Genomic DNA, 143,363 nt, shown 5'->3' on the forward strand with positions numbered 1-143,363 from the left:
TTTATTAAAATAACTTAAGTCAATTTAATATAGTTATGGGACATTCAATAATAATAATAATTTATTTATGAAATACCGTAATTATTTTATTCACACTACTATAAGAAAAATGCGAATTAGCAATGAATTTTTCTAACGGACTGTAATTTGTTGCTAATAGTAACAGATTTTGCAATCAATTTTTAATTTTGTTACAATTTTGAAATAAAATTATATAGAGCAATACTTTAATAACAAAAATAATATTTTATTTTTAAATCCGTTGCTATTAGAAACGGATTTACATTTGTTGCTAAAATTTATTATAAATAGACATTGTAAAAATATTTGAATATAAATTTAGCAATGGATTTAAAAATCTCTTGCTATTTTCATAAAATTAAAAAAAAAATTATATAAATTTTGTCAACAATTATTTGTAAAAAATATTTGAATATAAGTTTTACAACGGATTTTCAAAAAATGGAATATTTAATCAGTTGCCATTTTTGTGAAATTAAAAAAAAATAATTATATAAATTTTGTCAACAATTATTTGTAAAAATATTTGAATATGAATTTAGCAATGGATTCTAAAATCTGTTGTTAATTTTATGAGGGAAAAATCCCGCTGTTATAATTTTGAAAGTGCATGTAATTATAATTAATAACGGATTACAAATACAATGCTAAATGGATTTTGTAATTTATTACTATTTTTTAGGGAAAAAAATAAAATTCAGTGTTTAAATTTAGCAACGGATTGTGAATCTGTTACTAAATTCGTTGCTAATTCGCATATATATTTTTTCATACACTTCATTTCCCTTCTTCATATCACTCATTCACTTATTTTTTTCTTTTCACTCAATTACAATTTTTTATTTTCTCTTCTTTCGTTTTCTTCGCAATTCTATAATTTTTTTCTTCTTTTTCTTTCATTCTATTCACTTTATACTGATTTTCTATCATTAATTTCTTCCCTTTTATTTTATTTTTTTTCTCATATTTCAAATTTTTCTCTATCTTCTTTCATTTTCTTCCCAATTCTCTAATTATTTTTCTTCTTTTTCTTTCATTTTCTTTCTTTTTATTTTATTTTCTATCATTAATTTCTTCCATTTTCTTTCTAATTCTCTCATCATTTTCTCACTTTTCCTCTCATTTTCTTCCATTTTCTAATATCATTTCTCTCATTTTCTCACTTTTCCTATGACTTTCTTCACTTTTATTATTTACTTTTATTTTTCATTTTTATTAATATAATTTTCCCTCAATTCATTATTTTGCCGTAATTTTTTTTTAATAATACATTTTGCTCTCATTATAATATATCTATAATAACTATTAATGACAATTTGTGTATCAATTGAAATTTATAAACTAGTTATAATATTAAAATTTTAAAATTTAAATTTAAATTTAAATATTAAAATTAAAAAATTATAATATTAAATAACAGTCAAATTTGCAACAGATTATAATAAATTACAATTAAAAATGAAATTTCGTTGATAAATCGGTTGCAAATAGTAACAATTTTTTTGTGAATTTTTCTATTTTTTAAAATTAATTAAATTAGCAATGAAAAACTTTATCCATTGCTATTAGCAACGGATTATCCGTTGTTAAATACGTTGCTAATTGCAACGGAAGTTAAAATCCATTGCTAAGTGAATTAGCAACAAGCCTCGCTATAACAGACAAAAATCGGTTGCAAATCCGTTGCTAAATCATTTAGTAACGGATTTTTAGGGATTAGAAACGGAAAAAATCCGTTGCTAATCCGCTCTTTTCTTGTAATGCATCCTATTTCATAATATTTGCAAATTAAAAAAAAAAAGCCAAAGTGTATAATGTTTTAAATTAAAGATAATATTTGTAATTAGTAACTAATCGACATTTTTAATGTAATCATTCAATTGTTAAAATTGAAATTAATATTTAAAATTGATAGTTAAATCAATAAAATTAAAAATTTTGATTGAAATTGAAAATGTATTTAAAAATTTGATTTTTTTTTTCACAATTCGACTTATATTTTAATACAAATTTTTGTTATCCCTATGGCTGTGCAGCTGCGCTTAACAGCAGCAATGGATATTATTATGGAAGCTTACTTAAGGTAAAGAATTGTAGAACGAAATTATATTTATTATATAATGATTATTATAAATTTTAAATTTAAATATTAATGTTCATATAATTAAACTATATTAAATTAAATTTAAAATTAATTTTTAATAATATCTAATCAATATATTTTAAAAATTAAATTTTCAAACAAACTTTAAAAAAAAGTTGAGAACAAAAGGACGAGAGTTTGCATTAACATATTCATTAAAAAAAAAAAAAACAAGGAAAGAAAGAAAGAAAAACAGTTTAGCAATAATTTATTCCACATAGTTGGACCAGTATGATTTGTCCATTAAGTAGTAGATAAAATATTAAAAATTAACTAATATAGACTAATTAATAAAGAGAAAATTCAACCAATCACTATAGTTTACTTGTGATACTATTCCAAGAAAGAAAAAGAAACATTTCCAGCTAACTTGGAAAGAAAAAGAAAGAAATTAAAAAAAAAAAAAAAAGAAAAACTTTGTGGAATGTTTTTCTTCCTCTCCTTACATGAATGAAAAGAAATATCTATTGACGACAAGAATTAGCCTTGTTTAGTTTGTTCACGGGTCTATTATTAAGTTAATATCTATTGACGACAAGAATTAGCCTTGTTTAGTTTGTTCACGGGTCTATTATTAAGTTGGAAAAGTTATTATTTAATTTTTATTTTTTAATAAAATTAATTAATTTTTATATTTTAAAAAATATAACATTTAGTTATATATATTATTTTCATTAAATTATTTAATCTTTTCATTAAATATTTTATTAGTTAATATTAATTAAATTATTATTTAATTTATATATTTTAAAAAATTAATTTATTAATTTTTACATTTTAAAAAATAGCACTACTTAGTTATTCTATTTCGTACACATATTTTTAAAACATAATATTTGAAAAAAAATTCTTAGTTAAAAAATAAAAATTTTAATATATATATATATATATATATATATATATATATATATATATATATATATATATATTATTCAAGTATTTTCATTCAATTTCTTTAACATAAATTTTTTGTTTTCTCCATTGGAAATAATTGTCCTTAATTACTCAAATTATTTAGGAAAACCGATTAGCCTTTTTGCATTGATAGTTTGTATCATTTTTATCAAAAGATGAAAATAGAGAGAGAATGGTGTGGATGTAGAGAAAAAAAATATCAGGAGAGAGAAATAAGAGAGGGTAAGAAATAAATAAAAGGAAAATGATTATAATAGTTTAGGTATAAAAAATAATTATGGGATTAAATAATTAATGAAATCAAATTACATGAATTGGTTAATATGTTTTTCAAAATTAAGAGACTAATTAATTAGCTTTATTAAAATAGATAGATTTAATAATAGTTTGACTGGCATTAATAAATGAAAAAAATTGACAGAGAGGCCCAAATGCTTAACGAAAATAAAATACAGAAATTAAATAATGTACTTTTCTAAACATAGGGATTAAATAGTCAGTTTTGTTAAAATGTAGTAAATATATAATACTTTTCCCTATGTTTGATTCTCATTTGAAATTAATAATTTAATTATAAAAAAAGGATTTCTTGAGAAAATGTGAATTAAATTGTTATTTAGTGTAAAGAATTAAATGCTAAGTATGAAAATATGAAAATTAATGATTAAATAATTAAAAAAGGAAAAAATGAGTTAGCAGTTAAGAATTCAACATTTAATATATTCTATATTGAGTTCGAATCCTAATACTTGCAGTTATAACTTTTAACCCTCATTAATATTATTTAAAAATTAAAAAAATTAAGTTAATTTTTATATCATTAATATTCATATTTTCTTAAGAGGATTAATATATCAAGATAACATCTAATCCTTAATTTTTAACCTTCTATTAAATATATCCCTATTATAAATCCTCAATTGTTTATAGGCTCCCTCTAACCTTGACCCTAGGGTGGTGGTCCTTCTCTTTCATAAAATTATTAAAAATAAAAATTAATCATAATTATAAACAAAAAATTAGATATTTTCTAACCATTAAACCATAATAAAAACAAAGAAAGTTTATGACATACATTCAGAAAATAAATTATTTAAATTATGTATAAATTGATGCACACTACTAATTGTAAGTATCACCTATATTTTATGCTAAATTATCCATCACATCTTCAATGAGACGACCTAACCAATAATATGAAGATCCACCTTCTATTAAGGCCATTCTACTCTTCTCACTCATTTCCTTCACCTTCTTCCTTTTCTCACTATCATTCTCCATCAAACACCTTATTCCTCTCTCTATTTCATCACAATTCACCATCATTCCACTTTCCTCACTATATTCCATTTTAATTTCCACTGCCAATCCCAACTCAATCACCATTTCAAAGGCATTAAATTGTTGCTCAGCATACATTGGCCACGTGGCAATTGGAACACCAAACCATAGGCTCTCCAGAACAGAATTCCACCCACAGTGTGATACAAATCCTCCTACGGCTGGATGAGCTAAGATAGCAGCTTGTGGAGCCCATCCTATTACCTTTCCAATCGCAGCAGTTCGTTCCAAAAATCCTTCCGGCAATACCTCTTGCGGATTCTCATAGTCACTAGGAGATGCTAGTTTACCCGGAGGTGGTGGTCGGCGTACGGACCACAAGAATCGATATCCACTGTGCTCCAACGCACATGCAATCTCTTTCAATTGATCCTTGCCAAAACTTCCCATGCTCCCAAAGCATAAAAACACTACCGATGCAACAGGCTGACCATCAAGCCATTGCATGATTTCCTGGTGCGTGTTTCTTCCATTCGACTCCACATTCAAAATGGGTCCCACAGGGTACACGGGAAGCGTTTTAAAAGATTCTATTGCATGGGATTCCAACTCCAAAAATGTATTTACCATAATACCCTTAACTTCTCTAAACCTTCTTGCAGAGTCAAGCAAATGAGGAAGCCGCTCTTTGTTTAACAATCCAAAAGGCATAACCCTAGCAGGAAATGGGTTTGCCAAACATGTCACTAACAACTCAGTATCCTTTTCCTTGAACTGAATGGGGTCAAATTTCTCTTCATCATGAATCTTCTGCACATAAAGCATGAAACCAAGAAAAGCTGCTCCTGACGGAAAGAAAATGTAAGACGGAACACCAAAATCATTAGCCACATCTATCATCGGCGTGCAGAACATATCGAGAACAAAACCTGCAAGTCGAGGCGAGTCGACGCTAGACTCAGACTGAGTGATCTTCAACACAGCTTCTTTGACATTGGGTTTCTGTCTCTCAAAGAAAGAAGAGAAATTGGATAATTCAGACTCATCATTTGGCAAGTCAATAAATCGAAGACGATGAGATAAAGTGGAGGAGGAATCTTGCACTGATTCAATGTAGTTCTGAATCTTGGACTTCACGAGAGGAAGCTCAAGTATGAGGACTGTGATGGAGAGGCGGTGATCGCGGGTAAGAAGAAGCTTTGCTACCTCCACAGCAGATACAAGGTGGCCCATAACAGGGAAGGAGACGAACACAAGCTGTGCTTTGTCCATTTTCCTAATGAAATAGTATATATTCTTAATTTTGCTGCTAAGCTCGCGGTATTTGCAGAGCTACCTGTGGGTGCCTGGGAGGCTGTAATGAAAGAGCAGCTTGGTTTTTCGTTTCTTGAAGTACATTATATAAAATTCTAAGTTGAAATTTCCAATCTTGATGGCCAAGGATCAAGTGACGTCATGGCTTTGCTTGCTGGTTGGACTTGGTCTCCACAGACAAATATTAAAAGTTTCAAAGCCTTTCTTTGTCAATTTCCGTCTTTTTCTTTTCAATAAAGAAAGTTGCTGTGCTAGTTGATCCTTTCTCACCGCCACTAACGATCATGGTTGAGTCCTTCATGAGAAGAGAATTAGTCCAATACGTAAGCGTACACCTGAATTTATCAAATTTTTATTTAGTATGGAAATTAGAGGAGTCAACAAATCTGTCGCATTTGAGTAATAAATCTTTTGCCACCCGACTATGCTAGGCTAAGCAACTGAATCTATCAGTTTTTCTTTTGTTGAAAATAAGATACTTCATTAAACATCATTAGAATAAAAGGTTAATACATCAATATTCAATAAGAAAAGGGGGAGGAGACATACTCCAGTCGTTCCAGTCATACATAGAAATAGCAACTCGAGCAAAGCACATTGTTCTGTGCTCTAAATATATTTTTTCTTTTGTGATCACATATTTCTACTTATTTTGGTTCTTATAATATAGCTAATAAGCATTTATTGTATATTTTTATATGTTTTTATATTCTATAGGTATTCTTAGTTAATGGACTAATCCTATTTGCTATTGGATCAGTTTACTAAAAGGTGCTCCTAATGGGTATATTAAAGGTTGAATCTTACTTAAATAATGATAAGAATATCGAACCACTCGTACCAAACTTTCATTGATATATTTTTTATATTTTATGATTTTATATTAAAACCTCCTTTAAATTAAATGAGTTATAAGTGAGGAGATAAAAAGAAAATAAGATGAAATCAAATAACATGAAATTAATTTATTAAATTCAAAATTTTGGACTTTTATATATTAAGAGTGTATATAATTTAATTTATAATAATAAATTTATAAATACTAAATTAAAATTATAAAAATTTAAAATTTTACGCCATTAAAATTTATTTGCATGCCGGTCTAGACCAGGTGGATTTGGTCCGAGAAGACTTTTTGGTGAAGACCGAAGAACACTTTGGGCTTTGGCTCAATTAAAATTTGGATGGACGTGAAACTTTCCATTTGCATGCCATTAGTCACATGTAGGGGTGAGCATTCAGTTCGAATCGAACTGAACCGAATTAAATTTTAAAAATTGAATCGTAAATTTTAGAAACTGAACCAAATCGAAATGGGTGAAAAATTGAATCGAACCGAATCGCTCTATTTCGGTTCGATTCGATTTAAACCGATCGGTTTGATTTTTGATTATTTTTTAATTTAAACTTGATTTTCAAGTTATTTGATATAATTTTAACTTTGGTTTGAACCTAATAATCATTAATCAATGAAATTAAACAATTAATATATATAAAATTAAATATAATTCATAAATTTTTCATAAAAATAAATCAATTAAAAAATCAATTCAGTTTGATTTAGTTCGATTTGACTATATAAATTACTATTCAGCTTGGTTCGGTTTAACTGATTTTTTTCTCTTCAAAACTGAACCGAACCGAAATAATCGAAATTTTTATAATGTAAAATCGAACCGAACTGAACCAAAATAATCGAAATTTTTATAATGTAAAATCGAACCGAACCGATTAAATTTTAAAATCAAACCGATTGAACTGAATTAACTCCATTCGGTTCAATTTTTCGATTTGAACGGAATTCTGTCCAGCCCTAGTTACATGGATGTTGTTAATTTCTATTGGGAAAAAAACTGTAATTTTTACTCATTATTCTTTAATTTAAGACTTCTTTCAATTTTATTTGAAGGATAAAGATTAAAATAATTCTTCAATCTTTGGAAATAAAAAAAATTTGAGCTCTCCTGATCTTAAAATAGGGAGATTTTTTTTTACAAATCTTAAACTTTTTTCTATTAAAAAATTAATTAATTAACTAATTAAAATTAAAAATGGGCCACTAACATGGGCTCGATGTGTAGAGTTCTATAAATCAAGACTTTAGCCGAAACAATGGGCCATTAACATGGGCTTTATCTATATTGTTTTACAAATCATGACCGTTTTATTTATTTTTATTTTCACATTTTTATCAATTTTATCATAACTTATTAAAGAAAGAAAAAATAAATATCATCTTCCATTATATCTGTGAATTTTATTTTCTATAGATTTTTTATTAACATTTCCTCTCATATTTCATTGCTTTGAACATGACTCTTATAGATAAAAATTAAATAATTAATAAATTTATAATTGTGAGTATTAAATAATTATGTTGTTTAAATTTTCAATAATTGAATTTGGAAAAAATATATTTTAAAATAATAAAAGGAACTAAAATATTTATAGACTTAAAAAAATTAAATAATATATTTTTAAAATAAAAAATTAAATAACAAATTTTATTAAAATATAAAATCTAAATAATAAAAATTGTCATGTTTTTGCGCCCTAAAAAAATAAAAATTTTTCCTTAGTTTAACACCTCATCCAATAATGAGCTACCACGTCAAAACAATGACGTGGCCCTACAACTGCAGATCTCAAATTACGAAAATTTCCTAATCTTCCAGCAGAAAGACCATAAAGCCGTTATTAGTCGGTCTTCTGCACTTTCGCTTCGAAGTCGTCTCCTTGGTCACTGATCTCTCTTTCACCCGCACGCTACATTAACTCCTATTCTCCTTCACTTGCTAATTTGCCTCCCTCTCCTCTTTTATATCAATGCTGGATCCTTAAAATATTTGAACCGTTTCTATCTATCCAAATGGAGGCCCGTTCTAGATCCGGTTTTTGTGTCTTGATCATTCTGCTTTGTGTGAGCTTTTCTGGGATTGTTTCCGTTTGTGGTGAGAGTCGAAGGCCCAAAAACGTGCAGGTTGCTGTTCGGGCTAAGTGGGAGGGTACTCCTGTTCTATTGGAAGCTGGGTATGCTCAATTTTTTTTATAAAAATATTATGTAATATTTATGTTTGTTTTTGGGCTTTGAATTATTATTTTTTTTATTCTGCATAATAGGTTATGGGAGTTGATATTTTTGGGAGTATTTGATGAATTTGATATTTTTGTGAGTATTTGATTAATTTGGAATTGGGCTGTTGTCTGTTAGCTGTTGTAGTGTTGAATTGGTTGTTTTTGTGAATATTTCACTTAATTTGTGTTGTGGAGGAATTTGCAATCCAAGTTTTCTTTGTTTTATTCTTCCACAACTTGTATATTTGCATTTGTAATGGCTTCATTTTATTGAAGTAGAAGTGGAATGAAATGAGCTGTCGATTTGCCTTATAGGAAGAATGGTTAAAATGAGAATAAACATTATAACTATAGGAGTTCAACTCCATGAATTTTCTTGTTTTACAGCTAAACTCATCAGAAAGGAGTCAAATTTAGCTGCTGAATCTGTTCGCTAAAGGTTCTTTAACTCCTGTTTACATGATTCAAAGAGTAGTTTGATGGGCATCAAGTGCCTCAGCCTGTAATTATTTCTGAATTATGAAGAGCACTGTTTTCCCTTTAATTTAGAATAATTATCCTGTCCTAGATAAATTCTGACATTTTAGATTTTTTATATGGTAAGGTAGCGTTGCTTGAATATATCTTGTGTGCTTTAGCCTTTCCATTTTGTGATACAGTTTATTTTAGTTACAGTTTCTAATTTATTAAATCTATTTTTCTAAATTTGCAAAGTGTTCTTCCCATACATTAGTTTTATCTAATTTATTTGTGTGGTGATTAGTGAGTTAATCTCCTAAATCCATTTTCTTAAGCTTGTAGAGTGTCTTCTTATGCACTAATGTTATTTTATATTATTTTATTTCTTGGTATAGTGAATTACTATCGAAGGAGTGGAAAGACCTTTATTGGGAGTTCATTGAGGTCTGGCTTCGAGCAGAGGAGGATGAATCTGACTCTCATACAGCAAGAGATTGCCTCAAAAGAATTATAAAACATGGACGGTCACTTTTAAGTGATCCACTGGCCTCACTATTTGAGTTCTCTCTTATTTTGAGATCAGCAGCCCCAAGATTGGTGCTTTACCGACAATTAGCAGAGGATTCTCTTTCTTCTTTCCCTCTTTCTGATGATAGTATTTCAAACAATGATAGTGGAGTAATTGCCGAAACAAGCGAGGAAAATGAAAGTAAAAGGTCAGATCCTTTGCTTGTTGGTGTAAATCCTAAGAGCCCTGGTGGAAAATGTTGCTGGGTGGATACTGGTGGAGCATTGTTCTTTGATGTTGCAGAGTTGCTGTTATGGCTTCATAACCCTGCTAAACTGTAAGTATTACTCTGTCATCTTTTCATAGGCTTTTACTGTCTCTTTTGAATTTTTAACTTATTGTAGTGCACAATTTCTCTTGAATTTAATTGTTTATTTCTTGTTTGCCAGTGCAGAAGACTCATTTCAGCAGCCTGAACTATTTGATTTTGATCACATCCATTTTGACTCTCATACTATAAGCCCAGTTGCTATTCTCTATGGAGCTCTTGGAACTGATTGTTTTAGGCAATTTCATGTCACACTGGTTGAAGCTGCCAGACAGGTTTATTACCTGTGTAACTGTGTTATAGAATACTTCTTAATATCTTTTTATATTACCTGTGTTATAGAATATTTCAAATATCTTTTTATAATCTCTTATTTCATTTTCCTTGGGCTTGGTTATAACTGATCTGATGGTGTTAAATTGATACTTGTATTACTGGGATGATATCTTTGTATGTGATTTTACAGTATAAGAGAAATAGGGTTGGCTCTTTAATTTGGAGGAGAGCGATGTTCGAAAGGGTTGTGTTATCAATTACTGGAGAACTTGGATGCTCTTAATGGACTATTTTTCATTTATCTAATGGCATATATATATTTTTTTTAAATTGTGAAATGCATCAGATAGTCCATATGAATTTTTATAATTCTACTTTGAAATAGTCCATATGAATTTTTATAATTCTACTTTGAAGTTAAACATTTGCTAGGTAAAATTGAACTTTTGCCATTAATCTGAGGGAATCCAAGAATGCCATTGTGCATGGGTACTATGAAAAGATCCTGGCAATAGCTGCATTGAGTTAATTATTTGTTTTCCCGATCTTCTCATGCTTATTCATAAAATATTATTCTTTGAATGCTATAAATAATCATGTTTCTGAGGTTGGTTTAATATTTAGTTTTACTTAGAATATCATGACTTGAATTGTTGATAAATGTATAATCCTTAAAATTTGGATGCGTATAGTCTGGGTATAATTACAGAGAACAATAAAGCCAGGTGTTTTGCGAAAATTCTGCATATAAAGTTTCTTTTCTTGATGCTGGCTTATGCTTATTAGCTCGCAGGTTTTTCCCAAATGGGGCTAGAAAGATATTTACTTTATCCTTACTGCCTGCTTAAATTAGTGCCGTTATCAAATATCTGCAGTAGTTTCTTGTATGTCTAGGTTTGAGCATGTCTCTTTTTCAGTTTATAAGTTAAAATCCTTAATTTTTCTAATACAATCAACAGTTAATGCTATCAAAGTTTTGAGCTTCTGAAATATAAAATGCTGCCAGTAGTTGATTTTTTTTCCCCCCTGGTAGAGTAGCTGGGAACCACTTCTGGAAAATCATGAACATCCTGATAATTACAATTTAATGGAAGTTGTCTCCCATATATACATTTATGGCATTTGTCTCCTTATATTTTTCAGGATATATCTGTTTTTCTTTTAATGTTTGCTGATAATGTGCACCAAAATTACCAGGGGAGGATAAAATATGTAGTTAGACCGGTTTTACCCTCTGGCTGTGAAGAAAAAGTTGGCAATTGTGGTACTGTTGGTGCCAAAGACTCCTTAAATTTGGGTGGTTATGGCGTTGAACTTGCATTGAAGAATATGGAATATAAGGCTATGGATGACAGTGCCATTAAGAAAGGTCAGAATACCAACTTATATTGTGTGTACTCTATTTTATATCCTGGTCAAACTCTAAATGAGAAGTCTTATTCTTTTTGAGTCAAACTACTATTATTGCTTTGCTCCCTTGGCAATGATGTGTTTGTGTTGTGGGTCATGCCCTGAGTAGGCGTTTCATCAGAAAAAACCTTGTTAGTTTTTTCCTACATTTATTACCTTTCATAAACTTTTTATGTTCTGCTTGATACCTTCAAGTGACCGGTTACCTAACCTAATTAAATAGTCTGAATTTGCATTTTCCAAGTTTGCTAATGTTATATGGATGCCTCTAGCTATTTCTGTTTCAATTTATAAATCCAATTGTCTTGAGAAGTGTTGGTGATGATGGAGAGCTTACCTTTGTTTTGTTGCGTATTTGTCAGTTAAATGTTCTGGTGTGGTTGTATATTAGTAAAGTTTTCATGCCCTTCATAGTTTTAGTAAAAATATTCTACTAGTTTTTATGTTTTAGCACTCTGTTATTGAAAGATAGTTTCCTTAAAAATATGAGGCTTGATTGCAGGTGTCACTTTGGAAGATCCACGGACTGAAGATCTTAGCCAAGAAGTTAGAGGGTTCATTTTTTCCAAAATACTGGTTTGTTATCCTTAAATGTTATTTATGCTTTACTTTTTTTTTTTAACTTGGTTTTATTATTTGTTACAAATAATGACAGTTTTGTGGTCTCCATTTCTCCATTACTTTAGGATTGTTACTCAACTATTGATGATTGTTATTGGTTTGTTAAAAATTTTTGATATTTGTATTTAGTATTTACTATTAGCAATTGGAATTTTTGGCAATAAGTAGGAACTATTCATCACATTAGATTTTTTTTGTTTATTGCATTAATGATTTATTATAATTGTATATCAGGTTATTTTTACCTGGATGAGAAGTTGACTTTGTTATTGATGATTGATAACATTGATTTTGAGTTACATGCTTGTGGGGTTAGGGTACCTTTCTGCTGATTATTAACATGCCTAATGTAAAAAAACTCTCTGCAATCACATGAGGATTTATGGGATTTTAGGCCTGGTTGGTTGTAATGGAACTCGGACAGATAAATTTGTGTGATTTAACAAGTGTATTGAAACTCCAGTAAAAATACAAGTCTTCAAATTTAGCTTAGAAGAAGGCTGTGTGTTTCTTACCCCTGAGTTTACAAAATTGATTAGCAAAGCCCTTCGGGTCTGTATTTTATAAACCATTATTGGGGAACTTTCTTTATCACCTACTTGAAGTAAAGCACTTTGCTAAAAACCTGCCTTCGTCATCTTGATTTATAAATGTAATGTATAGTTTAAAACCGAAATTAACAAGGACACAAAAAAGTGGCCATAACTACCAATGAGACAAAATGTATGGGGCTTGGACTTAAATCATGCTCACCATCAATTGTTAAAAAGGGGATGTTGCAGGCATAATGTATGGCAGCAGCATATTGTAAATTTGCAAAATGCATTAAAGGAATAGATATTCGGGAAGTTGACTAAAATTTAAGAAAATCAGCTATGAGCTTAAATACATCAAATAAAGACATTGAATCATCATTTACATTTACCACTATCTATTAACTTAAATAACTAGTGCAAAACATGAAATTTAAGTTAAAATCAAGCTAAGAAAACTGAGCCCCTTCGATATTGTAAGAGTTTTGAGGGATTTTTGAAGAATACTTTAAAAACATTAGAATGGTGACTGAAGAAACGGGGATCCTGGCAAAAGAAAGCTGGCAAAGGGAGCTTAAAGAGGGTCCCTTTGATTTTGGTAATGGCTGTTGTATTGATAATGGCCTTTGCCTTTGCAAAATTTTCTACCCATTTTACATTGGCTATAATGGTAATAGGGCATTCAAAATCCATTAAATAATGACTGTTATTTGAAACCATGGTGTGGGGTTGTGCCAGATTCTAGGTGAACCAAACAAGCAGTTCCTAAAAAATAGGGGAAAAAGGAACAGGACAATTAGTGTAATATGGATTTCAAAAGCAAACACAACAATTTGGTCCTGCATTTCATTTTGAAGGTACTTCTTGTAGTTAGTCATTTAATGGAAATTGTAGAAGTATTTGAGATTGAATGTAGCATAAAAAAGTTCTTATAAAATTTTATTATTGAAAGTTATGGTCTTTTTATTGGTTTTGAAAAGGCTGGTTGCTCATGTGGGTGTGATTGAACTTTGGAGTGTATGGCTCATTTATTTATGCATTGCTCAATATTAGGTACACTTGCATACATATTCTTTCACTGCAAGATTGCTTGAAATTTTTATCCACATAAAAGGGAAATTTGTAATTTAAGTGGACCAAACCATGGGGACTTTTTATAATGATTAAATGGTTCTTACGGAATAAAAAACATGAGATGATTAATGATTTTATGCCTTGAGAAATTCTTTGAAAATGCTTGGTAGAAGAGTGACTTACATGACTTATTCCCATAGTTTGTGGCATGTTGCACTAGATCACCATGACTGCCATGTATTTATCTATAAGATTCTCTCTCTCTCTCTCTCTCTCTCTCTCTCTCTCTCTCTTAAATACTTTTGCTTATCTTGGAATTAAATATTAGGGTGAGTTTGACATGAGCTACTTTGTAAGAAAATTTTATTTCCCTAAAAAGTTCTCGTTCTCTATTATACTTCTTGGATAACTTTTGTTTTTGGTGCAAAAGATTTGCTTCTTTTATGCCTAAAGATCTGCTGTGAGTTGTGAAAGCTATTTGTCAACGTGGCTAATGTTTCATATTGAGTGACCCACAAGGAATTATTGTGTTTCAGATTATTTTCTATTATGCCCTAGAAATTTTCTTACTTATTGTAATCATGATTTCTTTTACGTTTCCATGTGCAGGAACGCAAACCTGAGCTTACATCTGAGATAATGGCTTTCCGAGACTATCTACTTTCATCAACAGTATCTGATACACTGGATGTTTGGGAACTAAAAGGTATCTGCAATTTAAGGCTTTATTCCTGATGGTTTGGACAAATTAGCTTTTCTCTAATGTTTTCCTTTCCAACAGATTTAGGACATCAAACAGCACAAAGAATAGTACATGCCTCTGATCCTTTGCAGTCAATGCAGGAAATCAATCAAAATTTTCCTAGTGTGGTTTCTTCTTTGTCTCGCATGAAGGTATATATCATGTTGCATGGACTTGCTTTTGATGTATATAAAATAGTTGTTGACATATTGAATTTGTACTTCAAACAAAATTTACTGTTGGTTGTTCTGACGAAATTGCTTGAATATTATTGATATTTTGCAGCTTAGTGATTCAGTTAAAGATGAAATAACAGCAAACCAACGAATGATTCCTCCGGGCAAGTCCTTAATGGCTCTGAATGGTGCTTTAATCAATATCGAGGATATTGACCTTTATCTGTAACGCTTCTTGTCATATTAGACTTTCCCTTTCTTCTCGAAGATCTTACCAATTATGCTTTATTTAACTATTTATCTTTATTCCATCTAAATTTGAAGTTCTGATATCTGCTGTTGCTCAATATCACACTTGAATACTTTTGAACTACTGCAACTTACTTCAGGAATCAGGACTATGCTTCTCATGTTAAAAACATGAGCTATTTGATTTCTTTTCTCTCTTTTTTCCCAACCTCTTTAAATGGGGTTCTATAATATTAGTTCCGCAGTATGTGAGCAATGGCATTTTTTATTCTGCTTTAATGCCAATTAATAAGATACTTTTTCGAGCCTTGGGGCTTGTACTTTTGATATCGTTTTTCTTAGTCGATAGTTTAGTATGCCTGGATAATTATCAAATGAATAATTATGTATATGTGCTGCACTTCATTTTCCATGATGTAGGGTGATTTCCTTTTTTTGTGATTATTTTTCATAATTGCAATGGAAGGGAGAAAGTGAAAAAAGAATAAATGTCACTTTTAAGTGATGCTGCTCAATAGTATTTCTGGCACTTCTTTATTAAAAATTGAGGCTAGCAAACTTAGGAGTTTGGCTGTAATTGATTGATTCCACAAGTCCTATAAATTTAGATGATTAGTCATCATTTACCAACTAAAATTTTATCTTTTGTTTTGCCAAATTTTCAGATTTAATATGTATCATGTAAGAGTTTCATCTTCCAAATAAGTTGAACCCAGAGAAAGTGCACTTTGTTTAAGTTGATAACTGGCTTAAACCCTCATAAAAAATTTAGAAAGATGAATTCTGAAAGACAAAAATATAGCTCAGTTGGCTTTAGAGAATGGAGATTCATGACAACTTCATTGAGTTGAATTTCTTGGCCCCTAAAAGTGCATCCTGGATCCTTACACTCAGTTTGCCATGTATCATCTAATGTTAACTGGATCCTTACACTCAGTTTGCCATGTATCATCTAATGTTAAGGACAGCATAAATAATCCTAAGGGCTATTTGCACGTTAGCCTTTCTATAAGCCAGATGTTTTGTTTCACTTGTATATAAATTTAACCACCATTTTATTCTGGCATGAACATTTTTTTGTTCTGTCATTTGGATTTCTTCAGTAACATTAATTTTTTTAATTTGTAACTTTTTGCTTTCATGCTTTTCTTTTTAGGTTGGTAGACATGGTACAGCAAGAGCTCTTATTGGCTGATCAGTTTTCAAAATTGAAGGTGAATGTTGCTAAATCTCGTGTCAGTTGGAATAGTGATGTAGAATGAGCAAAGAAGGCACCGAAAGCTGTGGGAGGAGGAGAAAAAAGGAAGAAGAAAACACTAAGTCCATCAATTATCAATTCAAATTGATAATCTCCTCAATAATATACTAGGATACCCTTATATGGGCACCAAACGATTAAAAAATAGGAAAAGAAAATGTATAATTGGAATATGAAAAAACCCCCTAATTAGTTTAAATTATTTTGTCAATAATCCTAATATTTAAGTCAATTAAGCCTTAATCCCAATTTAGTTTGAATCTGCTATATCCTTTTCTTCCATCTTCGGAAAGGTCTAATGCTGCAAAATTCATATTCACTATTCTACGCCACATCATTCAAGGTCTACCCTTTTCTTCCTCTGCCAAATATGTTAATGAATATGACATATCTTAATTAACTTGATAATCTCCTAACACATCTAGTTTCCCAAAATAAGAAAAGAAAATAAAAAAAATAAAATATGAGATGGATCCTCCATCAAATAGTATATGTGATGAGCACCCAGATGAAATATGAAGTAATACATTTGTGTTGAATATATATGTATAGTACTTGATATGAACATTTCTATGCAAGAAGGCAGGGAAAAAAAAATAAAAAGCTAGAAAGTTGGAAAATAAGTATAGGAATATAATTGTGCATGAAATTGGCCTAAAGTTTTTGTGTTAATAAAATATCTCCCATAATGTCCTTCAAATTGCTGTGAAAATAAGTAAAATATGAAATTTGAGGATGCTGTGTGCTACTACTTAATTACTTATCCTTTCACAATCCATGCAATGAAAAGTCAAACTATTGCATTGAGTGCCTGGGGGTGTTTGGCATGGAAACTGTAGACAATATTTAATGACGGAATTGAATTTTATTCTTGTACTCATTTATGTGAAAAAATGATGGAGACTTAAAATAAGTAATTATTGATGCTTGCCTTGTAATGTTCTAGGATGGATTTAATGTGTCAAAATGGACTGTGGTCTCTTATAGTTAACTTCAAAATTGTCCTGAATTATATTGAAGAGCTGGTGCTTCTAATCTTTTAGGTTCCTCATAGTGCGATTCGGAAACTCTTGTCAACAATGTCTCCTCCTGAGTCAAATATGTTACGTGTTGATTTTCGATCAGCTCATGTTCATTATCTCAATAATTTGGAGGAGGATGCTATGTATAAGCGATGGCGAAGTAACATAAATGAGGTAAGTTTCTTTTGTCTACAAAATTTTCTTTTGAGACTCGGTGGTTTGGTTAGTCCACATGCCTTGAAAATGTTGCTTCTTGTAATTCTTTGTACAGATTTTGATGCCTGTCTTCCCTGGGCAACTGCGTTACATCCGCAAGAACTTGTTCCATGCAGTTTATGTTCTTGATCCAGCCACCAGTCACGGTCTTGAGGCAAGTGATTTTCTTTCACTCCCTTCCCCCCTCTCCTCTTGACATCAATAATTACCTTCTCAGCCCTGTTACTGCTGTCAAAACTTCTTATAATGTTTGCTGCTGTGATCTTGTAGTGCATCGATCTGATTATATCCTTGTATGAGAACAACTTTCCAATGAGATTTGGGTTGATTCTGTATTCTTCTAAGTTTATCAAGAAAATTGAAGATGGTGGTGGTGATCTCCATTTATCTGCTGTGGAGAATGACAGTCAAAAGGAGGATACATCCAGCTTGGTATTTCTTCCTTCATTCCTTTTGCCTGTCTTCATATTGTTTTATTAACAGCTTTGTCATCCTTGTACTGACTACTTATCAAGCTACATTCTTGTTTGCCTCTGAGTCTTTGATTGCTCACTCCTGGCTGCTTATGAGTTTCATTCTCAACAATTTGTTTTGCAGATCATACGTCTCTTCATCTATATCAAGGAAAACTATGGAATTAAAACAGCTTTCCAGTTTCTAGGCAATGTAAGAGTTCTCCATTCTTTGGCATACATTTTTTAGCACTTATTGGGACAATAGTGCGTTGATTGAGAACAAGAAAATAACCTTATGGGTCAATGCTGGAGCACCATTTTGTCTTGGATTTAGCTGTAAGGTTTGGTTTACTGATTAAAAAAAAAAATAAAAGGACAACATAATGAATAGAAAAAGAAATCCTTACTTTCAAATTGGCGTTTTACTTTACTAGGAATTCTTTGATGCCAACTAGTTAAGGGAAATACTTATGACTTTGGAAACAATGTGTTATTTTTCACTACAATTCAGCATAATGAATAGGGGCCATTCTTTAGTATAATGGTGAATATCCAACTGCTAAAGTCAGAGGCATTAGATTGAGAACTGGAGGTTGTTGCTTCATTGCAGCATTATAAAAGTTAGGACTAACTTTTAGATGATCTTCTTAGGAACCCCTAATCAAGGCTTAACATGGAGCGATGGCCTGTGCGCAGGGATACATGGAATTATGATTTTACAGTAGCATTCTGATTATTTGAAATGGCCGCTAGGAGCTTTTTTAATATTGAATTTTTCCTCATCTTCTTGTATAGTGACATTTGGCTGTTGATAAAATTTCAATTTGTCTAAACGGAAGTTATTCCATATGTGTATGTGACAGATAAATAGATTACGAATGGAGTCAGCAGAGTCTGTAGATGATTCTCCTGAGATGCACCATGTGGAAGGAGCATTTGTAGAAACAGTTTTGTAAGTTTTTAAATAGCTTTTATGGTAACTCATATAATATGCAGTTTTGCCAGCGAATATTTGTGTTTCTTTTGCTTTTGAGATGCATTACCTTTTCAATAAGTGTTTCCATTTTTTCTGTAGACCACAGGCGACGTCTCCACCTCAAGATATATTACTAAAACTGGAAAAGGAGAAAACTAATAATGAGCTGTCACAAGAGAGCTCCATGTTTGTTTTTAAGCTGGGTTTGTACAAACTGAAGAGTTGCCTCTTGATGAATGGTCTTGTTTTTGATTCTAGTGAGGTAATGCTTGTTCTTTTCTATTACAACTATGCTTTTGTTTCTGAGCTCATCATTTATATTTTTTGTATCATGTGATTGTGAAATTCTGTTTGGATCTTTTTGTGCATGTTTGTGTACTTTATCTTGTAATTAATTGTGGTGCTATTTTGTTTGAACATTGTTGTGTACTTCTTATCCCTGCTCATAAGAAATTTTGGTTTTACTTTGCATAGGAGGCTCTTATGAATGCCATGAATGACGAGCTTCCCAGGATACAAGAACAAGTTTACTATGGACACATCAATTCTCGTACTGATATCTTGGACAAATTTTTGTCAGAAAGCAGTATTAGCCGCTATAATCCTCAGGTATATCATTCCAGGATTTCATTACTTGATTATCATTTTCCAATGGTTTTTGATAACGTATATCTCATGTTGATGTTTACATTCAGATCATTGCTGAGGGCAAGGCCAAACCTAGGTTTGTTTCCCTAAGTTCATCAGTTCTTGAAGGGGAATCTGTGATTAATGATATTAGCTACTTGCATTCTCCTAACAGTAAGCAGATTTTTTTTAGAAAAGTGACATCTTGCTGACAATTTTCTTAATGATTGCAGTATGACTTGTTTATGATCTGATATTGCAGCCATAGATGATTTGAAGCCAGTAACTCAACTTCTTGTAGTTGACATCACTTCAATCAGAGGGATAAAGTTGCTTCATGAAGGAATTCTTTATCTGGTTATTCTTCATAATTAAGATCCTAAATTTCTATCTATTCTTATGCTGCTACATCTTTGTTGGCAACCATTTTCGCTGCCATTGATATGCTTTTGATGTATGCATTATGTAGATTCGAGGGTCGAAAGCTGGTCGCTTGGGTGTCATATTCAGTGCCAAAACTGATACTGATTTACCTGCTCTTCTTTTCATGAAGGCTTTTGAAATTACTGTGTCATCTTATAGGTTTGTTAAGTGTGAAGTTGAACTTGTTTCTTTAGAAACTCATTTTGACTGCATGAATTAGGTACATGCTTGATGTTAACCATTTGGTTGCTTGCTTTTTGATGTGTTGCAGTCATAAAAAGAATGTGCTGAACTTTTTGGAGCATCTATGCTCATTCTATGAGCAAAATTACATCTTTGCATCTTCTATAGCAGCTGAAAGCGTAGCATTTACAAACAAGGTTTATGAACTGGCCGAATCAAATGAGTTGTCACTGAAGGCCTACAAATCTGATCTTCCTGAATTTTCCATTGACATAATGAGAAAACGTTTGAATAAGGTATAGGGCTATAAGTTGCCTTTGTGCTGATGAGTGTTTACATTTGACTGCTGAAAACACCGTTTTTCTTGTTATCCTGCTAAATATTATCTTGTGCATGTTCTAATAGTAAATTTAGTTGCAGCTTCTTACAAATCCACTCTTGCATTTCTTTTCTTTTCTTTATTTTTGATTTTTTTTTTCCTGATTTGGTTCATTATAGAGTTTATGGTGAAATTGATAGACTGGTTCAGTGTTAGCAATTTGCACTAGTGATGATCATGAAAATTCATCCTGACTGTTACTACGTGATATACAGGTTGTGCAATTTTTGTACAGGCAACTAGGACTTGAAGCTGGTGTTAATGCTGTGATTACTAATGGAAGGGTTAGTGTTAATTTGGCTCTGTAAAACATTAAGGATGTTAGTTTTATGGGATCAATTTCTCAATATTTGTTTTTACAAATGATATTCTTTTAGCACTACAATATTTCTAAATTTGATTAAACTCCATCAATGTTTGTCTGTTGCTTTTGTGTTAACATGTAAATTTGACATTGGATAGGTGACAGTTCTGACTAATGAAGGGACCTTTTTGAGCCATGATCTAAATCTGCTGGAGTCTCTGGAATTTAAGCAAAGAATAAAGCACATAGCGGAAATTATTGAGGAAGTACAGTGGCAGGACATAGATCCAGATGTGCTAACAAGGTTTGTTGGTTTTCTGGTCCTTGCTCTGTTTCCCCAAAAACATGGATACCCTGGATCTGAATCCCATTTCCTCTTTGGTTTTTTTAGGTAACTGTATTCAAGGGGGGTAGGGGGAGGATATTGTTCTAATTATTTGATGGGTAGGGAAGTTTAACACAAGGGATCTATCACCCAAAAGTGCTAGCTGGAGATGCTTTGGGGTCATTGGCCTCAAAAATATACCAAGGATCTTATCTATGCACTGCTGATGTGGGATGTGGATCAGGATGTAAAACCCTGGTTTGGGGTTGGGGGTGGGGAGGGCATGTCTGGGGTTGTCAAACCATAAACTTATAGCGTTGAAGGTAGTTGCCATTATATCTATCCTTTTTTAGTATATTTCAAATTCTATCTGGGTTGAAAAAAGTTAATTTGGTGGAATTGTAAAGAAATTATTGTTTTCAATTCAGTAGAGTACTTATGTCCATAAATTTTATATCTCACAGTGGTTTCCCCATGTGAGTGCCCAAGTTTGTGGGTTGAACAATCTCATCACACAATTTCTATCAAACTTGCTCTATTACCTGCTTCAAGGTGAATGGTTTGGATGCTGTACTGAAGTTGTTGTACTTGTAATCCTCACCCATTTTCTACTGCTGCCAAAGGGTTTCTCTATTTCTTCGTGTACCCTCCTAGTCTTTGCAGTGGCTTCCATAGTATAATGTTTCTTTATGCCAAATTCACCACTTTGAATTCAAATTTCCCCTGGTCTGGCCCCCTCTTATGTTGCTTTCCTGCTGAATCTAGCATCTTCAATCAAACAAATTTCAAGATAAATTCTTTCTAGTTTCTTCAATCAGTTTTGCTGTCACAAAGGGAGTAGAAGCAGATAGAAACCTGGCTGATTGGATGAGCCAACGAGGCTTTACATTAATGCCGTTTGCCCCCCTTAGATAGATTGCTATTAATATTTTGAATATTTACCTTTTCCTGTTCTTTTTTGGCCATTTCCATATTATTCCATGGTAAATCTTTTTTATCCTTGACAAAGATTTAGTTTTTCAGTTTATTTGAGAAGTTAGTTGATTTCATTCATTCAGATGACGTTATGCAGATTTTCAACATCTTATCTTTTAATTTAGAATGGAACATTTATATTGATATTACTAATGTAACATGCAGCAAATTTGTTAGTGACATTGTTATGTCTGTGTCATCTGCAATGGCTTTGCGGGATCGAAGTTCTGAAAGTGCTCGTTTTGAGATTTTGAGTGCAGAACATAGGTAAGAATTCATATTTCCTGTCATGGTGTGTATGTATATATATATATATTTACTTTTTTTTTCCTGGAGGGGTGAAAGATTAGTGTTGCTTTTACTTTTCTGAGTTATGTTGATTGCAATGACTCTAGTGGTTGCTGTACAGATCACAATGTATGTAAAATTTCTTGTCTTGTAATCAGATACTAAATGTATGAATTGTGAAAAATGTGAATATCCATGCTTTCTTGCATTGTTATCCTTGCTTTCTCATCCTCATCTTTTGTATTTGTTGCTTGATAACAATCTTTGTCTGATCTCTTTTCTCGTGTAATGGTACCTCTGTCTATTCTTACTTTATTGTAAAGAAAACGCTTGATCTCTATTGCTCCAATTTTGAAATTGTAGTTTTGAGAAAGAAGAGAATGCTATTAATTCAGGCATATTTATCATTGGCCACCTTTTTGTCATACGTATCTGATTGGTTCCATTTACTACTAATGCTGTGAAAGAAATTGGTAAATTATTAGCACACCACATTTCAATGGCAAATATCAGCTGAGCATATATTATAGGCGTAGTAATAATTTGTAATTCTCTCAAGGCAGAATTTTTTTTTTTATTTTGCTATATGCGCTTATTTGTCTATAGCTTCATTTGGTTTGGTATCTCTCAATTCAGAGTTTCAACAATTTATTGCTCTTAAAATCTAATCCTTTTCCTATACTGGTGCAGTGCTGTTATTATAGAAAATGAAAATTCTACTGTTCACATCGATGCTGTAGTTGATCCTTTGAGTCCGGTTGGTCAGAAAGTGGCGTCACTGCTTAGAGTTCTCAGGCAATACATTCAACCAAGCATGAGAATTGTACTAAACCCTATGGTGAGTCAAAATTCTCAGTATCCCCCTCTCTTCCTGTGTCATTTCTTGTTCTTTATAACTGGTTGGTGGTATTAGGAAGTTGTTAAGCTAGGAGGGAGTTGATCTAGATTGGAGGTCAACCAATCCACACAGCATTTTTCATATTTATGCTCACTATAAACCAAAGATGGCAATTCCCTTCATATCAGATCTCAAATGGCAATTCTTATCTTTCTATTTGGATCAAAGAACTTGCTGGTTGGTTCAAAGTTTGTCCTTTGACGACTTGTGAGACAAGATGGTGTTTTTGGCTTCTATGGGCATATGCTCCTAGAGCTTTTAAGGGAGTGATTGTTATCCAGCTTGATTACAGGGTTAGCTTTTTTTTAGGTTCCTGTTTGTAGTTAAGTTTTTTTGAAGGATTGCTTGAACTTTATGGTGTACTCTCATTTTTTTCTTTCTCAATAAATTTTCTTTCTTATAAAGAAAATGACTCACTGCAGGAAAATTAGAGTCTCATCTTTAAGCATGTATCGTATTTGCCTCTTGTAAAAGGGAAATCGAAGTTCCTGCGGCCAAAAAATATAGAAATAGATAAGAAAATGATCTAGCTTAAATCAGTGCAAGTGACATCCCTGTGAAAATGGTTTTAAAAGAAGTACTATGTGAAGAAAAGGTGTTAAGCATGCTGTAAAGGCTGAAAGTGTTAATTTCTAAGGACAAATCCATTGGGTAATTGCAAATTCAAGGTGTGCTGCTAATTAAAATCTTTGAATTGACTGTCTGCTTAAGGGTATGGATATGATCAAGCCCAATAATTGGCAAATTGCTATGATTACTGACCTAATTAAAGTCGAAGCTTTTGTTTTTGCTCAAACAAAATGATGTTTCTTTTTCCTAAATGTTTATTTTATTATGAAGAAAGATGTTGCCATTTTTACTAACTCTGATTTTGGAAGCTTTTTGCTTGATTAACCATGGGGTAGAAGCAGCCAATTCTAGCAGAAATGCTGAAGTAGTACTGTGTGTGAGAATTTGATTGCCCCTCCAGGTCCATATTGTGGTGGACCTAACACAATGAGATTGCCTTGTTTATTTGATTTTTCATTTCATGTGTGGATCAGTTATGCTGTCTATTATTTCTTTTCTTTGTAATTTATATATAACTTTTTTTCCCATAACTTTACTGGATTCATATACTGTTATGAATTGTGTCTAGCTACTGCCTGAGCCACTGGCTTGCATCGCTTGGACATGTTCACTTGAGTTTCATATACTTAATCAGCACCTGATTTTAACAAGTAACATGGGTTCTTTATTTGCATTGAGAAACTAACAAGTTTATAATTTTCTGGCAGAGTTCTCTTGTTGATCTTCCCTTGAAAAATTTCTACAGATATGTAGTACCAACCATGGTATACATCTCATTTAAAAAATACATTAGTTTTGTATTTCCATGCCTCGTTGTCTTAGTTGTTCTATGACTTTTCAGGATGATTTCAGCAGTACTGATTACGCAGTAAACGGCCCTAAAGCGTTTTTTGCAAATATGCCAATGTCAAAAACACTTACCATGAATCTTGATGTTCCTGAGCCATGGCTTGTTGAGCCCATTATTGCTGTGTATGTTCCTTCTCTCATCAGATGCATTCTGAATACTGGTTTCATGGTTTCTTGTTTCAACATATTGTGCTAAAGGTTTGGAGGTTAATTTTTGTCATCAGAAATACTATCTAGTGCCTTCGTGGCTTATTGTTGTTTTTTTTGTTCACATCAAATGTTTCAGCTATGACTTGGATAACATTTTGCTTGAAAACTTGGGAGACACGAGGACATTGCAGGCAGTTTTTGAACTTGAAGCTCTTGTCCTTACTGGTGAGATTGTGTTTCTTTGGGAGTATTTTATGATTCTGTTTTCATGTAACTTCAGCATAACAAATGGAGAGAAGATTCATACATTTGCCTATTCAAAGAAGTCATTGTTTATCTGTTCAAAGAAAAGGGAGTTAATTATTGATCAATTAGGTACTTTTCTTATTAATATACCTTTTGGTATAGGTCATTGTTCTGAGAAAGATCACGATCCCCCTCGAGGCCTTCAGCTGATTCTTGGCACTAAGAATATGCCCCACTTAGTTGATACTATTGTGATGGCCAACTTGGGTTATTGGCAAATGAAAGTCTCTCCTGGGGTATGGTACCTTCAACTTGCTTCAGGTCGAAGCTCTGAGCTTTATGTTCTGAAGGAAAATGGAGGTGGAAGCCTTGACAACCTTTTGTCGAAACGTATAACCATAAATGATTTAAGGGGAAAAGTAGTACATTTGGAGGTGGCAAAGAAAAAAGGAATGGAGCATGAGAAATTGCTGGTTTCTAATGATGACGATAACCATTCTCAAGGGAAAAAAAAAGTGAGTTCTTACAAACTAATGGCTGACATGGCTGGTCCAAAGGGACAAGTTTTTCCAGAGAATGAAGTTAAGAAGTGTGGCCTGACAAATCATTTTTTGTCTTAATTTTATAGGGAACTCATAATAACTGGAACTCTAACCTTTTGAAATGGGCTGCTGGTTTTATTGGTGGTAGTGGACAAGCCAAAAAGGATGAGAACACTTCAATGGTGAGTTATCTTTTAAATGTTCTCTCTCTCCTCTCCCAATGTGAATCCGTAAATTCTTGTTTCAATTATTCGGAACAATTTCGTAGATTATAGAGGCTCATATTTTAGTAATACTATTTGTCGTAATCACTCCGTTGCATTAATCTATCGCTGCTTGAGGAGTGTTAAATTTTGCTATTATTTGTTTCCGAAACTTTCCTCAGTATGCAATTCCATCATCTCTCTATAAAGTAGTGATGTTTATGTTTTTCCTTATCATTGTTTCTTGAATTTTATGCTTTAATTTTGGGCTGTTTCCTTATCTGCTAAGCTTTTAGAGTATTGCTTAGTTTGACATTTTCCCTGCAGGAGCATGGGAAGGGTGGCCGGCGAGGGAAGCCAATTAATATTTTTTCTATTGCTTCTGGACATCTGTAAGTGTGCCTTTTCTTTTTCTCAATTATTGTCTGTTTATTATTTATTGCTTCTACTTCTACTTAAGGTAAAAGAACTTTGAAAACTAAAATGAGATATTCTAGGTGAGGAACTACTAAAGTTGCCACAGAGCAAACTTTCTGAAATAAGGGGTTTTAGCTTAGACTTCTATTTCTGAGCTATGGTGTGCTATCATTCAATATTATGTAGTCTAAGATAATTGAAGTATTTAACTGGACCATTTTTTGTTAAAAGAATTGTCCATTCCAATGCCATAAACAAGAATTTAACCATGCCTATGAGTTGATGGAGGAATCAATTACAAGGATGAAGAGTCCTTGGTATCATGCATAATATTTGGTTTTCGCATGCTGCAGCAACAGAAATTGACCACTGCTTTGCATTTTCACCCAAAATGTAAAACACAATAGCTCCTCTGAATTGTTTTCTCCACTTAGGGCCCCTGCTTTGAATGCTGGTGAAAATAAGGGTCATACAAATAATGAAGGCAGTATTCCTTAATTCTTAGAATGTAGGATACAGGAAGTAAAATCCAGGATAGAAGATAAAGCATTTGGTATGGACTTATAAGCTTTTATTCTCAGGATAACTGAATTAGTGGAACTAAAACTGGCAGATTAGACATTCAAAAACAGTCTCCTAGTTTTCCTCATCAATTTCAAGTACCTCTAGACATAGTTCAACAGTGATTATGTCTGAGTTTTTGGGATTAACTCTATGCCATTTATGCAACTTTCTGATTACTTGCAGATAAAAGTTGCTTGTTTTTAGGTGCATACACAGGTTGCTAGCTGTGTCACAGTTCATGTTGAGCAATTAGATGAACGCTTAGGCACATGATAATAGTCAGATAATGGCAAATTTGTGATTGGGTAACTGAAGATTTGTTTTGTAGAAAGTGCATTGCAAATTCTATTATGCTTCATATAGTTGACAAGCTTGCATGGCAGCATAATTATGTTTGCATTATAAGGTTTCTCCCGAGTCATAGTCATACCTGTGCACATACATGTTTTCACATGAATTATATTTTCTTTGCTGCTTAATAATTTATTCAATCAATGTAACACATCAAAGCAAATTTGTGGGAGCTTTGGTACCATTCTTCATGTCACTATCTTATCCATTCATTCTCTCTCATGGACACATGTATTTGCACGCATTCAAAGTTGACACATTTGCTTGCATGTACATCTTTAGATGCGTAATTAATATTTATCTTAATGTAGTATGTTTTGGGGTTTGGCAGATATGAAAGGTTCCTTAAAATCATGATTCTAAGTGTCTTGAAGAATACTAATCGTCCGGTGAAATTTTGGTTTATAAAGAACTATCTTTCTCCTCAATTTAAGGTAAAATTTATTCACATTTTTCTTGTATCTTTTCAGTTTAACTTGCTCACAATCTTCGGTTGTTTATAAAACATGCAGGATGTGATTCCACGTATGGCACAAGAATATGGTTTTGAATATGAACTGATCACATATAAATGGCCTTCCTGGTTGCATAAGCAGAAGGAAAAGCAACGAATTATTTGGGCGTATAAAATTTTATTCCTTGATGTTATCTTTCCTCTTTCTTTGGAGAAGGTATTGATGTCTTTTATGCTCTTATTATTCTTTCGTTTATGCTGACTTGATGTTTATTATATATTTACCTAAAACACATCAATGTATCCACGTGCAGGTTATATTTGTGGATGCAGATCAGGTTGTTCGAGCAGACATGGGAGAGCTGTATGACATGGATATAAAAGGAAGGCCTCTTGCATATACGCCATTCTGTGACAACAACAAGGATATGGATGGATATCGATTTTGGAGACAAGTAAACCTTTCTTTTATTATTTTCCTTTTATAATTTGCATCATTTGGTCTTAGTTTGCTGCTGAAGTCTGCATGAATTCTTTTAATGTTCATTACTGAATATCCTCTTTCTCACTCGTTCCCCTTTTTTACTTTGAGATAGGGTTTCTGGAAAGAACATTTACGGGGAAAACCATACCATATAAGGTACAGAATCATTTTCATGAATGTATTCTTATTCATGGATTCTATAAACTTTTTCTTGGCAACTAAGGGCTTGACATCTGCTACAATTCATGCAGTGCTTTATATGTTGTTGATTTGGTGAAATTCCGAGAAACTGCAGCTGGGGATAATCTCAGGGTTTTTTATGAAACTCTCAGCAAGGATCCAAATAGTCTATCCAATTTGGATCAAGTAAGATGTCAGCATGATGTTTCTTCTCACACTCAGTATTTTTTATGATATATCATCATCCAGTTTTATTGATTTTATTATCATTCATATAAATTTCTAGTCTTCATATGAGGATGTTAACATGGATTCATGGAAACACTCATAGATGGAATAAGATGAGGGAAACTGAGATATTAATGCCCAATGTATTCTTATGGTTGTACTGGAGCGGGAAAATAAAAGGTTGGTTTAAGCAATGGGTGAGTGGATCATATACCAAAGTTGACGTGGAATAAAGTTTAATAACTGATTTCACATTGCAAAAGCAACGGTGGCCATAACCAGAGCTGAATAGAGGAAAAGGAGTTACATAGCCACTCCCAAACAAGTTTTTGTCTGAGGCTCTGTTGATTTAGTATTTTATTAGTGCATTTTTGGGAATTGTGATAGGAAGCAGAGAGTGCTTTTTAACAACATGGCCCATTGGTATAGCAAGTGATGTCATTTTAAAGCCTACAAGTTGCTTACATGCTTGCAGTCCACAATTATTGTAGAATATTGTATTTCACAAGTAATTTTATAGGAGAGCTTGCCTCAAAATTCTTTTATAACAAGCATTTGACCGCGAAGTTATTTGTGATCTGCATGCAAGTAACTTAAATGCTGCTTCCTAGCCATTTACTTTGCTTGACATTGCTGCACTTTGAAGGAGTTAAGACTAAGTTAAATACCTAGACACATGGAAACACAAACATATGGAGAGATTAATGTAGCAATCAAACTAAACACTTGCAACTATGTGTACTAAGTTAGGCATTTCATTGTCCAAGTCTTGTAAAATATAGGGTTAACACCATGCAATTCATTTATTGGGCTATTATGGATGGCTAGGGTTATACTTCTTCAGATTTTTATACTTATACTGAATGTATTCTAATAGATTATCCTTGAGCTCTTTGCTATTCTAGAATTCTACTGTTCAGAAGTTTAGCAATTTGGACCACATTCCTAATCTGCAATGCAGTGCTTCAAATATTCTTGTAAAATTAGACTTACATTTTACGTGATTCTTTGTCAAAGACTTGAAGTTGAAGCCTTGCTTGGTTAGTAGGGATTATTATGAGACATTTGGCTTCTCAAAAATAAATTATTGAGACATTCCTAGGTGTAATTGCATTCATTTTTCTCTGCCTGTTGCTTCTGGTTTGTGGCTTGTACAGTATATTATATTAGGTATGTTGGGACTTTGTTCTTAAGCTTTGGGTTAGAATTCTGTTGCTACATTGTCTTTTTGTTGTTGATATTGTCTCTCCACTTGTCTCAAGCTTATGGGTAAGATGCTTAACAATTTTTCATATCGCCTTCAATTTAAGAGACTGTTCCTGCTTCCAGGATCTCCCAAACTACGCTCAGCATAATGTACCCATCTTTTCACTCCCCCAAGAATGGCTTTGGTGTGAATCATGGTGTGGTAACGCCACAAAGTCCAAGGCAAAAACTATTGATCTTTGCAATAATCCAATGACAAAGGAACCCAAGCTTCAGGTGACTACATAATTTTGTTCAGCTTTATTAGTTGTTTATATGATCAGCATAATTATTATTCTCATTTCTACTTCTCACAGGGTGCAAAAAGAATAGTTTCCGAATGGGTGGATCTCGACTCCGAGGCAAGACAATTCACTGCAAAAATCCTAGGTGATGAAGTGAGTCCTCAAGAGCCTGCATCTCCCAATGCATCACAGAACTCTGCGACAGACAGCTCGTCAGGGGAAGACGAGGACAGGGCAGAATTGTGATTGATATACACATAATTTCAGCTGGAGTTCACGAGAACAATCTTTTTTGGAGGTCAGGTTTTATCTGATGCATCTTCCCCTTAAAAATTCACCATATCAACCAGAAATGTGTATGGCAAGAAGAAATTTTGGCTCCACATTTTCCTGGAAATATAAAACCAAGCTACTTTTCACAAAGATCGCTGCACTTACATCTTGCTTTATCGACACGTTAGGACCTGTAAAACTAACTCATTTGAAACCTGTAGAACTGAATAGCTTCCACCATTCTCTTCTTCCCTTGGTTCTACAAACCCGCTACAGATTAGACGCCTTAGTTTTTGAGTAGAGATTCTATTTACAGCTAAATTGACTGCAAATTGAGAAATTTTGTGGCTGTAGAATACTCAGATGATAATTGTGAAAGCCAAAAACTGTTTCTCTTTTATACATGTCTGTCTGTTTAGAATTAGTACCATCTCCAGTTTGCTAGCAGTTGAGTTCACCAGAGACTGCTATTTCATTATTCATTTTTCTATTTTGTTTTTATTTATAAATAGATAAATTTATTTTAGTTTGGAGTATTTTTGAAGTTTTTAATAGAATTATTAAATGAATTAAATTCTGTTAAAGTCTTACCCTTTTTTGCTCATTTTATTTCATATAAAACGATTTAAAGGGAAAGAATTGACAATTTTATGTTAAATTTAGTTTATTTTTAATTTAAAAGTTCTCACTAAAATTCAATTTACTCAAAAATAAAGAAAATTAAGATATTCAATTTCTCATTGTTGGACTAAATTAAGTAATTTAACTTAAATTAAGAAAAATTAAGAAATTAAATTTTCTGATTTTAAATAAAAAAATATTAATCCATAAATTTTGATTTTTAAGTTTAAAATAAGTTGAAATTGAACATTTAGTTAAAGCATAAAAGTCTGCTAAATAGAAATTAATTAAATCAAACTAGGTTGGTCCTGAGTAGGACGGAGTAATAAAAGGAATTTGATGCCCTGACTGGAGAAGATATCCTTTTCAATTCAAGTGGTATCAGAGCTCATGGAAAGCTCGTGCAGAGGGTTTGATTCCGTCCTCACAAAATGTAATCTTTGCACTAAGAGCTGGGCCTGACACGTTTCGCACAAGGGAAGCATGGTGGGTTGGGCCTGAGTAGGATATGCTTTTCACTGAAAAAAAAAACTCATAAATAAGAAAAATATCTCCTTTATCATTCCATTTTAGAATTTCAATTTTTATTAATGAAGTGGAAAATAAATTCATTTACAATAAAAAAAATGTATTTAATAATTGATTCACATAAATCTATGAAAACTTAGAAAAAAAATTTTATTTTTTAATGCGAATTATTATGAAGGATCTTTTGTAAATTGATTTTTTTTAATTAAATTTAATTGAAATTTAAATTCTTATTAATATTATGTGGCTTCAATCCTCTGTGTAATTGAGTTTTCATACTCTCATCTTAATTATGCGTGCTTTTGAAAAAGATTTTGACTAATAAAGTGTTCAAACAAATCCATTTTTCACATGACGATCATAACAAATACAATTATATCATAATTGTTAACATTTTAATTAATTTTCAGTCAAATATGTTCTATAATTATATATATATATATATAAAAACGAAACTATATTTCAGTGGCTATTTTGTGTTATCGTTTCACCCAATTTTCAATTTTTTTTTATGCGTGCTAATTTTTTTTAGAGCTTTTGATTAAATATGAAGAATTAACTTCTATTTAAATAACTTTAATTTAAGATTAGTAATCCCTTATGCTAGTATTTATGTCTCAACTAATTTTTGCTAATCTTGTTAAGTTTTAAGGGAAATTACAATTTATTACTCTATGATTTGATGCATTTATCAGGTAGAATCCTGATATTGATTTTGTGATAAAAATGTACTTTGAATTTTAACTTGGTTAGCAAAGAGAAGAGGTTGCCACGATGCATAAAAAAAATTGTTAGAATAAATTATAATTTAGTTTTTAAACTTTAGCAAATTTTATATATTAATTTATATATTTTAAAACCCATCTATTTAGCCATTAATATTTAAATAAACATACAAATTCATCCCTCCATCCAATTATTCGTTCAATTTATTATTAATTATACTAAAATTACTAAAAATAACATTATAAATTTACAATATAAATTTTATTATAAAAGTCCATATTTTATAATATTTATTATTTAATTATAATATTATCATTTTATTTTATTAATATTCTAAATATATTATATATTTATACTAAAAGAATTTAATTGAAAATTTTATTTTTATATTAATATTTTATAATTAACAAAAAATAAAAAAAATAATTTGAATATAAATTCAACAGAGACAAATATGCAGGTCTATCAAAAATATCAATGGTTAAATAGTGGGTTTTAAAAATATAAAGATTAATATATAAATTTTATTAAACTTTAGAGACTAAATGTCACGACCCAACCTATGGGCGGGCTAAAGCCCCGAGGCGTAGTAAGCCTAACTGCTCATTAACCCAACTCTAAGGCCCATTTGGGCCCAATTTCAAGAAATCATGGACCTTTCAACGGTGAGTTTTTGACTCACCCGACCTGTAAACAAAATAAATACTCAATTGGGGAGCTCAGCTCACCCTCCACATACTCATAACATCATAAAATAAATGGGAGCTCTGCTCCCTCATCCAGTCCATCAACATGCATAGAATAATAAGTTTACAGGTCCAAAATAACAATTTATATTACAGACCCAATTCACATGAATATTTCTAACACATGCGGAAATTCTAGGAGTAAATAAAATTACACAAATATTGATAAATAACCTGCGAAGAGAAAAGCAGGTTAATCACAATAAAATCCTCCTGTAGCCTGAAAAAATATTGAACAGGAGTGAGCGTTTGACTCAGAGAGTAAAATATCAATTTTAATCATAATCTCTATAACTATCTAAAACTAATGCACCCTGTAGAGTGAAATGCAACACCAGCAATAATTTCATATCATAACATCAAAAAGGTAATTTAGAGCACTCACACACCCAGTAATATCAATCATAATATATGGGTGATCCCTATCTGACTCTCTTAAATCCAAAAGAACTCAAGCCGACTTTCGCTTAATAAACCAAATCGGGTCCCAGTGAAAAACTCAAGCCGTGACTAGCGAAGATCTCAAGCCGTGTCTACCCGTCCTATCCATAGTCCACACCATATCACACGCACGCACACTGCTCCAAATTACCACAATAACATACATGGCACTTTCACAGTTATGAATGCAACATAAATCGTGCCTAAAGTTTATCTACATAAATATATGCATATAAGTGATGCATGGGCATGCTTGAACATATAATAATATCGAAATTATAATTAAAATTAATATTTTACTCACAGACTTGACAACGGTCATTGCGGAGGAAGAAGGCTCACTGACAATTACATTACAATTATTTAACACAATTGACTCAATACAAATCATGAAAAGACCAAATACGCCCTAAGTCGTTAGAAAATAGTCTCCCTATACCTAGGACCTACCCAACCTGCAAAATGGCTCAAAACGCACTTCTATATTCACAATCCATATATCCACAACTCAATCACATCACACAGCCCCTCCTGGGCCCATCAAATCAATCATTCATCACAGTATGTAAAATTTCAATTTAGTCCTTATAATTGATCATTTTTGCAAAAACTTGCCAAATAAGCTCTAAAAATTCTAAAACTTTGCTCTGCGGTCCTTAGCAATATTACTAGGCTATTGCAAAAAGAATCATAATTTTCTGAGCTACCACGAATATTTTATGAATTTTTAATCCTATTTAAGCACTAGAAAATTACGAAAAAGCAAGGTTCGGGTTTACCTTTGCCGATTCTGACTTCGGGGACGCGCTCGGGATGTCTAACAATGGGGGGGGTAGCCAAAACCTTAGTCCAATTCGGAGACTTTGGAAATTCCAACTATCGAATTAATTGAGGATACCTACACGAAGCCCACAACACGGGGTTAGTACATAAATTTTTCAGAATTTTCTAAGCTCATTTAATGCTCGGAAGACATCGCGAAGTTCCGTGGGACCCAAAAGGAAAAATTCAAAATTTATGTCGCCACGAAGCTCTCGACGAGTGGAGCGCTCTGGTACTCTCGGTTTTCTCGTGGGATTCACGGTTTGCGAGAAATCTAGCCCAAAAGTCAAAATGGGCTAAAACTTCCCGGGCAAAAATTGGACAAACCGCTCGATTGATTTCGGTGTTCTTAGTGTCTATGGAAAGCTCTCGACGAGTAGATGAGTTTAGACACAAGACTCGGTCCGATTGGTGGCCGGATCGACCAGATTTTGGCCGGGAAGACGAAGGGAGGGGCGTTTCCGGATTTTAGCGGCCGGAAAGAGGTGGGCGGCGCCGTGAGTGGGTGGCGGGAGGTGGCTGGGCGGGAGGAGAGAGAAAACGGGAGAAAGAGATAAGAGGAGGGACGGAGAAAAAGAAGAAGGAGGGAGGTTCAATTCGGAATACAAAATTTTGAATTTTTACTCTGTCTCGAGACCAAAAACGAGGTCCAAAAATTTCAAAAAAATTCCAGAAAACTCAGAAAAATTCGTAGACCCCAAATATGTTTTTAGTTTTGCCACGTGGTCTTTAAATAAATTTTTTTTTTTTAAATCATCAAAGTTTATATTTTCGAAAAATCGAACCCGATTTTTAAAATCCGAAAAATCTCAAATAATTTCTTAAAATTTAATAAAATTAAAATATCAATAATACTCATAAAATAATAAAGTTTAAAATTTTAGGGTGTTACACTAAATTATAATTTTGTCACTTTTTCCTCTTCACTCTTCGCTAGCCGTGCATAAACTTTATATATATATATATATATTAAAAAGTTGACTTCAAAACTCTACTTGAAAAATATGTGAAACCAAATTTCCCCTATGTTTTTTTTTTTTTAATCAAAGACAAGTGAAAAAAAATTAAGTGAAATTTATTTTAATAATAAATTCAGTAATTATAGGTAAACTTACATTAACAGTGTGTAAATATTTAAAAAAAAAATAACAGTACGTGAAGGTAAATTTTGATCTGAAATAATTTACTAATTGAATCGAATGAAGGAAATTCAAAATTAATTTATAATGTGAAATAATTTAATTTAAATTCATTTAAAAATAATATAAATAATATATAATTCAAAATAACTCAAAATCTACTTAGTTTAGTCTACTTCAATAATTAAAAGCATATCATTCATTTGGTAGGAATCAAATTCAAGCTCTTACTCTCTCATTGCCCTATCAAAAGAAGATTAAATAACTCAAATCTAGTTGACACTAATGATTTATACGTGATGAAAAGAATGGATTGTATTAAGGTAATTTATAATTAAGTATGTGAAGTTTAACAAAACTTATAAATTAGTCTTTGATATAAATTTGGCAACGATTTGGTCATTAACTTTTATTTCTATTAAAATTTAGTTTTCGTATTTTACTTCTATTAATAAATTGGTTCTTAAAATTCATTAGTCATATAGATTAATTTATTAAAAAAAAATTAAAATATGAAGATCAAATTGTTAATCGAAACAAAATTTAATAAAAACCATCATTATCAAACTTGTATGAGAGATTAATTTACCCATTATATTATTCTAGTCTTAATTGATACTTTTCACTTGCACAAAAAAAATGTGTCACGGTATGTGACAAATTTATTATGGTTGTAACAGCACGTATCACTATTGGAATTATATAGAAGAGAGAGAGAATTGTTGGAGAGAGAGAGTAGTTGGGATGAGAAGGTAGGCCATATTATATGGTCCTCACCCACACCCAAGGCCAAACATTGCACACCCCACTACCATTTCTATTCCAGATCTTATCAACTTAAACATCAATCAATGCAGGTGTTTCCAATAGGCCTATTCCCCTTAAATGAAAGCATCCTCGTTTCATTTCCACTATGGCATTATTCTGCATCTCTTTCTAGCTAAGATCAACCTCCATTGATCTACCCTGGAGGAAACCTTTCCTTTCCTCTCCTCTCCTTCTTGGGCTTGCCTTGCCTTGCCAAGAAATCATCTCTCTCTCTTTCTCTCTCTTTCTTCCAAGAACATAGAGTAGTTGCTTTTGGAGAATGGAAATGAGATTAGCTCCAAGCAATGATCTTCATCACCCACCCTTTAACATGAAGAGGAGCTTGAGAAACCACCATGGAGAGACACAAGCTCCTCACCATCATCACCATGAAGAAGATGATACATATCTTTCTCTTTCTAGCTTGTCCAAGGTTATTCTTCCACCTTTGGGTGTCTCTAGCTATAACCAGAATCCTATGGAGACTAAAGGGTGGATCATATCTCCTATGAATTCAAGATACAGGTACTTACCACAACTTTAATCAACTTTCTTAAGTACGAAGAGAGAGATTGAACTCGTTCTTGGTGATATTTGAATCATAACGTTTACTCTAAACAATCTACTTTTACTATTATGCTAATGCACAGTTCTATTTATATGAACTTAAACAAGGAAAAAAAAAACATTCGTATATAACTACAGGACATTCCACCATTAAGATTTATTTATTTTTATTTTAATTTATTTTTTTCCCCTCTGCCAAAGTGAAACATGAGAGTAGTTGATACGTGAAAGGAATGCTTGTGGTAACTTTGTTGTTCACGCAGATCATGACCATTTGTTTTTAGTTGTTTGTTTGTATATGAGAGTAGAGGCATAATCCCTGGCTTTATAATAACAATGATAATAATAATTTTATGTCATTGTATGATTGTATCCGTATCGAAATTAAATTTGATTTACAATTAATTTTGTATATATATATTCTCAAATTCATTGTTAAGAAGAGATAAATACTTTGAAAATAATAATAGAATAAAATAAAATTAAAAAAATAATTAATATTTTTTATTTTTTAAAATAGTAAATAAAGTAGGATAAATTTTTTCTTTCTAAATCATTTATTATAATAAAGGGAAGAGTAATGAAATAAAAAAATAAGAATTATTAGATTTTATAGTTTAGTTTACTTTTAATTTTTTATTAAATTAATTTGAAAATTCTAATTTAAGTTGATTTTAGCTCAAAATCAAGAAAATTAATAAATTAAGTTTCTTGATTTTTTGACTAAATCAAGAAATCAAAAAATACTAAAAATTAAGAAATTATACTTTTTAATTTTTTATTTAAATTAAAAAACTTAGCTCAAAAATTAAATTAAAATTTCTAAATTAATTTAAATAAAAAGTAAAAAATAGATTATTAAATTAAATATCTCCAATAACTACAAGGTGAAATTAAACCTTTAACCAATCTAGGCACCTAATTAGTGTCGTGTCATTAGTAAACACATTGCCACAACATGGTCATTGTTCTTGGGTGGGGAATTGAATTAATTTTGGATACATTTGTATGCCGGAAGTTGGCAAGTGTTGAAGTCTGTGGTCACCAAATTAAATGTGAAGAGTAACATAACATGGTTTGGCTAATGCTTGGCCACAATTAATCCATTGAATTCAAGGCATCATGATTGATCCATCAATTATTGTACCTTGTTTTCTTTTTTAGGAAAAGTTGGAGTGGTACTATTTTGGCAGAATTCCATCCATGTTTTGAAAACACACCGTTTATGATTCACCTCACTCTTTTTAATAGAACATTTTATTTTTTTATTCATTTAATTTAAATTAAAATTCAAAATTAAAACGTCATAATTTTAATTAAATTTAAATTTAAAATTACAAAAATAAATGATATTATTTAAAGAACTTTTTATTATAAAGTGACTAATGAGTAGTGTTAAATTAATGAAAAATGCAGGTGTTGGGAGTCATTTATGTTGCTTCTGGTAGCTTACTCGGCATGGGTTAGCCCCTTCGAAGTAGCATTTCTGAATTCATCTCCAAATAAAAGGCTATACATTGCAGACAGCATTGTTGATATATTCTTCGCCATTGATATTGTCTTAACCTTCTTTGTTGCTTATATCGATTCAAGAACCCAGCTTCTTGTAAGAGATAGAAGAAAGATTTCTATGAGGTTAGTCCATTTTCTATGGCCTGATCGGTAATATTACTTATTCTAATAGTTATTAGTTGTTTTACTAGTAATTAACTGTTAAATATTAGTCGTTAGTGATTAGCTGTTTATTAATAATTTAAAGTAAAAATATTCGATAAAAATATCGATTGGATTAGTTATTAAATGTAAAAATAGTAATATTTATTGATTTTGATCAAAATAATCTCTTAATCTTTAGAGATTAAGAGAAGTAATTTTTTATTAACCATTCTTTTAATTTCTAAACAATACTATAAATACAATGTTACCGAACAATATATTTATAGATGGAATTTATCCTATAAACTACACATCCAATAAAATAATTCCACTCATATTTGGTCATCTAAGTCTAGGTCTACCAAAGTTATGATATTTCTCCATGAATGAGAAACATTCTTGTAGTTGGCTCATCTTATCATTCAAAGGAAAAGAAAAGAAAAGAAAAAGGTGATCATGACATTTTATTTAAAGTTTAATTAATTAACAACAGTGTCCTTATCAAACAGATGATTAGAGGATGGGTTGCATTATTATATTATTTCGCACCTTTCTTCTAACCTTTTTTTAATGAGAAAAGAATCTCTGAACTGAATGATTTAGGCTTAGCTTTTCCAACTTTTCTTTTCCTCTCTCTTTTCTTGCTTTTCATTTTTCCCTTTCTTTATCCTACATAATGTATTCATCTCTCTCTAGCTAGACCCACCATGCATGGGATTAATAATGGCTCTATTGTCTCTATATAGAAACATAAAAATTCTTGCTATTTCTAGTTTTAGAATGGGACTAACCTGATTGTTGGATTAGATAATATAAGTTAATCACTTGATCTTTTCTCTTTTCCATAGTCCATGAGATCATATGATATAATTTAATTAATTTATACCAATTGGATTCAAACTCATCTTTGAGAATTTGCCAGGTTTCACATCACTATAAACAAACATGAATTTTTTAGAATATTTGTCTTCTTATAATATTGGATTTCAAATAATATTAAAATTCATAAATTCCTTTGAATTCAAGAAGAAAAACAAATTAAAAATAAATACAAGTTAACAAAATGCATTTAAAGAACCTGTTTGGTTTTCCAATAATTTTAGTGAGAGACTGTGAATTGATTTTCCATTTTTAAGTTTTTAATAATTGATTAGAGATTCTTAGCAAACAAAATTTTTAATTCAATACTAAATATATCACTGAAAATTTGGATTTTTAATTTTTAATCTTTTAATTGCTAGTCATTAACTGTTAATTTTTTAATTATCAATATTTAATTGCTGAGAGCAATTATTTAATTAAACAATCCCTTGGACACTTTGTAATTCAATAATATGTCATTGCTGTTAAGTCTCACATTTGCTGAATATTAAGATAAAAAAAAAAATGTTTCATTTGGATAATCCTTCCATAGCAAAATATTTTTTTATAGCATTTTTCTAATTTTGCCCTATGTTTCATTTTGGTTCTTTAACTTTAATTTGTTATTAAAAAATTTTAAAACTTTAATTTTATTTTATAAAAATCCTTTTAACCTACTATAGCAGGTTTTTAGATTAAAAAAAATAATCAAATTATATTTTTACCTCGTTGCCTCTTATACTAAAAAAACACTAATTATTTCAATCACTATTTATACTTATCACAATATACCTGCTTCTTGACAAGGTGAAAGATTTACCATTTTCCAGAAAAATATACATTTGTAGATGTTACACAGTAACTTAGAGGAGTATTTTTAATATAAAAAGAGATTTTTTAAAATAAAATTAAAGTTTAAAGATTTTTAAGTAACAAATTAAAGTTAAAACACATAAGTGAAATATGAAATAAACTTTAGGGACGAACTATAAAAATTACGATGTTACACCACTTGCAGATGTCTAATCGTGTAAACTTTACATTCACTGCATATGTTTATTTTTTGTGTGAGAAAGGTATATTAAATTCCATGTTAATTTACTAAAAAAATTTTCATATGTGACTTAAATAATCTTCTCATGAAAATTTTTTTGGGTTGGAGTTAGGCGTAGTTTATTTTATCAATAATAATATATATTTGAAAAAAAAAAAAACAGATAAGAATTGAATTGGAATGAGTATAATTTGACTAAAGGTGTATTTGAGGAATGATGGGGAGTGGGGCTTAAGCAATTGTTGATGACTGGTGTGGTTTGATTATGATACATAGGTACCTTTCAACATGGTTCTTGATGGATGTGGCATCCACTATCCCATTTGAGGCTTTGGGCTACTTGTTCACTGGCAAACAAAAAATGAGTCTCTCTTATTCCCTTCTGGGAATCCTCAGATTTTGGCGTCTCAGGAGAGTTAAACAGCTCTTCACTAGGTACCCTCTTCATCTTTATTAATTTAATTTTTAGGGCACTTCACCCCTAAAAAAAAAATCTAGATATATAATATGTGAGATTAATTTTTTTTTTTTCTTTTTTCCATTTCTTTTTTTTTTGCAGGCTGGAGAAGGATATAAGGTTTAGCTATTTCTGGATCAGATGTGCTAGGTTACTTTTTGTGAGTAATCACTAGAAAAAAAAAATGTTGCCATTATTAATCAATTAAACATTAAAAAAAAGTTGTTCTGAATTTCAATTAAAATATTTTATGCATAATAATTTAATAGATAATCCAAATAATTTGAACCCGACCAAGCTGTTTGACTTCTGTAAATTTATTAAAAAAAAAAAAATTGATTCACTGATCACTTATGCTATAAGATAGATATTCCATTATCACTCTTGTTGCTTGTCACTGACTAAAAGTTACTTCAGGCTTTCAATGAATTTTACTTAGTAGTCATTTTCAAGATTGTGAAGTCTCCAACTCGAATTTCTAGTCAGGCTAACTTTTTATGTGTGCAGGTGACACTGTTTCTGGTGCATTGTGCTGGGTGCCTGTATTATTTACTAGCTGACAGATACCCACACCAAGGAAAGACATGGATAGGAGCTGTGATCCCAAATTTCAGAGAGACAAGCCTTTGGATTAGATATATTTCAGCTGTGTACTGGTCCATAACTACCATGACTACAGTTGGTTATGGTGATCTCCATGCTGTGAACACCATGGAAATGATCTTTATTATTTTCTACATGCTCTTCAACCTTGGCCTAACTGCTTATTTAATCGGTAACATGACGAATCTAGTCGTGGAAGGAACTCGCAGGACCATGGAATTTGTAAGTATCAGTTCATTGATGTGAGTAGTGGAAGTGAAAATGGTAATGGTTGTAATGGAATTGTTGGCTAACGGTGCAGAGGAATAGCATTGAAGCAGCATCAAATTTTGTGTTCCGAAACCGGTTGCCTCCAAGATTGAAAGAGCAGATTTTGGCTTACATGTGTCTGAGATTTAAGGCTGAGAGCTTGAACCAGAATCAACTGATTGAACAATTACCAAAATCAATCTGCAAAAGCATCTGCCATCATTTGTTTTTGCCAACAGTGGAGAAGGTTTATCTTTTCAGGGGTGTCTCGAGGGAAATACTCTTGCTCCTGGTGAGGACCTGTATAATTCCTAAATTCTGATAAGCAACACGTAATTTACATGTTCATATTCAAAGTTAGATCTCTAACGGTATGATCAAAGTATTTAATTAGGTAGCAGAGATGAAAGCTGAGTACATTCCACCAAGAGAAGATGTCATTATGCAAAATGAAGCACCAGACGATGTTTATATAATTGTATCTGGGGAGGTAGAAATTATTGATTCTGATCTGGAAAAAGAGCGAGTAGTTGGGACGCTGCAGTCTGGAGACATGTTTGGAGAAGTGGGTGCACTTTGTTGCAAGCTACAAAGCTTCACGTTTAGAACCAGGACACTTTCACAACTCCTGAATCTCAAAACCAGTACTCTGATTAAAACTATGCAGACCAAACAAGAAGATTATGTAGCCATAATTAAAAACTTCCTCCAGGTCTGTTTCTGTAGTGAATTTAAAGTAAATTACAGAACATCCACCTCTTAAGTTGTGTTCCTTGAGAGGTTATTAAGGTTTGATTTAATATGTTTCATTGCAGCATCACAAAAAGGTCAATGATTTGAAGATTGGAGAATTTCTGGTTGAGGGTGGAGAAGAAGATGGTGATCCAAACATGGCTTTCAACTTGCTGTCGGTAGCAAGCACAGGAAATGCTGCTTTTCTTGAAGAACTTCTCAAGGCAAAGTTGGACCCTGACATTGGAGACTCTGTGGGGAGAACACCATTGGTATTCTTCTATATATATCTAACCATATTCATATTCATAATTATTTGGACTTAGAAAGCAAAGGGAAAGGTTCAACTATTTTCCCAAGATAAATTTTTAAGAGAAATCCTTCCATGATTATACTAATTAATGATGTTCTATTTGTTTTTTTAATTGGACTCCGATTAGGATTTGAACTCATAATTTACTAATATCTTTGGTGATGCACCAGCATATTGCAGCATCAAAAGGGCATGAGGAGTGTGTCCTGGCACTCCTAAGACATGGATGCAACATACACTTGAGAGGTAACACACAACTCATAATTCCATAAACCCTAATCTGAAATATCCTTTTCTGCCAATGCATTTTCTCCTGTGCCCTGACCCCTTATTGTAAAAGCCTAATTGTATTTCATCATCACAGATGTTAATGGAAACACTGCTTTATGGGAAGCTTTATCATCAAAGCACCAATCTGTATTTAGAATTCTCTATCATTTTGCAAAGATTTCTGATCCTCACACTGCTGGTGATCTTTTATGCACTGCTGCAAAACAAAACGATCTGACAATTATGAAGGAACTCTTGAAACATGGGCTAAATGTCGATTCAAAAGATCGCCAAGGAAAAACAGCAGTCCAAATAGCAATGGAACAGAATTATGTAGGCATGGTAGACTTGCTAGTAATGAATGGTGCAGATGTTTCCGCAGCAAACACAATTGAGTTTTCTTCAACAACTTTGAATGAAATGCTGCAAAAGAGAGAGACAGGACACAGGATTACAGTGCCAAATACTACAACTAATGATGAAGTGATTTTAAAGAGGAATCAAGAACAGGAAGAATGCAACTCATCTGGCAAATCCAATGGATTGAATTACATAAGGGTAAGCATATATAGAGGCCATCCTCTGATCAGGAAAGAGACTTGTTGCAGGGAACCTGGGAGATTGATCAGATTGCCAAATTCAATAGAGAAGCTCAAGAGCATTGCAGGTTGCATTTTTTGCTTTGAACATACAAAATTTCATTCATGAAAACTTATTATGCAGAAAGTTTACCCTTTTTGTCAATTTTCTTGCTGTTTTATAGGCGAAAAGTTTGGATTTGATGCAAGAAATGCCATGGTAACGGATGAAGAAGGTTCAGAAGTCGACTCTATTGAAGTGGTTAGAGATAATGATAAGCTTTTCATAGTCGAAGATCCAAATTCGTTTATGTAACCAAAGATTACTAATGACTTAAAATCTATTTGGATCAATTTACAATGCGCAAGCATCTTTCATTCCTCATTTTTTGCAATAGAATTTGCTGTTTAATATAGTTCAAGGTCATCTCACTTTATCAGTGGAAAATTATTTTCCTCTCATTTTTCTTTTTCCCTTTCTTTGTTGGATATGCAAAGCACACAGAAGTTATGTCCTATTAATAAGAATCTATTAACATTTCAAGGGAAAAAATTAAAATTTTTAAAATATTATTAAATTTAATATTTTTAATATTTTTTATATATGAAATTTTGTTCCAATTCGTGCGACCTCCATTTAAGAGAAATTATCTTCCAATAAATGGGGCAGTGCCCATTTGCTTCTAAGCTATTGATGATCAAACAAAAAGAAAAGACAAACCACAGAATATGCAAATTCCATATTAAATTAAGCTTTAGAATCCATCAAATGAAGACATAGTTGGGTGTTGTCATTTCAAGTCATCTTACACAAAAAGGATTAAACCACAATTTGTGGATTGAGGACCACAATTTGTGGATTGAGGGCCTCAACTTAATTAATGGAATTAATGAATTTCTACTTTTTAAAAGAAAAAAAAATTGTCCTTTTTGTGTGGGTGCATCTTGGTTTAGTGCTTCTTGGTACATTACATTTGTATACATAGAATAAGCATATTTGGTTGACCGAGAGTATATTGTTTATAACTAATCCTTCTTGTGTTGGGCATCAGAACTCAATTTGGCTAGTCAAGATTTCCTTAATCTCCTCCTGATTCCTACTTATGACAATCTTATGTAACATGGAATGACATCTATTTCACCCAACTAACTTTCCTTTTTCTCTGTTTTTTTTTACCCATCTATATATAGGATCAAATACTAGTTTTTATATTAAAACTTAACAATTTTTGTAATTTTTTATAATAGTTAAATGTATAAGGAGCTAATTTTCACTCACGGTCCTTAAACTTTAGGAGTTAATAAAGTCTCTGAACCTCAATTTACATCATAAAAATTATCTAACTTAATTTTATATCGACTAAAATCTTTTTAACTGAATTCTATTAAAAATTTTTGTCAAAAACTGATTATACATGTCATGTTGGTTTAAATAGAAATTAAAAACAAAAATTTCTCTCTCCATCACTTGGCATTTTAATAATAAAAAATAATTTTTTATACTATGATCTCTCTCTCGTCTCTCTCCCATCTCTCTCTCTCTCTCTCTCTCTCTTCTCAATTGCACTTGATAAACCAAAATCTGACCCATCAATGAAAACCTCACCAAAACACCAAGATAATCATAACCCACAACCGCAAGTTCTACTACCACCACCATACCCAGACTGATAGTCATTTCTGGGAGCCCCCAACGGGATTCACCATGCCACTGATGATCATTACTCGATGCAAGCCCAGTATAAGCTAGGGCTGGTGGGTCTAAAGAAGGCATACGATTACGGAGGTGTGGAGGAATGTAGGTGGATCAGGCAGGAGCTGCTGAAGTAGTGCCTAGACTTGCATTGTTAGCAGAAGAACCCGCCGTTATGTTCTTAGCTGTAGAATTTGCAGCCAAATCTGTCCATGAAGTTTGTGTACTCATCAATATACACAATACAAAAACTTCAATTGCAAAATCCCTTTTCCCAAAAAAAGGAGAAATAAATTTACTTCTGACTCCCCAGCAAGCTTTAAGCAGTTCCTCTTTTGAGACCAAACTTCAATTTATCATTAAAATCAAAAACTTGCACAAACAATAAATCCATCAATCCTCAGGATCTGGAAACACAATGTTGTATTTAAGAGAACAATAAAAGCAAAGAAGAATAAGAAAAAGCCAAAAAAAAAAAAAGACTGAAATTTTGTCTGCTAAAAGCAAATTGAACAGAAGCTCCACACTAGAGCAAAATAACAACAAAAATACAAATTATAAGAGGGAAAAACAGAGAGAGAAGTAAAGCAACAAAATTTTCCCTTCAAAGCACATCTTTTCATCCATCACCATACAGAAGCAAAATCAAACATGATCTGCTTTATCAGCAAAACCCAATTACAAACTTTTCTATGTTCACAAAGCTTGAACCTAGAGGATTGATTCTTTTTGGGTATGGATTTGAGAGGAAGGATATTGTGGGCGTGGGATTTAGGTGACAGGTCTGGTTAGGAGATAGCAACGGCGGCAACAGTGTTGGATTTGGGGGATTCGGTCAACATTTGGACAACTTTTTTGAAGGAGGATGTATTTGCTTGGACGAAGGTTGTTGGGTAAGGATTGGCAAATTTGGATCTGGTGATGGGTTTGGGTGAGGGAAGTGGTGGTTGATTGTTGTGGAGACCATTATTAGTGGTGGTGGAGCTGTTATTGCCATTGCTGCTGTTGCTGTTACTGTGGCTATTAGGGGAGGGAAAAGAGATTGTGGTTTCTAATTATCTTGGTGTTTTGGTGAGGTTGGTGAGGTTTCCATTGATAGGTCTGATTTTGGTTTATCAGGTGCAATTGAGAGAGAGAGAGAGAGAGCGACAGAGAGGTCATAGTATGAAAATTTATTTTTATTATTAAAATAACACGTGTCGGAGAGAATTTTTTTTGTTTAAACCAACATGGCATGTACAGTTAATTTTTTTATCGGAGTTTTCAATGAAACCCGGCCAAAAAAGATTTTAGCAAATATAAAATTAAAGTTAAATAATTTTTATGATACAAATTAAAATTTAAAAATTTTATTAAAAAATTTATAAAATTTAAAGATAGTGAGTGAAAATTAGTAATGTATAAGATATATTGCTTAAAATCTTTATAAGTTTTAAGAAAAGATTTTTTTTCTTAATAAGGGAAATATTCTTTAATTAGATGGAGAATTATTTTTTATACCGTTTAAAACTCTTATTTTAATAATATTGAGCAAAATTTCCATTGAAATTGATATTAAAGTAGGCTTGGCCATGGTTTCATATGGTTTTGGTTTTAGGGTTAGTGTATTGGAATTGGATCAAAAGTCCCCTTCAATTTTGATTCATATTCCTGTCCTAATCTAGCCCGATAGTAACCTTTTTTTTCCTTTTTTTAAAGGTGAACTTTTAATTTTGTCTCAAACCAAATTAGCTAATTTTGATCCAGTTCAAGTTCGATTTTGGCAATTCAAATTTAGCCAATTTTAGTTTGATTTTGATATCAAGTTAGATCAATTTGTGGCCACCTCTAAATTGAAGGAAATAACATTATAGGTTATTTAAATTTTAACCCCTATATGAAAAAAGACATAGAATCTAAGAGTAATGGACTATTTTATCCATTGTTGAGGGGCTATTGACCATGTAATATAGGTTATTTGACTTTTACTTCATATGCGGAGAAAGGGCATAGAGTCAAAGAATAGTAAGGGACTTTTCTTCATTATTGAGAGGCTATTACCTATTTAGTGAAAAACCTTTTATTGGTCTACTATAATAAAATAGTGGATGATTTAGTCACAATTAAAGGACAAATGAGAGAAACAAATTATTATATTTATTATAATATAGTGTGATTGGGAATGACATCTTTTAGTGTAATTGAGTTAATGAAGTGTGAGAATAGTTTAAGCTTATTGTCATATTTGTGTAATTTAATAATAATAAAAGTTGAAATAAGAGATTAAACTATGTAAATATTATTTATTTATTTATGAATTTAGTTGCAAGACTCTAATGCCAATTATAATACTCTAAATTTAATTGGCTTAAATATATATAGTCCGAATTAAATAGTTAACCTAAATTATTTTATTAATTTAAACCCGTTACAATCACTTTTATTTAAATTTTACAATGTATTTACTAAGTCAATACTGAACTTTTAGATATATATTGTGGTTCAGTAGTGTCACAGGTGGTTCCACCTCATCTCTAGCTACAATTTTTTTTTTTTTAATAAACCCATTTACTCCTTATAATTATCTAATTCAAAGTGATTATGATACAAATTGTAATAACCTAAACTCAATTGTCACGACCCGATCCCACGGGTTGGACCGGCATTAGGACTTGAGCCGGTATAAAGCCTTTGAAGTCCATAGTAAGCTTTATTGTTCACAATCTATGACCAAGCCCAAAAATTGAGGCCCATCTTGCAAATAAAATAAAATATTATATTTTTATTCGGGTTAGCTCAACTTGATAATCATCAAAAACTAAAGTTAGGGAAGCCTAACTCAACCCTGATACCACCATTTACAAACATTTTAAATATCATAAAAATTTTGTATTTATTAAAACACCAAAACTTAAATTTACATAGTACCTGACAAGATTATTATTACTGCTAACACATGCGGAGTTCTAGATTATGAATTTAGAAAATAATAATACAAATAAATAACTGCTAATAAACCTGCAAGGAAGGAAACGAGTTATTCTGTAAAAGAACTTCTCTTGTAGCCTAAAAAAAAAAGGGTGAACAGGAGTGAGCGTTCGACTCATAGAGTAAGATATTGATTTTAAATACAATTTCTATAACTATCTAGGCTAATGTATCCCTAAGGATGAAATGTAGCATATACCATCACATTCAATCAAGTTCAAATAATATTCGCACAAAAAATAATTTGAAGCACTTACACACCCATGTGTCATATCAATCATATATATATATATATATATATATATGAGAGCTGATCTCCTATACACCTCTCTTAATTCCAACCTCTGCCAGCGAGATCAACTCGAGTAGAACTTTCTCTTAATAATCCAAATGCGAGGGTCAGCGAGATCAACAAAAACTGTACTCACCCCGACTTATCACAAAAAGGATCGGACCCCAAGCGAGACTAGCTCAAGCGGATTTGCCCATCCTTTCCATATCCATTAAACCACACCACATGCACGCCGACACATCCATACAGCTCCAAATTACCCTAAGGTGACATCAACATCCTTTTTTTTTTTTTTGCAAATAAGAAAATACAACATAAAATATGCATAGTATTTAGCTACATACATATATTTATATGTGAAGCATGAGCATGCCTTGAATATATAATAATATTAAAATTATAAATAAAATCAATATCTACTCACTGGTTAACCGGTGACTATTATAGCGGTTAGGTAGAGGAAGACGGCTGACCCTGATCACCTAAATAATTATATTATATTTTCATTAGTACTAGCTCAAAACAGGATTTTAAAGAGACAAAAGACAACCTAATTTATGCCAAAAATCCAATAGAGTTTTTCCTATGCCTAGAACCTATCCAACCTGCAAAAGAGTTCAATAACACTTTTAAATCATAATTCCCATATCAATATCCCATCAACATCACATAGCCCTCCTGGGTCCTCCAAACCAAGCAATTCTCACAAAATTAAAAAAATTATGTTTTTGTCCTTAAAACTAACATTCGACAAAAATACTCAAATGAGCTCTAAAAATTCTAAAATTTTATCTCGCAGTCCTTAATAAGGTTATAAATCTATTGCAATAAGAATCATAATTTTCTAATCACCTATGAATATTTTATGAATTTTATTCTAAATCAGGTATTAGGCAAAAATAAAAAACTTGGAGTTTGGGTTTACCCATGCTAAATTTAACACCTGGAACACGTCCAAAACGTTTGAAAATGCTAGAATTGACTATAAACACGACCCCTTTCCAGGACAGTCCACCGGACACCGGGGCCGGGTCAAAAACTCAGTCCCAAGGCTGGTGAGCTATTACCGATCCGATTGCATCTAAATTAAGTCAAAAAATTATCAATAATTATCATAAAATTATTTTTAATTTTTGAGAATTGAAAAGGCCAAAAATCTCACTAAGCGATCTAGGCTATTCGATGATCACCTTTTACAAATAGTGTCTAATCTAAGTGGGCACGATTCTATGTCGAAGGTTTCGTCGCCTTTAGTCTATTGGTGGTCTCGAATTTCCAATCCAACAGTCGGATCATCGGAAAAGGTGGCCAGAAAAGTGCTGCCACTCATTTTTTCTCTCTTCTCTCTCTTGTTGGATCTCTCTCCTTTGGCGTCAGCTTCAGGGGTTGCTGGTAAAAAATGGGAGCTGGTCGTGTGAGGAAGCTGTTGCCACCCGTGGCCGATAGTATGGTCGTTGGAAACTGCCAGAATCGGCTGGCAAAGTGGGCTCCTCGCGTGTCCATTTTTCTTTCTCTCTCTCTCCTCATTTCCACCACCCCTACCGTCCGTCGCTGCTGCTGGCTAGCGCCTGAGGGTTGTCTATAGGTGGGGGAGCTTGCTAGTGTCTCACCGGAATTGGTGTTGGCACGTCGGAGGAAGAACGAGAGAGAGAAAGTGAGGGGGAGAGAGAAAGGGGGTGGGGGGGGGGGGGGGCGCCGGGGGGAACGTTGTTGTGCAGTTTTGAAATTTTTTTTTTATCTTTTAATTACACTATTGGTCCTTGAACTTTTCGGGTTCATTCAATTGAGTCTAAAAATTCTTTTTCAATTGGGTCCCAATTGCAAATTTGTGTATATTTAAGCAGCAGCAACAACAACAACAACAACAATAATAATAATAATTGAATTAAATTAATAACAATTTAATCAAACCTTAAAACCGAGATTGAAAATAATGAAATAAATAATATATTTTGATAATTGATTTAACATTAATTTATAAAACCAACCATTTCAATTAAAATCAGACTATTAAATAATTTATAAAATATGTTTAGAAATAATATTAAAAACATATAAATGAAAGTTTTACAAAAATTATAAATTATTTAAATAATATTGAAATACTATATATAAAAATATGAAATTTATATTTTAAAAATTTGAGTTATTACATCAATTGTGTCAAGTAAATTTTAAGCTAGAACCATTTGATTTAAATTAATTAAACTAAAAGTTATTTTATTAATTAAACACTAAATTATTTAAATTTAGTTTTATGTAAAAGTTGGAAATATGGTTGCCATCACCTCACCTTGTTTCTTTTTTACTGCCCTTTATCTTGTTGTCTAATGCCGTATAATATTATTCATATCTGTTATCAGGAACTTTAAGTACCATGAAACTTAAAAAGGATGAAATGAATAAACACCACTCTCTTATGTGCATCATGCTACTATTTATTCTTATATCAGTAAAAAAAAAAAAAAAGGTTAAATTCACTATTTCACACTTGAATTTTATAAAAAAAAATCTTGTAGCTATCCTAAACTTTTAAAATGTTTCATAACATACCTCAACTTTTGTAAAGTGCAATTAAGATATCCTTATTAGAAGTATAAATTATAATCGTGCTAATATGATAATTTATTGATTAGGATTCAAATGATATCTTAATTTCACTTTTACAGGAGTTGAGGTGTATCATTGAGACGTTTATGAGAGTTGAGATATGTCATTGGGATGTTTATAAGAGTTGAAGTGTGTTATTGGACGTTTTAAAAGTTTAGAATGCTACGAGAGTTTTTTAGTAAAACTCATAAGTGAACTTATGTATTTAGAAAAAAAAAAAAAGTAAAATAAAATAATAATTAATTTAGATTTTTACCAACGAACACTAACAACAAATGAAAAAAAAATAATGAGTATATTTTGAGGTTTCTAATGGTATACTTATTTCATAAGCTATGCTTTTTATATGAAAATTAATCTGTAATGTCAAATTTATCATTAATTAATCTGAAAAGTTATCTGTAACTTTGTTTTATAATTGGATTCAACTGAATTTTGAACTTGAGACCTCACAATTCTAAATTGATTCTTATATTTGGGACCTCACAACTCTAGAAATATCACCCTAGTACAACAAAACTAAAGTTTATTGATACAACTTTAATTCTCTAAACTACCTAATTAAGGTACGAAACTAAAAATCCCTAAAACAAGTGATTCTCAAACCAAAACACATTAGCACAGGGACCCTATCGTCAATTGAAAGAGCATTAGGCTTTTTGGGGCATGGTCCATTTCTGAGGTGACCTATCATATATATTGTCCAGAATCAATAGGTACACACATATTTGATCATTATAATATTCGATTCTCTAAGAACCCTAGAAGATTAAATTCAATGCCTAAAATAGAATGTTGGGTCCCATAGCGAAAGAATCTGTATTGTAAATAATAATAATAATAAATTATCTCAATACACAGAACCCCATCACCCATTTCTGGCTAAAGAAATAGAACTAAAAGGAATGCATATCTGCACAGGAATACAAAACCCAAAAAGATTCCAACTTTAACTCACAAGATGAATATAATTAAGTGGGAAAGATAGCCCAAAGAGCACTCAATTCAAAGGGAGAACAAAATCAAAATTGAAGAATGAGAAGATGATCATAGGGAAGAAGAACAAGAACATTGAAAGAAGAAGAATCTCAGTCAAAGTAGTCAAACTTTTGCAGCTCAAGAAACATAATCTAACATATCATAGAATAAAGAGCTACCCAAGATTATATCTACAATTGTCTTATACATATATTTGTACAGCATACAACACATGTACATTAGCCTCCTTTTACAGAGAGTAAAAAAGGAAAAAAAAGTAGAAAAATGAAGAAAAATTCAAGGGACCTCTTGGAAGATTTCTTGCTTCAATATCTCTCTCTCTTTCTGTGTGTTTGCTGCCCATTAAACACTGATAATAGCAGATTCCTAATCATCTCCTCCACACTATAGGAAACACACATAATTACACCCAACAATCCTTTTCACTATAGAAACCTGTGCTTTTAAGCTATTCACTTACTTTTCTTTCATTTCTTGCTTCTCTTTTTCTTCAACCCTCCAATATAAATACATAGCAATCTCCATCACCTTATTTTCACCACCATATACCCATCTTTTTGTTTTTAATTTTTTTTTCTCCTCTTCCATAATGAATCCTTCATGCACCACCACTTCTGTCAATGGCTTCTACAACTTTATCACGCGAGGACTCGATGATCTTGATCGATGTTTCCTCTCTAACAACTTCTTGTCAGTTCAATTCTTGCAAAAAGTCCTCTCCTCACTCCAATCATTCCACTCCCAATTGACCCTTTTGGTTCAAAGGCTTCATCTTCCCATAGGAGAAAAGTGGCTAGATGAGTACATGGATGAAAGCTCAAGGTTATGGGAAGCCTGTCTTATTCTCAAATCTGGAGTTTCAGGAATGGAAAATTATTACTCTTCTGGTGCTAATATAGCTTCTTCTCTCGATGGATTCCACTATTTGAATGCACAAGGCTCACGCCAGGTAAACCCAACTAACCGTTAATCTCAACAAACAAGAATTACTCAAAAAAAAAAAAAAACTTTCAATATTATGCACAAGAGAGTTTCTGGCTTGTATATAATGTTGTAATAATGGTCTAATTGCTGTGTAGGTTCATAGGGCAATGATGGGTAGCCAAAGGGAAATTCTAGTGTTGGAAGAAGATAACAAGAGCTTGATGGAAACTAGAGTTCGAGCATTAGCACTACAGTTTGATGAGAATGTGTCAATAGAATCAAAGTTGAATGCGTATAATGGTTTTCGAGGAGTTCTTTATGCAATGAGAAATGTTAGTTCATTGCTTCTAATGATATTGTTTGAAGGGCTTGTTTATTATTGGCCTGAAACAAGTTTTTGCCAAAGAGGGTATGAAGGGCATGTGCTATTTGGGTCATCTTTTATGGTCTCAATGGCAAGGTTGCAACAAAGAGTGGCAAATGAGATGGACCAAATTGGTGGACAACCAGGAATCCTGCTTTATGAGTTTAGACAAGCAAAAATTGCCATGGAAGAGCTAAAAGTTGATTTAGAAAGTATTATGGAGTATGAATCAGAACTTGAGATCCAAGACAAAGTTGACAACTTGAAGAATTGCTTTGGGTTGTTGAGATGTGGGGTTGAGACTATAATTGGGCAGCTTGATGATTTCTTTGATGAAATAGTTGAAGGAAGGAAGAAGCTTTTGGACATGTGCACTCACAGGTAGAGAAAGAGAAGAGAAAGGAGAATTGCACATGAACAACCATAGCTAGGTAGCTAGAGGGAGAGCTAGCAAAAAAAGGTGAAAAGAACTAAAAAATTTCTGTTGCTGATACTGTGATCATTCCTAAAACTCACTAATTATCAGAGAATCAGAGTTCAACTTCTATCCCATCAAATAATTTATCATATATGGCATTAGTGCTCCTCTTTTTTTCTCATTTTTTAACCTTTTTTACAAGTTTCCGTTTCCGTTTCCTTTTCCTCTTGAAGGCACTTTGTTTTGCAGCTAGAATATAGTTTTGAGACAGATGGGGGCTTTTCTGCGGAAACCCAGAAAGGATCATTTTTGAAGAGAGAAAGGGAATGCGATTCTTTCTTTCTTTGAAGAAAAGCTATATTACAAATGCAAAGATAAGAAACAAGAAGCATATAAAAATATATATATATATATATATAGCTTCAATGCAAAGCAAGATCTTCCCATCCCAAGGACAGATTCTCCTTCTGTAGAAAGGAAAGAGATTATTTATATATATAGATGAGAAAAAAATATACATTTTATGCTTCATGTTTGTCCTACAAGACCTAACAAATCATGTATTTAATAGCATATGAAGTTGCTGAGCATTTTTAGATTAGCAATTTAGTCTCAATTCATCTTTTCTCTTGCTTTTCCTCTATGGTAGGTGCATTTAAATTTAACCAGTTCTTCTACTTTATGCAAGATTATGCTAATTTTACTGATTACTTTCGCGTATGTGCACATTAATATGCACATTCAGTGTTTTATATGATTTGAGATGAATGCTTATTAAAATTAATAACTATACTTATATATTTAAATTTGATAAGTGACTGAGTATTAATAAATTTTAATTTAGTGCCTGTATTCAAATATTTTTAAGATTGTAAAATTTTGAAATTAAATTCTAATTAGAATCAATTTAAAAAAAAAATGGGAATTCGGAATTTAGAGTTGAAGAAAATTGAATGAAGTTAAACCTAAAAATTTTTGAAAGTTGATAGAGGTTGAGTTACAAAATTGGAAAAATACAAGAAATGAAATGGCAAGCAAAGGAAATAAAGAAGAAATGAAGCTGAGAGTGAGGTACAGAGGCATTAATTGTTTTAGCAGACGCAAGTATTTAAAGGTGCTGCCCTCGAATCTTGACTACTGATCGATTACAGCCGTTCAAAAGTAAAATATTAAGCAACAATGCCACGCAAAATTAATCTTTCTTTCTTTTTTATTTTTCTCTGACCAGCTGCCTGCAGAGTTAAAAAAAAAAAAAATTATTCAATAATATTGAAATTATTATATTATTTTTTTATTCATGATCATACTTATTCCCGGATTAATTTTTCATTTCATGTACAAATTTAAAATTATTTTCTGAATTTTAGATAAATTTTGAAAAATTAAAAAAAATTAATTTTTTATTTTTTATTTATAAATTTTTCACATATAAATACAATACTCTATTTTTTTTTTATTTTTTTATAAGGTATTTGATTTAATTTATAAATTAATTAAATCGATTTATAAATAAAAAATTATAAATAAATTAATATTTAATTTAACTTATAAATTAAAAAAAATTACTTAAAATAAATTAAAAATCATAAGTAAAATATATTTAATTACTTATTTTAAATTATTGACTAAATAAAAAATTATATAATTTTAATAACTTTTAAAAATATCAACGTTATTTTCATTTTCACAATACCACTTAATGAAATACCTCTTTTTATCATTTTACAAATTAAGTTCTTTTAAACACCTTTTAATTAAGTATTTAAACTATTTAAAAATTAATTTAAGTAGTTTTACTAAATAAATAACTATTTATTTTTAAATGAATTTAAAAATTAAAAAATATATTTTAAATCAAAAATTAGAAGTAAATAGTTAACCCAAACACCTCCTTATAAATTTTTCCTAAAAACTATTTCAGTTTTTCATTAGTCAATAAATCAATAATTGCTCATATCTATTTGGTATACGTAGAAATTATTACTTCCAGAATACTCGATAAAATTAAAAAAGAACCGAATATAATTATAAAAATATCAAAATTCATAATTTTTTTAATTAGAGTATTATGAAAAACATCCATTTTCTATCAACCATAACTTTTGTTTTCCCTTAGGTGATTAGGCTTAATGATGGAAGTTCCAGCAGCAAACTAGAACATAATTAAGGGTTAACTTCCCACAAAATCAACAGCTAGCAGATTTCAAAAGCAAAAAAAAGAATGATTATACAAGAAAAGGAGAATTATGCTACCTGCCCAAGAGACAGCCAGAAAATGAAATGAGATTGACACAAGCTCAATTTCAATTGCAGGTAGAAAAAGCAAAATATAAATATTTTTTCTTTCAATTTTAACTTTATGGGTCAGTTCTTTATTGCCCATCATTTTCATCTTGTCAAACAAAGCTGCCAGTTTCACATTAATTTGATTAAGTTTCAAATAAAGCTAAACTATACTCTTTTCTTCCAAAAGTTTGCATATTTCAAAGGATTTGACTCTATTAAATTAGTCTGTTTTTCTTTTCTTTCATCATTTCCCACCACTAAGTAATCTTTATCAAGTCTTTTAATTGTCATTCTTAGAGGAAAGTTTCTAGCAGCATTTTGAGTTGCAGCTAGCTAGCTGGCCAAGGTTCTTATAAACCTTCAAATTGGGATTTTTGTCACATTCATATATCATTAATTTTTTTTTTTTATCACAAACACTACTATTTTGTTGAGCAAAAATCTAACCTAATGAATCTCTTCCAACCATTAAAAAAGTATGAGGACTTTAATATATAAAAGTTTAATTTAATTTCACCATTCCAATGAAAATTATAGACAATGATAATATTTATTATTGTATATATGATATCGTGTTCAATAAATATTGTATTAGTTAATTCAGTAGTTGAAGGCATATTACTTACTCAGTGTATCAAGATTCGAGTCTCTACTTTCCTAATTCTCATTTTTTTTTTAAAAAAAAAGCTAAATATTATACTAAATGAATTTAAATTTAATAAATTGATTTTTAATATTTTCTAACTAACATGAGGTATTTTTCTCAATAGCACAATTCTAATTATAATGTCAAATAAACATACTAGATTAGAATGGAGATTACACATACTTTGTTTTAAAAAAATCATTTCAAAAAAATAGTTGAATTCAATTCTCAAACAATCATATTATTTTTTACATGATTTTTATTTTTTTTTAAATTAAATGAAATTTTTATAAATTAAAAAAAAATAATTCTTTCACCTATATATTAGGTTTTCAAATATGAAAAGTAGACAAAAAGAAATAAATGGATGATTTCTATCTTCTTTAAAATGAAAATTTGTTGATAAAAAGATCTAAATTAAATTAAGTTAAATTGCTCTAAACTTATGATTTCAAACATTGCAATTAATTTTTTTTTTTTTAATTTTTTTACAGCTGGTTTTTACTCCACAAGAGAAGAAAAAAAAATTAAGGCAATCATGGAATGTCCCCTACATATCTTTTGCACTTCAATAGAGATTCTCTTAAGAGTTGTGATAGTAAATGACTAATGATTCCAGTTGTGGAACAATGATGGAAAAGGAGAGGGAAAGGACAACAAGAGAGAGAAGATTAAAGATTCTAAATTTACCTTTTTTTTTTTCTCCTCTTAAAATTCAAAAAGCAAATTTCTATCCTTCAAGGTATATAGCTTTTGTTTGATTCTTGTTTCATTTTGAATTGAAAGCTATGGTGCTGAGTTGATGTTGTTTATGATGAAATTCCCTCAAAGTCTCTGTCTCAGCATCAAAACCCTGACATGGTTCCTGTTCCTTTGATTCCTCAATTCCCTTTATCTTTGTTTCTTTCTTTTTTTTCAACCTTCTGCCACTTCTTTTTAATGTTTCATCTTTGGTTCCAGCCTGTCCTACCATTAAAAGAAATTGCATTGAAAAGAAAATTAATCATTTTAATTTGGGTAAATTACAATTAAGTCATTTTCATTAAATTTAATGAGAATTAATAATAATTTTAATAGTAAAAATTAATTTATGTGTTTATTAAAATATCAAACTAAATTGATTAATTTTAAAATTATAAAAATTAAACAGTAAATTTAATCAAATTTTAAAGATTAAATTATATTTTATCCTTTTGTGTCCTAAATTTGAGGAATGTTGTATATTAGAATCTTCTAATTTTGGGTAAGCAGGATTGATTTAGAGTGTTTTGGTATTACTGTTTTTAGCTTGAGCAAAATATTACTTATATAAATTAAAAGTCATTAAAATTTGATTCTAAATTAAATATAGCATATTTAAAAAACAAAAATTGTAAAATAATTAAAAATTTATTTTTTTAATATCATTTAAAATAATGCTCAATTTAATTTAATTTAATCGTGATAAAGGCATATTATTCATTTAGTAGAATTTGAGCCCTTACTTTCTTAATTCCCATATAAAGATAAAAAAAAGAAAATCATTTAAAATGATAACTTTTTCAAATAATATTAAAACCACAACTCTAAACAGATTTTTAAATATTATAATCATGTAAAAAATTATAAAATTATTAGTTTAATTTTTTGTTGAAGCTTAATTAATAAAAAAAAAATCTTTTTCTTAACTTAAAATCAAGGGTAATATTCTCAAACCATTTTTGCACTCTAAGATTAAGTCTTTTTCTTGAATAATTTTAAGTGTATATTCTCTCATAATTTTAATGTTAGATTTCATATAGATTTTTTTTTTTGGAATAAGATTTTATATAGATTTTGAAATCCAAATAAATATGAAATGAGGTACAGGATAGATTTTAGGTACTGGGAAGTCTTTTCAAGGGATGAGTGTTTTAATTAAGATATCCTTCATGATATGCACCAATGATGTCATGACACCACTATATATGTACATTATAAATTTATTTATGATTTTCATTTCCATCTGGTCGGCTTTTATTACTATAAATCTTTGTGCATAAGATTTACATTTCGTACCCTGGTCGGTTTCCGGTGCAAATCATGATTTTAACTTCAGACACTGCCTTGAAAATGTGTGAAACCATGGAGTACCTTTTGTAATTTCCCCAATGGGGAAATGAATTTCAGATCAGCACCAAACATGGCTTCCCAGAACTCATTGATGCTTGATTTGCTCCTCTTTCTACACATCAAACTTGCAACTACATAACATAGTTCAACACAAAGGTACATATCATAAGCCCAGTTACAGATGCTTCCCTGTGCAATTCCACAAATACAAATGAATATTCCAAGAAACCAATAGTTGAATTGAAACAGGATTGGTGTAAATTTACAATTCAAACACAGATCAATATTCACTGCAAGTCTGCAACCAACGGTAAAAAAGACAGTTTCTTTATTTCCAATGTATGAAGAATATTTATATATATACACTAGATCATTACCCGCGTGTTGCTGTTGAATATAAATATTTTTGTTTTTAAAATTAATATACTGAAATTTACATAATCATGTATAATATATATATCAAGTATGAATAACAAAATGATTCAGAAGAAAGGAAATGATGGCTGTAATCTTTCTGTTGTTGCTTGTAGATGAATGCCATCAAAACCAGAAGGGCACCTTCAACGTTGTCTCTTTGATATTCTAACCATTCAAGAAGGGCCCTTGCTTCCTGCAAATTTTCATAACTAACCATGAGTCCTCATATTTTATTCATGCCTTCATTACCCTGAGTACATCAAATCGCAACATGTCATATGAAATCTCAAAAAACTTTTGTTATACAAACAGCATATTAGAATGGACCAAGTAAATTTGATTTATAATCTCAACAACAATAAATTACTATAATTTTCAATAATGACTATTAGTGCTTATATTTGATGAGAAGAATATCTTTGTTCAATCCAATACACAAAATCAAAACCTTCTTACTTTCAAAAGTAAATGGAATGTTGACATATTTGATGTGAAGTATTGACTTACCAAGAGAACAAAAAAATCACATTAAAGATTGCAACCACTCTCCACTCAGTTTTCATGTACTGTGCAACTCCAGCCTTGAAAACGTGATTGAAAGCAAGTATGCAGAAAAGAAAATGGAAAACAAAAGTGGAAAACCCATTTAAAGGTGATCTACTTGCAGGAATCACAATTATAGCATTTGGTAGCCCAAGAATTTTTGTAAAGTTTACAGTTATTGTTGGAGTTGACTGGGTCGAAGCTCAAATCATAGCACTAACAGCAGGATAACCATACCATGAAGCAAGTCAAACACAAAGTAAGATCTTATAACTGGTTCCCAAGTTTATCAATAATTTTTAAACTATAAGCTATAATATCAAACATATATAGGGTACATACTTACTCAATTGTTTAAATCTTTTATTTTTTATTTTTATACAAAATGAGGGGGAAAATCCAAGATAAACTACAGAAAAGGCTCTAACTTTCAATTTCCCTTTTTGTCTTCCATTGGAAGTTTTACCTAGTCTGAACAAACCAGATTGAGACTAACCATCTTACTAAATGGAAATTAGGGCCCTTACAGTTCAATGAAGAACTCATCACTTTGATCACAAACCAAACAATAAGAGATTCAAAACAAAGTTAGCCACTGACAACAATTCGACTGAATGGTTTTTTGCTCTTTGTTTCAGACAAATGCAGTATTTTTTTTTTTCCAGTAAGATTTGTGTTCCATGATATTGAGGAAGTTAGTTAGGTACCCGCAAATTATTCTATTTCCTTTGTGTTCATAGCTACATTTAGTGTCAATGTTTTTCTTCAACTTGAACCATTATTTGTTAAGCCATAAAATTATTCTCTTTCCGTATTCAAAGAAATTCAACTTATCCATCTTGTGATTTAAATTTCATTAGTGATCTTAGGGTTCTCTTTTCTTCTTAAATACCAAATAATTGAAGACAGCATTCAGCATTTTCTGGAATATAGAATGCTGCATGGTCAGGAGCAGCTGTGGATGGAATACTGCTTTAAAGATTAAGCCCACAACTTCAATGTGATTTATGTCACTTATGATGCAAAATAAGTTGAGATTCACTGTATATTTTGCTTTAGGAGTTTTTGGTTATAAGTAAGCCAGAAGTCCTGCTAAGCTATTAAATTAGAGTATTTAATGGAGGATGTGCTTTGCATTTATGCTATTTTGTCGATTATCTAATTAATGGTTGTCCACAATTAGGTGCAGTTTTTTCCTGAATCCCTTTCTTCTGAACTATTAAATTATAGTAGCAACTGGGTTAGTGAGATGGTTGCTTTGGACCTGTGACTAATTGCTTTCCTAGTTGTTGAAAAACAAACTCAATTTGCAAAATATGCAACTACATTGAGATGAGTTTCAATATTATTAAAGTCAATTCAATCATCTTAAAAGCTTAATAAAATACTTTCAAAATTTTATTACTAAGGTATATAAATATGATTTGATTGACAGAGTTAAGTTTTGATTCTCAAACTTTACAATCAAATTAAATTCAAACAATTCATTGTATCGATTCAATTCAGCTTCAACCATCCATAAAAGATAGACACTCTCCTTCTCCATTTAGTAAAAATTAGTTTCCATCCCAATTCCCAAGGATTTCAAAACTATAAGATATCTAGTTTAAACTCAAATTATCAAACTTCTGTTATGATAACAAGGGGAATAGGAATGTGAGAATGTACAGGAGGAAAATATTGTATAGATAGGGTAACATTGTAACTAATTGGGTCAGCCAAGAATTGAATAAAACAAAACACTTATGTCTCTACTTCTTTCTCTCTTGCTCCCTCTCTCCTTCTTCCTCGATATTCTTCCTCTGTTATTCTGCAGGTTTGGGGTCTTGGAAACTCCACCACGTAACAACTTCCTTTTAGACTTTTTGCACATCAAAAATACCGATTTATGTAATAAAATCTATTGCGAAATAGCAAAATGAACTCAGCACTGGACTGGATCCTTATCACATCCCTCTATTAAAATTGGCTTTTATCATCATTTTTCCACTCAAAAGAAAATTTTAAAAACCCACACACATAGGAATAGTGAATAAAAAAATAAAGAAAAGAAAAAATTAACCTCAAGTGGTATGTGTGAGTAATAGAGGGATCTCTCTATAGTTTGAAGTTTGTGATAGATCAGTCTCCAAGCTTTGCTTTGACAACTGAACACTGCTTACAACAATCTATAGAGAGATCATAGACAAAGAATGGAATTTAGAGAGAGAAAGAGAAGGAAACTGAAATGGAAAATAATGGGAGAGAGTAATAGAGGGATGTATTTGACAATACAAGAAAGAGCTAGCTTTGATAAAGTAAGAAAGTGAAGGTAAATAAATGCAAATTCTAAACTAACCTCTCCACACATGGAGATTAAAGGATCCTATTTTATAAAATTGTGAATACATTCCAAATCTCCCAACAAAAGTAAAATGCCAAACTGAAGTTGTGAAGAATTACCTATAACATGGCTTCTTTAATTCTTTTTTCTTTTCTTTTTTTTTGGATTGAAGATCACCCTGCCTTCCTTTCTCAAGGATGCTGCATAACCACAATCCACATTATATCAAATTCTAAACAGATGTAAGGTTTTGCATCAAATGTTGCAGATTCTTGATATTGGCTTTGCATTTACAATAAAAATTGTAATGCTAAATTTACCAAAAAAAGATAAAGAGGATACTAGAGATGTTATGGTCAAATCACTCCTTCCAAAGGCACCCAGGTGCAGCATTGAAGCTACCACATAAGCAACTTAAGTGCGATAATAGAAAGAAAAAAAAAATGTGGTTCATGGATGCTAGAAGGTCCAAAGCTAAAAGAAAATGTATGCAACCCTATACAGAAAACTAAGTAAAGGCTGTCCAGGTTGCCCAATGCCTAGCCTGCATCCTTGCAACATACCAATTCCTTTTACATATTGGACCAAAAGACTGGCAAATGATAATATCTTCTCTGGTTGCACATTGCAAAAAAAAAAAAATTAAGTTTATAGACAATCAACTTACTTGGAAAAACTATTTCCAGATAATGCTGTAGTAATTGAACATTCTGCAATAGTACCCAAAAAAAAATGGGCAGTTCTATTGGTTCATCAAAAGGATCTGCAAAGAAGTTACAAATTTCCAGTAAAATCAATAAATATGTATAAATACCATCAGTTTATTCACATGTATAGAATGGCAGCTCAAGATAAAAACATGACACCAATGAAGCCACTAATTTGCAAATATTAACTTGTCAAAAAAGTGATCAAATTGGTTTAACAGATTCTCCACTTAATTCTCCTCTAACTAACTTCAGAATTTCCATGATCATGGATTTTATTTTATTTTTTAAGGAAAAAAGCAAATTAATATGAAAATTTTAACATATATGATGCATTACACCACTAATGATGCATAACCACATAAAAGAAAGGGGGGCAGGAAGGAATGTAGTTTAGAGAACAAAGTATCATAATCATTCAAGACTCCAAATACGTCTAATTAACTGCTTATACAGAAAATGTTTTATCCATAAGTTGCAAGTCATTTCCGATTTTTCAAGGCTTTGATCCAATTTTTTCCATTTTGCATTCTTAGACCAAATAACATGGGAAACCAATATTAAAGCAAATATTAAAACACAATAGACCTCAAATACCAAGTAAAAGGCACATCAAGTCCCAAAATCTCTCATGAAAAGTGAAAAACATTGCTCACCAGGAGATGGTGGGTGTGAAAATAACAGCGCACTTACACACTGGTTGATCATTCACTCCACCGATCATGACCTACTACTTTACCTGGCCATCAAAATGTTGAATATCACCAGTTCACTCAATTTGGTACTAAAATTTCGGAATATCACCAATAGTTCATTATCATTCATATTACCCATAATCCCCCACAAGAAAACCAATAACACTAAATTGAGCTGGAAATAAAATTAAAAACCAGCAAAATAGAAAACAAAACCAAAATTTGAAATTCACCTTGGAAAGGGCTGGGTTGTTGAAGTAGGGGTGATGCTGCAATCGCTTGATTCAGATCAGAGATCAAAATCGTTTCCATTCTCTCAACTCAACTAAGCCTTTATCCCAAAAATTTGGGGTCGGCTATATGGATTCGCTTTTTCCACTCTGAACGATTTTGGGTTAAATCCTCAGAAATGTGTGATGCTTCTAAGTCATGTTGTACTACTCTCCTCCAAGTTAATTTAGGTCTACCCCTTTTTTTCTTTCTATCATCTAACCTAATGTGCTCTACTTGTCTAACTGGAGACTCCGTATGTCTACGCTTCACATGACCAAACCACCTCAATCTCCCTTCTCTCAACTTATCTTCGATTGGCATCACTCCTACCTTTTCTCTTATACTCTCATTACGGACTTTATCTAGTCTAGTATGGCCACTCATCCACCTTAATGTTCTCATCTCTGCAACTCTTATCTTAGATGCATACGACTCTTTTAGTGCCCAACACTCACCATATAACATAGCCGGTAGTATGGCAGTACCATAAAATTTTCCTTTTAATTTCCTTTTAATTTATTGAGAATCTTACGATCACATATCGTGGCACGTCTCCACTTCAACCATCCGGCTTTAATCCTATGACTAACATCCTCCTCACATCCCCCATCTAGATTGAGCCTAGATATTTAAAGTGATTACTTTGGGACAGTACCACCCCATTCAAACTAAATCCTTCCCTATCACCAATTTGGCCTTCACTGAACTTGCAATGCATGTATTCTGCCTTCGTTCTACTTAACTTAAAATTTGACTCTAGAGCAATTCTCCAAAGTTCTAGCTTCCTATTGAATCCTTTTCGTGTCTCATCTATCAGAACGATATCATCCGCAAACATCATGCACCAAACATCGTTTCCATTCTCTAAAGGGAATAATTCTGTTAAAGAAAAAGAAGAATAAAGAAGAGGAATTAGAGGGCAAAGAAGGAAGGGAAAGAAAGAATGAAGGGAAAGAAAATTCTCTGAAGCTATCAATTCAAGAGCCTTATACTGCCTCTCTCTTTCCTTCTCCATTATCTCAAATATCTCTAGATCAGACGTGCAAAGCAGCTGGTTCCCACATGACTTCACTGAATTTCTCCGCTCCTCAAGGTCCAATTCACCTAAGGTTGCTGCGCTTTTAGACGAATTAGACGACGATTGCAAGGATGCGAACTTCTTTTTCATCTTCTTCTTATTCTTCCTCTACAGTGTTGATGATGATTCTCCACTAGTGACCCTAGCAATCGAAGGCGACCCATATTCAACAGAACCTTCACTTAACAATCCTGGCTCCCCCAGAGTTATCGTGCCATTGTCAACATAAATAGCAATTTTATCTACACTCACAGAATTTCTCATAAAATTTCCAAGAAAAAACCAAATAAATAAATAAAATTGTTGAAAGAAAGGGAAACCTGCCTCGCATACAACCCATTAGGCTGCAACAAACCAAATCCCACCGGATTCAGGGCAAAAAGCATGCAGATTGATGCAAATAATGAGTGAAATTGAATATAGAAGTTCATGTGAGAATAGAAAAAGCTTCTCACATACAGATGCGCTAAAGTTCTTGTAATGGTGGCTTTTCGCGGGTGTTCTAGTTTGAGGTCTGTCTACGTAAATCGGAATTGAACAGAAATTTGGTATAGATTAGGTTTGGTTTTTTTGATGTTTCAGTTCTAATTAAATTCGGTTTTTCAATTTTGGTTTGATACCGTACGGTTCAGATTTCACTTAAAATAATTTCTTACAATTTTTTTATTAAAAATATTTAATTAATATTTAAAATTTAAATTTTATTACTAATACATAATATATTATATAATATAATTTTTTATTTACTTTTAAATTATATTTTTCATTTAATTAAGTAATTATACTATTCCCAATTGAATGAATCCGGCCGGCTTGAATCAACAAATCAGTTTGAATCACAGAAAGGGGTCGGGTTGGAATCCGTTGGGATAATCAACCATTGAATACCCGGTTCTAACCTTCTAATAGCCTCCACCCCTCGTTGTGGCCGAAACCTCCAGAACTTCCAGCCTCGCCGTAGACGTCTCAAACACTTGATATAGGCCAATCGCACGAAGTTGCACCAAAGCTTCACAGATAATTTCTCTCTCTTTCTCTCCTTGTTTCTGTTGCTCACTGTTCTGCCAAACAAGGTAACTAAGTACTCAGTTTCTTGTTTCTCTCCTTCGTTGGACACGATTTGGGTCCTTGGGTCCAATTGGGGTTTTACATAATCAGCGATTTGGGTTACTGATATTCTTCGATGTAACAATAGTTCAACAAAAGATTTTCTCAATTCTGTTTATTGTAGTGGCATTACTGATCCTGCAGTGACTAATTTTCTGTCTCTTTTGAATCTTACGAAAGAATATTGATTTAGCATTTATGTTCTAGGGCGGAGCAATTCTGTTCACGAAGTTAAATATTCCCTAGAATATTAGATCATGTTAATGTATTATGAGGATTTCATGATTGAAAATAGTCATCCTCATTTTCTGGACGAAGTTGTTGCCCTTTATGTATTATATGTTAATATGATAATATTGTATACTTTGAACGCCATGTGTTTGAGAAATTGACTGTTTGAAATGGTTGGTATTTTAGTGCAGTGAAAGAGTTAGCTATGAGCAAGGAGACGCAGAAAAAACCTGGAGCTCATCAAATTGTCAGATTGGACAAGGCATTGAAATTGGTAAATCATTATCTTTAGTTTTTAATGCACTTGTGATTCGACTCTTTGCTTCTCCTTTTGATAATAACAGATAAGTGGGCTTTTTTTCTTTTTTTCCCCCCTGTTTTAATGCTTGATATTACTGATGTGCAGGCTGAACAATGGGTTAATAACATGAGTAAAGGTATAGAGGATGAAACAACAGAAGTAGAACCAGAGGGCCGTCCTGATAGGTTCGTATAGCAAATTTTCAATTTCGATTGCATTTTTTGTTTCATTGAGATGTCTTACAGGTTTTCCATATTTTTTCTAGACTTGGACTTGGCGCCAAAGTTCTGCTTCAATCCAAAGTTAGACCCTTAAATGATCCTGTTGAAAGAAAGTTACATGCCAAGTTGGAAGCTGGAAAAAGAAAAGCTACGAAAAGTATTGAAGAGTCCCTCCCATCTACAAGAGGAGGAGGCAATGACAATGATGATGAAGACAGTGATGGAGATTTAGAAAGCAGAACCAGTGCATTTACCAAGAAGAGAGCAGGTCCTCCAACTTCATCTTTACAATTAAAGAAGAAACACAAGTAACTTTAAACCTTATCAAGATCGAATGTAATTGCTTATGCTTTCCACATTCTATAGTCCATGTAAACGGGATTGTTATCTTTTTAAATTTGATGTTCATAAAGGAATTTTGTTGGCCCCTTTAAAATATGTCATAACTTTCCTTAACGTCGCATACCTTGACTAATGAATTAAAACCACATATCATTTATTACATAGGTTTTTATTTCTATAGGATCCCTCATTTTGCACAGCTGCTTATTGGTTCCTTACAACTTGAAAATTGGGGGTTGGGAGAAAAAAGAGAAAAGAGGGGGAGGGGGGGAATGTATGGTTATGAGAAATGGAATTCTGTTTTTCCTCATAAGAATAAATAGTTTGGCATGTATTTTTTGTTTTTTCTCATAACAATACATAGTTTCGCATGTATTATTCTTGAAAATTCATTGTCCAACGTACTGATGATGGGAAGCGTATAAATATTGGCTGTATGGTCTTAACAGCACAGTTTTGACATGTTTTTCTATGTTTTAAGTCCTTATAATGATTTATCCAAAGCATGAGTTAACAGCTATTTTAAACCACATTAACTATGGGAAAAATACTGATTGGTTGTTTGCCTTCTCTGTCTATCAAATTTTTAAGCAGAAGCTAAAATTATATAGTATATAATTATGGCTTTTCCTTGTGTTGCTCGCTTTATGATAACAGGTGAAAATTTCATAGGTAAAACAACAAATTGAAGAGCTATTATTATTATTTTCAAAATATCCAGAGCTTTTCAGTAGTATGGGTGTGAGTTTCAGTGGAGTTGCCGTCAATGATATAGGGGTTGAACAGTGCTGTCATCAAGGTGTTGAAAGTGTTGAGTCCCATGAGTCCAGCCTCGATGTGGCTCAAAGGTTTTTTTTTTTTAATTGGGTTTTGGAGATAGATGGTGAGAGATTGAGCTTGAAAGCCTACAATTTGATACTAGGGATTGCGATGCTAGTGGGCCTATTGAGATGTTTTGAGTTTAGTTGAAACCATGAAGCAAAATGGATCTGGTGTGTCACAAGGGGGCGTGGGATCATGAGTGGAGAAATTTGAGAAAGAATGATTACATAGTGATCATGATGGTGGATGCTTGCTATAAAATCACTTTCACTATTTATTTTTAACTTTTAATTTTTAAAATGTATTTTAAATTTTATAAATTAATTTAAAAATAATTAATTAATTATTTAAAATTACTTAAAATTAATTTTTAAATAATTTAAATATTAAAAAAATTTAAAATAACTTATTTTATTAAAATGATAAAAAGATATATATAAAAAAATAATATTGATAATAATCCAATCAAATACTCACGTGCGCATCCAGTTTTTTCAGTCATTACAACGAGAAAAAATAGAATTTTGTTATGGCCCTATTAATAGTACGAGTACATATCATGCTGGGCCCATTTCTTTGCTTGCCCAAAAGCAGGTCGCTTTTGTAAGCAAATGGCCCAGTGGGGCTCTAAGAGCAGTTTATATGACTTGGATTCTGCGTCTTCTTTGCCCGTGACACGTAGTCAATTCATATATGCTTCCCGTGGCTACGGTTCGTTTTGGCCCTCATAGAAAGACTCCACTACATCCCATACCACATAGGTCGGGATGATCCATTACTCCAACTTACTGACACGTGGGAACAGTAGACGGTCCCACGAGTGCCCGTTAAGTTCGGTGCTGAATAGATTGATGGACAGGTGAGTGTCGGTGAGCGAGAGTCTTTTAAATTTTGTACTCTGGAGAGTGTGCGACGAAGCTCCTTAATTTGCTGGTGTATGTAATAACGAGTTTTATGTTGATGACGTGGCACATTACGGTGAAAGGACGCGTACTCGTCTCGCCGAAACGTCACAATCCTTTACTGGCAGCCTCCGAGAATTACTGAGAAATTATTATATTAATAAACGTAAAATGACGATACTATCCCTGTATTTTAATTAATTGAATTTTATTGTCTCCCATAATCACATTGATATTTTTTTTTTTTTAAGGAAATGGACCAAGCCAGTATTAATCGAATAATAATCAAGTGATACATAATGTTCATATTACATAGAGATCAATTTTTTTTTTTTAATTTGAAGTTTAATTTATAAACTTTATATTTAAATAATTTATTAAAAAAAGAAATTTTCTATTATATTTATCACGACCCAACCTATGTGGACTAGAGGACGAGGGGTCCCTAAAGCCCGAGGCCCGTAGTAAGCTGCTCATTAACCCAACTCTAAGGCCCATTTGGGCCCAATTTCAAGAAACCAACCATAAAATGGACTTTCCAACGGGGAGTTTTCGACTCACCCGACCTGTAAACATAATAAATACTCAATTGGGGAGCTCAGCTCACTCTCCACATACTCATATCCTCATAAAAATAAATGGGAGCTCAGCTCCTTCATCCAATCCATCAAACATACATATCATTATACGTTTAGAGGTCCAACATAATAATAATATTACAGACCATAATCAAATAAATACTTCTAACACATGCGGAAATTCTAGGAGTAAATAAAATTATACAAATATTGATAAACAACCTGCGAAGGAGAAAAGCAGGTTAACCAAAAATAAAATCCTTGAAAAAATATTGAACAGGAGTGAGCGTTCGACTCAGAGAGTAAAATATCAATTTTAACCATAATCTCTATAACTATCTAAAACTAATGCACCCTGTAGAGTGAAAATGCAATATCAACATCATTTTCACATCATAACATCAAAAAGGTAATTTGGAGCACTCACGCACCCTGTAGCATCAATCATAACATATGGGAGCTGATCCCCTATACAGCTCTCTTAAATCCAAAAGAACTCAAGCGGACTTTCGCTTAATAAACCAAATCGAGGATCAAGAACTCAAGCGGTGACTACCCTCAAGGATCGGGTCCTGTGAAGAACTCAAGCCGTGACTACCCGTCCTATCCATAGTCCACACCACATCACACGCACGCCAACGCACGCACACTGCTCCAAATTACCACAACAACATCATGGCACTTTAACAGTTATCAATGTATCATAAATCGTGCCTAGAGTTTAACTATATAAATATATGCATATAAGTGATGCATGGGCATGCTGAATATATAATAATATCGAAATTACAATTAAAATTAATATTTTACTCACAGACTTGACGGTGGTCACTGAGGCGGAGGAAGAAGGCTGTCCTGGCTCACCTAACAATTTTATTACAATCATTTAATACAAATGACTCAATACAAATCAAGAAAAGACCCAATACGTCCTAAGTCATGCCGAAAATCCGACAGAGTCTCCCCTATACCTAGGACCTATCCAACCTGTAAAAGGGCTCAAAACACACTTCTATATCCACAATCCATATATCCACAACTCAATCACATCACACTCTCTCGGGCCCATCAAATCAATCATCCATCACAATATGTAAAATTTCAATTTAGTCCTTATAATTAATATTTTTGCAAAAACTGCTCAAATAAGCTCTAAAAATTATAAAACTCTACCCCGCGGTCCTTAGAAATATTACTAAGCTATTGCAAAAAGAATCGTAATCTTCTAAGCTACCACGAATATTTTATGGATTTTTAATCCTATTTAAGCACTAGAAAATTACGAAAAAGCAAGGTTCGGGTTTACCTTTGCCGATTCCGACTTCGGGAACGTGCTCGGGATGCCTAACAATGGTGGGGTAGCCAAAATCTCGCTCCAATTCGAAGACTTTTCAAATTCACAGATCCGGACAACTGTCGAATTTCCACGAATTGAGGATACCTACACGAAGCCCAATAATAATATATAAAAATTAGGGGTATTACAATATTCAATAAATCCTTTAATAAAATAAAAAATTAAAAAATATTTAATTTTAACAAAAATTTAAATTTAAAATGATTTTAATACAATTAAATTAAAAAAATCTTCGATATTTTCAATGGACACATCTACCAAACCCATTTTGAAAAACACAAGAAACCTATAGGCTATAGCCCATAGATGTGGAAAATGAGAGTAATGTGAGTTGTTCTCCACTTACACCTTGATTTTGATTCACTAGTATATGCAGTAATTTTTATGGTAAAATTAATTTTTTTTATCATTTGATTCTCTTAATTTTATATTTTCCTATTAAAAGAATACATCTAATATAAATTTAATTCATGAGAATGAATTTAATAATTATTAAATTAAATATTTATATCAAAATTTAAATAAAAATAATTAAAAAATATATATATATTATATAAATATTTAATTTAATAAATATTAATTTTTTTATCATTTGATTCTCTTAATTTTTCTCAACTTAATAATATTAATAATAATTTTAATTCATTTACTAAAGAGAAATATATACATGTATACCATAAATTATTAATTAATTAATTAATAAAAATCAAAATTATTTTACTTATTTGAATTTAAATTATAAAATCAAATAAATATTATAAATTTATATTAATCCTTTTTTAAAAGGTTTTAAATTAAAGAAAAACCATGATATTTTTCTTAAAAATACTAGAAAAATTCCTCTTTTTTTTTTTACCTTAATCAGCAAAAATAAAGTAATTAACATGATTCAGGTAATTAATAAATTATTAATTAATTAAAATTTAAAAAAAAATACAAAAAATAGGTGCAACCTAGTCAAATGGGGTAGGCCAGGGGCAAAATTCAGCTCCAAACCAAACACTACGGAGGTGCAGGTAAAAGCCAAAAGCCATAAAGAGAGAGAGAGTATACCGTTGGGATTCTGACGTGGCAAACACCAGGATAAACGAAAACCGAACCAAACCCAAACCGAAAACCGAACCTAAAAGGCCTAAGCTTAAAACCAAACCAAACCAAACTCCTTTTCTCTCTCACGAAGCGTTGCAAACAAGAAGAAGAAAAAGAAAAGCAGAGTCCACCAGACGTTTCCATTCTCAGAAGCATTATATGTATAAACGCTCTCTCTGTCTTTCTCGCTCCCTACTTTCCTTAGATTTGAAAAGAATCAGATAACTCGCTATATGTTTTTATCTGTATATGCGCGTGTAGAGGGCGCGTGATTGTTTTCAATTTGAATTATGGCTACCGGAGTGGAATCGTCGTCGCCGGAGACTGGGAAGGTTGCGGTTGCGCTTGATTTTCCTCTGAGTGATACGCATTCGTTCACTTCTCCGCCTAGAATACCTAGCAGGCTTCGGAAAAGACTGTTGGAGGAGGCTAGGACTCCTAGTACTGTTGAAGAAATTGAAGCTAAACTTCGACATGCGGATCTTCGCAGACAGGTTAATTAAGAAAAATTTTCTTTTAGTTTTTGTCTTTTAAATTTTAATTTTTGTAATTAATTCTGTGAGGATTTCAAGTATGTTTGTATGTTGAAAATGTCTTGGAAAGTGAGAGAAATTTTTATTAATTACGCTTAAAAAAAAAAATTCAATTTCTGACTTCACTGAGCAACTAGTTAAAAGTCTTTTCTCTTTTTTTCTTTCCCCTTTTTCCCTCAAAATTCTTATGAAAAAATGAATGATCTTTACTTAATTGTTTTCCTGTGATCACTGATTTTACTTAATTTTTTTTTGGTGATAAACTATTTGAAAGCGGTCTTCCTTTTTTTTTTTTTGTCTTTTTTCTTTTTATTTGGCATTATTAGAGAAGCATTTTTGCCTTTCAGGGTCAGTTGTGATGAAATTATAGCATCTTCTCTTAAGTTCTGTTATATTCTGAGAGAGTTGTTGTAATCTGTCGTTGGTTTTGGTTTGTAAGAAGGGAAAGACTTCATTTGTCAAAATTTAAGAATTTGCCAGTTGGGATTAATTCCAAATGAAAGATCCTTGGCCCATCCACTTCTCCCTCTTTTTTGGGATTTTTTTAATCCTTTACTTTGAATTTAAAAATACTCATCCTGTTAGGTAAGGATGTGGGTATTTGCTACTGTTCTCAATTTTTGTTTTTCACTTTTCACTTTTGGAGTTTTCCTTTGCACATGGATAATAAATAAATACAAACTCATGACTGAATGTTTCTTTTAATGTGCTCTTTTCGTTTCGTCCTCTCCTCCATATGATGGTAAATTTCTTTTGCAGTTTTGTTTTTAGTCAGGTTCTGTTGAGAATGATTATTCGCAGGAAAAAGTCTATTTACTCACTGTCATTTGAAATAGTATTCATTACTGTTTTCCATAATATATTTGGTTTTTGTCAGTATTGATTTCCTCATAATGCAATCTGATTGTTTTTTTAATGGTTACTCATTCGAGTGCAGCAATTCTACGAGATGCTGTCAAGCAAGGCAAGACCAAAGCCTAGAAGCCCCTCACGGTCTTCATCTCAAGAGGAAGACCTTGGCCAACGTCTTGAAGCTAAGCTTCAAGCTGCAGAGCAGAAAAGGTATTGTTTTTTGAGGTGTCGGAGCTTGTTTATTTACTACTGATTAGGTTCATTAGACTCTTGATAAATATGTTGTTTAACAGTTTAAGCAAATAGTTTCTGCAACCAAACGTTGTTAGTTCATTGCTGGCATTCTAAAGGTTGTCCATGTGATTATTAAGTATCCCCACCACAGCATCATTATAGCCACAAGCTTTATACAGATTTTGTTGGGTTGATCATCTTACTTTGGTAATGGATGCTGACGTTGCTTCTTTTTTATTATTTGCTATTTGTTTTTCCTATACCTTTATGATTGTATCTTTTTTAATATCTCCCTAACTTTTGAAGAGGCTTCCCCATGAATTTATTTCTGGTTTTTTCTTTGTCCTCATTCAAACTCAGCTGCTTCTTGTCATTCTAAGAAATTCTTAGTTGTTATGTTGGATCAGAAGATTTATTTATGTTGGCAGAACATATGAAATCATCCTTAGATCTAAACATCTAAACCCATTCAATGGTTAAGTACTTGTGGTTTTATGTTACATTTAGGTGTTTTGCCAAGGTATATGTTTTCTGGTTCCACTTTAAGACTTGGTCACTCCGATTTAGTTAACTTTGAAGTGTTCTTTTCATGTCTGCATCTTTATTGGGCCTCCCTATGGTTGCTGCACTATCTTATGTTGCAATGTATGTTCTGGTTTGGACTGAAGCTTTAGTTTATTTGTATTGGGAAAAATATATTTTACATTTTGCAGTTATCTACAATTTTAAGCTCATTTATTGGTATGATAGGTTGGACATTCTTGCAAAGGCCCAGATGCGACTAGCTAGGTTGGATGAGTTGCGTCAGGCAGCGAAAAGTGGGGCAGAATTGCGATTTGCTAGAGAAAGAGAGAGGCTTGGTACGAAAGTAGAATTGCGGGTTCAGCAAGCAGAAGCAAATAGAATGCTTATCCTCAAGGCTAATAGGCAAAGAAGTGCCAACCTAAAGGAGAGAATGTCCCAATCATTATTGCGGAGAATGGCTCGGGAGAGCAAATACAAGGAGCTTGTACATGCTGCAATTCACCAAAAGCGTGCAGCTGCTGAGAGGAAGCGATTGGGATTGCTGGAAGCAGAAAAGAAGAGGGCATGTGCTAGGGTGTTGCAAGTGAGGCGTGTGGCTAAGTCTGTCTCTCATCAGCGTGAAATTGAGAGACGGAGAATGAAAGACCAGTTGGAGAATCGGCTGCAAAGGGTATGAATTGATAATTTCTTTCTCATTCATTTTCATGATAACTGGTAGTCTTATATGATGTTTTTCAATGTCATAATATTTCAATGAATATCATAATAATTAGGCAAGAAGGCAAAGAGCAGAATATTTGAAGCAGAGAGGAAGGCAGCATATTTCGGTTCGAGTGAATTGGAATCGAATGCTCAAGCAGGCTGATCTTCTTTCCAGAAAATTAGCAAGGTATATAATTCGCAGTTACTGTTCTCTAAACCTTAATTGACCTGCCAAGACATTAGCTTTGCTCAGAATCATTTGTCTTGCTCTTGCTATGGCACCGGCTTATATGTTGTGTGCTTGATGACCTGATTCTAGGCTCTAGCTCTTTATGTTACTGGATGAAATAGGGGCCATGTTAACGAATTTATGAAAATGATATAATAGTTCTGCAAATGATAATGCAAATTTTGGTGTTAAGGGTTTTTTTTTTAATCTTTTTATCATAATTTTTCCCATGAATAATCTATTTTTGGTGTTATCTTTTCTTTTTAGGTGCTGGAAGCAGTTTCTTAGGTCTAGGAGAACTACCTTAGACTTGGCAAAAAATTATGATGACTTGAAAATCCATGGGAGTTCTGTCAAGTCAATGCCATTTGAGCAGCTTGCTCGATTGATTGAATCTGCTACTACCCTACAGACTGTGAATGCTCTACTCGATCGACTAGAAAGCCGCCTTGCAGTTTTCAGAGTTGCTGGTAGCAATCATTCAACCAGTTTGGATAACATCGATCACCTCCTAAAAAGAGTAGCCACCCCAAGGAAACGGACTACTCCCAGGAATTCTATGCGGAGCAGAGAGGCAAAGAAAGTAGGTGCTGTTAGGGAGGCAGCCAGAAGTCCTGCTAAATCATCAAGGTATCCTGTGAGAGTAGTTCTTTGTGCCTACATGATTCTGGGTCATCCAGATGCTGTTTTCAGTAGTCAAGGGGACCGTGAGATTGCTCTAGCTAAGTCTGCTGAAGAATTTGTTCTACAGTTTGAGTTGCTGATAAGAATTATACTAGATGGCCCCATACAGAGTTCTGATGAGGAATCTGACTCCATTTCACGAAAACGCTGTACCTTTAGGTCTCAGCTTGCAGCTTTTGATAAAGCATGGTGCTTCTACTTGAATTGCTTTGTTGTGTGGAAGGTTAAGGATGCTCAGACATTGGAGGAGGACATGGTGAGAGCTGCTTGCCAACTTGAGGTTTCTATGATTCAAAAATGCAAGCTGAGACCAGGAGGGGATACTGATGCTCTCAGTCATGATATGAAAGCTATTCAGAAACAGGTATTGCCTGCAAACTGAGTTTTAAGGTTTCTGTATTTTTGAGTAATTGTTAGATTACCTATTAAGTATGCCTTATATATTCCGTTAATGAGAAAACTGATTGCTGGATGCTTGTGAATTATGAGAAGCATTTAGTTTTCATTTGTTCTTTTGGTGGTATTAATTTTGTTGATACACATCTTCAAATGCATTTTGATGCAGGTGACAGAAGATCAAAAGCTTTTGAGGGAAAAGATACAACACCTGAGTGGAGATGCTGGGATTGAGCGCATGGAACGTGCTTTATTAGAAACACGATCCAAGTACTTTCAAGCAAAGGAAAATGGAAGTCCAGTTGGGTCACCAATCACACATTTCCTCTCTTCGAGCACATTGAGCTCCCCAGGTGGTCCTTCTCTTGGTAGCTTAGCTTTCACAAGCAATATGGTTGAGAGTGTTGAGAAGCCAAACCATGTAGTTCGCTCCTTGTTCAGAGATGATGTTGCTTCCTCATCCAAAGGATTTAGTTCCTCTGCAACAATCAGCAGCCATTTTGATGGCCATTTTGGTCCTACTATAAAGTTGATAACAGAGAATGAATTAATTGTAAATGAATTTCTCCATGAGCGACATCATAGCTTTGTTGATGGATTCAGTACGGACAAAGAAAACAATATCAAGGTTAGTGCATTCTCATAATTAATCAATTACTTATCATGTATCACATCCTGAAATTGAAAATACTTAACCTTATTAGTTTCTTTTCTGGGTATCTTTTTATCTTTTCATCTCTCAGCGTCTATAAGTTGCATATTTGGCTAAGGGAATGGTTTTTGTAGAACCAATAGGACACAAAGGGGAAGAGAAACAAATTCCAAAGCTTTATTAATTCTTATTATCAATAATAGTCATGGAAAAGGTCTACCAAAATATAACTTAGGGGTATCTATGGTAGAATTGTCAACCCTACTCCTCCTCCTCCTCCTCCTCCTCCTCCTACTAGTACTAGGATTAGGAATAAGAAAATCCTAAAAAAAACTAAAAATGCTACCTATATTCTTTTCCTAGAATAAGTAGTCCTAAAATCCCTAGAAGACGATCTGCATCAATGGCAATTCCTCTTATCAATAAATGGGGTGCTGCTTGTTGCAAGTGTGTGGAGAACACTATATTTTGTGGCTTATATTGGGTTTTAGCATTTATTTTTGTTTCTACTAATGGCTTAAAATGAATACGATGGCTTCTGGAAGTGCCTTTGAAGTACTTCATTTGAAACTGATATGTTTTCTTATCTTATTAGTTGCAGGGAAAGATAAGAGAGACAATGGAGGCAGCCTTTTGGGATGGTATCATGGATTCCATCAAACAGGACGAGCCCAGATACGATCGAGTTGTTGAACTTGTGAAGGAGGTGAGGGATGGAATTAGTGAGATGGCACCAGAAAGCTGGAAACTGCAGATTGCTGCAGCTATTGATCTGGATATTCTCTCTCAGGTGGAAACCTGCCTACTATTTCCAATTGTTGGAGGAATAATGTTTGATAAAAATATAATTTCTTTTGTTTTTTCTTTCTCCATTAGGTGTTAAATTCAGATACACTTGACATTGATTATCTCGGAAAGATTCTAGAGTTTGCATTAGGTACTCTGCAAAAGCTGTCCTCTCCAGCACATGAAGAGGAAATGAAAGTCACACACCAGAAATTATTGAAAGAATTGGCTGAGACATGTGAAACTCGAGATGAGTCAATGTATTCCCATGCCATTGCAATGATCAAGGGTCTGCGGTTTGTATTAGAGCAGATTCAGGTGTGTTTCGTGATATTTCTCATGTTCTTGATCACTTCTATGTGTGAAAATATTCGTTCTGGTTCTCACTGGTGCTTGCTGCTGTTTTATTTGCTAGCTTTCTTGCCTATTATTTACTCTCCCACTCGATATATTTACTGCTCTTTCCTTTTCTAGTGAAGCTCAATAAGCTTTCGAGAGTTGACGAAATTTTGGTTTACCCTTTGGTTAGGCTCTTAAGCAAGAGATAAGTAAAGCACGTATAAAATTGATGGAGCCTTTGTTGAAGGGACCTGCTGGTTTGGATTACCTTAGAAAAGCTTTTGCCAACCATTATGGATCTTATTCTGATGCCTGTACGTCTCTACCTTTGACCATGCGGTGGCTTTTATCTGTGAGGAATTGCAAAGACCAGGAGTGGGAAGAGCATATCAACTTTATCTCTTCTTTGATCAACCATGAAAGTTCATCTCAGGAGTTTCTTCCTTCCACTACTCTTAGAACCGGTGGAAGCTTTATGCTGAAAACAAAAGGAAGTGGAGCTGCTTATACTTCATCTGCTTCCAATACTACAGGTATGGATCTTGAGAAAGAATCTTAGAAGATCTAAGGGGTAAAACTGTAAATCCTCTTGGAAATATGAATAACCTTACAATGTTGAAAAAGAAAAGATTGCTTTATTGCATTATGCTTGACTTGGTTTTATGCTCTTGGATAAGGTGGTCAGAAACCAGAACCAGAATGCAATGGTGATAGAATTGATTTATCGGTGAGGCTTGGATTGTTGAAGCTAGTGAGTGGGGTTTCTGGCCTAACACAAGAAGTTCTTCCTGAAACCTTCTTGCTTAACCTGCCTCTTCTGAGGGCTGCCCAGGCTCAAATCCAGAAGATCATAGTAATATCAACTAGGCAAGTGATCCATATATACCTCACTCTTTGTGTCTTTCCATGTATTGTGTCAAAAACTAACTGTAATGTTGCAAAGGGTGGTTGACTGGGCCTTTGCCATTGCCCTGATATTTTCTATTTATTGTTTTATTTTCCTATTTCCTCTTTTGTGGTGCATCTTGTGCACAGCATTTGCCATTTTTTTCATGGGTTTTTCAATAAATTGTGAGAGTTACTAACTGATCTGAAACTGCTATATGTAGTCTTCTTGTTTGCCGGCAAACACTACTGATGGAGCAAGTAGTAGCCAGTGGTGCAGATGTGGAAAGCATATTATTGAAGCGCACCAAGCAATTGCTGGCGCTCTTAGACCGTGTTGCCGATGTGGGCATTGATGAGATCGTAGGGGTAATAAGTGAGCTCTCACAAGAAGATGACAGGGCAGCAGACCCTGAGAAACTTAAATCAAGGAAGTTAGTCATGGCTAGGATGTTAGGAAAGAGCTTGCAGGCCGGCGACCCTGTTTTTGAAAAGGTCTCCCATGCTGTTTATTTGGCCACGAGAGGAATTGTACTAGGCGGCAGCGGGCCTCAGGGTAGAAAACTAGCAGAAATGGCACTCCGGCAAGTTGGGGCCGTCATGCTAGCTGAAAGGGTGGTGGAAACTGCTGAAGTATTGGTGGTAGCTGCCACTGTGTCTGTTGCTGTACATGGGCCATGGTATGTGAATCTAGCTGATAACCTGTGATGGAATTGTATGCACAAGGAAAGTGGGAGAGAGAATGATAATGCAGAATTGTAAATAGTAGTGTGCGTAAAAGCCCTGTAATTGAAAAATAATATTTGATCATAATGCACATTCTTCAGTGATTGTAATGTAGAATTCATTGATGTAGTGAAACAGAGGAGACTGCAATTTTGTGCTTTGCTTGTTTAGTTTAAACTGTGTAAATCTTGTTTTTGGCTGCTAAAGCATGCACACTCCAAAGTGTAAATTTAGCATCCAAACTATTGCTTCCCCATCTGGATTTCAACATATTGAATTTGATGTAGTGTGAAATTTACAACTTTCTTGCAATACAAATCTAAATTCACATCACATTTCTATGGTGATTTTATTATTTAATGAAATAAATATTATTTTATAAATAATCACCATAGGTGAATGGAATCTGCATCTGTAGAAATCGCCTCATTTCAAATGTTGAACGTTCAATCCTATTTGTTTCGCAAGTGACCCGCTCCAATAGCCTTCTTGATCATTTCACGTCTAAAAGCGTACGCCTCTTGCAGAGCAGATTCTGTTGGTTGACCTCCAATAATCTTGGATGTCATTTTTGGAGGAACCACATCTCTGCTCTCTCTTTTTGAGATTGCACAACTGGTATGAAAATCCAGGCAGCAGCCAAAGCATTTGTAGCCAATGAACTTCCCAAACTTATCACACTCGTAGCATTTATACTCGTAATCAAACCAAAATGGCATGATAACAAAGCTAAGTGGGTGTTCATGTCTTTCATGTCTGCAAATTGTTGGTAAAACCCCACACCTGATATGGGTCTGCAACAGGCAATTGTTGCATTTCGAGGAGTAGGCTTCACAAACCTTGCACTTGTACGTCACTGGAAAGTTGTAATAGGATGGTTTTGGGTTTATGTAGAACAGGCAGGACTTTGAAATTACTTCTAAATCTGTGGATAGCTCGGCGCACGCTTTGTGAAGAATGAACTCATCGCACTCGACGCATTGATAGATCGGACCAGAAATGACATTTTGACAATGGTTGCAATGGAGTTCATTGGATCCTATCTTTGGCTCTTCAGTGAAGGAAAACTCATGGGCATGTGCTTCTGTGAGAAGACTCAGATCAGGCATCATCTTACTATCCTGTGAAGGATCAAATACTTCAAATTTGCTCCCTTCACCTCCACCTTTAGGGTCCTGAAGATGTACCGCTTCATAGTTTTCCACAGCCCCTAGTATCTTAGGGACAAATCTCTCCACATCAAACGTCTCCATCATGCTGATGCTGAAGAATCGAACATGTTTAGCCCTGTAATCATTATCAAGAAAAGGATTGATTTGATCTGAAGAGCAATCAATTATGATCAAAAGGGCTTCCTTAGAAGCTGCTAGCTGCAACAAAAGCTCAAAGTGATAAATTTCAGAGAGTGAAGTATTGATGATAACTGGGAACTTCAAGAGGAGTAGGGTTGAGGAGATCTGAATGGCAAGTTTGAAAGACAAGTCTTTAGAAAATGAGGTAGATGTAGCAGTGGTGGAGGGAGTTAGAAGGGGGTTCTGAAGATCTGGAATCATTTGACTGATATCTCTTTCATCAATTAGAGGATGGTTAAGGGACATGGCTAATTTGTAAGCTATTTCACTCTGTTGATTGTTTAAAGAGCCTCTAATTGCTATGATCACTGGCAACTTCAGTTGTTTTTGCTCACCGCTGTTGGCTACTTCCATTCTCTCTTTTCTGAGTAATGACCATGCAATGGAACTGTACTTCTCATTCAATATCTATTCCTTATATCATAATTGCAAGGTTTGCATCTTTCATTTTTTCTAGATTGCAACAAAGATACGATTCCAACTTTGGCTCTCCCAGGTCCCAAGCAAGAAAAGAATAGATTCATCACAATGTGTACAATTCCCCGATTTGAAGCAACGAATAAGCTCCCAACTTTGACCTTTACATTAGCTGATGGATTATTGTACATCTGAGCAAGGTTTGATTTGAATCCAGAGCCAATTAGTCCAAACCAGACTAAAACTCTCCCTCTTTTTAAACCTTAAACCAAACTAGATCGAAATCAATGATTCTACCAAAAATTTAGTTGCCAACCCTCAATTTATTAAAGAAAATGAGAAATTTTAAAAACTACTTTTAACCATTAAACTGACTCGATCTAAAATAGAACAGAGATCAAATTAAAACTGTTATGACCAAAAAACCATTGAAAGTCCAAATCCAACGGTCCAATTCAGCATTGTTCCAGCAACAGTCAGAGACCAGTCCGCGTCCAAATCTATCTTATTATATTCCTCGGAACAAAGCAAATGAAATGAAATGCAACAATATCCTCATTTGCCTTCTAATTAATCTTGGGTGAGAATAATACAACTCTTTGTTCGTCTAATCTGAAATATGCTATAATTTGCTAAATTCTTGACATAATCATACATATCAGCATATACTCAATGAAATGTCACAAAATTGCTTGTTCTCACGCTGCTTTTTGGGTTATTCACTCAACTCATACACTGCTGAAAAAGTTATCACATCTCAGTCTTGCAACTTATTGGCACAATTCCATTTGGAAACCAGACGTTGGAAAAAACAAATATTACTTCGTTTCCTTGGATCATAAATTGATATTCAAAGAAGGTTATGTAAAGCATGATCGAGGCTTAAAGCATGCATAAAGCAACATGAAAAGCAGAAACTATTGTTCGTAATTAAGAAAATTTATTTATTAATTAGATTTGTAACATATCACAGTACTATTGATATCATTAGCATATTTGATATGAAATTCAAGAAACCAAACATCTAGACACAACTTGAAAAGAAGCAAGCTTTGATTCAGTAATCACCACCGCGAAGACGGAGCACAAGGTGGAGGGTGGATTCCTTCTGGATATTGTAATCAGCAAGAGTACGCCCATCCTCTAATTGCTTCCCTGCAAAGATCAGCCTCTGCTGATCCGGGGGAATACCCTCCTTGTCCTGGATTTTGGCCTTGACATTATCAATTGTATCCGAGCTCTCAACTTCCAGTGTGATTGTCTTTCCAGTTAAGGTCTTCACAAAAATCTGCATACCCCCACGAAGCCTCAGAACCAGGTGAAGGGTGGACTCCTTTTGGATATTATAATCGGCAAGAGTCCTTCCATCCTCTAGCTGCTTCCCGGCGAAGATCAACCGCTGCTGATCAGGTGGGATTCCTTCTTTATCTTGGATCTTGGCCTTGACGTTGTCAATTGTGTCAGAGCTTTCAACCTCCAGGGTTATGGTCTTGCCGGTGAGGGTTTTGACAAAGATCTGCATTCCTCCCCTCAATCGGAGAACGAGATGCAAGGTGGATTCCTTCTGTATATTATAATCAGCAAGGGTCCTGCCATCCTCCAGTTGCTTTCCAGCGAAGATCAAGCGTTGCTGGTCAGGAGGGATGCCTTCCTTGTCCTGGATCTTAGCTTTGACATTGTCGATGGTGTCGGAGCTCTCCACTTCCAGGGTTATGGTCTTGCCGGTAAGAGTCTTGACGAAGATCTGCATACCTCCCCTCAAACGGAGAACCAGATGCAGAGTGGATTCTTTCTGAATATTGTAGTCGGCAAGGGTCCGACCATCCTCAAGTTGCTTTCCGGCGAAGATCAGCCTCTGCTGGTCAGGAGGGATCCCTTCCTTATCTTGGATCTTGGCTTTGACGTTATCAATTGTGTCAGAGCTCTCGACCTCAAGAGTTATGGTCTTGCCGGTGAGGGTTTTAACGAAGATCTGCATGCCGCCCCGGAGACGGAGGACAAGGTGGAGAGTTGACTCCTTCTGGATATTATAGTCGGCCAAGGTGCGGCCGTCTTCAAGCTGTTTTCCAGCAAAGATCAATCTTTGCTGATCCGGTGGAATTCCTTCCTTGTCTTGGATCTTAGCCTTAACGTTATCGATGGTATCGGAGCTCTCGACTTCGAGAGTGATGGTCTTGCCGGTCAGGGTTTTCACGAAAATCTGCATATTGGAGATCTGAGAAGGAAAAGATGATTTTTTTTTTCAGAGCTTTCGAAAGAACAGAGGATTTTGATTGATGAGATTAAGATGAGAAAGAAAATGAAGAAGGTGAGCTTATATAGAAGAGAAGCCGACCGTGAATGGGAAGGAGCGGAATGAATTGAATCCTTCGTAACAAAGGAAAGAAAGGAGCGGTCAGCTTTGATCGGTGGAAAGAAGGTTGCGTTAGTTGGAGGGTAATGGTCAGGAACCTTCCACACAATTATCTAGAATATTCTAGTTTAATTGTTATTTTTAAAATTTATTTAATAATAAATTCAGTGGATTATAATAATTAATTAATATTTATAATAAAAATATTAATTAAAAATTATGTCATAAACTACATATTTCATATATTTATATGTTTTAATTATATTTTTAATTATTTATAAATATATAAATGTTGTTGAGTCATGAACTTATTAACAAATTACAAATTCGGAAGATAACAAATCTTCGGTCTCAGGAAAGCCCATAGCTAAATTGGATATTGGATCTCATTAATCCGATGGAGTAGTAAATCCAATGGACCAAGAACTCAGTCTATGAATGGTACTCTTACTCACAGATTATCAAAGATAAGTTAGTGAACTCTCCTCTTCGAAGAAGACTCTTCGCATGTTTTTGCGAACTCAACAATTACAAGCCCAAGGCTCAAATGATGAGATTCACTTCTATAGGCCCAAAAGTTGAGCCAGAGCAATTCTCTCATTATAACATCATATTTTAGGACTCTCAAGACTTCATAAAAGGCAATGAGATCAATATGACTTTAGCATTAGCAAACAAGAAAAAAAGACCCCATTGAAGGACAATCATAACAAAAGAATTTTTTGAAAAAAATATTGGGTGTAATGACTCAGACTATTATAATCTGAACTCCAGTCACGAGCCATTTAGATAAGATATAGTAATCAAGAGCTGATAAAGTTTATGTGTCAGAGCATCAAATGCTTACTATTTATATTATTTTAGTGTGTTATTATTATCCAGTATGTTATTGCTTCACTTTTTCTTTTTAAAAGGCATATGTGTCAGAGCATCTAGTGCTCAATGTTTATACTACCCTAGTGTGCTATCACTTTCTCTTTATTAAAGTGATTCTTTTGAATCACGGGTGAACTGTAAGATCTTCAGCTCCTCTCCAATATACGGAACTCTTTATATACTAAAATCTTCAAAATAAAAATAATATTAATTCTTCTATAAACTTTTGCATGGCCTTTTAAATCTCTCTCTCTGTCTTGAGAATTAGAAATTACATTATGATCATATTTCTCTCCATAAAGACATAAATATACTCTGTATTACCTCCTGAAGAGGATCTTGTGCATCAAAAAACGTTAGTCATAAAATTTATTGCTACGGTCCCCGTAATTAAATCTTAATATAGTAATGCAAAAGGGTTTGATGGTGATCCATTTTTATTTTATGTTTTCATCTTTTAATTGCGTTTAAAATAGGAATAGTAATTGCTATGTCAATAAATTAATCAACTTAAAAATTTAAATTTACATACGAGATTCTAAAAATAGTTTTATATCTTTATATTAATGAGTACCTCTTTTTGTATATCATTCAGGCCTTTGCTATTGGCACTAGATAGACTTGGTCACAGTTCAAGATGAATTAGAAATTAGATTGAAATCAGTCCTCTGAAGCTCAAGATCAGAATTAAAACAATTAAGGGCTGGACTCAATCCACCATGATCGTAAACTGAACTATATTAAAATCAACAATTTAATCTGATTTGAAACGAAATTAAACTATTATCAATGAAAATAAATTTGCTTTATACAGTTCAATTTAACGTAATCATCACTAAAATTTCTAAATTTTGGCTGTTTATCATCACAAATGTATGACAAAAGCATACAAAAAGGCCTAATTCCGCTATTAGAGTAGGCACTAACGCTAGGCATTTTCTTCTATTCTCTGGCCATACTGATAATAAATTAGTCTATTTGTATTTAAACTTTTTATATTATTTTTTAAATTTTTTATTAAAAAACTTTAAAATTAAACATTGCTTTTTAAATTGTTTTTACTAATATAGTTTACTTAAATTTAATAAATTTTAAGTGAATTTAAAGCAATAAAATAATTAACCAGCTGCAATTCATGGTTAATTTTTATGTCATTAACATCCTCTTACGATGGTGCCTGTCTGTCTATGTAACATCTTCTCTTTTCTCCTCCTTACTCCTTCGCCAAGACCAATTAGGCCATCCAAATTTAACATGGCATTCAATATATTCTTACAATTGATATTCAGCAGTAGTGCAATAACTTACTGAATTATTGAAACTAATTCCCAAATAAGACATAATGGCACTTTGTTAAAACTTGCTTTATTGGGGAGCACATAGCAAGATTGCACTTCTATTTTTAATTGCTCAAGTTTTCTTGAATCAACCTCTTACAGGCTTTTGCATGTGCAATTGTACAAGTATAAGGTTCAAAAGCCATAATCATAATCCATTTACAGACATTTCAGCATAAACATGTATTAATTAATCTGGTAAGATAATTATAGATTATTATGTAGGAAATAGCTTATATTATAATTACTGGAATTACAACTTACGCATATAACATTTCAGAAGACATATGAGCTTAACAACTTCGATTCTTAGACACAAACTTAATAGAAAAGCAGCAAACTTCTATGATTTTCTATCAGTAACCACCACGGAGACGAAGCACAAGGTGGAGGGTGGATTCCTTCTGGATATTGTAATCAGCAAGTGTGCGCCCATCCTCTAATTGCTTCCCTGCAAAGATAAGCCTCTGCTGATCTGGTGGAATACCTTCTTTGTCCTGAATTTTTGCCTTGACATTATCAATTGTATCAGAGCTCTCAACCTCCAGAGTAATTGTCTTCCCAGTCAAAGTCTTCACAAAAATCTGCATACCCCCACGAAGCCTCAGAACCAGGTGGAGGGTGGACTCCTTTTGAATGTTATAATCAGCGAGAGTGCGGCCATCCTCAAGCTGCTTTCCAGCGAAGATCAGCCTCTGCTGGTCAGGAGGGATCCCTTCCTTATCTTGGATCTTGGCCTTGACGTTATCAATAGTGTCAGAGCTCTCAACCTCAAGAGTTATGGTCTTACCGGTGAGAGTCTTGACAAAGATCTGCATGCCTCCACGGAGACGAAGGACGAGGTGGAGAGTCGACTCCTTCTGGATGTTGTAGTCGGCCAAGGTGCGGCCGTCTTCAAGCTGCTTTCCGGCGAAGATCAACCTCTGCTGATCAGGTGGAATTCCTTCCTTGTCTTGGATCTTAGCCTTGACGTTATCGATGGTATCAGAGCTCTCGACCTCGAGAGTTATGGTCTTGCCGGTGAGTGTTTTCACGAAGATCTGCATGCTGGAAGGTTATCAAGGAAAGGGTTTTTTTTGAGAATCGTAGAAAAGAAAGGATTTCAATTAATAAGATGAAGATGAGATGAAAGAAGAGGAGAAGAAGCTTTATATAGCGGAAGTGGCCGACTCAATGTATTGGAAATTCTTCCAGACAAAGGAACAAAAGCTAGAAGTTAACGGTCAACATTGATTGCTGGAATGTATTGGGATGCGTTAGCTGGTAGGTTCATGATCATGATCAGGAACCTTCCATGTAATTACTCGACACTCGACTATTCTAGTTGGCGTCCACTTGTGGCCTTCTTTTTAAATTAATTTTATCAGAAAATATCAACTCTTTCCAAAAAGCAAGAAAGCCCAGACTCGCTGACTAACTGGACCTTTGATATGAGCCATTAGAAATTCTATTGGGCCAATTTGTTGTCTCAACTCACAAGCCTTGCACTGAAGTTATAAAATGATCCAGTATTTTCTTGAATGATAAATATCCAATTAATGAAAGAAAATTCCATAACAAGGGCAGCTAAATGGACAATACAGGGACTGAATTTCCATGTAATATGATTAAACTATTTAATTAGGCTAGTAATATGCCTTAATCATCAGTAATACAACAGAAGAATGAAAAGAAGGCCACAAAATTTAACACTAGTTACTTGTGCTGTGACTAAAAGCACTTCAGTCCATTCATGCTCATATATCCTTCCCAAACAACCTGAATGGTATCTTCTGAATCTCAATCTTGAACTCCACTCCAGCAGTAGCTTGATCATCTTCTAGAAGAAGAACAATCTTGTCACCAGCTTTGAGCTTCTCACGGCGAGCAAATTCAAGCCAGCCCTTAGTAAGAACAGGTTTAGGATGGATACCTGTCTTTCTTTTGTAGCATCGAAACACCAGCTTCTGGTTCTTGTACTTGACCTGCAAATCAAGAAAATGGTTCCCCTTGAAACGTGGTCGAATACGCCGGAAAAGTCTTGTCGGAAATGCGAATCTTTTGGTAATATCAGTTGGTGACAACACTTTCTTGAAGTGTGCCATTGCTTTTGCTCTCTGTTTGCTCTCTTCAAGCTCCTCTACCAGATACCTATTATATAGACAATCGAGCCATGGACTTGGAAAATTTTCTTCACTTCAGCGAGTTAAATTGCGTTTTAAATAACCTGCAGGCGTGATTAGTCTTCTTTTTTTCGCAAGAATTGCGAGATGATTGCGAGTTGAGTTAACGAAAACAAATAAACGTTTTATAGCCATCAGGTGATCACTGGTTGCAAAGAAAAAGAAAGGGATATACCAAAATTGACTTGGAGCAAAGATTTGGATAAAGGTTATAGTCGACCCCAAATCTTTGGATAAAGGTTGACTTGAGTTGAGTTGGGGTCATCACTGGTTGCGATCTGATGGCTGCAGTAGCAGCTAACTGATAATATGGATTCAAATTGAAGACCTTACAGCTTTAGAGCAGACTTCAATGTCATTTAGCTAACAGGGTGTTTTTTAACTGCAAGAATTTGTAGGTCCCATGGGGCTTCGCTGCATATTTTACCCGTTTGCGTTACTAGAGCTTAACTGGTTCGCCACATGTTACGAAAATCAAAATTCTCTCCGTTGGCTTCCAAGTGGGAATATCCAATCTTTCTTAACATCACTTTAGTTTAGTTTCTTGTTGTCAAAGACGAGTTTCAGTGCATTTTTGTGTGCAAATCACTGAAAAAGCTTTGCTTTCGCTCTCGCTGGCTTTCTAGTGGCAAGTTTTAGCACGGAGTGTGCTCGTTTCTAGAAGACATCCACTGGAACTAGTAAAACAAGAAAAGCTGAAAAGGGTCGTAGAGCAAAATCGAGCGACTTTTCAAAAGAATTACATAGCGTTGTTGGCTTTTTCACCAAGATTGCGTGAAGCAAAACTTTCTAGTTTCTTTTCTCTTGAAGTGAACTATCTGCAATGCAGCGCGGGGCAAAAAGGGCGGGGGCATTAGTTGGTGTGTGAGAGCAAGATGGACCACGGCAATTATTTGAGAGCTGCAAGATTTTGTGGTCCCATCATCAACCGAATCTACTCGAGTTTCAGTGACAGTAACTATGAAAATGAATAAGAGTGTTATCCTGTGGCTCGAAAAATTGAACTCCAATAATGAGGTTGACTGGTAGTGTTTATTTTAGGAACAATTATTGTGAGAGATTTATCCTGACAAGTAGTTGACATCTGCAAAATCAAAGAGAACAGCGAATTGTACCCGGACCAATCTGATGGCAGCTTCACTATAACTTGATCTATCATCAAATGCTTAAATAATTATAGACAAAAAAAAAAAGATATGATAGATTAAATACACCAAGTTAAAGGGGAGAATGCACTCTTTCTTATCAATCAAGTTTGATTCTATAGAAACATTCTTCTAAAAGAAAAGAAAAAAAAAAAAAACCTCAAACACACCAAGTTAATGTGGGAAAATGAACTCTTAAAATCGCTCAAAAAGGACTTCATCCCCGAAGTGATATGGTAGATTATATCTGGGTAACACTCCATTAGCTGCTACTCAAGTCTTTCAGGCTTTGGATCATTATTTCTGTATAAATTGGGCATCTTATGTAGCAGGCAACTGTGAATGCGATGCCACAGTCCAACACCACGTGCCCATGACCAAGTTCTGAGTAGGGTTTTGTCCCTTGGTGTGACACCCCCAAACCTAGAGCTTTCGTCTTTTAGGTTGTTGGGTTTCATACTTTTAAAAAAAGTTTGTCCTGTTACAGATTAAGTGATGACCAACTTAGAAGCAGCCCATAACTTGCTGACGATAAGTGCCATAAATTTAATCACCTTTCAGAATACATTATTTACCAGCTGCAGGCTTTTAGCCAGATGTCGCACTTACTGAGAACTCTGTAACATGATACTTATAAAAGGCGTTTGCCTTTAATAAGAACCAGAGATACAAAACTGTACAGAATGAATCACGGTTTGATTGAATTCTTTCTTGAAGAAGCAGAATAAAGTTAGCATACATCAAGAAACTTAGCTGTTCATGGCATATTCTTGAAACAAATTATGGTTTGAACTTTTAATCTTGTTTCCTGGTGTTAACCATGAGGGAAGCACTCGTCCTGCACCGTTCTTTTCGGCCTCTATTTCTGCGCCATTAGTTTCTTGATCATGATATGAATCCTCAAAATCTAGGTCATCATCCAGGCATTGGTTGTGATCTGTCTCCCTGCAATTATAAACCTCCGTATCTGCGTTATGCAACTTTGCTGCCCTTTTCTTTGACCGACCAGTACTTTTGGTGAAGTCATCCTCCTCTTCCACATTCCCATTTGGTGCCCTAGTTGCATCTCTTCTCCTCTTTATCGAATCAGTGCTGTCATTGCTACCGCTGCTATTCCTGTCTGTCTTATAGTATTCCTTGATTGTAGATTCAATTGTTTGTAGCAAACGATCTCCATACTTACTTACCTTGGCCCTAATTGAAGCCAAAAGGCATATTAGACATATCGAGCCTTCAATATATAACTTAACCACATGTAACTACAAAACTTACTTTCCAATGCCATTTATCTCAAGCAGTTCTTCTTTTGTTCTGGGAATTCTTTTGCAAAGGTGCTGCAGTGTGGCATTACTAAATCAAGGAAAATAGAAACTCGTCAGCACATACTGTAACAAGTTAGGACAAAAAAAAAAAAAAAAAAAACCTCGCAGGGACAAGTCAGGCAAATATTCTAAGTCAGTATAACAGGTAAACTTTCAAATGACTTACCCTCCCGATCCATTTTCCAAGAATTAGTTTCTAAAGCAAATTTCTATCAAATGTGAGATAGAGATTAGAAAAGGAAATGGCTGGGAGCTCACCCAAATATATGGTACGCCATAACCCCCTCCCCAGCTTCTTTAACAAGGGTAGTTCGGAGCATTCTTAAAGCAGAATATAATTTGGCAGATAGATTCTGTCATGTGTAATTGGGAAAAAAGTTAAGCGGCTTCAGGTCTGGAGGATTACTAACAAAATTGATTATTGATTTTACAAATACCAAGTCCACTTCAGATTGAGGTTGTGCTGCTTGTGCAGGAGTGTCAACAGGTGAAGGACTTTGCTTCCCATATGTCAGTGAGCTTTTTGCAGGAGTCGCATCAAATTTGCTCTGTTTAGATGGTTTTACAGCTGAAGGAAATCTGCAAAGTATGTAAACTGTCAGTGTCAAAATTGTAGGTGCCTCCACTAATAAAGCAAATCCAGAGGATCATAACATCTGAGGATGTAAAAAAGCCAAGCAAAAAGGTAAAATTAGTAGCTTTATCAAGGTCCTTAGGTCTAGAAATTTCAAACAAATAAGCCTTACCCAAAAAAAGAGATTAGTTCCAAACTTAGACATCTAAATGAACTAATCTAAGACCAACTCCAATAGCATTTGTTGCTAATTTATCTCCACAAAGATCTGGATATTCTGAATGGGTTGGGTGGATAAATGGCCCGAGGATAGGGTTTAATCCTGACTAGAAACAAATGAACTGGACTGGAATTTGGTTGCATTACATCTAGGCTTGGAATTTGTATAAATCTTCAGAAAGAGAAAACCAATTGCTATGAATGACCATGATATAACATGCTACAGTAGAAAGTGCAGAAATAGTGACTTAATGCACGTCTTGTCGATGAAATGAGCATAAAAACATGCCAAGTCAATAAGCAGACAGCAAACACACTAGAAATATATATGATTGGATCTTTCATATTCTCTATGTTAAAGATGTAACTTTGAAGCAAGACTGAGAGGAGAGGCCAAACCTTAATATGATAGTCTGCCGACTGGAGCCTAGATTGTGGGCCTTGGATTCATTCACCTGAAATAAATATCATCACAAAATTCTTATATAAATATGAAATCTTAAACCGGGAATAACATATTTGCTTTCTCAATTTCAAGGAACTGAAAAGCAAAAGGAATTGAAACAACAAGTACCTTCAGTACTGATGAAACAGATCCATAAATATCACTTTTCTTAACATCCTCCACAAGAAAATCTTCAGTGACAAGATGACGCAATATTCGGGAAGCTTCACCCTTGGCCAGATGTTTTCCAGCCCCATGCAGGCTCAAAGTTTCATGTCTGTATCTCTTGACCTAGTTTTGGCAGTAAAATAGGACAATTATTCAGGGATATTACAAGAAGTGAAAGATGAATATATATTTTTGTTGTTATGGCATACATGTTGGTTCAAGGAGCCCCTGTACACTTCTAAAATATGAGATGAAGAAAACTGCTGCCCTGTTATCTTGACCAGTTCAACCTAACCAAGAAACAATAGAAACATCACGGGACAAGCAAGCACAAGTGTGACACAGTAATATAAGATGACTAAAATTGAATATAAAGCAGGCCCAACAATCTTTGATATAAAAAAAAAAAATGCTTTCAAACCAATTGCTTTGCGATCTCAGTGACATCCTTCTCCACTAAAGTTTTGATCTTGGAACAATTATCACATGTTTTTTTGCAGTTTCCAGAATCAAACTTTTCTCCAAAATGTAGAAGTTGAAGGAGGCGTCTACAGTCAACATCATTTTCACAGTAACTGACCTGAAAAAGTCATTTTGTCAGAGATTAAGTTAGGGAGAGGAGTAGGGACAATTATAGTGATAGTAACCACAATTACAGCAAAAGGCTTATATCAAGGTACCATTCGCAGAAGATTTTCAGTATTCTTCTCCAGTACCCTCTCTGAATTTGTCATATTAGTACGATTATATCCAGGAGTCCAGGGATTTTGCTCCATCTGTCCTTGGATAATCATATGCTTGACTCGTATCTGATAAAGGAGACAAAATGTACATGAAGATAAAATATTAATTAAGAAACTGCAAAGAAGACAACCAAGGAGAATGGAAGAAGAGATAAGTCATTAAATTTGGCTTAAACAGATGACCAGTGCAGTTTTGTCCAATTAACTTACATAGTCACTATAACTGTAATACAACACACAAGATGAGCGCTGACCATCTCGACCAGCACGACCACACTCCTGCAGAACTTGGGAAGAACACATCAAACTTGCAGAGTATTTAGGATAAAGTTCAATAGTCAATCAAGTTTGTGAACTCTTTTTTTTTTTTTTTTTTTTTTTTTTTTTTTTTTTTTTTTTTTGCGGACGGCAAGGTTTAAGTGCTGGTTAGAGGGGGTAATAATGTTATATACTTGCATCAAAAAGCACATTCTCTTGTACTACAGTTCCAAACAATTGACACTTGCATTATTAAGTACTAACAAGTCTAGTAATGTAAGGAAAAAAATTCTACCTGGTGGTAACCTTCAATAGATTTTGGGAGAGAATGATGAATTACAAAGCGGACATCTGGTTTGTTGATACCTGCAATAATCATGTTAATAATATATGGTTTCTTCAATTAATCAAGATAAATAAAAATCAACATACCCATTCCAAATGCAACTGTAGCACAAATTATATTAATTTCATCTTTGCTCCACTGCTTCTGAATGAAGGCGCGTTGTGCAGAATCCATGTTACCATGGTAAAACGCTGCTTTATGTCCACATTCCTATTCAATAGGAGGCACTTTCTTGAGTAAAAATAAACTAAAATGGCATGAATCGATAATCATTTAACGTTTTACCTGTAACAATTATGATAACAATAACAAAACGCTAAATTTTCCAGATAGGAAAAATGCAAGGATTTCTACATAGCTAAAATTCACAAGAAAAACCCCAATTGTCAAAATTAATCAATATATAAAACCAATTCCATTTTCCTAATCAAATCAGGCAGGTTACATAGAACGGTTACCTCTTTACCATGGCATGACATGGATAATAAAAATAATAAAATTGAATGAAGTTCATTAACAGATACAAAACATTTCCAACTAATTTATGCATTATATATTTTAAGTGAATTTAAACCATCAGATTTGAGAGATCAAACTATAAGACCAACCTGCAATTTTTCAGCAACCTTTTCACAGTCCATTCTTGAAAGACAATAAATAATACCACATTCATCAAAATGGTTTTCTTTAATGAACTTGTCAATATCATCCAAACACTTCTTTGTCTTGGGGATGACAGAATACCTGCAGTGTTAACAATAAGTGATCAATTTAAAATATGGCAGCAGTTCATCTATGTTCAACACTTACCATAGATTTTGGCGATTAAAACTTTGCCGGAAAACAATGCAGTTAACAAGACCAAGAGCTTGTACAACATCCTCCTTTACACTGGCTGTTGCAGTTGCTGTTAAAGCTAAAACAGGAGTTTTCTCAAATTTCTTTTTCAAGATACCGAGTTCCTGGTTGTACACAGATAATCTGATTGTTAGACAGAAGCTCTCTGAACTAAGATACAAACTGGAAAAGAGATTTAAGGAAAAGACCTTGTAGTCCGGTCTAAAATCATGTCCCCATTGACTCACACAATGAGCTTCATCAATAACAATCCTAGCAAGCAAGCCACGAGCATTTAAGCTATCCAAATGTCGTAAAAGAACATCACTTCTGCAGTCCAAAAATAGAATTCATAGTGTTAGTACTGCATGATAATATCAGCATTCTATCTCTATGAACTGCTAAATTGTACAAATGACAGATTTCGGTGTATAACAATACCCAAAGGGAACAAGAATACAACCCTGAAGGAATAATTTATGATTTCCATCATCAGGGACATTAAACAGTTAGGAGTTGGTTGCTAGAGTAAAGGCAAAAACAACATAAAGAGATAAAAGAGTTTGAGTTGATTTTAAGGGGTTCCTTCAATGGAGAACGAGCAAAATAAGGAGAAAGAAATGTCATAGAGGAGAGGCAAAAGACAACAAAAAGAGACAAATGAGTTAAAAAGTTGATTGTAAGGGGTTCCTTCGATGTGGGAAAGAGCAACAATAAGGAGAAAGAAATGTCATAAGGTCCCCAGTAGCGATTTATAGAAGAAAATCCAACAATAAAACCACAAAGAGTGCATGAATAAAAATTTTTAACAGAAGATAATGAATCACAAATATTCGTGATTGATGTATAATTAACAATGTTAGCACTCTGCTGTCAGCACCAACCGTCATAAAAGATTTAGACTAAGGGCTTATCTGGTTTGACAACTATTTTCAAAAATGGCATCCATTTTTAGTCATTATATGACACTGAATGTTATCAAGGTCAGCAAAACCATCCCATAAAACTACCATTTAAGGACCCATTTAGCAGACTGCACTACTAGAAAAAAGCTTGGACATAAGTGGATGAAAATGGGCATATTCAATTCATGAAATATGCTTACGATGTTGTAACACTTACTTGGCAACTTTCTCTGGTGTGACATATAACAACTTGTATTTACAGTAATCAGAACAGAGTTCCCTTAAGATCTCCTGTTGCTCAGTCCACTCCATATTGGCACTTAAGTAAGTAGCAGATATATTTGCCTACAGTGCAAAACCAATTGGCAAAAATAAATGCATGGTTTTACATAAGCAAGTGGTAGTAACCAGGGCAAAGAAAAAAGCTTGACCATCTCAATAATCATACCTGCAATAGATGCATTATTTGATCTTGAATAAGTGACACAAGAGGTGAAATTACCAAGGTTATTCCTGGACAAATTAGAGCAGGCAGCTGCACGATAATAGAAGATGCATAAGATCCATAGCAAGACATAGTGAGAAAGAAAAGACACATAATTTCCCAGGATCAACAAAAACTTCAACTGCTTCTAAGAAGAAACTAACATTCTACCATCAAACATCAGTGAAAGGATAACCAGAAAATTGCATAAATTAAAACAGGCAAAACAGTGCATAGTTTCTGAAACTAATAATTCTAACTGGGATGAAGTAATGTTATTGATGTAAGGCTGTTTTACCTGGTATGTCAGGCTCTTTCCACCTCCAGTTGGCATTAAAACAAAAACATCAAACCCACTCATTGTAGCATTAATGACCTCTCTTTGATTGGGCCGAAATGAGTGATTTCCGAACACTTTCTTGTTGTAGGCCTAAATACAGCATCAAGCAAGCAACAATTAGGACAGGTAATGAAGAAAAGAAACTGGCAATAGTCCAGTCCAGATGAAAACCTCCAACTTTTTTGTCCAAGGGAAATTTGTACTGCTCCACTTTGGATCATTTGAACCTTCAATATAGTTAACTTCAATGAACTTTGGAATGTAAGGCTCCCTCTCTATAGGACCAGATGATACACCAAAACTATTTACAGAAGAGAATGAAACTGATGGCAAATTCCAATTGTCGTAACTACCAGGTTCATTTTGAAGATGAACCTGTGCATTAAATCTCGGGGTATCTATTCTGCAAGCAGCAGATTGTGGTGTTTCATATTGGAAATTCCGAGTTGCTGTGGAAGTAGAAAAATGTGACTTTTGCCTTTCCTTATCATGCAGATATCTCTCAAGCTGCTGAATTTGCTTATTCAGCTGTAACCTAATAATGAAAACCAAAGAGACATGTATAAGATAAGCATTCTAACAGTAGCTAATTTTATCTCTCAACAAAATGCGGTGGGTTTTAAGAAATCAAAGAGGAGAAAAAAGGAAGCAACAATGCAATGCATAGTTTAATTTATTCCATATAATTTATGAGCTCCTTTATCCCAACCCTTTTCCCTATCTAACAGTAGCTAATTTTATCTCTCAACAAAGTCCGGTGGGTTTTAAGAAATCAAAGAGGAGAAAAAAGGAAGCAACAATGCAATGCATAGTTTAATTTATTCCATATATTTTATGAGCTCCTTTGTCCCAACCCTTTTCCTGTCCTTCCCTATCAGAATATAGTTTTTCAATTCTTCATTGCTTCAGAGTAGATCTGCATTTTCAGATAAGGGGCACAACCTATCCTGGCGAAGCTTCTCTATCTGCACTGGACTCAGGTTGGCAGTATTGTCAAGTAGTTCATTTGACACAGAAATTAGCACGTCCTTCATTTCTGGTAAATGATTAGCAGCTTCTGGGCAAAGTCCTAGCTGTTTCAGTTGGTCAATTTAAGGAGTTACAGATATCAAAGTAAGGACAGAACAGATTAAGATGAAAAACAGAACAGAAGGCAAATACCACATACCTTACATCCATGATTACAGTTTTGGCTCAATTCAGGAGGCAAAAATGTCTCCTCTGATCTCACAAAATTATTTTTATCTACGGTTGGTGTTATGGGTGGAAACTTGGAAACTGATGGTTGAGGGGTGCAAGTAGACTGGTAATGTTCCATAACTATTTGGTCCACATCAATGTTCTGAAACCCAAGTCAATAAAGAGATGAATCAAATCAATATTGATGAAACACAGACCAACAATTAAGACAAGACCATGAATCTCACTCACAAATAGTTAAGAAAGAAGATAGTATCATACCATTAATCTCAATTTGGCAAAAAAATTAAAAACAATTATTTACAGAATTGCATGAGCAAAAGATAACAATTGATTGCTTCATAATTGTATTTTATGAGGTGAAACAAACCATAGGCAGATTTGACATGGTTGTTAATATATTTTATTAGAACAAAATGACATAGATAAATATCTGTAGATTACACCAAGTGAGACCTAAGATTTTCAACCAGGAGAGCTCATGCCCAGGTTCTATTTCATTCATTTTAGCCAAATCTCAATTTGAATAAAACCGCTAGGAAATACTGGTACATATTACCCCAAGTAGATCATCATCATCAATATCAGCCAGAGCTTCTGTAGATTCTTTATTTTGGTTAGTATGCACAATGTGATTGCTGAATGAACTAGCATATGCTTTAGACTGAGTATTGTTAGCTGCCGATCCTTTAATGTCACTTTGCTGCCCTGTATCATTTCCAGCTTCAGCAGCTCTAGCATTATCTTGTGGAAAAACATTGCCAGTGTTCCTTTCAGATTCATTATTCCTCACACTGGATTCACCAAAGTGTTGAGGTACATGCATACGTTCAGAGTATTTCCTACTGTTAGATAAGCTTTGTAAAGTAGGTTGTCCAACATCCTGTAACGAGTCATTCCTTGCACCCTTAAAGGGACCAGTTTTCCCCGGCTGCAAGTAGTTCCTGCGAGAAATCTGAAGACTGGAAAGAGTGCGCCAAGCCTGCCAAAAGTTTTCCACATAAAAGTGTTGTAAATTAGAAAATATCATAGTTTTTTTGCTATATAGAAAATCTAAGAGTTTGATGGATGGAATATACGAGTCAAAAGACTAATTGCATGAACTTTAAAATAAAGTATAAAATTAAAGATAGTGATTCTACTAAGGAAATGGGAAATGAATGGAAATTACTCAAAATTACGTAAATTTAACTATTTATCAGACCATTTGCAATAGCACAAACCTTAAACACTTATATGGTGCCAAATGCAGAATTACTAACTACCAAGGAAAAGTTGACACATTTTTACCTTTTCAATTTCTGGATTCTGCAATCTTTGCAAACTCTGAATTTGACAGCATGTTAACCTATATGGCACAAAGCCACAAAGATTATCTTAGAAGATGGATTACAAAGGAGTGTAAATGAAAACAATTTTAGATAACTAGTGACAGACACTGAACCAAGTTTCCAACTATGTTTCTATTATTTATTGGCAGTTTAAGAACTAATGTACTGCTTAAAATCGACAATTAGAAGCTGTAAATTTTACAGTAGCAGAATCTAAGCTACTAGAAAATGCTTAAGACTAAGGTTCCATCATACCGCGCACAAATCAGTCATAAAGCAATGAAGCGAATGAGAAGGGATTACAACAAAGAAATCAGCAAGAATCAATTAATGATATAATCAGAGTAAGCATGATCAACTCATCCATATAACTAAAATCATCAATAACGAACTGATCTGAAGTTTTCAAGATAGAAACTTGTATACTGTAACAGTTTAGCCCAGTTTTCATACAATAAAGGTTCCTACATTGCTAAATGGCATACTATATTCTTCAAATTTAAAATAATTGACATGCATATTCAAACATCAAGAAAGATAGATTCTATACTAAAAGATTGAGATACACATATATGCATCTGGACAAAGACTCCACAAAAGTTAGAGAAAAATAAACAATACATCCAGAGATAAAATACCTCATAGCTGCAGAACCTTGAGGTTTCTGGCTTTCTAGTGAAAAGAGAAAATTTGAACTCAAAAACTTTTTCTCAGATGAAAAATTATCATGTGCATTGGCATGTTGGGACCAATTAACTTTAGGGAGCTTCTCTTCACATTTGTTACCTTGACCTGAGTTGGTTAGACTGCATATAAACCATAAATGAAACCAATCAAGATACATGAATTGTAGGAAAGACATGATAATAGAATGCATAGCAGAATTGTTACTTTTGCCTCATTCGTTTTTCTTTAGTCGTCAGTTATTTGCCAGCTTGTGGTAATTCTCTCCACTATCAGAAACCACATCATTAAAAAAAAAAAAAAGAACCTGCTTCACAAGAGAAAATAACAAAATAAAACAAAAAGTTTCAGTGTATTACCAAAGAAAATAATTGCCATCCACCAATAATGAATCTCTCAATGTAGGATAATTGAACCAAAAAAGTTAGCAAAAAAGGGTTGAAAACAAAAACAACAAACAATAGAAACATTGCTCAGGTGGTTTGTAAGCTACTCATCCCTTGGTGAATGTAACATCTATGAAGAATTTCTAGGGTGCCTCCCTTCACTTAGGTAATGCATCCATAACCAGATTGTTGAAGGTATCAACTATCAAGAATTTCTAGAAGAGCTTCCTTCACTTATGTAATGAATCCATAACCAGAAAAAAGCCTACATGCAAATCATGTAAACTTGGATTGAAACAGAAGATATTTCATGTTAGCCATCCTTTATTTCATTGTTCATAATTTTTTGATCTATTGTTTGCTCACAACAAATGTATATAAAAAAACATTCATAATAACCCTTAGTAGTATATGGATTCAGCCTATGTAATAAGCAGCCAGGCATACAACTCTTTAACACAAAATCTTTCAAATACATGTGATATTGTAATTTGCTGAGAGAGAGAGAAAGAGAGAGAGCACTAAAGAAGAAGAAACTTCTATTCCAATAAATCAAAAAGAATACTTCCCAATATGTCAATCTAGCTCCAAACAACAAAAAAGTAATATCATGAGATGGGAAATCCCATTCTAATTTCTAAGTCCAATAGTCATGTAGTCCACTTTTTTTGGGCCCCGCATTCATGTAGTCTACAGCAATGCTAAAATATTTAAACATAATTTTAAACTGAATTACACCGCATAGCTCTTGCAGTCCACAGATTCCAATAAAAGTCTTGTTCCAAAAAATGAGAACATAAAACTCATCTGACTTTACTGCATGTATCCCTTTAAATGCATAACAAATATATACTTCATTTACTACATATCATGTCAACATCAATTATTGAGTCTTTATATTGTTATATGCCATGCCCAATTTGTTCAACTAATATTGATAGCCAATTGGTTGTTCTAAAATTGTGCCAGTCATCCTTACTAACTCAAAAGATACAGATAAGGCACTAGCTGCAATTCAGGCTATCCGATTCAAAACAACAAGGATAGCAAATAATCAATCTTTTCTTATCATTTAAATAAATGAACAGAGAAATAGACTTATTTTTATCAATTCATTTTTAACTGATGAGCTCTGCAAGCACATACACATTTCCATTTGAAATTTTGTTATTTCCTTTGTTAAAGCTTTACATAGTATGGCACATAAGCATGCAATTCCTCCGTATCAATTAAGCAGCTCTTTGACTAATTAACTAAAAAGTTATGCGATTTCAATTTTGCACAATGACAAACAACACAGAAACGGATACTCAACTACAGGATTCCAATATTCAAAGATAGTATTATCTGACATCTTAAAGTGAGCATTTCAATCCAATTTCCAGGGGATGTATAAAAACGCCCTCAGCAAATTTCAATTTACACAAAAGAAAAGTAAAAAAAAAAAAAAGAAAAAAAAAAGGCTCAAATGAAACCTAATAGTAGAAAATGGGAAATGCAACACAAAACCTCAAAAATTAACAATATTTTCGACCAATTATAATAAACAGAATCTGACCTTCGAGTATTTTTTAGGGTTTGAGAGAGAGAGAGAAGCCTACCCGGAGAAATGTCCACCTGTGTTAGCTTGGATAATCGGCGGCGAGAAAAGTGAGAATTGGAGAGAGGGAGAGACACTGAGAGTGAGACTGTGAGACAGAGCGCGCTCTTCAAAAAAATAAGCCGCGGAGTGCAAGGGCGGGATCCTTCGCTTTTTCCAGAAACAAAAACCAACGTTGCGAAGTATGAATTATGCGGGAGTTGTAATAATAATAATAAATTATAATTTACTCCTCCATATAATTTTTAATTCATCGTTAATTATTGCATGTCAAAATCTCTAATTTTATATATTTTTTAATTTAAATAATTTAATTTCTAAAATTTTATATTATAAATAAAATGATTTAAATTAATGAACTATTTATTTATAAATTTAAATTAATATATTATTTTATTTAAAATACAAAATTTATAGACTAAATTATTTCAATTAAAATATATATATATATATATAAAGTTAAAAACATTTTGATATTTTTATTATAATTAATAGTTAATTATAGGTTTTAATAAATTCAAAAATTAAGCTGTTTGATTTAAAAAAATATAAAAATTAAGCTATAAATTTTAATAAATCTAAAGAATTAAATAATAATAATAATAATAATAATAATAATAATAATAAAAAAGTCAATAATTAATTTTTTAACATTTTTATTTTTTGTGAACTTTTATTTTATTTAAAACACATTAATTATGAAATATTTATATATATTTATTTCAATTTGATTTAGCTTTTTATTTTTATCAAATCTATGATTGTTGAAAAAAAAAACAAATTGAAGTGGAGAATGTAATATCAAAATTATGTAAATTTAGTAAACACTATCATAAAGAATTATTAATACTGCAACCCAAAAAAAAATATATTATTTATCTTAGAACTATATAATTTATTTATTTTATTAATTAAATATAAACTGTCACCGTATAATTTTATTATTTTTGGAAATATCTTATAATTATCCAATTGTAAATATATATATATATAATTTTAAATCATACAATATAATTAAAAATTAAAAAATATATAATTAAGAAATAATATTTAATAGTTGTATAAATATAATATGTTGTGTATTGATAATTAAATTTAAAATAAAAATAGTAATAAGTATAATTTTTTATAAAATTAATTGTATAAAATTATTTAAATAATTAAAATTAAAATTGAAGCCGTATCAAACCTTATTGAGACCAAATAAATGAGAATTGAAACCAAATAATTGAGAATGAAACTAACCAAAATTGTGAAAAGCTAAATTAAAATCACATTAAAATTTCGTTTTTCAAGCAAATTTTAAATTGCCTAAAGCTCAATTAGATGGATTTATTGAAAATTTTAATTTAACTATTTTTAACTTTTTGTTTAATTTAGTTTAAAATTTTCTATTTAAGTTTAATTTAGTCTAAAAATCAAGAAGATAAAAAATTAAATTTCTTAATTTTTGAGCTTAAATCGAGAAATTAAAAAATTTAGTCTTAAAATTAAAAAATTGAAATTCTTAATTTTTTATTTAAATCAATAAATTTAACTTAATAAATTTTAATTTTGAGTTATATTGAGTTTAAATTAAAATTTTTAAATTAATTTAAATAAAAAAATTAAAAATAAATTAAATTAAACTTTTTTAATAAGAATAGAAGTTAAATTGAATATTTTGCTAATTTCAAATAGAACAAAGTCATAAAGGTATTCTTGTAACAGTACCTTAATTTATAGGGCTGAATATTTGATTAATAGAATCAGAGGAAACTAAATTTTTAACTAATTAAATTATTACCAAACTCTAAAAATATTAATTAAATCAAATTACAATTAAGTGAAAATCAAAATTAATTAAAATAAAAAATATTTAATAGCGAAAATCAAAATTAATTAAAATTGAAAATATTTAATCAGATTATAATTAAATTAATCGAAAAATATAAAATATATATTTTATATTATTAATTATTAAATAAAATATATTTATAAATTTTTATTTATTAAAAATAATGAATGTAATTTAATATTAATAAAATAATATTTATAAGTTAAATATTATTATAAAATTATATAAATAATAATATATAATATAATATTAATAAAATTATAATAATATATTAATTACTGAAAATTTGATTATTTTGATATCAAATTAGAGATAATTAAACTGATAATTTAAAGTTAAAAATTTTTGTTATCATTCATTGAAAACTGAACGGAACCGAATATGCTGTAACCGCAACCTTACTAATTTTGACTCTGTCTTGGCGAGGGAACTGGACTGGGCCGATCTTCCAATTATGGGTCAAGTTCAACGTGGCCCAGAATCGATTCAAACCAGACGCCAGCGAGATTTGAAGGCTGTATAGCTGCATCTGCTATCTGCTATCTGCTATCCTACTTTAGATGGCAAGCTGTGGAATACTCTTCAATTCATCCATCTTCAACAAGGTAAAGGTAACTGCGGAAGAAAAAAATAAAAAAAAGCTGTTTGGTTGATGAGAAAATACGAGAAATGATTGCTATTAGTTATAAAGGAAGATCAGATTTCTAGTTTCTTCTCTAGCCGGCAGCTACTAGACAGCCTTTTTTTTTTGTGGCTATATATAGAATTTTTTTTTTCTGTCTTGCTGCTGCTTCTCATCAACTGAACCAATTTTTTCGATGCTATCATGTCTTCCATCTGAACCTTTTTTTTTTCTTAATTTTCATTCATTTTCCCCGCGTTTTCTCAGCTACCAAACAACGTGCATTTTCTTTTTTTCATTTTTTAATTATTTAAGCTTTTGAAATTATATTTGAGAACCTCTGCTGTTCAATTACTTACAGATATTGCTAATTTTTGAACGGTTTTCTTTTTCTCAGAAATTTTTGTTGTATCATAAACCTGTTGTTCTGAGATCAAGATTCTCGAATTTGATAGTTCATCAAAGCCAAAAAATCAGAACGTTCATGGAAATGGAAGGAAACGGTGCTTCAGTGTCAGATGATGCGTCGAAACCAAAGATACCTCATGTGTTGACTGTTGCCGGGTCTGATTCGGGTGCTGGCGCTGGAATACAAGCCGATATTAAGGCCTGTGCTGCGCGTGGAGTGTATTGTTCCACTGTGATCACTGCTGTTACTGCACAAAACACTGTTGGAGTTCAGGTCTCGTTTTGATTGCATTGTCTGGTCACGAGAATCACTTCTTTATCACTGAGAAAATTTTTGAAACGAGAAATTAAATTCTAGATTTTATACTTTCTGTTTAATGGGACTGAATGCAGAAATTAGTTGTAGATATAATAAGCTAAATGGTATGAAGCCATATATCAAAAGCTGTCTGGTGACTTTAATTATTGGACTTTGGAGTGTTATGTTGGTGGTCATACTGAAATTCGTACATTTGTTTGATAATACTTGCTTGGAAATTGTTGTGGTTGTTAGGGTGTAAACATTGTTCCTCAGGATTTTGTTGCTGAGCAGTTGAAGTCTGTGCTTTCTGATATGCAAGTTGATGTGGTAAGTTGAATTTAAAGATTAATGGGGGTGCTAATTTGAATTTGTGGTAGAGTATGCATAGAAATTTTATTGAGGGAGAAAAAGAAACAATGTTGGCATTTCGGTTTTTGTTTTATGGTACTGATTTATAAGCTCAGTGATGGAGAAAAATTCTTGAATACTAACTTTGGGTTACTCCTCAATGTGCTTCACCATGTTAGCATCCACCCCACCCCACAACCCAAACCAATCCCAAACCCCAACCACCCCCCCCCCCCCCAACCGCCCTTCTTCCCCAACCAAATATATATATATATATATATATATATATATATATATATATATATATATAATGTATGATTTTGTAATGAATCGATTGCAATCTGATTATGTTAGGTGAAAACAGGCATGCTACCTTCTATTGATATAGTCAAGATTCTTAATCAGAGTCTTAGGAAGTTTCCTGTCAGAGGTATGCGGAAAGATTGAGCATCGATAGCTTGATTTTGTGTTTATAGTTCTCGTGGCTTTTGAGTTGACTTAATCAGATATTTGAAGGCAGCTTTGGTGGTGGATCCTGTCATGGTATCTACAAGTGGAGATGTGCTGGCTGGTCCCTCCATTCTTTCTAGTTTTCGGTAAAGTTGAAACTTGTTTTTTAAGTTTGTATTCGTAGTCTTGCCAATTGGTTTACATACTTCATACGTAAAACTCATTTAGCGAACTTTTCAGTCTGCATGTGTAATACAGGGATTTTATTGGCCTCTTCTGTCTATTGGATATATGTATGTGCTTATTGCATTTTTTTTATCCATGTTAGTATATGTGTGCGATTTTGATATTTCAGCATGGAAAGATAGAAAAAGAAAAAAGAAAACACTCTCAACAAACTAAATTTTTCTGATGCGAAAGTTTCTTCACATTGAACTTTGAAGTATTACCGCCTCTCATAAAAATAAATGTTTCTAATGCTAAAGTTTCTTCACATTGAAGTTTGAAGTATTATTGCCTCTCCACTTCTAAGTTATTATTAGCTGTAAGCTCCTTATAATTTTAGAGCAGCAATTGCCAACTAGTAAGCAACTACCTTCTTCCACTGAGAAGTTGCATCAAAGTGAAGTACTTTCATCATAAATAACTTAATTATTGTTTTCTAACTTAACTTCTAAAGCATCCTATTACACTGAAGTTTACTTTTCTGGATTCTAGCCATAAAAACTGCCGCAAAACATTCCTGCTGCGGTCTTTATCTTTCAAGAGGCTATAATTTTCTTAAAACAAAAAATACTTTCCTGCACAAGAAAATCTCCTTGTCGTTTATTGGCCAGCTCCATTAACTTCATCAATAGCTGGGCAACTGCTTTGTGTTCAGGTATTCCTTAGTCATTATCCAATATTATTGTTGCTCCTTTGCTGTATAGCTCCCATTTCTCTCTCACGTCTGTGCACTCATCATTTGTTTTATCAAGCTATAGACCATACAGTCGAATCATGCACTAACCATGTCCTTGGAAACAGTTAAATCATATCCTGGTGAATGGCTGGTGAGGATGATCTACCAAAGCTCAAAGGGTGATGCCTTTATATATTTATTTATTTTTTGGATATGAAAAGAAATTTTATGATAATGAAGAGAGTACAACATGGAAGATGAGATGTCCTCCCAGAAAACTCAACATACAACTACAAACAAAAATATAAAGAACAAACCAAAAAATATTAATGGCATCTAATCAAACTAAATAACACTCAAAAGAGATCTCTTGGAAAGCTCCAGAAGCAACATACAATACAAACCAAAAATACCACCTTTTCACACAATTAAAGAACAAACTTTTATTTTGTGAAATTGCCTGCGTTCTTTTGCATCTGAAGTCTCCATAAAACAGAAAAACTGCACAACTTTAAAGAACTCTCTTGGTTGTTTCCTGCCACCAAACCTATTTCTTTCAAAAAAAAAAAAAAAACACTCTTAAGTTTTTGGACATGTGTGAGACATTGACAATGGTTGACAAAATCATCCTTGATGAGCTAACTTTGCCACAAAGGCTGACTAAGTGCTGGTAATGGCTAATTGATTTCTTATACATAGGAGGGTTATTCTATTATTGTTATTTGAGCCTTTTTTTTTTTGGCATTTAATATAGGAGATTTACAGTAATGAATAAAGTCAAATTTCTGGTTCTTGAATGCAGAGAGGAGCTCCTTCCCTTGGCTGACATAGTAACTCCAAATATAAAAGAGGCATCTGCTTTACTTGGTGGGATGCCACTTGAAACAGTTGCTGACATGTGCTCTGCTGCAAAACTTTTGCATGCTATAGGTCCCCGGTTAGTAGAAATTACTTTAAATTCTTTGGTCACTTGTAATGAGCTGGTGTTGTGAAATTATTATGCACTTGCTATTTCTTTGCTTTCAGAAGTGTTCTTAACTTCATAATTACCTTCTCTGTAGGATTTGTGCTACTTATGGAAGTTGCAAATATCAATCTTGTTCAAATCACATCTTTTTCTTCTTTGAAAGCATAAGATTTGGTCATTTTACTTGCTTTAAGCTGAGACATAACTTTAAACAATGAGGCAGCTTTTGATTTTTTGGTTTTATATTTCAACAACAGACGAAAATATTTGAATCGGATGAGTGTTTTGGAGTGTTATGTGACTGAAGAATACATATCAAATTAGGAGAAAAATTCATATAATTGTTACTGATATAAAGTACAGTAATTTTCAACTTGAAAGTTTGATGAAAGTACTACCTGTGGAAATGTAATGGGTAGGAATTATAAAATATGGAAGTTTTCCTGTGTCACAACATAGGAAGATTAATTTACCAGATTTTTCACAACAGATAGTTGGGAATCACCGGTCTTATGGCCTGTTATGGTGATCACACTTGCAGTAACAGCCACTAAACTATATATCACCCCCTTTTTCGGAGCTAATCTGTAAAAGATTTATTATAACACTGGCCTCTACTTTTACTCTTTGACTGTGACGCCATGATACCGTGACACTGCAATTGGGTCATAGCACAACATAGCCTTTATTCCAGCACTGAATGTTTGGGGTAATGGTAAGTTAATTCGAGTTCTGTGAATGGAATAATTTGACATATTACTATTAGACATAAATGTGCTGTTTAGGACTTAGGACTAAAAGGACATTAGACTGAGATTAGCAGATGCTGTTTGAGCTGGCTGCTGAGCTGGCTGCTGAAGTTTTAACATTGTTTACATGGATTATTGAGCTTATCTTTTATCATTTGCATGTTTAGGTTGTTTAAATCCCCTTTTTTTCGCATTAGTGATTATTAATGTGGGGGAAAAGTTCTGCCATGAGAAATTGAACTCTGTGGCTTCATTTCTTGCTTCTTTTTTAATGTATACGAAGTACTTTGTGCGTGCACTGCTTTTCAGCTTCTTTTAGCAAATCTATTTGATAGAATGGATGCATCATCATCATCAACTTGAAACTGAAGGGAAAAAAATTGTGTACTTGAACTTTATTGATTTTGCCTTCCAGGAATATACTCGTCAAAGGTGGTGACCTCCCTGACTCTTTGGATGCTGTTGATATTTTCTTTGATGGTATGCCTAAGTTTTACAGAATTCTTGAGCAATAAAGATATTAGTGTTTCCTCCATTTGATGTATGCATGAACTGTTAATATTCAAGGTAATTATAAATCCGTTATTTTCTTTTTTTTTTTTTTGCATTGCAGGCAAAGACTACCATGAGTTGCGCTCACCTCGCATAAAAACTCGCAACACCCATGGTACTGGTTGCACATTAGCATCATGTATAGCAGCTGAGCTGGCTAAAGGTTCTTCAATGCTTTCGGCTGTTAAGGTAACTATATTATAGTGCTAGTGTTTTCAGTTCCCACTCCCAGCTATCTTCATCTGGTTCATAATTCAGGACTATAGCAACAAAAGCTTTTGCAGAATTTGGTTTGTAAAGTCAAAATAAAGTCAAGAATGGACTCAATAATTGCATAATTAGATTATTAAAGTCTTTGATTTTGTGTGCCAAGTTTTGACTTTTAAGAGTAATCTAATTGATGGTTTATGGGCTTTATGGAATTAATCGTTGAGAAACATGCTCTAGTTCTTCTATGTTGACCTTGATGTGCTGATGTGCTTTAATATCTATGTGACCTCCACGTCCTTTTTCCTTCTCTTTCCTTCTCACTCGTGATCGTTATTGTTTCTCTTTTCCTTCCTTCTAAAGGGTGTATGAGCATTGTAGTTCTTATGTGTCTGAGTTTGGGCAGGTAGCTAAGCGCTATGTTGAGACTGCCTTGGAGTACAGCAAAGACATTTTCATTGGAAATGGGCGGCAAGGCCCCTTTGATCACCTATTAAGGCTTACGAATAGTATTCGCTCTGGTCGACAGCAGACATTCAATCCAAGTGACCTATTTTTATATGCTGTTACAGACTCTCAGATGAATAAAAAGTGGGGACGATCTATGGTGGATGCCATTAAAGCAGCAATAGAAGGAGGTGCTACCATTGTTCAATTGAGGTTTGACTGCTTATAGCTTGCTTCGCATTCAGAAGGCTGGAATTTTTTTCCGTTATTTAAAATATATCTTACAAGAAGAAAACTGAAATGATTTTCCTAGCATTTCAGTTATGTTCTTCAAATTTCCAACTGATGCATGATGTCTTAACCTTTTAATTTTTTCAATTTAATGCCCATTATAATTTGCTTTAGATTTGCTTTTTCTTTACTTTCCATGATCTAAGAGAAAAATTATAGTGGTTCTAGGATTCGAGCTTTGAAGTGTCTTGACCATTTTTCTATAAATATGATTCTCCATCACCATTGAGTACAAACATGTTTTATTTGCGCACTCTGTTTTATTGCCTTGAAACAGGTTGATGTTTTTATAAATATAGCTTTGCTTTCTTAGTCCGACCTGTGCAAGGAGTAACTGCCCATGCAAAATGATATATCTACCAGCATGCTTCTGTTAATACTGAGAATTTGCTTCTTAGGGAGAAGGATGCTGAAACAAGGGAGTTCTTGGACATGGCAAAAGCATGTCTTGAAATTTGCCGTTCCCATGGAGTTCCTCTATTGATAGATGACCGAGTTGATGTAGCCCTTGCATGTGATGCTGATGGCGTACATGTTGGTCATTCTGATATGCCTGTTCGTATTGCCCGCGCTCTTCTTGGCCCTGAAAAGATAATTGGTGTATCATGCAAAACACCTGAGCAAGCCCAGCAAGCATGGATTGATGGTGCTGATTACATAGGTTGTGGTGGTGTATATCCAACAAATACAAAAGCAAACAATCCAACCCTTGGTTTGGATGGGTTAAAAGCTGTTTGTATAGCATCTAAGTTACCAGTGGTTGCTATTGGTGGCATCAATGCTTCAAATGCAGGCTGTGTGATGGAAACTGGAGTGTCAAATCTGGAAGGCGTTGCAGTTGTTTCAGCTCTATTTGACAAGGAAAGTGTTCTGGCTGAGACCAGGAATCTGCATGCAATACTGATGGAGGCAGCATCCCAGGTGAAGTGAAACATATATGTAGGCTATTCTTTGCTGGTTAGTCCTTGCAGTTTTCAGTGTTATACAACGAGTTCTGTGCATTCGTGGTACAATTTTAAGTGTTTATTTCTTCAAATTTTTTTTATATTGAGGCAGATTTAGTGTCCAACAACTAAATAACGAAAAAGAATTCTTATAATCAATCCTAACTATTAGTATTAAGACTTAATTGTTGTTATATTTCTTCAATTTTTACCTTCGATTATAAAAAGAATTAATATTTGAAATTAAGCTGAAACTATCCAGAAAAAAGAATATAATCGTAAAAACTAAGCCTTCTTTTTAATGTCTATTTGACTCTCGAGTTCTAAGAAATTCAATGTTTAAATAATTTACACTTTTAATAAAAAAAAAAAATCTACATATTTCTGAACCAATTTAGTATGTGAATTGTCAAAAGTTCGGTTTTTAAAATGGTTTGTTTAATATGAGATTAAAAAGGGTTGATTATTTTTCTTATAACTTTTATTCTCTTATTAATGTTATTTAGATTTTTAAAAGATTAGGTTAATTTTTCAACTAATTTATTAAATAGGTCAAATGTTAATTTTAAAGAGTATGTTAATAATAACTCTCCATAAAAATTTAAATTTATAAAAATTATATTTAATTCTTAATTTTTTAATATTTTATGAAACACGTGTGTATTAATATGGATTTAACTTGTTTTTAAATCCGTTATTTAAATTATGCAACATTACATATTAATTGGTGGCAGATCTAAGTAAAACAATAAAGGGTTTTTTACGCACCGTTGTTAATAAGAAACAAATTAGCAAATGGAAGATAATTCAGAAACAAAAGAATGGAAAACCATTTTTTGGCATTACCTTTATCATCTACTAATAATTTGAGAAGTAACTGTTGTCAATGAAATAATAGACCACTTTGGTATTGTTATTGAATTTTTGTTGAAAAATTATTTTTTCAAATATATTAATTAAAAAATATTAAAAAATAATTTAAAATTAAATTTAATAAATTTTAATTATAAGAATACTAAAATGATAAAACTATTTTTTCCAAAACTTCTTTTTCACCTAGCTCCCTTTGTGGTTGAGAAGTAATCCATCTCCATTTCACATGGTTTTTTGCTCAGACAATTCTGATGAAAATTAATTTCAGAAAATTGCAGAATGAAGAATTTAGCAGTTCCCCATATGCAATAGTGAAAAAAAAAATTCCTAAATGCTAACTAAACGAAGAAGAAACCACAAAAATAAACATGCAGGCAGAATCAGCTGATCCCAATCACACAATGAAAAGAACAAGAAAGAACCACCATTAAGGATAAAATAATAATAAAAGGATAGACCCACTTTCCTTCCTACCTGGTTCACATTGGTCACTGAAAGAAAATCCTTGAACAGCAAAAAGAGAACCTATGGCACCTGTAACCTTTGCTGGCACCATCCTTTTTTCCATACCTTTTGGGCATGAATAGGATTCCACTACACCTTTACGTTTCATTTCCTCCTCAACACACGTGATATATAAACACTCACCAAACTTTTATCCAGGCAAAACATTCTCTTGACCCAGATCTAATGCATGTTCAATCACATCCACATACTCCATCCCTTTTCCTGATTACTAAATAAATTGCTGCTATTGAAGTTAAAGGTCAAGATTGCAAAGGGCATGCAGACAAGGGCACTTTCTGATTCAGGCCCTTAATCGGTCTAAACTGACCTGACCAGAATCAAGTTCAAACCAGACTGAAAATGATCAATCCAATCTGGTTCTAAGCAATCAGATAATAGTTCAACATAACTACATAAGCTCAGGAAAACATGTTAATGTTTCAAAGCCAACCACAAGCAACACAGATAAATTATACTAATATATGTTATTGATATGGTCCTTCAACTGACATACAATGTACACAAACAGTTGACAAGATTTTCTTCAATAAAAGCCTACACCATACAATGCCCTTACTTTATGACACTATCTTAACCCTTGGAAAGACAAAGATAAAAGCAGAGCAGACTCTCATAGTTATCTTTCAAATCTTCATAAATCATAATTCCAATTTCTCAATAATAAAGACACTCTAATTCCCATATAAATTGGAATCAAACCCTTCCTGCCCAATAAGCTATAATTTACAAACATTTATTCAAGACCATGTCCTAAGTACAAAGTTTTATACAACCACAATAGCATCCTATAGATATTCAAAAGGCAAAACTTTAGATCACTGGTATCTGAGAAGGAGCAAATTAATCCTTTAACTCACATGAAATTCTCCACTTGCTTGCGCCTCCTTAACTCTCTTATCATATTCATCTTCCTCTTCTTCTTCTTCAGCCTCTGTGTCATCTTCCTTTCCATCACCGTCTTCTTCTCCTCCCCAACCAAAGCCTCCAATAGATCGAGATACCGAAGGAGGAACTTTGGCCTCTTCCACAATCTTCATGATTTCTTCATCATTTTGTAAGGAAAAGGTATTATTTCCTCGCCTATAGTACATGGCTTGAGCTGCCTCTGTCAGTTCCCTAGGCAAGTTCGTCAAAAACCATGGATGGCTCTTGATTTCTTTAATTGTGATCCTCTGTACAAATATGCAGAGTTTAGAACAGCAAGTATCCTATTACAGAAGAACTCACAAGGAAGTGTGTGAAAATAAAAACAGGACACTCTATTAATAACAAATAATTAACAATAATAGTAAATGATAAAATGATATAAGACAAAATTCATAAATCTCCAAAGGCACCATTACTGATGTGAACACCACTTAGAATTAGATACATATTCTGAAAATTCCACAGGAGACACGCACTACATAACTTCAAAGAAAGATTTTTCAATTTTGTGAACCATTAAATTATGAGAAATTTTGCATTTGGCAACCAACCAGATTATATAACAGGTGTAAAGGGAGAAGAGAAGAAAAAAGGACTTAAAGCACAGAAGATTATATATTCCATCTAATAACTAATATGGAAGCAAAAATAAATAAAGAGGTTCTCCACAGCAACCATGGTTATAGCATATCAACATATATACCTACTACCTACGGGTGTAAACGTTTAAGTTTAACAGCTACTGTCGAAAGGCACAACACTAATTGATCAACACTCTTGCAATCAGTTGAGATCCAGATTGCTTGAATGCAGGCTTCAAAATTATATTAAGCAGGCACAATTATGAACAAATAATTCAATATAGAACCCAAGGAAACTGAGGATTTAAGTTCTCAAGGCACCACAGGAAAACATAACTGCTTAACAGAATATAAGTGAATAGCAAAAACCAATGAAAGAATGTAAATGGGCCACAATAATTGCAAAATCAAATTCACCCAGTCTTAAAAATTTCCCTTTCTTACTTGAAAAGGATGATAACCTCGTTTCCACAGTTGAAGGCAACAAGTCTTGACTCATGACACACCATACAACTACTACTCTAATCATCTCCCATAACAAGTAACAGCAACCATGTGCATGCCTAAATGGCCTCTTCTTTTGGATAAAACTTTCTTGCTTTACATTACATTACTTCTGTGAATTATATAATGTGAAAATAACATATACAAAAGTGTTGCAGAAAACGCATAAACACTTAAATGAACAGAAAAAAGAATACCACCACCAATAACAATCATGTAATAAAATTAGGAAGTAAGAGGGTAGATAGTTTCTCCAATGCATTTGATACTCATATTTGATGTCATCATGGAAAAGTTCTTAAACTTGTAGATTAAATTACTTGGGCAGAACAGCAATAGAGGGAACAGAAATCTACAAAGATCATCTATTTTGCAAACACACAACAAAATACCAACAAAATGTATCTCAATGCTATCATTTTCTTCATGCTGTCAATTCTTAATATTTTTACGGAAGTTCAGCCACATACCCTGGAAGGGTTTGCAACAAATATGCGAGAAAGGAGATGTCTGCAATCTTGAGATATGTGGACATAGTCAGGGATCTTGTATTGAACAGCCATTATTCTCTGCAGAACAACAGGGAAACTATAGATGCTGAAAATAGAAAATTTTCTGAATGGAAGGGAGATAAAAGGAGAGAACAAGTTACATTGATAGTTTTTCTGAAATTCTTTGGGTCCTCTTGATCTTCAAATGGGTATGCTCCAACAAGCATAACATACAGAGTCACTCCACAGGACCATACATCTGCCATCTGAACATCAGAGTAAAAGTTGAACCAAGATTGTGAGTGAAATGAATCCATTCATGTTCTTTGTTCATAACTCTTCCAGCTGTGCCAATCATAAGTTCAAAGTCTATATTCTTTCCAGGACAATTCATAACTCTTCCAGCAGTGCCAATCATAAGTTCAAAATCCATGTTCTTTCCATGAAAGAAATAGGATATAACCGCTTGCCTTTCTAAATTTTTCAAATGCAGAGAAAAATAGGTGTTGTAGTAATTAAATTCATAAACAGATCACAAAGAGGCCAAAATTCTTATTGATCAAAATTGATGTGGTCTGCCATTTATATTGATCAAAATATCTCACTCATGATACACTAAGTGAACAACCAAAATGCAACTTTACATGAACTCAGGCATTGCTACATGTAACATGGTGAAAATTAACGTAAACAAAATCCTAATTAATCATGCCTTGTGTCTGTGACCTATGTTCAGAACTCTATGAGTAACTGTCTTTTTGAAATATTTCCTTCAATTTAGTGATATAAAACAATCTAAGTTACCTTGCCGTCGTATTCTCTCCTAGAAAGAACCTCTGGGGCAATATATGCTGGAGTGCCAACTGTGGATTTGGGTCTTGAATGCAGCAATGATGACTACACAAACAACAATTAGAAGAAAATGAAAATTCCACATTTAACTCTTAAGAGATCAAAAAGTACCAATTAGCTTTTATTTTGAAACCTTAGAATAACCAAAGTCACAGATTTTCAGTCGTGGTGCTGGGCTTCCGTCCAGCAAGGTATTTTCTAGCTTCAAATCTCTATGGCAAATTTGCTGCAAAATATCAAAATAAAAAAAAAATAAGCAAAAGATGGATTTCTCTAGCAATTAAAAAGCACAAAGTCGTAAATTGAATTTACCAGAGCATGGCAGTAACTGACTCCTGAAATAAGCTGTTGAAAAAAGTATCTAGCCTGGAAAAGAGTCAAAAGGCAAATTTAGCAGACACTCAAAACAAAACAAGAATCCAGACTAACTTCAGTCTCCTTTGTTTTATTCCAATTATTTTCCCTCCCAATTAATACAAAACTAATTGTAATTAATGCAACCCAATCCTGAAAATTGAAGCTAAGAAAAGAGACAGAAAAAACCTCATCTTCACTGAATCTTCCAGCATTGCAGATTCGCTCAAAGAGCTCTCCTCCTGCAGCATATTCCATAACAATGGCGAGATGGGTTGGTGTCAAAACCACCTGCATAAAAAATAAAAAAAATAAAAAAAATAAAAAAAAAACCTCCTTTTACATCAAAGAACAAAAATTAATGCTCTTGCAACAAACACCCACCAAATAATTGGAAAAGAAAATTATACATATAAAAAAAAAAAAAAAAACTTCAAACCAATAAAATGAAAATGAAAACTTGTAAGTGTTAACAACTAACCTCCTTGAAACGAATTATGTTTGGGTGGATAAGCGATCTGTGATTTATGATTTCCCTTGCCACATTCTCATCAATCTGAATCCAAATAGAGAATACGTAAGATTATTGTAACAACAAATTCCTTACCATTTTTTAAAGTCACTAGAAAAAATCTAAATTCTGCCACTGGTAATTCTTCTTGCCCAAAATCTTTTCTTTTTCCCTATGCATCACATTTCCAGAGAACATATAAATAAATTAAATATTTATTAATGATAATATATAAAAAAAACCTTGTGGCCGCGCTCGATGTACTTCATAGCGACGAGCTCTTTGGTCTCCTTGTTCCTCATGAGCCTGGCCACTCCAAAATTCCCCGATCCTATATCCTTCACAAGCTCGTACTTGTCCATTTTTTTTCTCTTACTTCCCACAGCTAACAATTAAAATAAAAACCCTTAATTAAGCTCCAATTAAACCCGCTAATCAATCCGAATTCAACTACAATTCATATCTCCAGCCTCAAAAACCGTAGAAAGGCAAGAACTTGACAATAACAATTTAATCAAAAAAGGGATTTGCAGAGAGAATGATGGGAATCTAGGGTAATTAAGAGAGATTTAAGCTAGAAAAGGGAGTGGTAGTTATGGGTTTGAAGAGATTTGAAGGGAAGTAATGAATCTGTGAAACTTGAAGAGAAAGGAAAGAATCAAACTGTGAATATTATGAGGAGAGAATCTAAAAACTGTAGCTTTGGGTGTTCACACAGAGAGAGAGAGAGAGAGAGAGAGAGAGAGAGATTGTGTCCTTTTGCACAGAGAGGCTGAGAGAGAGAGAGAGAGAGAGAAGAGAGAGAGAATGTGCTCAATTTGAAGAGAGAGAGGAATGATGGAATATCTCACTGTTTCCCTTATGGGAATAAATATATAGTGTGGGATGGCTCAACTTCCTTATAGTGGGGTTGCTTTCATCTTTTCGAATTTCTCCTTTATTTATGACATCATCATGAGAGAGAATTCAGAATAGGCGTAAATATGGTTTTTCTCTATTTTGGAGAAGTATTAAAATGATTTCTCTTAATTCAAATAATTTCATAAAATTTTTTTAGAATTTTAATTAAATTTTACGTGTTATATATTTGATTTAAAAATTTTCATTTTAATTTTAATTTCAAAAATATTATTAATTTAAATATATTTTATAAATATATGAAAAAACATGTTACAATAAAATTTATCATAATAATTATATTAAAATAAAAATATAATTATTATTTAAAGAAATTCTAAACAAATATTACATATTTTGTTTTAAATATTACATATGAGTTGATATAACTTCCTTCACACTGAAGCGTTAATATTTTGAGTGTAAAATTTATGAACAAATATATCTATCATTAGTTCGACATTTAAAGTAAGATAAGTTATGATATCGTATAAAGTAAATAGATATAATATAATTCTATCCTAAAATGTTATGACCTAATTTTTTGGGCCGGACAAACACTAAGACTTTGGTCAGCATAAGACGTCGAAACTCGTAATAAGTCTAACTATTTCTAATCTATTCACAAAGCCCATTAAGGTAACCCAAATTAGACTATCCAAAGAAGGGCATTAACTCACATAACCTGTAAATAAATAATATCAATAATATGGGTAGCTCGACTCACCCTCATAATCTTCAAATCACAATATCAACATTTGAGTGCTCAGCTCCATTCATTATTAATAATAATCATCTTATACATTCATTTAATTTTACATAATTAATTTTATAACTCTAAAACTAAGTTATTACAATTCAAATAAAAATACAACTTTTAGTCCATACAAAGTTTTAGCTTTAAATAAAAGACAAAAAAAGTAAATTAAAATATTTTCTGTTTAAGCTTGGGAATAAAGCAAGTAGGTTAATTACAAATAAAGCCACCAATCACCTGAGGAAAAATAGTTGAACAGGAGTGAGCATTCGACTTAGAGTAAGATATCAATTTTAAATCTAATGCATTGCTATATATGAATTACAACACATTCACATAGTTCAAATAATTTAACCAATATTTGCATAAAAAATAATTTGGATAAATCATGTACCCATGTGCCACATCAATACATATATTGAAGTTGATCCCCTATGCAGCTTTCTTAATCCAATACCTGCTAGCGAGGTCAACTAAAGCAGGACTTTCGCTTAATAATCCAAGTGCGGGGATTAGTGAAATTAATTTAAAGCCATGCTCGCTCCAACTTATTCATATATAAGAATCGGGTCCCAGTGAGTCAAGCTCCAACTGTGACTACCTGTCCTACCCATATCTATATCCACACCATACTCACGCCAACACACACATATACAGCTCCAAGTTATCTTAAGGCGACATCTACAAACAACTTCAATAACATATATACCAAATGAGCGTGTCTAGCATTTTACTAATTATATACATACATATAAGTGAATGCATGAGCATGCTTTAAATATAAATTACTAATATTAAAATTACAAATAAAATTAATATCAAACTCATAAATTATCCAAGTGTTACTGGGGCAGCTGAGAAAAAGGGGAAGCTTGACTCGAATCACTTAAATAATTAATTCAGAAAATTTATCAATGATAATCAAAACAAATAACTAAAGAGTCAAAAACACCCTAAATTTATATCTAAAATATGATATAGAGTTTTTCTTATACCCAGGACCTACCCAATCTGCAAAATAACTTAACTAACACTTCTCAATCTAAAAGACCTCAGGCCCACAACACAACAACAACATAATACCCCTTCTAGACCTGTCAAATCAGTCAATTTTCACATAAATAAGTAATTCAACTATTTAGTTTAAAATTAATATTTTGCTAAAAACTATCCAAATTAACCCCAAAAATTTTATAATTATTTCCTGCAATCCTTAACAATGTCATTCTACTATTACAATTGGAATCATAATTTTCTAACTACCCATAAATATTTTATAAATTTTTATTCTAAACTCAATATCAGGTAAAAAGGAGAATTCGGAGTTTAGGTTTACTTTTACCAATTCTGACACCTGAAATGCGTATGGGGCGTCTGAAAATGATGAGAAGCACTATAATATTGACCTACTTCTGAAATGAGTCTGACAACCAGAGTGTTCGGCTCAAAATTATGATCCCGGTCGCTAGTAGAATTTTTTTGAAATGAAAATATCTACGTAAAGCCCATAATATTAGGAGTTAAAATATAATTTTTATTTAATTAAAAATACTTATTAAAGACCTGAAAAATCATTGGTAAGTTTATGGGACCCATCAAGTTTTTTATTAGAAAATTTTCAAATTGGTGTCATTATAAAGCTCTCGACGTGTAGATCGCACTGGTGATCTCGAATTTTTAGTAGGATCTACGGTTTGAGAGAAATCTAGCTCGGAAGTCCCAAGGGGCTAAAGATTCGAGGGCTTGATTCGCACAAACCGCTTAATGAAAATTCGTGAAATCAGCGTATATGAGAAGCTTGTGAAGTGTCGAACAAAAATAAAATAAGATCCGATCCAAATTGGTTGTCGGAATCGCCAAAAACGAAGAGAAGCTCAAAAGTTGCACACTCGCAAGGGGAGGTTTGGAGCATGATTTTTCGTTGGAAAAAGGACTGCCAGTGGCGGGAAAAGGGACTAGAGTGTTGCACCGGCGAGGGAGAAAGGCTGGGGAGTGGTGGCTGGCAGTGGTGGGAAGAGAGGAGAGAGAAAAGAGGGAGAGAAGAGAGAGAGTCAAGGCGGCTCGAAAGAGGAGGAGAAGAAAAGAAAAGAAGATTGGTCCGATTTGGTCAGTTCTATCTGGACTGGTTCGATTCAAAATATCTAAAATTTAATTTTTATTTTATCTTGGGACCTAAAATGAGACTAAAAAATTTTGAAAAAATTATTAGAAACTCAAAAAATTTTATGGAGTCCAAAAATATTTTCAAACTTACTATGTGGTTTTTAAATTAATTTTTAAAAATAATTGAAATTAATTACCTTTAAAAATAAAAACTCAATTTTAAAAATTTAAATTAAAATACCATCATATTTAATATATTAAAATATCAAAATTTATACAGAAAATAATTATTTAAAAATTCTAAATATTACATAAAAGTTTTGATATATAGTTTAAATACCTTATTTTAGAGACAATGCTTTTATAATATCATCATAAATAAATAAAATAAAAATTATAAAATAATTTTCGCTTATTTTTATTAAAAGCATTCCTCTGAATTCAAATAAGAGAAAAAAAAAAAAACCATTTTCAATAGTCACTACCTATAAAATTACAAAATTAAATTTTCATTACAAATTAGATCTAATGTCTTATATTATATCCTATTTTAATTTCAATTTGAAATTATTATTTTATAAAATATTTTTAAAAAATATATATAATTATGATGAAAATATTAAATTTAGAAAAAAAAATAATGATGGAGTGCGTTATGGGTTCATCATAACAACAACCCCATTGAAGACCAGGAGGTGTACTTTAATCATAAAGTGGTTCAGAATGCATTGAATTCTCTCTCCTTTTAATGGTATATGTATCCAAAACTTATTCCTTCTCTTTTTGGGCACTGATAGTAAATAATAATCATAATAATAAGACAAAACCTATTTCCATTATTAATATCTTGATTTTAGATTGCACGATTGATTGATTTTTTTTTCTTCCTCTTAAATGTTGTCTTATTGATCTCATAAATGTCTAAATTTTAAAATTTTAAAAATAATATTTACTAAATTTAATTAAATGATAAATAATTATTAACAAATTATAAATATTCTAAATATACTAATGCACCATATACTTAAAAAATTTAGTTATTCCATAATGTGATGTGCCCTATTTTCATTGTGAGAGGGGTGAGCACTTAATAAAATCTCATAATTGTTAATTTATTAATATTATAATTATTAATAAATTTATATATTTGAATTTAATAAAAATAAATTAAAAGAAAAACTTACAATGGTATGAATGGTAAAATATTTCTCTTTTCATTTTTTGTATAATTGTGTCTTTTTGTTCTATAAATATTGTTTTTATATTTTTGTGAGAAAATGTTTATTAATTTTAAATTATTTTTATTAATTTTATTGAATAAATGAACTTTTTAAAAATATTATAATAAATTTGATGGACAATTTTATTAAAAATATGTTGAGATATTGAAGATATTTTGTATAGTGTTTTAAGAGATTTTTTTATTATATAAAAATAAATTAAAATTTTTTATATTAATATTATTAATTATAGATATTATATCATTATTTTATTGATTAAATGTTATTTTTATAAAAAAAACCCACCATAAGGATTATATTTTTTTTCCAAACTATTTATGTTAAAAATAATTTTTTTTCTGTCTACAGAATTTTATAAATATACATATGATAAAATAATGAATGGAATTGATGAAAAGTAAATGAAAAAATTATGATAATTTTAATAGAATTTTTGTTTTTATATAACTCAAATAGCTGATAACAAGCTCTAAAAGTCTGCACGGTGTTGTGGATATTTTTTTATTTATTTTTTAATATGATCAATAAATAAAAAAAATATTTATACTAAAAATATATTCAATTTTAATTTATAATAACATATAACTATTATACTTATAAATTATAAATAAAATTATTTTTTTAATAATTATTAAAATCATTTAATCAATTTAAAAATAAATAAATTATTAGTTACTTATAAATTAATTTTACATATTTAATTAGGAGTGAATAATATTCGATTTGAATTGAATAAACCGAACTAAATCGCCTCAATTCAGTAATTCAATTCGATTTTTAAAATAATTTAGTTCGATTTGATTTTACATTTTAAGAATTTTGATTATTTTGATTTAGTTAGATTTTGAAGAGAAAAAAATTAATTGAATAGAACTGAACTAAATTACTTTATTTATTTTTAAATTGATTTATTTTTATAGAGAATTTATGAATTATATATAATTTTATGTATATAAATTGTTTAATTTGATTGATTAATGGTTATTAGGTTCAAACAAAGATCAAAATCAGACCAAATAACTTGAAAATAAATCTAAATTAAAAAATCAATTAAAACTCAAAAACTGATCAGTTTGAATCGAACCAAACCGAAATAGAGCAGTTTACTTCAATTCATTTTTTATTCATTTCAGTTTGATTCGATTTCTAAAATATGATAATTCTGTTTTAATAATTCGGTTCAGTTCAGTTCAAATTAAATGCTCAGTTTAATATTTAATATACTGAATAACTCTAAATAAATATTATGAAAAACTTTATAGATATTATTTTTTTTACATAATAATATTTATATTACTATTTTAAAAAGATAGTGTAAGTAATATTAGTAAAATAGATTAACAATATAATATAGAATTCTGATATTTCATTTATATAATATTTATGTATAAAGTGAAAGTCATTATATCACAAAATAAAATTATCAATAATAATAATTAATGTAAATTTAATAATAAGATAAAATAATAAAAAAATTAAAATAATAATAACAACAAATAGGAAAAAGAAAAATTAATTTAAATTTATGTGCTTTAAAAATCAAAAGAATAAAATAAAATTATCAATAATAATAATAATAATTAATGTAAATTTAATAATGAAATAAAATAATAAAAAAATTAATATGATAATAAAAAAAATTAATTTGAATTTATGTGCTTTAAAAAGTAAAAAGATAAAATTATTTTTTACTGTTCTTTAAAAACAATAAAAAGATTGTTTGTTTTAGTTATATATATATATATATATATATATATATATATATATATATATATATATATATATATAACAATGTCTTCTTGAAATTAGGAATATTAAGGAGGCATGATGCATGTGACGTTATGGCCATGCATGCATGCGAGAGGCTGCTGCAAACGCCTGCAATTTCAGTCCACTAATCCATCAACCACCTAATCCATTTTGTTTTCTTGTGTAACAAAAAAAAAAAAAACCCACAAATTAAAGTTTAATTACACTATTATATTTATTATCCAGAAATTTCATCAATTTAATAAAAAATTTAAAAAAATTAAAAAATATAAATTTTTAATTTTTATATTTAAATTAAAAAACCTGAAAATTTAATTTTAAAATTAAATTTATTGATTTTTTTATTTAGATTAAGAAATCAATAAATTTAGTTTGTAAAATTTAATTTTTGAGTTAAATTGAGATTAACTAAAATTTATAGATAAATTTAAATATAAAATTAAAAATAAAATAAATTAAAATTTTCTAATAAATATATAGGTTAAATTAAATAATTTATAAAAAAATTTATTTTATTTTTTTAATATAAATAACTCATAACCTGCTACATGCAAACTATTTAAATTTAGTCCCGTGATAAATTCATGTTATCCTATATTCAAATTTAGGGATAATATTTAATATAAAAATTATATTTAAAAAATATTTATCTTAACTTATAAGTTAATTTAAATTTATAAAAATTTAAAATTTTAAGTAATTATAAATTTAATTAAACTAATTAAAAAAAATAAAATTAATAAGAGATAATTATTATCTTAATAAATTTTGATCATTCTTTAATATTGTTTAAATACTTAAATTCTTAATAAATTTAAGAAAATTATATTAATTTTTTATCTCATTAATATTTTACCATTTTGAGGGGTAAGTTAATTTTAGAGGATTAGGCTAATAACTAAACTTTTTTAAAGTTAAAAATTTATAAGAGTAATATAATTATTTTCAATCGAATATAAAAAATAAATTTAAGATATTTTGTATATATGTTAATGTTATTTTAAATATCATCATAAAAAATATTATTATATATTTAAATTTTTATAATTAAAATATATTATAATTTATTTAAAAAGTAAATTTAAATAAGATGTAATTGACATAATATTTTTTAACGATAATTTAATAATTACGTTAAATTATTTTTTTCTTTTACTTGAAATTAATTTGGTACATTATTTTACTAAAGTATTAAAATACTTTTAATTTATAAATAATAATTATCATTATTATTGTATTTATGTATATATGTTTGTTTGCATTGTAAATAATAATTCTTTTAACAAAATAAATCAATGTGATAAGAATTTTTGAATTCTTTTTTAGATTAATTTTCCATTTCTTTTACCATTGCCCCTCAACTTTCGGTTGACTGATTGTTCTTAATTTCCTCATGGACTGAATAGAATAATTTTCTGTGAATGATTAAAAAAAATAATGTCTCTATCAAAATAAAAGCAAGAACTGTTGTTAGTCAAGTTTAGTCCACAGGCTCATCATTCAAGCATCTTCTCCCCGTGAGTATTTTATTTTATTTTTTATTATTTTAATATTAATTTAAGATTCTTAATTTAATGTTGATCTTGAATTTCCTAATAATAAGTTTCATAAGTTTTTTTTTTTTTTTTATAGTTTTCTTTATTTTATTGTGATGAGTTGAATATTTGCTTAATTATATAAACATGTCGAGTTTCATTGATTATTTTAATTTGTTATTTATTAATAAATTTTAATTTAATAATATTAAAATCGTGTGTAAAATTGATTATATAAAAAATATATTTGACTTTATTATTTATTATTTCACAACAAAAAAAGCCCATAACGTATTTAGATTGATAGACAAATTTTTATGTTTGCATTTTGTTAATTTTTTATTAAATTCATTATTCAAAAGATATTAGTTTAAAATATTATATTAAATTAATAATTTAATAATTATTTTTTTTATTTTAGGACGTATAATATTAATTATTTAAGACTTTATTTGATTTATGAAAAATATATATAAAATATTTTTCATAAAATTATTTTTTACGAAATAATTTTTTATAATAATATTTTTTTATTATTTATTTATAATATTAAACTGATAATATATATTTATATCGTGTATGTATAAATATTTTCATATCTTAATAAAATTATTAAAATTTAAAATTAATTTTATTTTTTAAAAGATAAAGCCACTTTCTTTAAAAATAATTAATTTTTATTTTAATTAAAAAAATATTTTTTAAGTTTATCAAGGTTTAAAGAATATGAAAAAAAATAAATATTTTTTTTATAAAAGAGACAAATCTAAATAATAAATCTCCACATTTAATATAATCTTTTTAGCCACATATTGTTAAATAAAAAAATAACCATGAATCTATCTTCTATGATATTTTCTGGTAGAAACGCGTCTTTTGGTATAATTCCATTGCAAATTGTCCACGATAGTGTGTGTCATTATCAGGACATACCATCAATTTTAGATAGGGTTATCTTCGTAAGGTTTAAGTTGATTATTTGAAAAGTAAATATTTTTTTTTTTATAAATTATTTTCCTTTTGCGCACTTTAAATGTATGGGGTATAATTACTATTAAATTAAGGTTTTTTTTACTAAATAAATATAAATATTTATTTTAGTTATTTATCTAAAATTTTTAATTTTAGATAATTTAATCATAATTTATAAAATTAAAAAATTATTATTTAAAATTTAAAAATTAATTTAGAAATTGGAGGAAAGCCTTCTTATAATTTCGTCTCTATGGATGCTCGAGCCCCAAAACTGCCAAGTCTTCAAGAAAGCATCTGCAAGCCTTGAGGTCTCAACATTTTTAAATCTTGATGGATTGCCAGACAGCTTAGGGGATTTAGAATTTCTGAATCTGCTTTACGCACAAGGAAGTGGAACTACAACATTACCATCCTCCATCAATCAATTTAAAAAATTGGAATATTAATTTAAAGTATTGTGGATGTGAAGGTTTGACAATATTGCCTCCTTTGGGAGGTTTTGTCCCTTTTATAGTGTATTGATCTAATGGACTCCGCAGCTGTGGTACATTAATTTACTTTTCATTTTTAAAGATAAGCTTCCACGGTTGGATTGAATTTCCTGTTACTGTTTTTTACAGGAGGATGCAAATTCAAGCTTGAATAATTGCAAATATGTACATCAAGGTTCTATAATATTCATTGAGAATTTTGGTACTCACATTCTAGAGAAAGAATTAACTATGTCAGACTTGGATCTATTGCATAATTTGGGAGTTCTTTCATTCTCTCTTTTATGGATTCATCTCTTTATTCTCTCTATGAACTATTTATGTCCATTAAGCGAAGGCCTGTGCAAATTAAATTCAGTTTCACCAAAATCCATGGGCCGTTATTTCAGTTCAAGGTTGGTTTAGCCTTGTGTTACATTCCACGCCCAAAATCCATGAAAAACCCAAGATCAGCAAGTGTTAGTCGGGCCGATTAGGTAAAAAGGGCGGATCATCATGGTAAAAATTATTATTTTTTTAATTTTTTTTATAGGAGCTCCAAATTGTAACACCAAGCGAATGCTGTGCCTTTAATCATTCAATTAAGCCAAGCTAGGCTTTTTAAATTTCTTTACTTTCTTTATTTCAGCGAATTTGCAGTTTACGTATGCTGCAAATCTAAGCATAAGATGATTCAAATATTCTCACAATTAAAAAAAATTAACATTTTATGTTTATCATTTAAACAGCTTCATCTTCTATTTTAATCATCAATGAAATTATAATTATTTGTTTAATTTTGAATCAATTAATGAAATACTAATAATTGTATAGAATAAAGATATGGAAATATAACTTCAAAATTAATAATAAAAAAAAAAGAATAAAAAGCAAGATAAAAATAGAAAGAAAAATTATAATTTTGAGAAAAAAAATTGCATGTGTCTAAATCCAAGACAAAATTCAACAATTCAAGAACACCAAAAATCCAAGACCTAGCAAATCCAACAACCAAAATTCAAAATACGTCAAAAAAAAATTCAAAATCATCTGTCTAAGACAAATCAAAAATTCAAAATCATCAAGCCAAGTCCTTATAGCGATTTGGGGTTATGTTTTTATTTTAAAATTTTATTAAATATAATAAATAAATAAATTTTTAACATTTAAAATAAAAAAATATTTTATTAATAAAATTAGAAAGTTATTATTTTAATTTTTTATTTAAAAAATTCAACCTATTTGAACTTAAACAGAAAGTTATGAATTATTTAAAAGAAAAAAAAAATAAAATCAAACATAATTATATAAAAATTTAATTAAAATTTTATTACCAAATAATTATTCTAAATAAAGTCCTAGAGTTTTTTTTTTTTTTAAAAAAAAGATAGCTTTCAATTTTATATTATTGTCAGCTTTCAATTTTATATTATTGTCATTCATTCAAATCCTCCAAATTTGCAGTTTTAAGTCAAAACAATTCATTTCCCTATCAAAACAATCACATATCAAATTTTCTTTTTCCCTATCATTATCTATGTCCTCAATTTGTATAAACTAATTCATTTCAAAAAAATTAATTTTCTATATGCTAATTTGCTGACTCCAGCCAATTCTTGTTCTAGTAAGGGCCACAATGCTGAAATCTAGGGTTTCCTTGTCCATTACACCGAGGGTCTCCACAGCAGAATTCTTGTTTTCCTTGTCTATGAAATGGATTATAACAGACTCTGCCGAAGTCCTTATAAACGCCGATGGGATATCTGATCGCCGGTGAATAACTTCCAAATCGTCGATAACCGAAGGCATAAAAAGGCGATTTGACTGGATAGAAATCGACACTTGCTGGATCTGATGGAGGAGGAGAGACCGTTTTGAGAGACTTTGGAGTGGAGAGAATGGCTCTAATCTTCGCACCAGGACAGCATCGATCATATTCTTCAATGAGAAGCGCCAATTCCTCATCGGATTTGATAGAAATTAACATCTCCAAATTTCCATTCGGCAACTGACACTTCAATTGCATAGAATATCCACAAAATTCTTCAAGCTTAATTATCAGCTCTGCAACAATCAACTACGGTCAGTTGCTTTAAAAAAAAAAAAGAAATACAAAATTCCCCTAATATTCAAAGAAATTAAATGAATCAATAACCGATGAGCAAACCTGTAAAGGATATAGAACGATCGACGGCTAGAATTCTGGTAAGACCACCAATGTAACGAAGCTTTCCATCAACCGGTCGTGGAAGAATCTTACCACCATAGCTACAAAGAAACTTGATAGTATCTGCACTTCTCTTTGGTTCACTGTCGCACATCATGTTTCTCTTAAGAGTGTAATTCTGTAAAGGAAAAGGAAGTCTCGAGTTCGATTGGAAAAGAAGATACACCGAAGAGAAAATTCTGGCAAGGGATGGAAGGGTTATTGAAACTGAAGAGGAGAGGATGGCTTGTGTTTCAAACCGCAAGGAATGTAAAATTGCGGGGTATAAATAGGGAAATAGAGGTGGATAAGGTGGTAGAGCGACACCAAATACGGAATCCGCACGCAATGGGAGTTGGAGGATAAAATATTTGGTTAAGTATATTACGTTTTAAAAAAAATTATTTTTATATGAAAAATTAATTTTTTTTTCATTTAAAATATGATAATTAATTAAAATAGATTAATTGAATAACACTAATCAGATCCCGGGTAATTATCACATGCAGTTGCTTAATTTTATAAGTATCTTTATAAAAATTACTTAACTTTATTTTATTTTTTTTGTAAAACACATTAAACTTCAATTTGATTTTATAAAAGTCATGTGATTGAAAATTAAAGATTTTAAAGGGAATATTTAGTTCACCTATTGAGTGCAACTGGTAACTGATAGACACCCAAACAGGTGAATTAGAGTGAGTGTTTGATAAATTTAAAAAAATAAAGCTGGTAGTTGATGAGTAGTAAATATGATACTCATTAGCTGTAGTTTGTATTAGCTTTATTTTCAGAGTTTTTGCTCATTTAATTTTATTTTTTATTTGACCATATTATCCCTTTTTATTTAACTTAAAAATTAATATTATTAATATTTTTATATTTTTTATTTATAATTTTAACATTTTAAATAACACATTTCAATTTTGTTAAAATATTTTTTATTAATAACATAAAATATAAAATATTTATTTATATCTAAAAACTTAAATTAATTATAAGCTTTTTCTTTATCAACAATAATAATTACTTTATTATTTTATCTATATTTTAAAATTATTTAATTACTTTTTAAAAAAATTAATTATTTTTTATTTCAATAATAAAATAAATGATATAATATAATAGATTAATAATTATATATTTATTTTAATAATTTTATATTTAATTTAATAATAAAATAAATAATATAATAAAATAAATTTATAATTTTATATTTATTTTAATAATAAAATAAATTATATAATATATACCCTTATTAGTTATTTAACATATCAACAGCAACAGCTAAATATAATTTTACCAAATACTTAAAATAAATCACTTATCATCAACTATCGGCTATCAACTATCAGCTAACAGTAGCAACTTTTAACTAGCGATTATCCTGTTAGCTATTTTATAAATAAAATTATCTTATTTATGAGTTTATTGAAAAAAAAAAAAAAAAATAGGACACATATAATACCCCTCACCGTCAAATTGCTCCCTTTTTCTATCTCTTCTTCATCAAAAAACCACTAATTAGGTAATTTTAATTATAAAATAGTTGATGGATTAACTGATTAACCCAAAAATTTTTAATTTTAAGTTTAAATCATTTTTATAAAATCAAATTAAATTTCAATGAATTTTATAAAAAAAATTTAAAATTTAATTATTTTTATAAAAATACTCATAAATAAAATTAAATAATTACATGTAATAATTATCCCTTAACCCCGAATTCCAAGACACAAACCCAGCCCAAAAACATCAACAACACAAAATCTAGCAAATCAAGAAAACCAAAAATCCTAAACCTAGCAAATCCAGTAATTAAAACTCAAAATACATCAAAAAAATTCAAAATCATCAAGCCAAGTCCTTCACAGCGATGTGGGGTTATGTTCTTTTTTTTTTTCATTTTAAATTTTTATTAAATAGAATAAATAATTTTTAATATTTAAAATAAAAAATATTTTATTAATAAAATTAGAAAAATTATTATTTTAATTTTTTATAAAAAATTAGACATATTTAAACTTAAACAGAAAGTTATGAATTAATTACAAAAAAAAATTAAAAATTATACTTATTTAGACGTAAACTAAAAATTTAAGAGCAAAATTTAGTTTTTTTTTTTAATGGATATTGTACTAAATTTGTTTAATTTTTTTATGGATATTGTAGAGTCAGAATAAAAGCTAATGGTTTTCACTGATCTAATTGATGGAAAGTGGCATACGAATTTTGAATGGTGGCCAGAAGAATTGATTTTTATCACTAACGGTGATCATGATATGCAACAGTGACCTGATGGACAAAGCGATGACATAATGGCAAATTAGGCAATCAAAAATTAAATAATTAAATTTAATCATCAGACCTCTCTAATATATCCTGTATTAGTGAGATTTGATAATCGGATTTTAGTCTAACAATACATATTAAGTTTTTTTTAATACTATTATCAATAAATTTTTACTTATAAAAAAAATTAAATCATTAAAACAGCTGTGGCCACGGTCAAAATGGATGTAGAAACAGCAGCTCCATTTAATTTATTATTATTTGGCTATTTATTTTCATCACCTCTAATGGATTGTTTGATTGTTTTGCTTTGTAATTTATATATTTTGACGAGGGATAGAGAGATAGAATAAGAGAAATAACAATGGAGAGAGAGGCAAGAGAGAGATGAGAGATGAATCAAATTAAAAAAAAATAAAATGAAAAAATAATATGGCATGTAATATAATAATCTAAGTGTAAAAAGTTAAAATCTCCAAATTGATTTTTAAATTTTGGATACAATTTTTTTCAATTTTTAAAGTTGTGATTAAATTTTCTAAAATTAAAAGTTTTGTATATGGTAAAGGGATCAAGCTTATCTAGGAATAAAATTATATTTTACCTTCATTTGATTTATTGTAGGCTCAACTTACACGTGAACCTACTTTTTGAATACGCTGAAAGTACTAAAAAATAATACTTCATATAGAAATAAATTCAGTTAATTTCTTGATTTAAGATGATGGATGTCATTTTCTTTGTGAGTTAAGAAGTATAAATACTGAGCGTATTCAATAATTTCTCAAAAATTTATGATATTTAAGAATTGTTGCAGATTCTACATTTTATTTTTTAATTATAAAACTTTAAATATTTATCATAAATTAGCTTTTAATATTTGAATTTGATCATATTTTTATGTTTGAATTTTAAATTTAATTATAATTTAATTTTTTTATTATTAAAATTTTAAATATTTCTCATAAGTTTATAGTTTCATAACTTTTAATAATATAAAATTTCAAATTTTTTTATCTTTAATAAAAAAATTATCAATGTGCCTATATTATAGAAAACCTCCAAAATTTTTAATTCAATAATTTATCTATTTTTTAACAAAAAGTGATTAATAGAATAATAAAAATTAAAATTTGATGAAATTTATTAAATTATTTATTTATATTTAAAATTTTATAAAAATAATTCAATTGATTTTTTTTTGTCAACTCTCATGTTTAGAATGGCAAAATGCAATTCTTTTTAACTTTAAAAATAATTTCATTGTCAAAAAAAAAAATAAAATCAATTCTATATGCTAATTTGCTGACCCCAGCCAATTCTTGTTCCAGTAAGGGTCACAATGCTGAAATCTAGGGATTTCCTTGTCCATTACACCGAGGGTCTCCACAGCAGAATTCTTGTTTTCCTTGTCTATGAAATGGATTATAACAGACTCTGCCGAAGTCCTTATAAACGCCGATGGGATATCTGATCGCCGGTGAATAACTTCCAAATCGTCGATAACCGAAGGCATAAAAAGGCGATTTGACTGGATAGAAATCGACACTTGCAGGAGCTGATGGAGGAGGAGAGACCGTTTTGAGAGACTTTGGAGTGGAGAGAATGGCTCTAATCTTCGCACCAGGACAGCATCGATCATATTCTTCAATGAGAAGCGCCAATTCCTCATCGGATTTGATAGAAATTAACATCTCCAAATTTCCATTCGGCAACTGACACTTCAATTGCATAGAATATCCACAAAATTCTTCAAGCTTAATTATCAGCTCTGCAACAATCAACCACGGTCAGTTGCTTTAAAAAAAAAAAAGAAATACAAAATTCCCCTAATATTCAAAGAAATTAAATGAATCAATAACCGATGAACAAACCTGTAAAGGATATAGAACGATCGACGGCTAGAATTCTGGTAAGACCACCAATGTAACGAAGCTTTCCATCAACCGGTCGTGGAAGAATCTTACCACCATAGCTACAAAGAAACTTGATAGTATCTGCACTTCTCTTTGGTTCACTGTCGCTCACCATGTTTCTCTTAAGAGTGTAATTCTGTAAAGGAAAAGGAAGTCTCGAGTTCGATTGGAAAAGAAGATACACCGAAGAGAAAATTCTGGCAAGGGATGGAAGGGTTATTGAAACTGAAGAGGAGAGGATGGCTTGTGTTTCAAACCGCAAGGAATGTAAAATTGCGGGGTATAAATAGGGAAATAGAGTGACACTAAATACGGAATCCGCACGCAATGGGAGTTGGAGGATAAAATATTTGGTTAAGTATATCCCGTTATTAAAAAAAATTTATTTTTATATGAAAAATTAATTTTTTTCATTTAAAATATGAAAATTAATTAAAATAAATTAATTAGATTAAATTAAAATCTTGTAAAATTTTAGGTTTTATTGTAATTTGTGAATTGACGATGCATATATTGTATTTCACTATTCATATTTTTATCTTAAAAAATTCTATAAATATGATTTACTAACCAAAATTTACATAGAAATATGAAACATCATTTAACCTCTGTAATTTGGGAATTTAGCTAATTTTAATTTTTTTGTCTAAATTAATTATGAAATTTTAAATATAAATTAAATTTAATCTAAAAATTAAAATTTATGGACTAAACTTCTTAATATTTTGATTTATATCAAAAATTAAAAAGTTTAATTTCTTGATTTTGAGCCAAATTTCTTGATTTAACCCATAAATTAAGAAGTTTAATTTCCTTATTTTTTTAGTTAAATTTAATTAAAATTAAAAATTTTAAATAAATCTCTAAACACTAACATGAATACTATGTCATTAAACAATATAAATAAGAGAAGTAGTGTTTTGACCTTGGTCAAATAACTAAATGCTACTAATATAATTCATACAAAATCGAGTTAAAAATTTAGCAAAGCCAGCATGGAATCAGAGAATTAACATGGTAGTTAAAGATACAAAGTTTGGTAAAAAAGACAATATGGTCAAGAAGTCATGACAGATGACTAGGCCGAGCATCAGATGGATCGATTTGACTAGGCCAAGCATCATATAGCTCGGCCAGGCTCGAATCGAGCATAACCATGCATGAAGACATCCGAGCAATAGTAGGATTGGATGTTCGTCCAATTTACCCAACAACACCCAACCGAGAGTTAGTAAAAAAAGTTAACCATGGAGGCAGATTTGAGGCGGGAATGTTGGGATAGGAGCTGAGCATATCAAGATTCTCCTCACTAATTTGAACCATTCCCTAGCTGTCAATCTATAAATACTAAAAGCAAAGCTGAAATCAGGTATGTTTTACATTATTGAAATTCTCTATTGAACTCTTCTTTCTGTAACACCCCAAAAAATTTTAAATTTATGAGCATTTTTGGTATTTTAATTTTATTTAAATTTTAGGAATTTTTTTGAGATTTTTCGGATTTTAAAAATCGGGTTCGATTTTTCGAAAATATAAACTTTGATGAATTTTAAAAATTAATTTAAAGACCACGTGGCAAAACTAAAAATATATTTGGAGTCTACGTATTTTTCTGAGTTTTCTGAAATTTTTTCAGAATTTTTGGACCTCGTTTTCGGTCGCGAGGCAGAGTAAAAATTTAAAATTTTGTATTTAGAATCGAACCGGCCGAATCGAACCGGACCGGATCGGACAGGTCGAATCGGACCAGCTCCCTTCCCTTTTTCTTCCCCCGCGCGCGTCCCTTCCCCCTTCTCTCTTCCTCCCGTTTTCTCTCTCCTCCTGCCCCTGCCGCCGGCCAGCCACCTCCCCCTGCCACCCCACTGACCTACGGTAGCCACCTAGCCTCCCGGCCATGACCCAACGGCCGGAAATCGCGCGCGATTTCCCTCCCTCGTACGCGCGGCGTTTCGGCTTCCCCGGCCAAAATCCGGCTGATCCGGCCACCAATTGGACCGGGTCTTGTATCTAAAATCATCTACTCGGCGAGAGCTTTCCATAGACACCAAGAACGCCGAAATCCATTAAGCGGTTTGTCCAATTTTTGCTCGGGAAGTTTTTAGCCCATTTCGATTTTTGGGCTAGATTTCTCGAAAACCGTGAATCCCAAGAGAAAACCGAGAGTACCAGCACGCTCCACTCGTCGAGAGCTTCGCGGCGACATAAATTTCAAATTTTTTCGACACCGTTTTTCGGTGGGTCCCACGAAACTTTGCAGTGTTTTTCCGAGCATTTAATGAGCTTAGAAAATTCTGAAAAATTTATGTACTAACCCTCGTGTTATGGGCTTCGTGTAGGTATCCTCGATTCGCGGAAATTCGATAGTTGACCGAGTGCGAAATTAGGCGAACGGATTGCACTGGAAAAAGTCTCTGAATTGGACCGAGGTTTTGGCTAGCCCCCCATTGTCAGACATCCCGAGCGCGTTCCTGAAGTCGGAATTGGCAAAGGTAAACCCGAACCTTGCTTTTTCATAATTTTCTAGTGCTTAAATAGGATTAAAAATCCATAAAATATTCGTGGTAGCTTAGAAAATTATGATTCTTTTTGCAATAGCTTAGTAATATTGCTAAGGACCGCGGGGCAAAGTTTTAGAATTTTTAGAGCTTATTTGGGCAGTTTTTGCAAAAATGATCAATTATAGGGACTAAATTGAAATTTTACATGTTGTGATGGATGATTGATTTGGTGGGCCCAGGAGGGGCTGTGTGATGTGATTGAGTTGTGGACATATGGATTGTGAATATAGAAGTGTGTTTTGAGCCCTTTTGCAGGTTGGGTAGGTCCTAGGTATAGGGGAGACTCTGCCGGATTTTCGGCACGACTTAGGACGTATTGGTCTTTTTCTTTGTTTGTATTGAGTCAAATTTATTAAATGATTGTAATAAAATTGTCAGGTGAGCCGGGACAGCCTTCTTCCTCCGCCCAGCCGCCTCAGTGACCATCGTCAAGTCTGTGAGTAAAATATTAATTTTAATTGTAATTTCGATATTATTATATGTTCAAGCATGCCCATGCATCACTTATATGCATATATTTATGTAGTTAAACTCTAGGCACGATTTATGTTGCATTCATAACTGTTAGCGTGCCATGGATGTTGTTGTAGTAATTTAGAGCAGTGTGCGTACGTTGGCGTGCGTGTGATGTGGTGTGGACTATGGATAGGACGGGTAGACACGGCTTGAGATCTTCGCTGGGACCCGGTCCTTCGGGGTAGACACTGCTTGAGTTCTTCGCTGGGACCCCGATTTGGTTATTAAGTGGAAGTCCGAGCTGAGTTCTTCGCTGGCACCAGGTTGGATTTAAGAGAGCTGTATAGGGGATCAGCTCCCATATATTATGATTGATGTTACAGGGTGCGTGAGTGCTCCAAATTACCTTTTTGATGTTATGATGTGAAAATATTATTGATGTTGCATTTCACTCTACAGGGTGCATTAGTTTTAGATAGTTATAGAGATTATGGTTAAAATTGATATTTTACTCTCTGAGTCGAACGCTCACTCCTGTTCAATATTTTTTCCAGGCCACAGGAGGATATTTTTGAGGTTAACCTGCTTCCTTTCCTCGCAGGTTATTTATCAATATTTGTGTAATTTTATTTACTCCTAGAATTTCCGCATGTGTTAGAAATGTTTACTTGATTTGGGTCTGTAAACTAAATTATTATTTTGGACCTGTAAACTTAATATTCTATGCATGTTTGATGGATTGGATGAGGGAGCTGAGCTCCCATTTATTTTTATGCTGAAGAGTATGTGGAGGGTGAGCTGAGCTCCCAAATTGAGTATTTATTGTGTTTACAGGTCGGGTGAGTCGAAAACTCCCCGTTGGAAAGTCCATTTTATGGCCGGACTCTGTCCGTTTGGTTTCTTGAAATTGGGCCCAAATGGGCCTTAGAATTGGGTTAATGAACAGTTAGGCTTACTATGGGCCTCGGGGGCTTTAGGCTGGCCCAGGTCCTAGTGCCGGTCCGGCCCATAGGTTGGGTCGTGACACTTTCATTCTCAAACTAACTCTCAATCAAACTCTAACTTGAGCGTCAAAGTAGTTGACTAATAGGTCACCGACCTTATCTTTTCTCTCTATGTTACAGGCTAATAAGGTATCAAAATTGGTTAAAAGAGATTCACAGCAACATCAACTATCTTAAAAGTTATTGTCAAATAAAGTCTTAGAATTAAACGCATTATTAAATATTTTTTATACAATTTATTTTAATAAAATTTAAATAAAAAATTTCACGAATATGAAGCGAAGTAAATACCTCATTTAATTTTGATTGGAATTAGAACTTAACACTTTCTTGTTTTGGGAAACATTTTTAATGCAATTGAGCTTGTCAAATAATTTTAATTAACTAGATAAAATTAAAATGAGACGATTAAATTTTAATTTTATAAAAGACTATTTTTTTGAGCATTTTTATGAAAAGATTTAGATTAAATTATGCTGTAATTCGATTACGTAAGTGGTTAATAATTGCATTAATGATTCATATTAGAAACTTTGCTTTGATTGTCTCATTTCATTGCATGCGCAAAGAAAAAAGAGGTTTGTGAGTGGATCCCATGCACAGCACAGCACAAAGAAAGATTTTTCTATACATGAATCCATTATTCCGTTACTTGTTTGTGACACATTCCTTTCACATCGTAAGAAATATTATTTCTGATAGATGGTTTAGTTGTGAAACGGTCTCTTCACTTCCATTGATGCTGAATCCTGTTAGCTATACGTGCACAGAGTTTTTAATAATTATCCTCTTTTTGAACTTCGAACTTCTTCCTCTCTTAGGGCTTCTTTCATTCTATGGATTCATCTTTTCACTTTATATATATATATATATATATGAACTGCCTATCTAAGTATTCAACAGCTAACAAAATTTTTTTCTAAATTTAGTTTTTTGTGAATTCAATACAGAGCATGCTTTGGATACAATAAAAAGAGTTTATTAACAATTTTTTTTACCAATAATAATAAAAAGTATCAATAAATTAGAGATATTTTTAATATTAATAAAAAAAATCATCATATTAGAAATTTTCTTGATATCAATTAATAAGAAAAATCAACATATAAAAATATTAGTGATGCTAATAAAACAGTGTCGCCATATTAAAAATATTCATGACATTAATTAAAAAAAATCAACATATTAGAGATATTCTCAATGCTCATAAAAAAGTATCGATATATTAAAGATATTTCTAAAATTAATTAAAAATATATTATAAGCATATTAAACATATTAACAGCAGTAATAAAAAAAGTCAACATATCAAAGATATCTTGATGTTAATAAAAAAAAATATCGACTTGTGAGAGATATACTTGATATTAATTAAAAAAAAAGTCAGCATACTAGACATATTTATGATATTAATAATAAAAAAAAAGTCATCTTATTAAAGACATTATCCACATTAATTAAAAATAGTGTTGATACATTAGAAATATTTTCAATATTAATAAAAAAAAATTATCATATTAAGAATTTTGTCGATATTAATGTAAAAGCATCGGCTAGATATTTTCGATATTAATGAAAAGGTGTTTGACATATTAAAATATTCTTAACATTAATATAAAAACATTGGCTTAATACAAGTAGTTTTGATATTAATGAAAAAAATGTTGATATATATTATAAATAGTATTAAAAAGAAAAAGAGAGAGGTATTTTAATTTTAAATATAAGTGTAATTTATTCCCTTCACTCCACTTGGATTCACTCATTCTCTTTCCCTTCTGTTCCTTTTTTTACCCATCACCACGAGATCTTAAAATCTCCAAGCCCTAAGAATGAAATTATCTAATTCTTTCCTCAAATCTCTTATTGTTTTCTACTAGTGAAGCCATGAATTGTGACAAACGGTGTGGAAAGAAGAGAATAAGGTGTCATTTCTCCTTCAACAAATTCCTTAATTGAAGGTAATTTCAATTAATCGTTGAAGCTTGTTAATTCGCGCGTATGGGTAATACGTAAGTCAAATCATTCGAAAACCATCTGACTTTTGAAAGCCTTCATCTGTTTTCTGCAATTTTCGGCCTTTGAAGGCCTCCTTACTGATTGTGATTATGTTTTTTTTTTTTTAGTAATTTTTTATTTTTGAATGAACTAATAAATATTTATATTATCATTTGATAATTTTCATTAAATAAGTTTTCAATATAATTCTCAAATAAAGTAAGCTTTTTAAACTTGATATATATATATATATATGTAATTTAACATTAATTTTTAATAGTAACTCAAATAGTAATACCACATATAATCTTAATTTTTTTATGGAAAAAAGGAAAACGTGATTTCTATTTAGTTTATAATATTATCATTAAAAAAAATTTAATTTAAAAGGTGATTTTTATTTAGTTTATAAATATTACCATTATAATTTTTAAAATTTAAAAGGTGATTTTTATTATGAATATTTGTATAGTTATTTTTAAATAAAAATTAATTTTTTCAATTGAAAAAAATTTAAAATAGTGATTCTTATGAAAGCCTATCTTCATTTGAAATAAATAAATAAATAAAAATTTCATTAATCAAATGCAAATTAATACAAATAGCATAGCGAGGACAATACTCATCTCTTGCAAACCAAACATGAAATGAACATAAGCAACAAAAGTACAATAAACTCATTGATCTTAAATGTAATCTTACCAAAATAAAGATGAGTGTGACAATAGAGAGAGATTTTTAGATTGGGATTTCACCGAATAAGGTCGGTTACTTTCCCATGTAGCAGATCTATAAAGGAAAACAGAAATTTGGAAATCAAATTGGCAAATTCTGGTAACTGTTTTTCTTGGTAAAGGGAAAATGTTAAAGTCAAAGTCCAATTGGAATTAGAAAGTATAATTAGTTTAGGAAGTATAATTAGTTAGGAAGTTTAATAGAATTTAAATTATGAAATTTAATAATTAGAGTTCTAAAAGGACTAAATTTTAGTGGCTTATATATATGAATAGTTGGTTGGCCATTATATGGAATATATTGTAGAGAGCTCACAAAGTGAAGAGGTGTATTGAATTCCGTGAGTTTTGTTTGAGTAATTATGATAGTAAGAAAAATAATTAGTAGTTGTAATTATTTTTCCTTGATAATGGATTTATTTAGTGGAGTAGGCTTATGTCGAACCACGTTAAATTTTATGTTCCTTATTTTGTGTGAGTGTGATTTTCTCAACAAGTAATAGTAGAGCTGTGGTTCTAGATGTCAAAAATAGCAAGCACAAAATTTGAGGTGAAGCAGTTCGATGAGAAAAATAATTTGAGGTGAAGCAGTTCGATGAGAAAAATAATTTCAGATTATGGCAAAGCACCATGAATGATGTCCTTGTACAACAAGGATTAATTAAAGCATTGAACGAGAAGCAACCAATGACCATGAAAAATGATGATTGGGAGGAGCTTCAACAAAAGGCTGTGAGTACAATTAAATTGACGTTAGCCCTAGATGTAAAGTACAATGTATTGGAGAAAACTTCGCCACTTATTTTATGGAAGAAATTGAAGAGCTTGTACATATCAAAATCACTCACAAATAATTTGTAATAGAATAATGAGTTGTACCAACTCAGAATGGATGAAGGTGTTGATGTGAGGTTTATTTTTAATAAATTGATTACCCAATTAGCTAGTGTTAATGTGAAGGTTGATAAATAAGATAAAACACTCTTACTTTTAACCTCTCTCCCACACTATTATAAAAGTTTAGTAATAACTCTAACAGTTGGAAATGAGACTTTAAATGTAGAGGAGGTTAACATTGTTATCTTGGATGATGACAAGTTTAAGAAGACAGGTATTAGCAATGAAAGTAGAGCTATTGTTGCTGGTTATAGTTATGGTAGAAGCAATCTGTGTGGAAATAATTAGAGAAAAAATAATAGATCGAGCTTGAGACCACGAGTAGACCATGAAAATAAAGAATACTACTATTGTCATGAGAAGTGTCACGTTTAATACCATTGTATGAAGATGAAGGAAGATCTTGCAGAGTTTAAACAATTTAAAAAGAGTCATAGAAAATAAAAAGAAGAAACTAGTACAATTGCAATGGATGATGGGGTTGATGGTGAATGTTTGAGCGTGGATGATGATAAGGAAAAGGCAAAAGATCTATTACAAGATGAATGGTTAATGGATTCTGCTTGCCAATTCCATATTTGCTCAAATAATGAGTGATTTGATGTGATTAAAGAAAATAAAGGAGAAAAAGTGAAGCTAGCTAATGGAAACAAGATGGAAGTTGAAGGTGTTAGAAGAGAAAATATCAAGCTTCATGGTGATCAAGTTAAAGTATTCGATGAAGTGAGATATATTCCTAAATTTGAAAGGAACTTAATTTCCTTGGGTAAGTTAGATTTTTTGGGTTATGAATATTTGATTCATATTGAAGTCATGAAAATTAGCCAAGGTGCTCTTGTGATCATGAAGGGCAAGAAGATTGGTACAAAGAATCTCTACAAATTGAAAGGAAATACATTGATTGGAAGAATGCAAGTGGAAGCAAGAGGCAACATCAACAATCAAGAGTGCAAGGAAGTATCCAAGAGAAAATTGACTTCTACAAAAATTGTGAAGACTAATTTCATTTGATTTAGAGGTAGAGATTGTTAGAGTCAAAGTCCAATCGAAATTAGGAAGTATTATTAGTTTAGGAAGCATAATTAGTTTAGAAAGTTTAAAAGAATTTAAATTATGAAATTTAATAGTTAAAATCCTAAAACAACTAGGTTTTAGTGGCTTATATATATGAACAGTTGGTTGGTCATTATATGAAATATATTGTAGAGAGCTCACAAAGTGGAGAAAAGTGGAGAAGTGTGTTGAATTCCGTTAGTTTTGTTTGAGTGATTTTTAGGGTGAGAAAAATAATTAATGGTTGTAATTATTTTTCCTTAATAATAAATTTATTTAGTGGAGTGAAATTACGTCAAATCACATTAAATTTTATATTTTTTATTTTATATGAGTGTAATTTTCTCAACGGAAAATTATAAGCAATAAAATTATAAGAGCCTGTTACATCCCAACCCACTCGTGAGACTTTTGGGAAAGCCTATTGAGTGGGATTTAGAGAGGCATAATCATGTTAGGGTTACCGTTGTTTTATTCCTTTGTTTTATTCTAATAAATTTTCATTGCTTATAAAAAAAACATGAGGTGCAGGTAAACCCAACAAAGCATTAACGAACCAATCTCACAGAAGCACGTTATATCATAAAAGGGAAGCACGAACCAGGAAACCAAATGCCCGTGTTATGCAGATTATTTATTTTTTATTTTAATAATATAATTTGATACATATTTTTTATATTTTATATTTACATAATTATATTATAAAATATTAAAAATAAAATTTTTAATTAATTTTAATTTTATTTCAAATGTTAATAAATAAATAAATTGATTAATATATTATTTATTATTATTATTATTATTGACATATACCAATAAAAGAATAAATGAAATAGAGAATAAAAATTAATGAAATTAATTCTATGTATCAGTAAAAAATTTTTTAATACATATTAAAAATTTAAGTCATAGGTCTCGCTTGACTTAATCTAATAGCTGAAAGCATATAATTCACGTGGTAGATTCACATTTAAATTTTAACTTTTTCAATTTCTTATTTAAAAAAAATTAAGCCATAAAATATAAATAATGATACAATTAAATTTATATATTTATAAAGTCATCATTATAATTAAAAAATTGTGGTGGCTTGAGGTATATGAATTTTCCCATTCCTAGCTAGATTAAGTAGAATCCTATTTATTAATATATTTTATTAATTTAAATTTATTTATACATTATAGTATATACTATAAGAGCAAATCAGAAGGACTATTCTACCATTATTCCCTACCTTTCATGAAATGACACTGTCTCCTCTCTCTACAACTCTTGTCTGCCTTTGCTTTTTGGAGTTATTCAAGGGACAATGTAAATTTCTTAAACCTCCGTTGCATGTTAAATTTTTATTTGAGTTTTAATAATTTTATATTTTAAAATTAATTTTAAAATAATATATAATAAAAATGAGATGAATATATAAAAGTAATATCTCAAGTTATATATGTTATTAATTTAATATATAAGTGTATATATATATAATTTAATTATATATATACATTTAAAATAAAAAAGATATTTGTTCATTTTCATATTTTATTTTCATTTGTTTAATATTTATAATTCTCTACCCACTTTGCTACAAGTGCACTGAGTTTCTAATGATGATCTTCTTTTTGAACTTTGAACTTCTTACTCTATTGGGACTTCTTTCATTCTCTCTGTTATGATTCAAGTTTTTACTTTCTCTATAAACTGTTTATAGGCATTTATTAGGGTTACTGAACTTTAAGATTATAAGTATTTATTTGGGATAAATTTCAATAACTGTTCCTGAATTTTAAAATTTGTAACAAAGTTGTTAAACCTAAAAATGTAGTATAAAACTTTTTGAACTTTAAAATTTTATATAATAAAATTATTTTAACTCTCAATAGCCAATTTATAAATAACATTCTAATATGAACAATTTTGAGTGGTGATAATGTTAATAATTATTATTGCATTTCCAAGGTAAAGTTCCTAGAATCATTTGTTATACATCTAATATTTCATTATTTCGTAAAATTAAATTTCTTTTTATTATTAATTTATGAAAAAAATCATAGTAAGTTTTACTACTATCACATAAAAGATAGAGAATTATCCACGTCATTGCTACTTTACATTGTATAAATTGTCTATCGAGAGTTACAATGATTAATTATCTAAAATTTTAAAATTTAGAAAGTTTTATGTTACTTTTTTAGTTTATGATGACTCTATTACAACATCTAAGATTCAAAAACAACTCTTAAAATTTATTCTATTTATCGGTATGAAAAATTCTGACCTATGCCCTGTTCATCGTAGATTAAAGAGAATATATTTGATAGAACTTACATATAAAATAGATATAATCAATATATTTATATTTTGAATATATAATAAATCAGGTAAATTTTCCTTATATGTATCTTGAATTGCAATTTTGCAAATGTAATTATTAAATCTCAAATGCTAAATTATGTGGCAATTGATACTTCCTGCTCACCTAAAATATAAAATTTTTTTAATGCTGAATTAGAACTGAGAGGTGAAATTATTATATCATGTATGTAGTAGGGCATTATTAAAAAGTAATATCATTATAGCATGTGGGTTCTCCCATTCAGGAATTTTAGATTTTAATTAAGATTTAATAAAAGTATGATCTAATTAATAATAATCATATGTATTGTGAATAATATAAAATCAGAATGTGAGATCCATAATTTTATGAGTGAAAATTAACATGTTAGACCCAAATTAAACCAATGATGAGACTTTTGAATTGTACTGATCTTTCTCTTACCACTATCCGGCCCATAATTTAGCTCATGATTGCTTATTGTAATGATTTTTTTAACATATGTTGGGCTTTTCTCTTTTCGTTCTGATTCTTATGCATATGATAGCATTCTCAACAAGAACTCAATCTCTCACTTGGATTAAGTGCATCGCTAGATG

The 143,363-nt window shown here is 31.8% G+C and overlaps 12 protein-coding genes and 1 long non-coding RNA gene across 23 annotated transcripts; 6 read left to right on the forward strand and 7 right to left on the reverse strand.

The window, feature by feature from the left end:
• Positions 1-4,129: 4,129 nt before the first annotated feature.
• Positions 4,130-5,745, reverse strand: LOC110643466 (anthocyanidin 3-O-glucosyltransferase 2-like). The gene has a single exon (XM_021795843.2). It carries the CDS (start codon positions 5,630-5,632, stop codon positions 4,226-4,228), a length of 1,407 nt encoding a protein of 468 aa, XP_021651535.2. The 5' UTR covers positions 5,633-5,745; the 3' UTR covers positions 4,130-4,225.
• Positions 5,746-8,354: 2,609 nt separating this feature from the next.
• On the forward strand, positions 8,355-30,879 carry LOC110649964 (UDP-glucose:glycoprotein glucosyltransferase). The gene is made up of 37 exons (XM_058135064.1): positions 8,355-8,704; positions 9,604-10,053; positions 10,166-10,319; positions 11,518-11,689; positions 12,233-12,306; positions 14,568-14,664; positions 14,740-14,852; positions 14,986-15,101; positions 16,282-16,339; positions 17,427-17,579; positions 17,677-17,775; positions 17,892-18,053; positions 18,219-18,287; positions 18,940-19,028; positions 19,152-19,314; positions 19,527-19,661; positions 19,748-19,853; positions 19,942-20,036; positions 20,149-20,261; positions 20,374-20,581; positions 20,880-20,948; positions 21,127-21,272; positions 22,434-22,535; positions 23,247-23,394; positions 24,732-24,788; positions 24,866-24,996; positions 25,160-25,248; positions 25,432-25,784; positions 25,898-25,993; positions 26,342-26,406; positions 27,678-27,780; positions 27,859-28,017; positions 28,115-28,255; positions 28,397-28,440; positions 28,536-28,650; positions 30,022-30,174; positions 30,255-30,879. The coding sequence occupies exons 1-37, from the start codon at positions 8,544-8,546 to the stop codon at positions 30,426-30,428; spliced, it is 4,932 nt and encodes a 1,643-aa protein (XP_057991047.1). The 5' UTR covers positions 8,355-8,543; the 3' UTR covers positions 30,429-30,879.
• Positions 30,880-36,271: 5,392 nt separating this feature from the next.
• LOC110649962 (potassium channel AKT2/3) lies at positions 36,272-44,041 on the forward strand. The gene is made up of 11 exons (XM_058134841.1): positions 36,272-36,810; positions 38,269-38,487; positions 40,700-40,858; positions 40,983-41,040; positions 41,388-41,705; positions 41,785-42,024; positions 42,127-42,444; positions 42,548-42,736; positions 42,948-43,023; positions 43,142-43,714; positions 43,811-44,041. The coding sequence occupies exons 1-11, from the start codon at positions 36,566-36,568 to the stop codon at positions 43,939-43,941; spliced, it is 2,526 nt and encodes an 841-aa protein (XP_057990824.1). The 5' UTR covers positions 36,272-36,565; the 3' UTR covers positions 43,942-44,041.
• Positions 44,042-52,533: 8,492 nt separating this feature from the next.
• On the forward strand, positions 52,534-54,053 carry LOC110649963 (uncharacterized). Its single transcript, XM_021804724.2, has 2 exons — positions 52,534-53,135; positions 53,266-54,053. Exons 1-2 carry the CDS (start codon positions 52,776-52,778, stop codon positions 53,857-53,859), a joined length of 954 nt encoding a protein of 317 aa, XP_021660416.1. The 5' UTR covers positions 52,534-52,775; the 3' UTR covers positions 53,860-54,053.
• A 5,246-nt stretch (positions 54,054-59,299) lies between these two features.
• Positions 59,300-63,907, reverse strand: LOC110648905 (uncharacterized). Of its 2 annotated transcripts, XR_002493661.2 has the most exons (6): positions 63,834-63,907; positions 63,562-63,644; positions 62,866-62,961; positions 62,318-62,398; positions 61,938-62,043; positions 59,300-59,525 (listed from the first exon to the last, which is right to left on the reverse strand). It is a non-coding gene; the product is annotated as an uncharacterized LOC110648905 (long non-coding RNA). The 2 variants fall into 2 exon arrangements; XR_002493663.2 differs by lacking the exon at positions 61,938-62,043.
• Positions 63,908-65,929: 2,022 nt separating this feature from the next.
• Positions 65,930-67,227, forward strand: LOC110648897 (uncharacterized; the record flags this gene model as incomplete). Its single annotated transcript, XM_021803268.2, has 4 exons — positions 65,930-66,024; positions 66,476-66,563; positions 66,696-66,775; positions 66,856-67,227. Coding segments are annotated over 4 exons (531 nt in total), but the record flags the coding sequence as incomplete, so codon positions are not given.
• Positions 67,228-71,972: 4,745 nt separating this feature from the next.
• On the forward strand, positions 71,973-79,714 carry LOC110648902 (uncharacterized). 3 transcript variants are annotated; one of them, XM_058134839.1, is made up of 12 exons: positions 71,973-72,062; positions 72,163-72,395; positions 73,372-73,496; positions 74,271-74,715; positions 74,819-74,934; positions 75,244-76,024; positions 76,226-76,684; positions 77,304-77,498; positions 77,585-77,812; positions 78,024-78,366; positions 78,511-78,700; positions 78,943-79,714. In XM_058134839.1, exons 2-12 carry the CDS (start codon positions 72,192-72,194, stop codon positions 79,424-79,426), a joined length of 3,570 nt encoding a protein of 1,189 aa, XP_057990822.1. In that variant the 5' UTR covers positions 71,973-72,062; positions 72,163-72,191; the 3' UTR covers positions 79,427-79,714. The 3 variants fall into 3 exon arrangements, with proteins under 3 accessions (XP_057990822.1, XP_057990821.1, XP_057990823.1); XM_058134838.1 differs by having other exon boundaries at positions 71,982-72,395; XM_058134840.1 differs by having other exon boundaries at positions 71,982-72,395; positions 77,310-77,498.
• A 2,419-nt stretch (positions 79,715-82,133) lies between these two features.
• On the reverse strand, positions 82,134-86,949 carry LOC110648903 (polyubiquitin). 2 transcript variants are annotated; one of them, XM_058134844.1, is made up of 3 exons: positions 86,143-86,949; positions 82,599-83,420; positions 82,134-82,548 (listed from the first exon to the last, which is right to left on the reverse strand). In XM_058134844.1, the coding sequence occupies exons 1-3, from the start codon at positions 86,823-86,825 to the stop codon at positions 82,455-82,457; spliced, it is 1,599 nt and encodes a 532-aa protein (XP_057990827.1). In that variant the 5' UTR covers positions 86,826-86,949; the 3' UTR covers positions 82,134-82,454. The 2 variants fall into 2 exon arrangements, with proteins under 2 accessions (XP_057990827.1, XP_057990826.1); XM_058134843.1 differs by having other exon boundaries at positions 82,134-83,420; positions 86,143-86,945.
• A 2,655-nt stretch (positions 86,950-89,604) lies between these two features.
• On the reverse strand, positions 89,605-101,107 carry LOC110648900 (ATP-dependent DNA helicase Q-like 4A). 3 transcript variants are annotated; one of them, XM_058134837.1, is made up of 26 exons: positions 100,930-101,107; positions 99,150-99,211; positions 98,897-99,064; positions 98,218-98,275; positions 97,487-97,909; positions 96,896-97,069; positions 96,670-96,800; positions 95,899-96,262; positions 95,686-95,817; positions 95,352-95,438; positions 95,121-95,248; positions 94,208-94,328; positions 93,972-94,123; positions 93,770-93,905; positions 93,248-93,371; positions 93,111-93,181; positions 92,768-92,836; positions 92,495-92,623; positions 92,236-92,394; positions 92,024-92,104; positions 91,776-91,937; positions 91,601-91,656; positions 90,846-90,987; positions 90,667-90,761; positions 90,359-90,436; positions 89,605-90,280 (listed from the first exon to the last, which is right to left on the reverse strand). In XM_058134837.1, exons 2-26 carry the CDS (start codon positions 99,158-99,160, stop codon positions 89,836-89,838), a joined length of 3,696 nt encoding a protein of 1,231 aa, XP_057990820.1. In that variant the 5' UTR covers positions 99,161-99,211; positions 100,930-101,107; the 3' UTR covers positions 89,605-89,835. The 3 variants fall into 3 exon arrangements, with proteins under 3 accessions (XP_057990820.1, XP_057990818.1, XP_057990819.1); XM_058134835.1 differs by having other exon boundaries at positions 99,150-99,249; XM_058134836.1 differs by having other exon boundaries at positions 99,150-99,252.
• Positions 101,108-103,299: 2,192 nt separating this feature from the next.
• LOC110648899 (thiamine biosynthetic bifunctional enzyme TH1, chloroplastic) lies at positions 103,300-110,137 on the forward strand. Of its 5 annotated transcripts, none has more exons than XM_021803272.2 (10): positions 103,300-103,370; positions 103,785-104,069; positions 104,349-104,423; positions 104,799-104,874; positions 104,965-105,040; positions 106,598-106,732; positions 107,927-107,991; positions 108,125-108,252; positions 108,677-108,930; positions 109,407-110,137. In XM_021803272.2, exons 1-10 carry the CDS (start codon positions 103,326-103,328, stop codon positions 109,936-109,938), a joined length of 1,671 nt encoding a protein of 556 aa, XP_021658964.2. In that variant the 5' UTR covers positions 103,300-103,325; the 3' UTR covers positions 109,939-110,137. The 5 variants fall into 5 exon arrangements, with proteins under 5 accessions (XP_021658964.2, XP_021658963.2, XP_021658965.2 ...); XM_021803271.2 differs by having other exon boundaries at positions 103,301-103,376; XM_021803274.2 differs by having other exon boundaries at positions 103,306-103,370; positions 103,843-104,069.
• Positions 110,138-111,802: 1,665 nt separating this feature from the next.
• LOC110648898 (serine/threonine-protein kinase SRK2A) lies at positions 111,803-116,388 on the reverse strand. The gene is made up of 9 exons (XM_021803270.2): positions 115,816-116,388; positions 115,544-115,618; positions 115,252-115,353; positions 115,021-115,074; positions 114,842-114,934; positions 114,661-114,753; positions 114,018-114,122; positions 113,836-113,934; positions 111,803-112,525 (listed from the first exon to the last, which is right to left on the reverse strand). The coding sequence occupies exons 1-9, from the start codon at positions 115,933-115,935 to the stop codon at positions 112,202-112,204; spliced, it is 1,065 nt and encodes a 354-aa protein (XP_021658962.2). The 5' UTR covers positions 115,936-116,388; the 3' UTR covers positions 111,803-112,201.
• A 10,450-nt stretch (positions 116,389-126,838) lies between these two features.
• On the reverse strand, positions 126,839-127,847 carry LOC131173219 (protein PAL OF QUIRKY-like). The gene is made up of 2 exons (XM_058135219.1): positions 127,489-127,847; positions 126,839-127,385 (listed from the first exon to the last, which is right to left on the reverse strand). Exons 1-2 carry the CDS (start codon positions 127,643-127,645, stop codon positions 126,943-126,945), a joined length of 600 nt encoding a protein of 199 aa, XP_057991202.1. The 5' UTR covers positions 127,646-127,847; the 3' UTR covers positions 126,839-126,942.
• Positions 127,848-131,116: 3,269 nt separating this feature from the next.
• LOC131173221 (protein PAL OF QUIRKY-like) lies at positions 131,117-132,017 on the reverse strand. The gene is made up of 2 exons (XM_058135223.1): positions 131,694-132,017; positions 131,117-131,590 (listed from the first exon to the last, which is right to left on the reverse strand). Exons 1-2 carry the CDS (start codon positions 131,848-131,850, stop codon positions 131,172-131,174), a joined length of 576 nt encoding a protein of 191 aa, XP_057991206.1. The 5' UTR covers positions 131,851-132,017; the 3' UTR covers positions 131,117-131,171.
• Positions 132,018-143,363: the final 11,346 nt, after the last annotated feature.

The sequence above is a fragment of the Hevea brasiliensis genome, chromosome 14, assembly GCF_030052815.1.
Source record: "Hevea brasiliensis isolate MT/VB/25A 57/8 chromosome 14, ASM3005281v1, whole genome shotgun sequence".
In the NCBI taxonomy this organism is placed as follows: domain Eukaryota; kingdom Viridiplantae; phylum Streptophyta; class Magnoliopsida; order Malpighiales; family Euphorbiaceae; genus Hevea; species Hevea brasiliensis.

What these genes read in the sequence shown, in the direction of transcription:
- LOC110643466 (XM_021795843.2), bottom strand. Translation starts at nt 5,632, where the DNA reads ATGGACAAAGCACAGCTTGTGTTCGTCTCCTTCCCTGTTATGGGCCAC.
- LOC110649964 (XM_058135064.1), top strand. Translation starts at nt 8,544, where the DNA reads ATGGAGGCCCGTTCTAGATCCGGTTTTTGTGTCTTGATCATTCTGCTT. An exon ending in CTTTCCAGTTTCTAGGCAAT is followed by an intron (nt 18,288 to 18,939) that starts GTAAGAGTTCTC and finishes TGTATGTGACAG; the next exon opens with ATAAATAGATTACGAATGGA. An exon ending in CTGTGATTACTAATGGAAGG is followed by an intron (nt 20,949 to 21,126) that starts GTTAGTGTTAAT and finishes GACATTGGATAG; the next exon opens with GTGACAGTTCTGACTAATGA.
- LOC110649962 (XM_058134841.1), top strand. Translation starts at nt 36,566, where the DNA reads ATGGAAATGAGATTAGCTCCAAGCAATGATCTTCATCACCCACCCTTT. An exon ending in GTTAAACAGCTCTTCACTAG is followed by an intron (nt 40,859 to 40,982) that starts GTACCCTCTTCA and finishes TTTTTTTTGCAG; the next exon opens with GCTGGAGAAGGATATAAGGT. An exon ending in ATGCAACATACACTTGAGAG is followed by an intron (nt 43,024 to 43,141) that starts GTAACACACAAC and finishes TCATCATCACAG; the next exon opens with ATGTTAATGGAAACACTGCT.
- LOC110649963 (XM_021804724.2), top strand. Translation starts at nt 52,776, where the DNA reads ATGAATCCTTCATGCACCACCACTTCTGTCAATGGCTTCTACAACTTT. An exon ending in ATGCACAAGGCTCACGCCAG is followed by an intron (nt 53,136 to 53,265) that starts GTAAACCCAACT and finishes ATTGCTGTGTAG; the next exon opens with GTTCATAGGGCAATGATGGG.
- LOC110648902 (XM_058134839.1), top strand. Translation starts at nt 72,192, where the DNA reads ATGGCTACCGGAGTGGAATCGTCGTCGCCGGAGACTGGGAAGGTTGCG. An exon ending in TGGAGAATCGGCTGCAAAGG is followed by an intron (nt 74,716 to 74,818) that starts GTATGAATTGAT and finishes CATAATAATTAG; the next exon opens with GCAAGAAGGCAAAGAGCAGA. An exon ending in TTGTATTAGAGCAGATTCAG is followed by an intron (nt 77,813 to 78,023) that starts GTGTGTTTCGTG and finishes CCCTTTGGTTAG; the next exon opens with GCTCTTAAGCAAGAGATAAG.
- LOC110648903 (XM_058134843.1), bottom strand. Translation starts at nt 86,825, where the DNA reads ATGCAGATCTTCGTGAAAACACTCACCGGCAAGACCATAACTCTCGAG. An exon ending in GTGCTTCGTCTCCGTGGTGG is followed by an intron (nt 83,421 to 86,142) that starts TTACTGATAGAA and finishes TCAGATCTCCAA; the next exon opens with TATGCAGATTTTCGTGAAAA.
- LOC110648900 (XM_058134837.1), bottom strand. An exon ending in AAATAATGCATCTATTGCAG is followed by an intron (nt 95,249 to 95,351) that starts GTATGATTATTG and finishes TTTGCACTGTAG; the next exon opens with GCAAATATATCTGCTACTTA. An exon ending in TACAGTTGCATTTGGAATGG is followed by an intron (nt 93,182 to 93,247) that starts GTATGTTGATTT and finishes TGATTATTGCAG; the next exon opens with GTATCAACAAACCAGATGTC.
- LOC110648899 (XM_021803271.2), top strand. Translation starts at nt 103,326, where the DNA reads ATGGCAAGCTGTGGAATACTCTTCAATTCATCCATCTTCAACAAGGTA. An exon ending in CTGATATGCAAGTTGATGTG is followed by an intron (nt 104,424 to 104,798) that starts GTAAGTTGAATT and finishes TGATTATGTTAG; the next exon opens with GTGAAAACAGGCATGCTACC. An exon ending in TCCATTCTTTCTAGTTTTCG is followed by an intron (nt 105,041 to 106,597) that starts GTAAAGTTGAAA and finishes TCTTGAATGCAG; the next exon opens with AGAGGAGCTCCTTCCCTTGG.
- LOC110648898 (XM_021803270.2), bottom strand. Translation starts at nt 115,935, where the DNA reads ATGGACAAGTACGAGCTTGTGAAGGATATAGGATCGGGGAATTTTGGA. An exon ending in GAAGATTCAGTGAAGATGAG is followed by an intron (nt 115,075 to 115,251) that starts GTTTTTTCTGTC and finishes ACTCTTTTCCAG; the next exon opens with GCTAGATACTTTTTTCAACA. An exon ending in GTGACTTTGGTTATTCTAAG is followed by an intron (nt 114,754 to 114,841) that starts GTTTCAAAATAA and finishes TTGTTTGTGTAG; the next exon opens with TCATCATTGCTGCATTCAAG.
- LOC131173219 (XM_058135219.1), bottom strand. Translation starts at nt 127,645, where the DNA reads ATGATGTGCGACAGTGAACCAAAGAGAAGTGCAGATACTATCAAGTTT. An exon ending in TCGTTCTATATCCTTTACAG is followed by an intron (nt 127,386 to 127,488) that starts GTTTGCTCATCG and finishes TGATTGTTGCAG; the next exon opens with AGCTGATAATTAAGCTTGAA.
- LOC131173221 (XM_058135223.1), bottom strand. Translation starts at nt 131,850, where the DNA reads ATGGTGAGCGACAGTGAACCAAAGAGAAGTGCAGATACTATCAAGTTT. An exon ending in TCGTTCTATATCCTTTACAG is followed by an intron (nt 131,591 to 131,693) that starts GTTTGTTCATCG and finishes TGATTGTTGCAG; the next exon opens with AGCTGATAATTAAGCTTGAA.